This window comes from Phasianus colchicus, chromosome 1, assembly GCF_987193195.1.
Source record: "Phasianus colchicus chromosome 1, bPhaCol1.hap1.1, whole genome shotgun sequence".
NCBI classification, from domain to species: Eukaryota; Metazoa; Chordata; class Aves; order Galliformes; family Phasianidae; genus Phasianus; species Phasianus colchicus.
In genome coordinates this window covers 177,416,960-177,561,138 of record NC_143436.1, presented here as the reverse complement: position 1 = coordinate 177,561,138, position 144,179 = coordinate 177,416,960, and the positions used below count along the sequence as shown (strand labels likewise).

Genomic DNA, 144,179 nt, shown 5'->3' with positions numbered 1-144,179 from the left:
TCCATGAGCGAGTGCTGCTGTAACTAGGCACCTCTCATCTCCTAGAGCATCTCAGCAGGTGTTTCCTGGGAATGTTATGTGACCAGAGATTTGCAGCTCGGCACATATGAAAGCAGGTGAGATAAGAGTAGAAGAGAAGATCTAATCAATAACACTCATCATAACAGTCTGAGGCCATACCAAGCCTCAGGTGGGAACTTGGACTGCAGGAGGCCAGGCAGCAGAGGACAGGTATAGAATCATAGAATCACAGGGGTTGGAAGGGACCTTAAAGCCCATCCAGCCTCAACCCCCTGCCATGGGCTGGTTGCCACCCACCAGATGAGGCTGCCCACGGCCCCATCCATGATGGGAGGCTTCATTTTAGCAGTGGGAAACTATAACAGTTTAACACTGAATCAGACCCATGGTCACATGGAGATGTCTAGCTGCCTCCACGCACCAGAGATGCATTAACTGACCCACTCAGAGCTGCACCGTGACTCAGAGCCACCAAATTTGTGGCTCAAGCATCTAGGAAAATGTGTCACTGATGACTTAAGCTGAAGTTTGTAGCATCTTAATAGAAAACGGTGGTGTACCTATGGAGCTTGTGGGCCTGATGGTTTCTTCCCATGGCACTGCTGATACAAAGCATTGAATTTATTTAATAAATAAATAAATAAATATTGAAGAATTATTGCTAATCCTCTTCTGATTTGGAAAAAAAATCCAATAAAATCTTTTCACAAAAGCAACAGTAAAAGGAACAGTACAGTGTATTTACAATTAATTTTCAGCTTATGAAAGCACTTCCTAAACAAAATGTGTGTGTGAGCAGCAGGAGAACCAAGAAGTGAGGAAAGATAGTGCCAGAACAGAGAGAGCAGATTTATACAGTGTCTGCTGGTTGCCTTTCATTTTCTGAGCAGCGGGAGATTAATGATATTGTCTCAACAACATTAATGATGCTGTAAAATCATAAGGACAAAGAGAGCCAGGATTTGATAAAAGTGAGATTTACTGCTGCATCAGTCAATTTAATTATCTTTTACTAGGCTTAAACTAAGCAGTAAGACTAATCTCCATTTAACATGTTTTACAGGGTCTGCAGGCGCTTTACAATCCTCCTCCATTCACAAGTGTCAAATTATGGCAATATTGATAAAAGAGTGGTGTAAATGGTTGTCTAGTCAATCCCAGAACCAGTTAATATCTTTTTTACTGCATTGTAAAAGCCTATTACTCTCAAGTTTTGGAGTGAAATTTGTGGACAGTAATCTGAGTCGATAATGTTTAGGAAACAAATGCAGAGGAGATAAAGATCCGCGTCCATCTGCTGCGCTCGCTATAAAAGCTGCTCTCGCTTTCTCCACTTGGATGCTGCTGCCTGCCCTCCAGCCCTCCAAAACCACCCCAATCGGGGCTGCAGCTCCTCCTGCAGCTGCAGCAGCTTTGTGGGGAGCATGAGGTCTTGAAGGAGCACTGGCACAGGGTGCCCAGAGGCTGCAGGGTCTCCTCCTTGGAGATCACAAAAGCAGCCTGCACATGGCCCTGGGCACGCTGCTCTGGGTGTCTGTCCTTACTAGTTCATGTAAAACCATGTTGGATTATGTAGGTTAGATTTCCATGTGCTGATTTTGAAAACACGAGTTCCTTGGTCACTACACTCGATTTTGTGCTCTCCAACACTTTCTGGAGCTGCTTACATTTCCACAGTGTGGGTGCAGAACCCAAATTTTTCTATCTCCCTTATGGCTACCAAGCCCCATCTTCCTACAGAAATCTCTCTGAGCTGTAGGGAAGCAAGCTTCCAGCATCAAGGACAAAGGAAAAATGCTTAAATTTGCACTTAAAAAAAAACACTCCCATTTTCAATGAAGCTGAAGAAAATGTAACTCACAAAACAGACATCAAATCCCAGAAAAGGACTGTTTGACATTCAGCAGCTGGAGAAAATCTCAATCTTTCCTAACCAGACCAGGCTATCTTTTTCTCTGCTCTCCAGGCGGATGATTGTCAGTCTCTCTTTGGCCACCTTCCTTTACTTCATACTGCTGCTTGGCTTTAAGTGCTGTGGGCTAACTTACTGCTCTGAGCCATCTTTTCTGCTTCTCAAGTGGCTCTGAAGGCTATTTTTGAGATACTACAGGCTTGCTAATGCATTTTATGGCCCATATTTTGAGTCTAGAGTCAGACTTCTTGTGAAACAAAATTCTGGGCTTGGGCATGTCCTGTGCCACTGCATTACACTTGTTCTGGTCACAGATTTCTTAATAAGGTCAACGCAGAATCACTGAGCCCACTGTTTCTACAGTATCTTATTTTTAGCTTTCTCAAAACGTCTGTCTACAAATAATGAGAAGAAACTGAAAATGCTTCCCTTGCCAGGCAAACAAAAAAGGCTTTTTTTTTTTTAAAGTTCACTCAGAAACTCAGAAAAGAGCCTAACAGAAATCCTCTGATTTTAGTTGTATTTGAGACACTCTGCAGCTCTGCCCTATCATCTCCTTTCTTTAGCTAATGGGTCTAGTGGATCTAATACCCTAAGTCCTGGCACACATGACCTGCTTCTGACAGCACTGAATGCCCCCTCTGACATTGGAAATAGAGGCTGTGGTGGAGATGTTTCCTTCTGCAGTCCAAATAACACCTCAGACCTCAGCTCAGTCCAACCTTGGGTACTTCCTGGGAATGGGCTGTTAGATAAACAGACCTGATAAAATCAAGTATGTTGTGTGATGGGCTACAGCCTCCATCACACAGTCTGCATTCCCGGCCGCTGCCTACATTGGGCCCAGGCCATTGGACACCATGAGGCTTCAGAGCCTGCTCCACAGCACCACAGATAGGAGCGAGACAGAGCTCTGCTGTGGCTGGAGGAAGGTCTTGTGCAAAAAAAGCTTAGAAAAATTGGGGGGAAAAAGGGGAAAACTGATCTGACCCCACCAACGCCAACATCACTTTGGAGCTCCTTTCTGCAGGGAATTTCAAAGTGGAGGTTTGCCCTAAATCAGCAATGTTTTCAGACTTCATTGCTCATTTCTAGGGAACTCCACAAAGCCCAGAAGAAGGGTTGTTGCCCAGAGGAGCTGTGGGGTCTTCTCCTTGGACATCTCTCAAAGCCCACGTGCCTAGATGTGGATCTGGGCTCCCCGCTCTGGGTGTCCCTGCTGGAGCAGGGGGTGGACAAGATGACCTCCAGAGGTCCCTTCCCACTTCAGCCATCCTGTGATTATGTGAAATTGGTAGGAGTGTTGTCCAAACAAGGTTTCAAGATTGAGCCCCCCTGGCAGAATTGCTCTGTCAATAAGTTCTGCAATGTGCTTGTTGCTGCAGGAAACGGGGGAAAAGTCAGCCCAGGATTCTTATCCATCCAATCTTATCAAGGTAGTAAATCTGGTCTTTGATCTTTTGTCAACAAGGCACAAAGTTGGAGGCAGCTGCCACCACCCTGCTCAGCGATGCAGTCATCAGGGGCTCATAAAACATTTATGAAACCTGCAATAAACAAAGCTGATAAGCAGCAGGACACTGGGTTTCGGGAGTCAGCAGCTTCTTGGGGAAGATCTTCCTCTAACTCTGAGGCTCCTTTATTTAAATAGCAAACACACACCACCAATCTCACCCTGCCATAAAAGCTGGGAGCAGGCAATTTTCACCAGCCCTCATGTTTGATGAATTTGCATGGCAAGTATTGGGCTGCAACATGTGCCTTTCCCACATGTGCCTTCTCCCACCAACTGTAGGATAGATGGGAGAAGTGGGGAAAAAAGAGATAAATTGAATAACATTGTGATTGATGAAAGAAAGAGAAAGCTACCTCCAGACAACGGGACTGTTTCTAGTATGAGGAAGAAATGGAAATTTGAGCTGAAAAATTTTTGCTGCTTTTGTTTCTAGTCCTGATGAATTCAGTGAGAATTCAGTTCAGAGCATGGCATGGCAAATAATGAAACTTATCTCCTGCTCCCACTCTCTCCAGTAAATGATATTGCACTGGACATGTCACCATGCTTCTCTCTCCCTTATTTACTTTATAAGGAAACAAAGTTGTGCTTCTTTATGTGTTCTCTGTTCTTCCATATTTATTTCCAAGGAAAGAAATCTCTAATGGAAAAGTAGGTGTCCCAGGTGCCCATGCTGGGACATCTCAGAAACATGACCACACTGCAATCTGTATTTGTGCTTCAGCAGCATGGAGCACAGTGTCCACCTCAGCACAAAGACCTTCCTAAGCTAGAAGTTAAGTAGCTTTACTGCTTTGGTGACCATGTTGATCACCAAATGGGCTCCTTCTTGTTCTCTGGAAAAAGAATTGCCTAGAAAATATTGGCGTGTATTCACAACTCAAAGCCCCACTTCTGCTTAGCACCAAGGTCAAACTTTTCCCTTTGGTGTCATAAGGACAAGGTTTTGCTGCTAATTCCAGCCATCTTTTATTTTTTTCCCTCCTCCAGAGACATGAAACAATATGGGAAATGTTACTTGGGACTCAGAAACATCAAACATTACCTGGTAAATCAACCAGACCATAGGCTTATTGTGATTTGTTTGTGTTTTCCATCATGACTTACTCATGAAGTTGGGGTACAGACCACTTTTGGTTCCAATAGCTCATTTCAGCTTGTTTCTTAATGAGTAATTTAAAACATACAGGCTATTCCCTACCATAACAAGATGTATTTATAGCTACATTTGTATTTTATTGAGTAATTTCCATGAGATAAGCAGCTGCCATGTTCTGTATTATTGTATTATTTACCAAGTAAACTACTTTGAGTTTGGTGGTAGAATCATCTTCTCTACCTGCTAATTCACTCTTTTCTCAGGCCACTGAAGTAAATAATAAGAACAATTGTTCAGTGCTAGTAAGAAATTTATGTTAGGGCAATTCCAAACAACAGAGATAGATGCAAAGATACCTTAATTAAATATGTGTTATCAGCTGCTTATAGTAATAAAGTACTAATTCAATCCAAGTGTATAACCACAAAGTAACTGTAATAAATTTCAGATTTGGTAATAACCCACTACTATATACCTTAATTAGGTGATAAAATAACAGTGACAGCTTAGAAATATATCAAAAATACAACATGTTTCTCAGCCAAAATATTTATTTACCTGTGAGATTTTGAATGAAAATTGCAGAGGTACCATAGAGCAGTCTGTATTTTCCACACTGCAGTACTGCCTGATTGTGACACCTGTGCTACAAAGCATTTAGGTCAACATGTTCTCCCTGCTTCATTGCAAGCCACCTCAGGACAGAAGAATCTCCCCTTGCCACAGCCTGATATAATTAGTTGATTAATCAAACACTGTCACTCTGTAGCACATCCGTTTTACCAAAAAAAGTCTTTTAAATGTTCACACATTATCTAACACCTCTCAGAGGGATGCAGGCAATGCGTTTATCTGCTATGGCTGTTTATAGAAAATAGGTCAAATATGGCCTTCTGTGCAAACTGCGTGCCCACTGCCCTGCATAGGTGGCCTCCCAAGTGATGCTCAGTGGTCTGAAAGTGATCATGGGTTATTAAACTGCATTTTTCCCGGGTAACAGCGATAGGATGAGAGGAAATGTCCTCCAGTTGCACCAAATTCAGGTTGGATATTAGGAAAAATTTTTCTGAAGAGTGACAATGCATTGGAACAGGCTGCCCAGGGAGGTGGTGCAGTCACTGTCCCTGAAGGTGTTCAAGAACCATGGAGATGTGGCACTAAGGGATGTGGCAGTGGGCATGGTGATGGAATGGTGATTGGAATAGATAATCTTAGAAGTCCTTTCCAACCTTGATGATTGCAAACAATGATTCTGTGACTCTGTGATCCAAGGGTTTGTTCTTGGGTTTGAAAGAAGGGTCTGAGATAACTAAGCTGCAAAGAGATGGGAATGTCCCTCTCAGAACAGCATCTGAACATGCCAGCCCATGGCAAGTTGGGCTTTCCAATTCCACTGTGATGTGAGATCAAAACATGATTTTAAATCACCTGTATGAAAAATCGCATGTACCACAAATGATGATATATTCACAATGAGCAAGATGTCTAGAGACAATAATTTTAAAATTGCTACAGACTCTAGACAACACACAGCTACAACAAGTCTTCTGAATGCAGCAGCAATGGGTGGTGCTGTGCAGTGCTGTGGGGATGGCAGGCACATCCGAGGGAGGTCTGTAATAGGAACAGGAGGGCTCCCATGTGATGGTGGCACAAGCATTTCCTGCACTATGACCAGGCAGTTCTGAAAAATCAGAGTGCTGTATGACTAAGAAGTTATATGATCCCATAAATTAAAGGATGGGTGACTGCTATCTATTTCTTTTTTTTTTTTTTCCCTCTCTTCAGCTCTTCTTTCCTTTCTCTATTTAAAGAAATCAGCTACCAGAATTGCCCTTTGCTTTCCTCAGTCTCTTACTCATGTCCAGACTTCCACATCTCAGTGTCTGATTTGTCTGCTTCTTTTCATATCCTGCATTACCTCATCATTATCTTGTTTCTGATACCATTTCTCCCACTTTCTCCCCTTAAACTTAAATGCATAGACTTTCTTGCTTCTATCTCTGTACATGAAGCAGGCTACACTACACATTGCATTTTAGGCTTCTTGCTCAAAGGACCTTATTTAAGTATGTCAATGACTGAAGAAAGTATTGTCTGGCAGCCCTAGAGAGCAGTCTGGATTCCTTGTCTGCCTTAGGAATAGACACAGTGCTGGCCAAAATAACTAAGCTGGGCACCAATGGTAGAAATGCAGAGCATCTCTGCATGTTGTGCACTGCAGTGTACACCTACAATACTCCCTCCTCAGGGGCAGAGATGAGCAACGTGCTGCACATGGCCTATCTCCTCTTCCCATACAACTCTCAGAGGCACCACTGAGTTTCTCCATACTTTCAGAAGTTTAGGGCAGTGTTGATTATTTTCTGCTTTGCCACATGCCAAGAGGGTCTCTGAGCCAAATCCAAGTGATAGTGAATGGTTAAGGTACCTGCAATCAGTGTTGTCACACCAGGCAGCAGCCTAGATGAGTCAAGATTCACAGAGCTGCCAGGGTTTGCTCATCTAAAAGCAGAATTTGGAGACAATTGCAAACGATCCACAGCTCTCAAAGGACCAGCTTGACGAGGACACGATAGCTGTATCCTGTTGTTGTGCAGGTTGAAACAGCTCCATCTTCAAGATCTAAAGGTGGATTCAGGGAAGGCTTTATACCCTGTGTGGGTACGGACACGTGCTGCCTTTTCTTAGGCACCAGAGAACCCACAGAGCAGAGAGATGCTGGCAGTGAGCTTTGTTCTTGCATTCATGAAACAGCTCTTAATTTGCCCAAATTGCTGCTTCCTGGGCACATGGTGCATTCATATATAATTGACTGCAGTAAAAGAAGACTTCACTGAAAATGTATATTTTATACCTAAAGATGACTGCCTGTGATGTAGTTGGTAAAATGAAGTGGAAGTACAAATGAATTACATTCATTATCTCTAATGAGTAAAATTTGCTTACCGCCAACTTCTGAGTAACACCAAAGATTATGGATAAATGCAACCCAAGTGATTCAGCTCCCAAAACTGCAAAGGTTTTCAGAATACGTATCCAGACTGCTGGCTGTAAATGATGAAAAGGCTTTTGTCAGTAGCACATAGCATTCTTTGTACCAGTTAGTTCCTAGTGATTTCATGCAGCACAGAATTGTCATTTTGGTAAAATGCTGGGATTTGAACCAGCAGAGAACACTGAAAATTTTTACTGGTCTCGTGAAAACGTCATGCCTTTCTGTGTTTTGAAAAGAGCAGGATTATAGCAGGTAGCATCCTGATTTCAGCACATGCTTCTCACATCCCCGGCCCCATGGAAACCAATCTCTTTAACAGGCTCTGGCCAGCTGCAACCACACACTGTGCAACACCTTATGTTCCATGGAAGCTCTGCAGTGCTTTGATTAATGCAAGCAGAAATGAGTCTGCCTGGTCTAACCAATAGGTCAGGCTTTGGTTTCATTCTGGGATTGCTGTTTGCTGCTTTGTGCTCGTGCCTATCAGAGTGCTTATGCCTTGTGTAGGCAGCACACAAGTTGGTGGACCATAAAATCTGCAAAGATGGAGATACAACAAAACCACTGAAACTGGGTGATGGTGGTAAATAAATCTCTTTCCTTTTTCTAACACCTTCTTCATAAATGTAAAAGAGTAAGTCTGGCCTGAACAGCCAGTCACTAGTCACAGTAGAGCTTCAGAGGGCACTCAGGCTCCATGGGCTTCCGTTTCAGAAAGAGCTAATTCTGCTCACTCCTTTAGATCTCACGGAAGTATCCTCTCTGTAGCAGGGGTGGTGAACTTTGTTAGAATTGAGGCAGAAAGTGACTTCCATGAGTTTTTCAGTAATAAGAAGATGGAACTTTTTTCCACGTCCTCTTGGGATCAGCATCGTCACACACTGGTTACAGCCTCTTTCCTTGGGTTCAGACTCCTAACCTCACTCTTTGGGGATTTTTCATGTGGCATTTTCATGGGATTTGAGGCAGATGTCTATGTTAAAATGATTGCCATAATAGTTCTGATTCCATTTGTTCAAAATTATTTACAATTTAGGAGAGTAGTTAAATTCAGAGTTCAGAATTTCACCAAATCACCACTGGCTTCAAGAAGAGATTCCAGAGTCCTGAGCAAAGAATGAGTAAATGGATGAAAATGGAGACCTTCCAGAGTCATCTTCTCCATAAGCATGAATCTTGTGAAAATGAAACCCGGGGTGTGCTTACAACAGTCAGGATGGTATTTGTTTTTGGAATCAGTTACAACCCCCCCGGCAGGTTCAAAGCTGGGGCAGAACTAACAGTGGCTGCAAGCTGCAGCTGGTGTGCGTTCAGGGCATGCTATCGAGTGCTGCGTTCAGCTCGCCCCACAATTTTACACCAGCGCACTGATGGCTGATGTAAAACATCTGACCTCGTGATCACCTGAGCTGGCTCCTTCCTCCTCACCCCGTGTCCCCTGGGCCCACTGCTGCTGGGCTGGCAGAAGCAGGAGTGGCTCCACGTCCCCGAGAGGCCAAGCGGTGCCCACGGGCCGTCCCACAGCGCTGCGTATCGCTGAGCTCTGAACTGCAGCCAGCTGGCTGGCTGTCAGCACGCAATCCAAACACTGGCCAAGGCTGTGCTGGCTTCAATAAAACCTTCAGGGCTGCAAAACAGGTCAGAGATCTCAAAGAATACAGCTTTGCCACAGTAATGATTAACAGGATGGTGGCAAAAGTCCCTAAGGCTTTGACTGGCTCTGTATGCACACATGAATACACCAACGGGAAAAATTATCCCAGAGAGCCTCTTTCTAGGGGAAAAGCCTCCCTCATGCTGGGCTATCCTCAACAGACGCCATGGCCGAGTGCCCCTGCTTTCTTCTGGGATAGCAGAGAATGCCCCAGCATTGCATTTAAGCCAAAGCTGAGAAGCAAGGATGGAAGGTCAGGCAGGGTTGCTATTTCCCTCACTTATAGAGTGGACCAATATGCTAGACCAGATTCCAGCTTCCAGTTCACAGACGTAAGCCTGGAGCTTTCCTAAATTCATAACCCCTGACTTGAAAGTAGTATCTGCAAATCTGACTTGAACTGATACAACATAAACTTGAGTGCTGTGTTACACATCAGTGCATATCCAAAAAATAAGTGGTTACCTGTGAAATTCCTTATTTACAAAGGGAAATAACTTCCCAGTTGATGGTGGATCCCATACAAATGTTTGCCCTGTTCATAACTTCTACTCATTGCATTTTGAATGTCGTAAAATAAGTCTAGAAAATTGTCCCATGTTTTACAAGAGTACATCTTACTATCTTTTAGGAAAATATGTTTTTAAAAGAATACAGCTGTACTGCACAAACCGGTTATTTTTTACATATATCTGTGAATGTGTCTGTGTATATACACACTCATATAATAGGTTTATAGAGGCGTGTAAATGTGTTTTGTTGTTAGATGGACTATCAGAAAGAATAACATTCATAAAGAGATCTGAATCATTAAACGTACCTATTGTCACTCTTCCACTATATTAAAAAATCTTCCAAAAGGCAAAACTCTGGGGAATGAAGTAAGGTGGAGACAGAAATCCCTCCTGACCCCTGTCAGCTTCCCTTTGACATCTAGGGATCAGCTGTAGACACATGAAGAACCCCTGTAGTTGAAGCTCAGTTCTCTCTGCAGTGGTTAGAGACATCATAGAGTCTTATACCTGAGGAGGAATAACCACATGCACCAGTACAGGTTGGGGGCTGACCTGCTGGAGAGGAGCTCTGCAGAGAAGGACCTGAATGTTCTGTTGGGCAGCAGGTTGGCCATGAGCCAGCAGTGTGCCTTTGTGGCCAAGAAAGTCAACGGTATCCTGGGGTGCATTAGAAAGAGTGTGGCCAGCAGGTGCAGGGAGGTGATTCTCCCCTTATATTCTGCCCTGGTGAGGCCACATCTGGAGTACTGTGTCCAGTTCTGGGCTCCCCAGTTTAGAAAAGACATGGATCACCTAGGAGTACAGCAGAGGGCCACAAATATGATAAAGAGCGTGGAGCATCTACCTTATGAGGTAAGGCTGAGTGACCTGGGTTTGTTTGGACTGGGGAAAAAAAGACTAAGGGGGGATCTGATTGATGTTTATAAATATCTGAAGGCAGGTGGGATAAAAATGGATGAGGCTCTTCTCAGTGGTGTGTAGTGGTAGGACAAGGAGCAATGGCCTAAAACTTGAACATAGCAAGTTCCATACAAACATGTAGAAGAATTTCTTTATGGTAAGGGTGACAGAACACTAGAACATGTTTGCCCAGAGAAGTTGTGGAGTCCCATTCTATGGAGATCTTCAAGACTCATCCGAAAGCCTGTTGTGCTATCTATTCTAGGGAACCTGCTTTAGATGGAGGGTTGTACTTGCTGATCTCTTGAGATCCCTTCCAACCCTTGCAGTTGTGTGATTCTGTGATACCTGTGATTTCTGCTTGTTCTTTCAGTTGAAATTGCTCAAGCACAGCTCTGCTCTGTGCTCCTAGGGAACCTAAAGCAGGCAGTGGGGCGTTGAGAAGCGTGAAGAATGCCAAGTCAAGCCCACTGCAATCAACGTTTCCTTCCTTTGTCAGGATTGGCAATCTGATCTTTGCATGAGTTTCCTCTACCCCAAGCCAGTGTCAATAGTAAAGCAAATGGATAAAATGTAAATACACAACACAGAACTCCCGAGTTGAAGTGGATAACATTCCTTGACCTTCCCACTCATAAAGCTGTTTTACTTCCTCCTCTACAATGAAGATTAGATGTTATATAGTGTTTACATTCGTTTATATGGCTACATCCTCCAATCCTTTATTCAGCTAAGCCTCTGCCAAAGCCCAGGTGCAGGTTTGAAAGGCGGTAGGAGTCGTGGCCTCCCGTTAACACCTCTTACCCTGGCGTTCAACCTTGCTCATGTGCTCACCTGAGACTGAAGGCTGCTATGGAGGAAAAGACAGTGATTGCTGAGCTGGGGGAATTCAAACCCATGAAAGACTGCTTTGTTTAGCTCAGGAAAGCAAGTGGAGAGAACAGAAATGCAGCTGAACCCAATCTCAGCATCAGACTATTTTTGTGTATATTGTTAAACCTTCTTTTGTATGCATAAAAAAGAGGAAGACAATAGCTGAAGAAGCAATCACTGGAATTGTGACTCCAGCTCTCCAAACACTTATGCCAGTTTGAAAAAGCAGTTCTTTGGAAACAATGGGCCAACGCTGGTGAAGCACTGAAGGGAAAAAACAAGCCATCCAAATTAATGGGATGCAGCCATTCCATTTGTTCTGCGCTTGTCCTTAGCAGAAATACCAGGAAATTTCTTTAGTATGGCAAAATAAATTGAATACAGAAACAATTTCCCATTTTAAATAAACAGTCTAAGAGAGAACTGATCATTAGTGTTTTAACTCTGCTTACTAGTTTATCTCTACGCAGATAAATAATTTAATTTGCTTTATGGTATTATTTAGATTAACTAGCTGGTGCTTGCATGGCACACTAAATATGTAGAACACTATAAATGTTCGTATCATGGAATACCCTGAGTTGGAAGGGACCCACAAGGATCACTGCATCCAACCCCTGGCTCCACGCAGCACCACCCAACATGCAAACCTTATGTCTGAGAGCACTGTCCAAACACTTCCTAGAAGTCATTTCATGCAGCTTGGAGTACTTACAGGGTATTTTACATGAAAGGTTAAAATATTCTGGACTCCATTCTTTTCTTTGCTGAGGATCACATGGATGTTTCAGACCAAACACTTGGTCAATAATAAACGTAATAGGAAAAAATAATGTTGCAGACAGACAATATTCCATGTTCACACACCCCACACCCTCCCCCAGCCTTTCAGGAAAATCTCTGAGAAGAATCTGAAGTCACTATTTAATTGTTTTTCAGTTTCTTGCTCATTTCTGCTTTGGAATGAAAATATTTATTGATGACCGCACCTGTGTGTCAGATCCTCAAAGAAAAATGGCTTTGGGATCTTCCTGAAAGCAAAGCTTTGAACACTGCAGTATCCGATTTTAGGGAACTACGAGCATATCTTCTTCCTTCCTTCCATAAGCTGCGCTTGTGTTTTCTTTTGCTGCCTGTATTTTGCATTTTCAGCTTCTTCATTTGCTTCTTAGCAACACATTTTCAAGGCAACAGCACCCACACTTTTGCCATTACGCCTCAATATTCAGTGTGTAAAGACAAAAGAACACAGTTTTGATTTAGTTGATCTTTATGTCATGTTAAGAGAAGCAACTAGAAAGGAAATGACAGCATATCCAGGTGCAAGAAAGAAGCAATGCTGACCACCTAGGACCAGAAACAGTGTCCCTGTCCCAGTTCTATGATTCTATAGTTGCTGGAGCCTAAGGAGCATTTGGCCAATGCTCTCAGATGTAGGGTTTGGATTCTGGGTGGTTCTGTATGGAACCAGGAGTTGGACTCAATGATCCTTGTGGGACTCTTCCAACTGGAGATACTCTGTGATTCTGTGACTCTAACTCCTACCATGACTCTGACCTTTCCCCCTGCCTGCTTCAGATGCCACATTTTCAGACGTCTTCATAAAGACCAGCCAGGCTGCTGGGGCACTGGGAAGGGCTCACTCAATCAGATAAGGGGTAACATTTGAGCCTTGAGGTTCCTCCTGCAAGAGCACAGACAGAACAGTCCCATCCAGCTCCACTTGTAGCAAAGCCACCTGTAGTGAGTCAGAAGAACTGTTCCCAGGAAAGACTTCTTCCTCTCCAAAACGCTCAAGCACCAATTTAATTTAAAAGGCTCATATTCTTTGCCCTTTTCCAATAACACATTCCCTGAAGTCCTTGGAGACGTGCTTACGGGAACCATCACTGGTGGGTTCCCATTTCCCATTTCATGCCCACTTCCACTAGTGTTTAAACTGTTCTGTCACACATTCTTCCCTTTAGTCTGACTTTGCTCTGCTGTGCAGAGGTTTCAGCCAAAGACCTTGGGCCTGGGCAGATTGAAAAAGGGAAGAAATAGGCTGGATGCTAAATAGAGAAGGAAGGAGCCAGATGGTCCAGTTTCCAATTTGGTATTTTACTCAGGAGCTGCTCAGTAAGAAACACAGAAGGAGTCATAAATGCTGAGCCTAGAAGTGCTTCATTTCAATCTTCTTTCCGAAGATTGACACAGGGCCTACTGGCGATATGGGCTGATGTTCACTGAAGCAGGGACTGGACTTGCACCTTCTCCACCCTCGAGGTGTGCACTGACCACAGAGCAGGGCAGGCAAAACTGGGGAAAACATTCAAGGAAGGTGTTGTGGTTTTGTTTCTGGTGCCACTATTGGTTGGTGTCCACAAAGACTCCCTGGGCAGCAGATATTTTTCTAGCTCTAGAAGGTAAAAAACAGAGCTATGATTTGGGTATAAAAGTGTCACTTTTCTGTAGTTATATGGCAACACGTTCTAAATGAGGCTGCCACATCATATGAACAGTGACACCAGACTTGCTACACTTGGAGATTTTTCCTTGTGTAACCCAGACCCTGCATGTAGACCTGACATTGACCTCATGTACCAGCAGGCAGTGTCATGATAACTCTGTTGTTTAAAGGACTCTTCATTCTTGATTTCTTCCTGCAGGCCAAGAGCTGGGGGGGCATGGAGATGGCAGAAAAAGAAGCAGCAGTATGGAAGAGTGGATATGGATGTGGAAATTGATCCATTCCCATCTGCTTCACAGACCCCACAGCCCATCTTCTAACCTGGAACTGTATGTCTACCTATGGACTGGGAATTTAAGGTAGGTTCTTAAACATTGCATTTACCTGTAAATGCCAGAACAGGCTCTTTGTATTTCCTTGCACACATCTAGTGTGGTTTAGCCCTCAGAGGCAGCTTGATCTCCAGTCCTACAGATGTTTCTTCTTTCCTTCCATTCTGATCTCCACTGTCTGCTCTGAACCCGCACTGTCATGCATGGGGACACACTTTGTGTGCATCGTTGTGTTGCAGGGTTCACACATCTCTAAAAGATTTCCTTCGGGCTTAATGAATGGTACACACTGGCCTCGCTTAGCATTTACACAGCATTAACAGACGGGAGACAGAGGATATTGCTTTATGGCTAGAAAGATACAGGGAAGGCTGACAAAGGTGATCAAAGGTACAGAGAGGCTTCTGTGCATGGAAAAAACAGGTTGAGAGAGTTCCTTAAACCCCATTCCCCTCTCTCTTTCCCCCCCCCCCCCCAAAAAAAAAAAAAAGGTCAGGATGAAAAACTAGAGTTATAAATTACAATTAACACAAAGAAGATGAAGAAGGAACTACCTGTCACCTTTTCTTAATGCAAGAACTAAGGAGACTCAAACAAAATCAGCAAGATGCAATTTCCAAAGAAAACAAAAAGAGATTTATTTTATACAGACTGGAATTTATACAGATGCACCATGTTTAAATCCATGGAGTTCCCTGAGACAGAATGTATGGTAAATGTACACTGGTTCCAATCCATTTTGGACATCCTCATGGAGAAGAAGTCTATCCCATGTACTAAAGCCCCAAAAGCCCCCAAGCCATAAATAGATGCATGCTGGAACAGATTTATTTTGAAACATCTGAATATTATTACTTGGTCCTCATTTTCCACTTCTGCTGGTTTTCTCTGTTGCAATTGAGCATCAACACAACCTTAACAAAACTAAATGTCCTTCTCTCTTCAGCTACTGCTGGGAACAGGATACCGAGCTGGCTGGGGCTGGCTCAGTGCAGCCATTCCTACCTTCTCACCCTGCTTTGGTGGCAAGCAGGACTCTTCTAAGGGTATTGAGAATGGCCCAGTGAGTTCAGGAACTGGGTCAGGGAACTCCCATGATACCGCTTTACAACTGCTAATTGTAAATAGTCACAAAGTTGAAAATTGGATTGAACGGAGCTGTGCTCTTACCATCTAGTGACTGGCCATGTTCCTTGCACCCCAAGATGCTAAGGGCCAGGAAGGGGAACACAGCCCCCTCATCTTCTCCTCCTGCCTCCTCAGCCCCAGCAAAAGGCAGTACAAGCTCCTTAATATATTACTTTCCCTTTGCCTCTGCATCATCTCTTTTTCTCATCCACATGCTTTACAACATTCATGCATAATGGCCATCATGGCACAGCAGCATCCACTAGGCTGGCAGATTTTTAGGAGCAGATGGCCAGGGATATTGGGCAAGATAAAACTATTCTGTTTCTGCACAAAAACACAGCAGCTTGGAGCTGAGCAACGTTTTCTTTCTTTCCCATTTCCCCTGAAAGCAAATACTGCAACATCAGCAAAATGTACATCATATTTTACCCTTGCAGAAACCTATGATCACAACACTTCTAATCATTAAATCCACTTGAGTTTGGCCTCCAGTGCTGGCTTCTCAATCTCACTATTTAATACGAATGATGAGATGTAATCACCATCCTGCCTGAGCTGCCCCCATCACTGCTCTCACTGCAGCTGCCAGGAAAATCACAGCACAGAAGCTCAAAAAAGCAAAAGTAGCTGTAAAATGGAGATATGGGTGAGGGCAGCAGCTGTGAGTGCCCACAACCAAGTGACACCTTGGGAACAGGCACAACCAGATATGGGTTTGCTTCATTTAGGGTGCAGCTGTTTCTACTGCAATACTAGCAACTGAGCAGCCCCACATGATCGGCATCATCATCTCACTGCAGAGCGAGGCTCGTCGCTTTCTGTGCCTTTTGACCAAAATTCTGCTTTGGAGCCTGTCCAGGCTGGGGCTCTCCCATGCAAAGGAGACACACTGGTGGCAAGGCTGTTTTGGAGCTGCTCCAGGAGCCATGCCTACCTGCCTGTGACTGACTTGTGGCACCGAGGGACATGGTTAGTGGGGATGGTGGCTGTGGGCTGATGGTTGGACTAGATGATCTTAGTGGTCTTTTCCAACCTCAATGATTCTGTGATCCCTTGGCTTCAGTACTGAGTAAGGTAATGCCTGACTCGAGCTCTTCGTCCAGCTGGAGGGTCCATAAGAGCTCTCCCTTGTGTAGGAGCTTTGTAGTCCAGCAGGCTGAGAGCACAGCTACAGCTATTTGCTCTAAAAGGTTACCTAAAAATGTCATTGTCTCTATCTGGCTAGCTATTTCAGTGGCACTTACAGAGACACAATTTTCTTTGAAAGCTCTGCCTCACTGCCAGGTCAGGCTGAACTCAGACCATTCAACACAGAGGGGACACTGAGAGCTCAACTATTCTGCTTAAATAATGCAAGGATAATTGGTAGTTGCAACAAGTGGCTTCCCAACTTGTATGCACTACGTAATGCCTAACATGGGTCTGCTCTGAGCAGGTATCATCAATGTGGTCATGGGTAAAAGACATCCATACAAAACTGGACCTTGTCAGCAAACCAGGAGTGCTTGGGAAGATGGGATTAGGATGTCATACGATCTGGACTGACTGCAGAAATGGTCTCAAATCAGAACGATTAACTTCATGCAAAATAATGTACAGTTTGACACTCTTGAGGAACACATCTGAGGGTCATATGGCAAGAGTCTTCAGGCAAATAGCAGGTCCTTACACAAAGTATAGTGTACCAAAACCAGGACAAAATTATCAGGCTTCTGTGAATACTGTGGGACCCAGGAACACTTCCCAGGCCTGTGGATCACCTACAAGCTGTCATGGGATTTGGGTTTATGTTCCCTTTACTTGACAGTGTCTTGGTTTTGGAAGGATGGCCAGGTGCAAGGGACAGGGAGATGTCATTTATCCCAGCAGCTCCTAGCTTCACTGTTCACAACCAGCCTTGTATAAAAAGCAATTTGCTTTTGAAATCAGGATTTTTTTCCTTGGATACTATTGACCCAAAGGAAATTGTAGAATCTGTGTAAGCACCACAGTAGGTCAATTTGAGGACTTTGAAAAACAGGCTAGACCAAAGAAAACCAACATATCCCAATACTTTCAACTTGCCTTTGACTTTGGGAAATCATGATAATGCTGGGAACTTCTCTGTTAATTCTATCAGTGCTTGGAAACCAAGTACCTTGGGGCCTTAAAAATGCCATCATCAGACAGCCCAAATAGGTAAACAGACATCACGAACCAGAAAGTTGGCAGGATGTATTTGGTAGAAAAGTCTTTAAAAAAGAGATTGTCTTTAATAAAAGACAATTATAAAAACATGTGACCATAGCAACACCGAACAGAGCTGCAGAATGCAAGAGGTAAATACTCCCTTTAGCAGATGGATAGCTCTCCTGTCCTCCATTGAAATTGTCTGCTGAAAGGCTAACATCAAAGATTTGTTCAGAAAATTGTTATCTCTGAACTCCCTGCACACACACATTTCCCCTAGGCCTCAGGAAAGCTTTTTCTTTTCACAGTGTGAGTGCTGTTTTACAGGGATGCATTTGTATTAGTTTTCAGATAGCAGCCTTGGGAAATCTGTGGGAAGCAAGGCTCCCTCTTGTTCAATCCTGCAGCAATGAAGCCTGGTCTTCCCTTCCTCCCCAAGGAGATCCCTGCAGTTCACTCCTTTGAGTAACTGTGAGCAGTGTTTTGGTCTCTAAATTTTTGCTCAACATTGCCAAGCTGATGTGGAAAAAAAAAAGAAAAAAAGAAAAAAAAAAGATTATGTCAACAGGAACAGGGAATTCTACGAGATACAAATAATATAGGTGTTTGCTTTGTTCAGTGCTACTCTTGTTCCTTTTTGAAAGAAAGAGTTTATTTTCCTGTGAGAACCAGAGCCATCAGCCATTAAGCCTGGTCCACCATTTCCACACAAGCAGAGAAAAAACTGTCCTACTAGTCCCATAGGCCTTTGGTTCAGTATTTACTTTTCCCTTTCGATTCTCTGCATGAAGTATTTTCAGGTGACCCCGTGTGGGTCAATAAATAATATATCATCCTCTAATGAAAAAACCTAGCTACGTCAAAGGCGCCTTTCAGTCTGAAGCTGGCTGGAGTTTATCTCTTACCTTCAACTGGCAGTTTAGAAACATTACGACAATCAGATAAACAGAAATGAATAAGCACTTCGATGGTTCAATATCTCACCCCACAAGTGACAATAAAAAGCTCATAACTTTTCAAATGGCACATTTATACGTGCTGCACGCAGAGGAAGGGGACTTGCCCTGAGGAAGCAGAGTGGCAGCATGCTGCGCTGAGCCCAAGGAAGTGGCACACACTGCCCACACACAGCTTACACAGCTGCAGCTAAAGGGAGAATCCACAAACACCGTTCTCCACTAAATGGTTAAGTCCCACTGGTAGGACCTCAGATCATGCAGCAGCCAACGTTTTTACCTGCAGGTATCACGAAACTGTAGGAAAAAAGGACTCCCTTGTTCTTACTATTTTTCTGTTGGAAATAATGAAGGTGACTCATGGGTATGACTGGACTGAGTCCCAAGTTTGCCCCTCCATCTGATTAGCCTGATTTCTCATGAGACCACCAATGGGAGTTTTATAAAATCTCAAGGAAATAGGTAAAGGTGTTTCAAAGAAAAATGGATGGTGTGAATTCTAACAGGCTATGATCATCCCTGATGCAAGCAACAGAGCAGAAGATCTGCAAAAGCTCTGGCACTCATGAGCTTAATTTCCCTCTCTGTGCAGATACGCTGTGTATAGTCAGCAACACCTGAGATTGCAGAGGAGATGTCAGTCTCATCATGCTCCTAGAAGTGCTCCTTGTGCTTGTGCAGGAAGTATTCTGGGTGAGACATTTTGTTAGGGTAACTCCACTGGCTTCAAGGGAGCCATAGCAGAAGAGCCTTTTGTCTGCATTATTGCTAAGTCATTGCTGACCCTCCTCAGTACCTCCATCTGTATGGAAGAAAACATTATACACACTTCATAAGCAAAGATGCTGATTTTCAGTGCAAGCTTTTCAGGTTTAATGTGTAGGAGAAGTTGGTAACTTCTTGAATGGTAAACAGGAACCATCTTTTTTTTCATGTCTAGCTCTCCTCTTGATAAACAATGGTGTTAGTGTGACTCTAAGGCCAAGTCAAGTTTCCCTCTTAACTGATGTGCAGAGCTGGGGAACGGCAGTGGGTTGAGACAATTCCGTGTTATACAAGCGCACGTGCCACACTGTCCATTGCTACAATACAGCACGTGGGGATTAGAATCACTAAGGTTGGAAAAGCCCTCTAAGATCATCCAGTCAAACCCCAACCCACCCACGTGCCCACTGCCCACGTCCCTCAGTGCCACAGCCACGCAGCTCTTGAACGCCTCCATGGAGGTGGCCGCACCACCCCCCCGGGCAGCTGTGCCACTGCCTCACCGCTCTTTCTGAGAAGAAATTTTTTTCTACAATCCAACTTCAACCTCCCACGGAACAATTTAAGGCCGTTCCCTCTCATCCTATTGCTCTCACCCCGGAGAAGAGCCCAACCCCACCTCACCACACCCTCCCTCCAGGCAGCTGTACAGAGCAGTGAGGTCTCCCCTCAGCCTCCTCTTCTCCACACGGAGCAATCCCAGCTCCCTCTGCCGCTCCCCATCCGACTTGTGCTCCAGACCTCACAGCTTCGTGCCCTTCTCTGGACACACTCATCACACCAGTGACGAAACGCAACGTGCTCTGCAGCCGGTACGTTTCCGGGGTCTCAAGTCCCACATTGATCTGCAGAAAGTACTGAGGCAGCACGAGATACAGCGGGCACAGCCCCGCCCGACGAGCACGGGGCAGGTCAGCTGGCTGCTCGGATCTGTCGCTGCGGATTTGTCACCAGCTGCGGCGGCCTGAAGATGCCCGGCACCACGTACTCCCGGGGAGCGCCCGCGCCCTTTGGACCGGGGTGCGACCGCTGAGTCGGGGGGACGGCGCGCACGAAGGCTCTGGAGGCGAACCACCCGGCCTGATCGGCAGCGGAGGGCCGCGGGCTGCCACCGGCGCCAAGCACGTTCCCCGCGGCCAGGCCCGCGCCCTCGGGGCTTGCGAGGCGCGGCGGGAGCGCGGTCCGGCGGCAGCTCCTCGTTCGAGGCCGGGCCGGGCCGCAGCAGCGCCGCCTGCGGGGTGCGGGATGCCGGCAGGGGGCGCCGTTGGGCCGCGGCCGGGCGGAGGCAGCGCCCGCTGGCAGAGGGCCTTCTGCTCCTCGGCCCGGCTTTCCCCTGGCAGAGCAGCGAGGGTGGCTCGCAGTCAGCGTGCACGCAATTAAGTCGCTTTCCTAAGCTTTATCCTGCAGTTAAAGCAGGGGCACGGCTGTTCTTACATTCTCTTGCTAAGGCGATCCCAGTGCAGGGCGCTGCCGGTGCTGGGAGCTTGTGCTCTGCTCTCCCTGGGGAAGCCACATCGGGAGCACCGTGCTGTGGCTGCACAGTTCTGCAAAGAGGGGGAACGACCGGGCAGAGCCCAGCGGGGAGCCACAGAGACGACTGGGGCCTGGGGCATCTCCCTTACAAGGAAAGGCTGAGAGACTCGGGGCTGCTCAGCCTGGAGTAAGGATCTCATCAATGCTTTCAAATATGTGAAGAGTTGGGTGCCAGTCGGATGGGGCCAGGCTCTTTTCATCGGTGTCCAGAGACAGAATGTGGGGCAGTGGGCACAAACAGGAACACAGGGAGTTCCATGCTAACACAAGGAAGAACTGCTTTGCTGTGAGGGTGACAGAGCTGCCCGGACAGATGGTTGGAGTCTCTTTCTCTGGAGACGTTCAAAACCCACCTGCATGTTTTCTGGTGTGACCTGCTGTAGGAACCTGCTTTAGAGGGAGTTGGACCTGATGGGGTTCCTTCCAGCCCCTACAATTCTGTGTTTCCATGAGTTACCAATGCCCCTGGTTCAAATGAAGCTTGAAAAATTTTCACTCCTCAGGACCCTCAAAGTCACAGTCACCCAGTCCTTCTCCTCTGGCCCCACCAGAAAAAGCAAGAATTTCACCTGTGACTTCAAGCTGTTTTCTAGACACCTCCTGTCTCTCTGACATCTCTGTTGGTCTCCCTTATGGCAGCAGGGATCTGCTTTTGGGATGCCAAGAGGAGTGGCATGAGTGGCTATGGCCTTTTTTCTGCCAAGGCACCGAGACCAAGTAGAGCTGCCATGAAAGGAAGAAACTGGAAGGTGGTGAGGCACTGGCACAGGCTGCCCGAAGAGGCTTTGGTTGCCCCACCCTTGGAGGTGTTCAATCAAGGCCAGGCCAAGCTTTGGGCAGCCTGATCCAGTGGAAGGCATCCCTGTCCATGGCAGGGGGTTGCAATTGGGTGAGCTTGAAGATCACAGAATCACAGAATCACAGAATGGTCAGAATTGGAAAGGACCTCAAGGATCTTGAATCTCCAACCCTGCCTCATGCAGGGCCACCAACCTCCACATTTAATACTAGACCAGGCTGCCCCGGACCCCATCCAATCTGGCCTTGAACACCTCTAGGATTCACAACCTCTCTGGGCAGCCTGTTCCAACATCTCGCCACTCTCTCTGTAAAAAACTTCCCCCTGGCATCCAACCTAAATCTTTCCTCCCTCAACTTAAAACCATTTCTCCTTGTCCTGTTGAAAGGTCCCGTTCAACTCAACCCATTCTCTGATCTATAAGTCTATGAAAGGACTCAGACACAACTGCATGATGTTATTTCTGCACACATGCGCACACGTGTGCACACTGATTTGATGGAGGTAAAGGTGGATGCTAGCAGACAGAGGAAGAAAATGAAGGGGAAGGAGAAAAATGTCAACACATTTGGAAGGCAGAAAATGTTTCCTAAAAGCAAAGGTGGGGGGCCAAAACCAAGTGGACACAAGAAAGCTGTAGGGAGGACAAGAGATGGAATTTGAGGTGGGGTTTCCTAGAACTTGTGGGGAGACAACTGGCTGCAGCTGGCAGATCTGTCTCCCCAGAATTCCTTCTTTTGTTTTTTTTTTTTTTTTTGGCTCTGCATTGTTTCTTTGGCAAAAACAAGCACAGATTTATCTGGAAGTGATAGGAGACGAGTATGTGAGGTCTGAAATATTATTCTGATGCCTGAGCATAGGTCTTAATACTCCTTTTGAGACTGCATCAGCACAATAAGTGCATCAGCAAGCACTTGAGAGACCCATTCTCATTCTCAGTAACTGGGAGTCTTTTCTGGAGAATCATAAAAACTTGTTGAAGAAAAGGCCTGTAGATGTTATAATCTGTCTTTCTGCCAGTTGGATTATTCTTAGAGCACATTCCTACAGCTTTATTTAGTTACATTTTAAACGGTCAATAAAACAAATTTACTCTCTAATCCATCTTCCTGAAAGCTCTGCTGATATGCAGCTTAAGTTTGAATTTTGCAGCTCCCACAAGTATTTCTTGCTCTCTTTGAGATAAGTTGGGTTTAGGATTGAGCAAAACAAGAACAAAATAAGTAGACAGATAACTGGATTCTCAGTTCGGATTTTAAATGCTGGCAAAATACTGCTGTTAAGTTTAAGTGCAGTCTGCTGCAATAACTAACATACAGTAATATGTGTGGAAAATATTCAGTGTTGCAAATACAAGCAGTTGGAATACAAGGAAAAAATCAATTAACTCTGGCTCTCAAGCTGTTTTCTTCTTTGGGGAGTCCCCTATTAGCATAGAGGTTGCCCTCTGTTTAGTACATGATGGATACTTGCCTTTGGAAAGCCCAAGTGAGCTTGAACTTAGGTCTAAGTTTAGGCTGGCAATCAGAATTTGAAGAGTGCTCTGAAAAGTGGCAGTCTGGGACAGAGTCTGCCCGTACATGCAGGAAGATTAAAACTCGAGTTGTTCTACGATGCAGCCAGAATGACTTATGGAAAGGATTAAGAAATGGCCAGCTGCAACATCAGGGGACTTACAGTAGCCCTCCACTTCCGTACTCACTCAGATGTACTGGTTAACTTGAATAAGGAATAAAATGAAAAAGAATTGTTCCTATTCTCTTAGGAATGGAATGGAGGTTGTGTGAGTGCTGGTATTTCCCAGATGCTATTACTGTTCTCTGCAGTTTCTTCTCCTTTATTTCACAGGGGTTGTATGAAAGCAGTCTGTACAACACCCTCTCCCCATTCTCTCCTCTCCTTCCTTCTCCAAGCACACGTCAGCAGCAGTTGCACTTTACTGAACCCCAGGGGCCTCCCATGAGCTTTCAGCAGGGATGTGCTGCTGACAACTGGATGAATGTGTAACCAAGAAGCTGCTGCAGAGCCTGCAGGAGATGTTCCCAGGCCAGTGCTCATGCTGCCTGACCACTAACCTGATGCTGTCTCCACTCACTGATGGCAGAGATGTTGCTGGTTGCAGAGGAATGTAAAGACTTGCCAGTACTGAGTCCTGTTCCAGGTTTCAAGAAAGGAGTGTGCTGTGCTGGTTACAGGCTGTTCTTCTGCTTATCCCCTCCAAGCAAGCTTGACCCCTTCTGCCCCTGCTGTCTCCAATCTGTTTGCCTCCTAGAGCTTTCCTCCCCCCACTCCTTTTATCCTTGGATGAACTTAGTGCAGTCAGGCATGCTAATGAAGATATTTCCTTTCCCTCCTTGCTTCTCTGTGCCAACAGGAGAGATGTCAAAAGCAGAGGACTGAGAGGCTTTCAGCCTTTGCTCCATGGCACCCAGCTGCTGAAATACGGTGCTGCAGATGAAGTCCTGCTCAGACATTGACCTGTGGAGCAAGCATGGGTTATTGCATGTTTGAGGTGGCTCGTGCACAAGATAGTCAATGCACCAGGGACGTGGTGGGGCACAGCAGGATCACTGAAGGCATAAAACATCCCCAGATACTCTGATTTCTAAGAATTCTCTGGGGAACATGAGGAAAGAGAAATCAGAGGCTCATAAATTCAGAAACATTGATGATTTGTGGTGTTGTTATGAGCCCAAGACCTCTGCTATTACATCCTGCAACATACACAACAATCAACTGCAAAACATTTTCTTCTAATTTGGTTCCTGGAAACAGCTGAAACACCACAGTCCTTCTACAAACAACGAGCTCACAGCAGACCACCAGCATGGGAAAATTCAGTTCAAATGGTCTCTGCATTGCAAAATAGTAAAACCACCAAAATCCTGTTGATAGTGTAAATGAGAGCCTAAGCTACAGGTGGCAGTGCTTGGAATATGCTCAAAAGTTATAGCTACAAATCTGCTGGATAAGATAATGCCACAGTGCTCACTTTGTCCTTGACATCCACCAGCACTGAGTCAGTAAGAGCAATTATTTAAATTTCCAGAAAAAAAAAAGCAAAACAACAACTAAACAGCCTTTCATTAAGTCATCAGAAAGCACATTTTCCCCAGTTGAGTCACCCCTGAATGACTGTCCTTCTGAGTAATGAGATTCTTATGCCACAGTCCCTGCTGCAGGATCCCTGCTCTGCAGATCTTTCTGCTGCCTTGCTCATGGCTGGCTTATCCCTTGCAGGCTTCCCAAAGGAAACAAGGCAGAGAGTCACTGCTGGATCTCCATCAGTGCAGTCTGTTTTGTCCTCCTACTTGTTTGAGGAGGCTTGCTGCTACTGGGACAGTTCTTGCAGGCAAGGCTGGGCCTTTCCTCACTCTACAGACACATCCTGTCATTAAGCTTTTATTTGTGTCTCAGTTTATCAGCTTTAACTCTACACCAACTTATTTCAGGTCAGCATTAGATTCAGATGTACTTCTTGGAACAAACTGAGCTAAATTTGTTCCGCTCCATTCCCAACCATGAAATAGGGGAAACTACCACAGTTTTCAGCATTACCAACTTCAGAGAACTTGCTTCTTTTCCATCGCTCATGCTGCTGGCTGACATGACTTGTGTATAAAGAGTATTCATATTGCTTTTGAATGCTGTGCAGCTTGGGCCAGCTTCTGAGCCTCAGCTCACACTTGTTCAGCATGGAGGTCTCAGAAGCTAGTAGTCCCCAGCCTCTTCCTCCCTGAGCCTGGTATGGTCATAAACACTCCTATGCACAGCTTTACATCTTCATATCCACTGATAACTCCTCCCTTACAACCAGAGTCACCATCCCAAGAGTCTGGGCTTGAGCTCTGAGCCAGCAGGTTCTCCCCAGCCACCCCACAACATTTTCAGCTGACTCAGGCTGCTGCTTGGAATTCTCTAGGAGTAAATTTCCCCAGCAGGGCTGCAGGCAGGGATCAGAGAACAGCCCTGGGAACTGCAGAAGGAGACTGGTTGAAGTGCCTGGATTCAGACGACAAGGACTGACCATGCCAGTGAGCTGGGGGAAATGGTGCCAGTGGATAAAGTGGCAAAAACACTGGGGATGGTGAAGTGTGGGATGCTGAGGAGGAGCGTGGGGATACTGGGAGGAACAAAGGCTTCCAAGAGTTATTGGCACGGACAGCCTTCAAGTTGATGTTTGCTAGCTTCTTAGGAACCTGAACATTCTTCTACCTGAGTGGCTTCAGTACATGTTGTTTTTGCATAATAATTTTTCTCAAATGATCTCTTAGAGTATTTCCCGCAAGGGTTGAGTGTAGTGGTCTGAGCACTGTGTAATAGGACCAGCTTTTGAAGGGATAAGATGTACTTTCAACTAATTGCCTGTGTGCTCAAATTCTGTCCTCTTTTCCAAGCTCCTCGAGAGTGGCCTTATCAGAAGGGCAGAAGTACTTGTTAGAGGTTTCAAGAAAATGGTACAAGGAATGGACTGATGTTGTTGCCACCCATAAAGAAAAATCTATTTCAAGTAACATCATTAAGGGCTCCAATAATTAATTACACCATATTTGGTGGTGGTACAAATTTTCTAAAGAGGCAGCATAGGTAAAACTAACACTTATACCAAGCCCACAGCAATAAGTGCTGCTATGAATACTTTTTGGGTACATGTGATGGTACATGTTACCCTGCACATAGCAGGGGGATTGAAAATAGATGATCACTGTGGTCCTTTTCAACCTAAGCCATTTTATGTGCTGTTATGAACGTTATCAGCAGCTGATGAAAGCATGGTCTTCCTGAGACAGGTAAATCTCTTCATTCTTCTCAATTTTTCCCTGTGCAGTGAAAACATCAGTAGGAGTCCCACACTTCAACATGTATGTATGTGCACTGCCAGAGATTTGAAAATCTTTACTCATCTGAAGATGGAACAAAGCACCTGATGCTTGTCTGGAAAAGCTGCAGTAAGTCCTACTTCTATGGGCATGTGTGCAATCACGTAATCTCTATCTTGAGATCTCGAGCTATCATAGAAGACTGGCTTTTGGTCTTTTAGTACAGATATCAAGATATGTGTAAACAATTCTGGTTGTTCAGAAAATTACAATTTGACCTGCATTGTCTGTCTCAGTGTTAGAAAAGAGTTAGTTCCAGGACATGTGTCTTACATAGCAACACTATTTTATTTTTGTATATGTGTGTATGTGCGTCGGAGGTGGTTGGTCGGTTGTTTTCTGCTGGGAAATGAGACTTGTGCCCTCCTATGCAAGTGGCCTACACCTCCAGTATCAGTGTATTGCACCTACATCGGGGATTCTTCTTTCTCACAGAATCACAAAGGCAGCTGAGGTTGGGAGGGACCTCTGGAGGACATTTAGTCCAATGCTCATTCAAGCAGAGTCACTTAGAGCCAGTTGCCCATGAGAAGTGTTTTATCATGAAAACCTTGGAAAACGTGTTTCTCGGTTTCTCTTGCTGAAGTCTTTTCATTCTGCAGTGAAAACTTTCCTTTGGACTGGCAACAGTGGAAAGAGGAAGCACAAGCCCTCTCCCCTTGAGCTTTGTTTGTTTGCCTCAGAGAGAGATATGTGTATACTATGAACAGATCATTGAGTTCTGAGCTGGAAGGAGGTATTTTCAAGGGCAGAATTGGCCATGATTGTGAGCAGGTGTTGCTCAGCTCTGGATTCACCCTAACATTTCTCTGTCTGTCCCTGCACAAGTAAATCTTGTCCAGTGCTAGAGGGATTGCTGGCTTGTTACTGAGTGTGCTCAATTGCCCAGCATCTCATATATAACTATCTGTCCTTACCAGAATTAATAGCATTTTCCATATAAAGGAGAAGTGTTCATGCTTGTTGTGAAATCACAGATGCTCCTGTTTACTTGTTTAGTGCAGCAGAGCTGCTGGCAGCCTGCATCTCACATGCATTGCACAAGCCATGCCTCTGCCATTGCATGTGCCTCTGGTGGGGAGTTGCATTCCTGCCCTGCCCATGTCCCTGTGGGCAGCATCTGAGGGCTAACAGGAGGCGGTAGAGTGTGTACAGGCAGGGCTCTGGAATCCCCATCAGAGACCATGTGGGGTTTTCCCTTCCTGAGGGAGGGAAGGAGGAGGTGTTGTGGGAGGAAGGTGAGGCTCCCTGCTCCCATCTGCTGCCTGCAGCAGGGGTGAATTTGCCTGCACAGCTCAGAATTTCTGAAGCTGCTGAGAAACCATTTCCTTTTGAGTAGATCTGCTTATGAAAGCAAAACCATCGCCTAGGTCCATGAAAGCAGGAAGACACAGACACAGCTTAAAGTCTGCCAGTTCTGAGCAATGTGCTTCACGCCTCCAAAGAATGTAACTCAGGGCTTAGTTCTGAACCCAGAAAGCTCCAAGTAATATTTTCTGCAGCATCATATTCTTGACACAGCCACTATACTCCCCCACTCCTTGCTAATTCCCTTTCTGCTGGTGAAAATTATTAGTAAAAATACAGTTTAAAAAAATTCTAAGCAAATGAATGGAAGAAAAAAAGCCATGACATCAGCAAAACATACTAATAGATGGATATCAAAGGGATGCTGCCTTCAGCTATACACTTCAAATACTGTTGACGTCAATACGGGGCATATTTTAACCTCCATTGCTTTGCATTTAGGATACTGAAGCCCATTACATATAATTGGTTCCACCTACGTGTAATTTGTTGAGGAGGAAAGCAACAAGATGCAGATTCTCACCAGGACTGCAGGCATGAGGTGTGTTCCCAACAGCCTCACAGCTCTCCTGCAGACAGGCCTAGGTGGCTGCCCACAGGCAGTGAGGAGCTGCCACTGCCTTGTGGTCCTCCCCTGCCTGCAGCAGAGTCACAATGCACCCTGTCTGTACCTGTATCAGAATACCGCATGCACTGGGTGCAGGTCGGGAATGTAACTCCTGCTTGTATTTTCAGCTTGGAAGCTGAGCACACGGCATCTCAAACATTACAGATGGCAGAAGGAAATACTGATATCACCAAAAAAGGCCCCAGTGCTACTGCTGGCTTGATCGTTCTAATCAGAAATTAGATTCATAGCAATAGGCACTATTGCTATAGTACTTAGAGCTTCACTACTGCCATCCCAGCAGGGAGGTCGGGATCCCATGTGAGCCAATGGGAGGAAAGGGAGGCAGATGGAAGCATGCTGCTTTCCAAGTGGCGAGGAGCAGAGGCTGATCTTAGCCAGAGACTTCATGCTGGGATGGAGCTGGCAACTGCTCTGCTTTGCCAGTGTCCCCAGCTCCCAGGGGGTCAGGGCATAAATGTTTTTTTCACCACTTCAAAACCTGAAACTTCTTGAAGAAGACTGCAAGGTAGCCATTAACTCATTGCTGAATTGGACAAACCCTTTGCTTCATATGGATCTGATAGAACAACTGGCGTTGGCCTCTGGCAGAGCTGTGAAGAGAAGGCTTGCTGTGGTATGGACCAGGGCTCTGATTTCATGCTGCTCAGGAGCTCATGGCCTTGCTGGAGTCAGCAGAAGGTGCAGGTAGGTCAGACCTTTAAAAACAATAGTAGATGTGGCACTGAGGGACATGGTTTAGTGGGCGTGGTAGTGTTGGGCTGACAGACTAGATGAATAAAAGGTCTTTTCTAGCTTTGGTGATTCTGTGAAAAGCAGATCTTGCACTCTTTAGCTGCATCTGAAGAGGGAGGAATGAAGTTACATTTGTGCTGAACCTGGCCTACTCAACCAAACAGCCTACTGCAGGCACTACATTGTAATATGATTGCCTTAATCTTCCCTCCTACAGACTCTTTAAAAAAAAAAAAAAAAAGTTTGAAACCCCTCCTGTAAGTCTTCCTGAATCTTTTATGTGTCTGTGCCTTAAAATAAACATACTGCTTTAGCAAAGCTGGGCTGGATCTGAGCAGCCAATTTCTTTGCAGAAATTCTTACTGATGCTCAGGAAGGAAAAACCACCACTGCCCTCCCATCAGGGGAGATGCTCACCCTTTGGATGGGAGTTTGGCTGCCAAGGTGGGGGCACCAGGCAGCAGCAGGGACCTTGGGGGCATAGAAATGTGCCTGATACTTGCCCATCCAGATGGCCCCTCTAGGCACTCACTACTGCAGCATCAGACCACTTGTTCTTTAATTAAATCTCTCACATCATATACCTGATACAAGGACATCTCATGTGAAGTGGAAATAATACACAGAAAGCTCCCTTGAGTGCCCAAGGCACTTGCAACTCAGATTCCCAGCATCTGTCCTCGCTTTTCTCGCTGTTCCCAGCAGAGCAAAATGAGCAGGGCAGGAAAAGGTTCAAACACAGGGCTGCAGGTCCTGCCTGCCCAGCAACATGCAGCAAGCAGAGAAGGCTGTGGGGAGCAGCTCTCAGCATTTCCAGTACAGACTGCTGCTCAGAGAGGCTCCGCCAGGGGAGAACACAGCCAGCAGCTGTGCTGAGAGATGTTTGCTCAGATCAGCCCATAAGCCTTTTTTGTGTTGTTGTATTTCTACCTTGAATAACAGAATTGTCTATCTTTATGTCCAGATAATTTGTAAGACATTGCTCAGCTAAAATGTTAGCTGACCGTAAGGAGCTAGAATGTGCCAGCCTGTTCTATCACTGCCTGCAGGGCTTCTCCTCTTTGCCTTGGTGCTTCCCTGCTCCTGCTGACCCTCTGGAAGTGTTTGCCAGAAGAATGAGTTACGTTCGTCAGTTAGAGAGGGGAAAAGTCACTTCTGCTTGCAACAGCACACAGTCCTCTGTGCCTGGAGAGCAATGAGGAGCCCCAGCTCCATCTCTGCTGTGCAGAACCGATGGTGTCCTTCTGTCTTTGCTTCCTGTGTGTTCCTCAGATGTGCTGTGGGGCTGACATAACCCTGCTGATGCACGCCATGTGATGCAGTGGGTGAGAGGAGCACCTGAAGATGTGTAGACTGTGGCCAGGGTCCTGCACTTGGATGCTGCCTGTCATTTGAGTGACATTGTCCTCTGCATAGGGCTTGGAGGTAACGCCACCTCCCATCCACTGGGATATTTGCTCACATAGCTGGTTCAGGATGTTTATAGGAGTTGAACACCAGTAGAGCACAGCAGGGCAGGTTGGCCACAGCTCTGGCTCCTGTGCTGGTACCAGCATCAGTATTTTCATATCAACCCAGGAACCAAAACATCCTGTGGTTAACAAGCCCTGCCCCACCTGTGGCCAATCTAATGGAAACTTCTCAGAAAAAACCCAGCGTAATCATAATGAAAGGCTGTAAATAATCAGCAAAAATGAGCAGTGATGTGTGTTTTGATAGAGCTATTGGAGGAAGAATTTCTTTTTAATGGAAAATAAACTCTAGGATGGAAAGAACACGAGATTCAGCCTGCAAAAGCACAGGTCTTCTCGACTGGAGAAAGTGCTGTAATAAAAACCTGAACTAGTTGGAGAGCCTGGAAGGGCAGTGATGTGCAGGAAATGTGGGCCTGGACGCCCTGCTCCAGGTGTCCCTGCTGGAGCAGGGTTTGGCCTGTGGGCACAGACGTCCCTGCCAACCACAAACCTTTGCAGTTTAAAATTTAAAGCTTGACATGTTGAGATCTTCTGGCTCAGGGGACCTTTCCAAAACTTGCATATTTTTTCTCAGCTGGAATAGAAAGGAAATAAAACCCAAATATTAGACCCTCCTACAAGATGCTGACATCCATTTTGACTGGCATAACAACAACATGAACTGTTATGGCGAGGACCAACATCCAGTGTCTTCAGTCCAAAGCGCGGTGTGCTCGTCTCTGCTTGAATTAAAGCCGGGCAATTAGCACAGCCCTGCAGTAATGCTGCACAGGCACCAGCTGGCGCAATAAATTATGGCTCTGGAATTGATTTCACCAGCAAGCTGTGGCATGCAAGCAGAACAGGCTGGAGGCTGGCCAGGTGGGGAAGCAATGCTGCTGCTATGGGCTGTGGGGACATAATGAGTGCAATTTTCAGTAACTGTTTATAAGGGAGAGACCAGTGCATTTTTGTGTTTCAGTGTAATTGGAATGAGTCCTCTCGACTTTGCCAGAGACTGTATAGTGGCTTCAAACAAACGGGTTTTACCATAACTTTAGGTGATTATAATCAAATGTCACTTTATTTATCTTTCAGGGTGGATTTGTCAGGGGAATAATACCATGTTTTGACTTATCACTGCAGTGAGAGGTGCTGTCAACTGTCCTCAGATTTTTAGTACCCAATTAGCAGTGTGTTCCTCTCATTACTCGTTATCACAGATTCATTTCATTTTGCAGGGAATTAGTGCAATGATTATGAAGCCCTTCCTCCACTGAAAAGCACTGTGTCCAACTGGAGCAGTGTTTGGGCTGTACTGGCTCACACCAACGCTGAAATAGCAATGCACTACGTTAAGCCAAGGGTTGGGAATGCCATAGCAGATAGAAACAACCACCACCACCATTAAAGGAGGTGGAAATAAAAGAATCAGAAATAGTATTGATATCATCATAAAATAAAATATGCAGTTTCCATCACAATGGGGAATGCAACAACATTTATGACCTCAAGAGATGTGAATGCCTCCTGTGTGTATGTCTGACATCCTCCATATATAGGGGTTGCTGTGGTTGTTCCAGTGTGCAGGGCCCCAGCCCCCTGGGCATATGCTATATAAACAGATGGCAGTTACCTGGTTCCCCATTTTTGATAAGACAATAACCCACCAGGATGTATAAATGAATGTGAGAGATGCAAATTTAGAAGTAGATACTGAGAAAATTGTGGTATTATTAGCAGCAGACACCATACATCTGATGCCTCTGAATTCTTGGCTCTACACAGGCATCCTTTTGAAGGTGAGTTTTCAGGGTAATTATGCTTAGGAAGATAACAAAGTGGTCTTACTAATGCACTTGGTTTATGAATGATTAATTTTTAAGCAGAAAGCTCGTATTATGTATAAATAGAGAGGAAGGAGAAGGCATGGTGTCTTTGTTCTGCCCAAGCATCTCCTAGTTTGCATGCAGAGGGAACAAATCTCAGAGCAGCACCAGAAGAGAAGGGAGAAAGAGCAAGAGGAGGATGGGAACTGTCAAATTGGTTGGAAAGGGAAGGGAACAGAGAATGGGACCACGAGAGAGAATGATCTGCCCTGAGAAGCAGGTATGAGTTAGGAAGTGGGGAGTGGATCAGATGGAACCTGGGGCTTGCACTCCTGAGAAACTGGAGCCTGTGGGGAGAGTATGGTGAAACTGTGAGTGGGGTGGGAGAAGTGAGACAGATGGGAGAGGAGGAAATGGCTGACTGAGACTGATCTATGTGAGATAAAAGGAAAAGTGTGGAGGCTGGAAAGGCAATAAGAGGAGGGTATTGAGTTCAGGTGGGTAGCCTAGTCAGAAACACTAGCAAGAGGCACCTTAAGGGAAGAGCCATGTGCCCCACAGGGCCAGCTGGATGCAAATTATAGGTCTGTGGTACACAAGAGGTTATGTTAAGTAATAGTCATTCTTTGGCTTTAAAATAGAAAGTGGAAGCAGCTATGGAAGAAGCTTTTCTCTTTGAGGTATGGTGGGAGAAGAAGAGGCAATTGTACTGAACTAAGGAGAGAAGAAAAGTCCAGACTTGTGAAAACTCCACAGTGAGAACATTCAGGCAGTGGCACAGGCACAGGTTGCCCTGTAAGATCTCCACCTCAGGCAATTTCAAGACCACCCTCTCTCTTGCTCTGTTAGCTCTAATGGCTGGCACTTTCACACAGATCCAGTGTTCCAGTCCTAGAGAGTGATAAATGATGAACACCTCTGCTCCTCCCTGTCGGCTTTTATTAAAGTCCACTGAAAGCTACTTCGGTGAATATTATCAAGTTTGCAAAGTCAAGCATGCTGAGGGCAGGAATGGGAGGAAGCCTCTCTTCATGCAGCTTCCAGTGCATACGTGATAACATTCAAATATTCAGACTGAAACCACTGTAGCATGTGAGCAGCAGCCTCCAGGTATTTACATGGGCTGAAAGCCTCGTGACTACCTGACAGCCTGGTGGATTAAGGGCTCCACCAGGTGGGATCTCCTGATGCTGAAGCATTCCTAACAGAGCTATACCAGAGCCCTAAAATCTGTGCTCCTCATAACCCGTCAGATGAGCTGGCAGGCAAGTAACAGATTGCACTCTGAGCTCTGAAGCTGTTGCACCAGAAAACGGTGAATGACATTCACACAAAGCATTTCAGTTTTCACAAACGATTGATTTCTGACAAAATTCTCTCTGCTGTCAATTTCCTCCCAGCTGTAGCTCTGAAGAGAAAAGCGCACAGCAGAGGAGAGCTGTCCCTCTGCAGAAGTGCTGTCCCCACTTTGGTGATTACCCTGGCCACTGCAGGTTGGTTATCTCTGTTGCTGTAGGCTCTAACCAGAGAAAGATCAGATTTGAGAAGCGTAGGCAAATTCCATGGGAGCTTGGAAGATCACAAGCAGGGTATTGGGTCTGAGCCAGCACCTTGCTGCAAAATACTGTGGTGGGTGCTTGGTAGGTGGCCCACTGCACACCCAATAAGCCAGAGCTTCTTCAAAGCTCCCTCCTGCAGTTCTGCTGTTTGCCCAAGCAGACGGCAGGATTCCATCTTTTTTTGACACCGTAAGAGAAGAAAATGTTTCAACAGAATGAGACCCCCTCTTCTCTCCAAGCTTCTTGTGTAGCACGTGCATGACATGAACCAAACTGCTTTTTTTGCCATCAGAGAAACTGCAGATGACATCCAACCACCTGGCCTGCACCGCACAGTGTGCCTCGGGGGGATGGGATTAGCTGCAGTGTTCACATCTCGCAGTGCGATGTCCTCATGCCCACAGGCACCTCCTGAGCCCCAGTTTCCACCACCCCTGTTGGCTCTGCATGGCATGAAAGCAGCCAAAGGTTGATCCCAGGGTGAGCCTTCAATTAGGAACTTGGTAGATCTGCTCCACAACCATAGCATTTCAGTTGGTCTTGTTCTTGAATACTGTGGGGCAGCACTAAACTTTGTGTCAGACAGACTGCACACATTGCCCACAGTGGCCAGTATGCCTCCTTGTTTACTAGTTCTAATATAGCAAGATCACAGAATCATAGAATGGCCTGGGGTTGAAAAGAACCTCTAGTTTCAACCCCACTGCTATGTGCAGGGTCGCCAACCACCAGACCAAGCTGACAGAGCCACATCCAGCCTGGCCTTGAATGCCTCCAGGGATGGGGCATCCACAACCTCCTTGGGCAACAAGAGAAAACTACATTTTGGTTTTGATTTTGGGCCTCTTTGAAAATAGCGCATTTGGGAAAGGCCAATATTTACATCTGGCAACCAAAAGACTGTGCACAACCAAACCAAACAGGAAACCCTCCTGTCAGCCATTCTACAGCTCAGAATCACACTTCATTAAATCATCTTTATTTCGATATTTTATCAAAGACATACACGTTTTCCCAATTATGTGTATAGTTTTGTAAAATTATCATTTTTAATTCAGTTGATTACATGTTGCGGAAGGGGAGCTTTTCTCCTCAAACACCATATGTGCTTATCAAAGCCAAAAACCTAAGGGCAACAGTAAACAGGAGCAGCACTGTTCTAGAAGCACTATCAAATCAGTTCTGAAGCTTTACATTTCTGTTTGCAATAAGAAAACTTTCAGTGAACTGTGAATGAATTAATCATAACCGTGTTTGGCTTTATTCTTCAACTCAGTTTTACTTTAAAAAATCATTGATTTGCATTTATAAAGGAACAAAAAATGTTTTCAAAGAGACTATTTAAAGAAGACCGAACTTGTCTCCCACACTTAGTATGTGAAAGCTCTTGCTGTTGATGTTGGTATTTCTGTATGAATAGCATTAATCATCCATAAACACAGATCTGTGCTCACATAGGTTTGAATGTGCTGTGCAATTATGGCACACAGATCATTTCTAAAGCTTTTACCACTGCTACTGTTAGCCTTGATGATGAAACACAAATTTTTAATTACACAAAAAATCCTTTTCAGTCGTATGTAGCTGTGCATTTGCATTGCAATCCATGAGATTAATCTTTTATCTTGCAGGAAGCTGCTGAAAAAATCTATTAATAAATCAAGACCAAATTGTCAAGTTCATCTAAAGAGTTATGCTTCCAAACTTTATTAAGCACTTACACTAGAATGACCTCTGACCTCTTTCAAAGACACTGAAAGTATATGAAGTCTGCTCCAAAAGTATAGAATTGTAGAATGGCTCAAGTTGGAAAAGATCCTGAAGATCATCCAGTCCAACCACAACCCAACCATACTACCCTAAGTAACAACCCTCCACTAAATCATGTCCCTGAGCACCACATCCAAACGGTTTTTAAACACATCCAGGGATGGTGACTCAACCACCTCCCCGGAGAGCCTATTCCAGTGCTTAACAACCCTTTCTGTAAAGAGGTTTTTCCTGATATCCAACCTAAACTTATCCTGGTGCAACTTGAGGCCATTTCCCCTCATCCTGTCACCTGTCACCAGTGAGAAGAGACCAGCCCCCCTCTCGCTGTAAGCACCTTTCAGGTATTGGAAGAGAGCAATAATGTCTCCCATCAGCCTTGTCTTCCCCAGACTGAACAGCCCCAGTTCCTTCAGTCTCTCCTCATAGGCCATATTCTCCAAGCCCTTCACCAGCCTCGTTGCCCTTCTTTGGACCTGCTCCAGCACCTCCATGTCCTTTCTGTACTGAGGTGCCCAAAACTGAACACAGTGCTTGAAGTGAGGTCTCACCAGTGCCGAGGACAGGGGCAGGATGACTTCCCTAGTCCTGCTCACCCCACCATTCCTGATAGAAGCCAGGATGCCATTGGCCTTCTTGGCCACCTGGGCACACTGCTGCCTCATATTCAGCTGACCGTCCATCAGTACACCAAGGTCCCTTTCCATCAGGCAGCTTTCCAGCCACTCCTCCCCAAGCTTGTAGGGTTGCCTGGGGTTGTTGTGACCAAAATGCAGGACCCGACACTTGTCCCTGTTGAAAGTCATATAGTTTACCTTGGCCCATTGATCCAGTCTACCCAGGTCCCTCTGTAGTGCCTTTTTCCCCTCTGGCAGATGAAGTAATGAAGTAATGCCTCTTTTTTTATGATGTTGGCCCACAGTGTAGATGTGGATGTTGTCTTTACAGCAGTAGAGGCTGAACCTTCCCACCAATATTCTTGGACGTGTTGCCAGACAGATGGCAGTCTGACAGAATGGTGTCTGACATAGAGTGCACGTGAAGCAAAGGTGTGTCACTGAGTTCCTCCATGCAGGAAAAAATATCACCTATTGACATTCATCATTGGAGACCAAACAGTGGATGAGAGCACAGTGAGGCGATGGGGGTGCATTTCAGCAGTGGTGACAGTGACAGTGGGTGCAGATTGTTATGAGCAGACTTTTGTTCATCGCTGGTGAAAATGCAGAGCTTATGGCAGTGACTACACTGAAAAATGGTGTTTTGTAGCTGAGAATTTGTTCAGTCAAACAGTGTTATTGTGCTCTTCATATCTGTTGTAGTTTCCATGAAAACAAATAGGAGGCATTACTTTTGGAGTGACCTATATGGCCACTTTTCATGTCAGAGGATTTTTATTGCAAACACTGAAAAAACATTCAGAATGTTAATTCATAAGGAGACAATTAGCTTCAGACATTTGGGTTTCAAAAGGTTTTGTTTTTAAATGCACAGCCTGTGTGCCAGTATAAAAGGCACAATTTGAGAACGTCTGTGTTTATACACTGCAGAGTTGAAGCATTTGCACATCTACATTCAACTTACATTTGCACGAATACATCAAAATGCTTTTTAATTCCCCCTCATGCATTAGGAGAAACGTTCAGGAACTGACAAACGTGTGGAATATAACCTCAAGTTGGCCATTAACAAGAATCAGTGATTTCCATATAATTATCTAAACCTCCACAACAGACTGATCCACCAAACACACACAGAATGTTAATGTGAACACTGACTTCCAATCAAACATCTCCCTTCCTATAATTAAAAAGGTAACAGCAAAAGGGGGAAACTAGCACTGATAGGAGCAGATCTAGAACTTTATTCATCAAAATTAGTAGTCTATGAGAAGTTCTTCAGAAAATTATTGATCAAGTAGCTTTAAACAAGAAAATAACTTCAGCCTTAAAATTACAGAATGAGAAAAATCATAGAATCACAAGGTTGGAAAGGACCTGAAAGACCATCTAGTCCAACCATTCTCCAACTACCATTGCTACCACAAGCACTAAACCATATCTTGTGGCTCCTCAACCAGATGTCTCTTGAACACTGCCAGGGACGGCGACTCCACCACCTCCCTGGGCAGCCATTCCAGTGCCTGACCACACTCTGAGAGAAAAAGTTCTTCCTCATGTCAAATCCAAACCTCCTCTGGTACAACTTGTGGCCATTTCCTCAGGTCCTGTTTGTTGTCTGGGAGAAGAGGCCAAACCCCTCCTCGTCACAACCTCCATTCAGGAAGTTGTAGAGTGCAATGAGGTCTCCCCTGAGATTCCTCTTCTCCAGACTAAACAATCCCAGCTCCCTCAGCCATTCCTTATGCTCTTTTTCCTTAATTGTGTAAAGCAAAGAAAGCTGAGGACTTTTGCATCAAATCCGCATCTCAAAGATGAGACGGAGAGAGCTGTAGTTCTGTGAGGGTCCATCTACTCCTATGGAGCACTCAAAATATCCTCTCAAATATTTGGGAATTTTAGCACTATGCTATCTGTTCCGTATCAACAAAGGTATGCAAAATAACTCCTACTGAATTTAATGATTAATTAGATTTTTCCAATCTCTCTGCATATTAACCCCTACAGTCTTTGCCAGCTCTTGAGGGAGCTGACAAGAAAATGCACCGTTTATCTTAGCACGTGCATAACTAGCCATGAAACATCAGAAAGTCATAGAATCATAGAACAGAATCCTAGAATCTTTGGAGTTGGAAGGTCCTTCCTATTCATTCACTGCCAGCAATGGACAGAGGAGTCAGAAAATGATGCAATGAAATTATCCCTGTGAGCAGATGCTAAATACCCCTCAGTGAGAAAACTACCAAATTGAGCATGTTACAGCAATGATGACTTGAATGAAAAAAACAGCAAGGATGTACCTAAGTCCTAAATGCTGCTGTATCTGTTGCACACAAGCAGAAGAGGAAGCAGTCTGCTTATGCAGTGTTGTGCCCAGTGTCACTGCTAACTTTGTAAGCACTGCTTTGAAAGATAGAATTTTTATATGCACTTCATGTATGGGCACAGTGTCAAATTCAACAGTCATAGCAATGTTAGACCACAGGCAAGAGTCCTCAGCGGAAGAACTGGATCACAGAATCACAGAATCACCAAGGTTGGAAAAGACCTTCAAGATCACCCAGTCCAACCATCCACCCATCACCAATAGTACTCACTAAATTACGTCCCTCAACACAAAATCCAAACGTTCCTTGAACACCTCCGGGGTCAGTGACTCCACCACCTCCCTGGGCAGCCCATTCCAGTGCCTGACCACTCTTTCAGAAAAGTAGTATTTCCTAACGTCCAGCCTAAATCTCCCCTGGAGCCATTCCCTCTGAATGGTTGCACTCAAAAGTAGTGGTCAAAGGCTCAGTGCCTAGGTGAAGACTGATGCTGTGTTGTGTTCCTCAGGGGCTTGTATTCAGATCAGTGGCCAGCAGGGTGAGGAAGTGATCCTGCCCTCTGCTCAGTGCTGATGAGGCCTCACCTGGAGTACTGCCTTCAGCTTTGGGGCTCCCAGCACAAGGACAAGATCAGTCAGACTTGGTCCAGAGGAGGTCACAGGGGTGAAAAGAATAAAAGCTTTAAACTAAAAGAAGGTAGAATTAAATTAGATGTAAGGAAGAAATTATTTACTCTGAAGATGGCAAGGCCATGGCACAGGCTGCCCAGAGAAGCTGCACATATGCCATCCCTGAAAGCGTTCAGGGCCGGGTTGGACAGGGCCCTGCACAGCCTGAGCTGGGAGGTGGCAGCCAGCCCATGGCAAGGGCTTGGGACTGGATGTGCTTTAAGGTCTTTTCCAGCCCAGATCATTCTATGATTCTGTGACATTAAGCAGCTCCAGAAAGCCACAATTTCTCACTGGTGGCACATGGCAGCTGCGTTTTCATATTTCCTATATTGAAAGTGATGTTTGTGTAGTTAAAGACAAATATTTATAACTACTCTCATAGATATGTTTTTTAGGAAAGTTATCCACTGAATGAACAGCTGTGGCTACTGGTGTATTTGGATGTATCACAGCACAAACAACAGAAGATACCAGTGTTTAGACCTGCAGTCCAGTAGTGCAGACTGATAGTCTGTATACTACAAACATCCTCCTATCAGCTTGCACAGTCAGCTTTCTTCTCCCTTTCATCCCCCCAGATTACTGAGTCTGTAATGCTTATCAAAAAGCTTACAATATTCTTGTTAGCTTTACCTTTAAAAGTTACCAAATTTAGCCAAGAGCAATGTTCTGCTGCTTTATGTTCCTTAACAATTACTATTACTCACTGAAGCACAACAATTATCATGCATATTTTTTTAAAAATGCCAAAGCTCTTTTTTAACCTTTTTTCTCCAAATATGTACTTGCACACAACCCCATAATGCAGAAAGAAAAAAAACAGCTTAGAAACATAGTGGCTTCTGTCTCACTTCTTCACTGGTGAATTATGAATTTTCTGCATGTAATATAATAGAAGAAAAAAAGGCTAATTAGTGTTTTGATATGTACGTGTGGAAAATAGCTCATGGTCTTCTATTGGAGTCCCTCCTCCTAATTTGCAATTCAGAAAAACTTACCAGAGTGTTACAACAAAAAAAGTGAGTAACAATCACAGTTGAGTCTTCAATGTAGCCTTTCTGTTCTCTCAAAAAGGAAATGGAAAGACGCAGTGGTCAGTCTCAAAGCTTTGCAAATACATAGCAAGTACACTCTTATTGAATGCATGTTTCCTCCAGATACTCACTGAAGGCTCTTGGTGGCTGTTCTGTGAGTACCATGGAACCAGTGGTATTTAGCATCTTTGTAGTGGGATTGAGTGCACACTCAGCAACTTTGCAGATGACACCAAGCTGAGAGGTGCAGCTGACACGCCAGGGGGAAGGTATGCTATCCAGAGGGACCTGAACAGGTCTGAGAGGTGGGTCCATGCCAACCTCATGAAGTTCAACAGGGCCAAGTGCAAGGTCCTGCACTTGGGTCAAGGCAATCCCAAGCACAGATACAGATTGAGTGGAAAATGGCTTGAGAGCAGCCCTGAGGAGAGGGATTTGGGGGTGTCAGTTGATGAAAGATTCAACATGAGCCAGCAATGTGTGCTTGCAGCCCGGAAGACCAACTGTGTCCTGGTTTGTATCAAGAGAAGTGTGAACATCAGGTTGGGAGAGCTGATTCTGCCCCTCTATTCTGCTCTCATGAGACCCTGTCTGAAGTACTGCATCCAGTTCTAGAGCCCCAGGCACAAGAAGAACACAGAGTGTGGCAAGAGAGCTGTGTGCTCCCTTGCTGGTGCGGTGAGAGAGGCGCAGGCTCCTTGCTGGTGCAGAATGAAGAACGTTAATCATAGGTGCTTACAACCTTTTCTATCCGCGCAACAACTGGTCACATGTAGGAGCCAGGTGCCTTGTGTGTGTTTATGTCTGGCTCAAGTTACTGCTGAGCTTTTTTACTAATTAGCAAGATAATGAATTTCTTTATCCCACAAGTCCCCCTTCTCTATTAATAGAAAAAGAAGTACAGTTCAGAAACATTCCTAAAAGTAGCTAAACTAAAATTAACACACTGAACAAATGATGGGTTCTTTCGAGTACAAACAATAGTCCATACTAACCAATCCCAACGATTCCAATTCTTATGATTCCTTGGTGACACAGTTGACAAGTGAAGCGTGTCTTGTCCCATCTTGTTGGTGAGAATCCAAACCGTTGATGAAGGTGCTGTAATCGTGTTACAGCAGATGATGAGATGGATGGCCAGACCCATAGTGCTGATATCCATCTCCAAGGTGTTCCTGTTAAGACACAAGCATAGCCTTGGCCCCACGTTATCACTGTCCAACGACTTACAAAATTAAGAACAAAGCATGCTTTAGCTATTCGTTCCTGAGGGATTATACCTGCACTCCCCATTTTTGTTTGTTTGTTTTTGTTTGTCTTTTTTGTTTGTTTGTTTTTATTTTTAATAATAAAAATCTTTTACTATTATTTTTAAATCACTGAACCAGAATTATGAAAGCCAAGCAGGTGCAGGTAAGACATACAGTTGGAAATATACACATTACATTCTTAAAAGCCAGAAGATATTCAGTCAGTCAAGTTGGATTATACAATCAAATATTAGAAAGCTTCCTACATTGCCAATCTGCTGCACATGAACATGTCATTTAATAGCAAATACTGTTTTCTAATTTAGAATTCAGACATAGCACAACTTTCAAGCATACTTTCAACGTTGTTAGGCTTATCTTAGAATTTTCCGGAGCACTGAACAACTGCTACAACAGCTAAAAGGTTCAGAGAAATACACTGCAACAATGCCAACAACTGGAATGAGTGTGAGTCCAAACACCAGCATACGTCTCAGCAGCAGCAGCTTTCACAGCTCCTGCTCCCACATGCTGTCAACCACCAAGCCTGGAGGTTTCATCCTCCTTCTCTCGGGGTGGTGAATGAGCTGTAGGCTCAGATTCTGCAAGCTTTGCTTGGAGTGCTGAGCTCCAACAGCTTCCACTCCAGCGCCTTTTGTTGCTTCGTAGTGGGATTCCTTAGAGCAAGCAGCACCTCTTCCCAGTCAGCGTTCGCATTATCAATCCCAGCTTTGTCCAGCAAAGAGAAATCGGATGGGGACAGTAAGACTTCATTCAGTCTTGCGCTTCTTTCAGAAGGATCAGGCCTCTTCCAGCCCGTCCTTCCGTAGTGCTTCTTTCAGCTCTCTTTCGTTACAGCATCTTTCAGCTCCCTTTTTTGCTAGAGCTTTCTTCAGCTCCCTTGCTAGAGCTGCTTTCAGCTCTCTTTTTCATTAGAGCTGTTTTCACCTCCCTTTTTCGCTAGCTACTTTCAGCTCTCTTTTGCTAGAGCTTCTTTCAGCTCCCCTTTTTGTTACAGCATCCTTCAGCTCTCTATCGCTAGAGCTTCTTTCACCTCCCTTTTTCTCTAGAGCTTCTTTCAGCTTTTGCTAGAGCTCCTTTCAATCTTTCACTAGAGTTTCTTTCAGCTCTTTTGCTAGAGCATCTTTCAGCTCCCTTTTTCACTAGAGCTTTGTTCCGCTCCCTTTTTTTTGCTAGAGCTTCTTTCAGCTTCTTTTTTTTGTTAGAGCATCCTTCAGCCCTCTATTGCTAGAGCTTCCTTCAGCTCCCTTTTGCTAGAGTTTCTTTCAGCTTTCACAAGAGATCCTTTCAGATCCGTCTCACGAGCTTTACAGCACCCCTTTTTACTAGAGCTTCTTTCAGCTCTCTTGCTAGAGCTCCTTTCGGCTCCCTTTTTCATTAGAGCATCCTTCAGCTCTCTATCACTAGAGCTTCTTTCACTTCCCTTTTTCTCTAGAGCTTCTTTCAGCTCTTTCGCTAGAGCTACTTTCAGCTCTCTTTTGCTAGAGCTTACATCAGCTCTTTTGCTAGAGCTTCTTCCCCCTCCCTTTCTTGTTAGAGCTTGTTTCAGCTTTCACAAAAGTTTCTTACAGTTCTGTCTCACGAGCTTTACAGCACCCCTTTTTACTAGAGCTTCTTTCACCTCTCTTTCACTAGAGCTTTTTTCAGCTTCCTTTTTTGCTAGAGCTCCTTTAGTCTCTCTTTTGCTAGAGCTTCTTTCAGCTCTCTTGCAAGTTCTTCCTTCAGTTCCCTTTTTTTTTGCTAGAGCTTCTTTCAGCTCCCTTTTTTGCTACAGCTTTCTACAGCTCCCTTTTTTTTTTTTTTACTAGAGCTTCTTTCAGCTCTTTCATTATACCAGCTTTCACCTCCCTTTTTCACTAGTTTCTTTCAGCTCTCTCGCTAGAGCTTCTTTCAGCTCTTTTGTTAGAGCTCCCTTTATCTCTCCTTTGCTAGAGCTTCTTTCAGTTCCTTTTTTCTCTAGAACTTCTTTCAGCTTCCTTTTTTGTTAGAGCATCCTTCAGCTCTCTATCACTAGAGCTTCCTTCAGCTCCCTTTTGCTAGAGCTCCTTTCAACTCTTTTGCTAGAGCTTCTCTCAGCTCCCTTTTTCTCTAGAGCTTCTATCAGCTCTTTTGCCACAGCTTTTCAGCTCTTTCGCTAGAGCTTCCTTCAGATTCCTTTTTTGTTAGAGCTTCTTTCAGCTTTCACAAGAGATCCTTTCAGATCTGTCTCGCAAGCTTCACAGCACCCATTTTTTTGCTGGAGCTTCTTTCAGCTCTCATTTTTTCACTGGAGCTTCTTTAATCTTCCTTTTTTGTTAGAGCCTCCTTCAGCTCTCTTTCGCAAGAGCTACTTTCAGCTCCCTTTTTTGCTAGAGCTTCTTTCAGCTCTTTCGCTAGAGCTTCCTCCTCCTCCCTTTCTTGTTAGAGCTTGTTTCAGCTTTCATAAAAGTTTCTTTCAGTTCTGTCTTGCTAGCTTTACAGCTCCCTTTTTCGCCACAACTCCTTTCAGCTTTTACTAGAGCTTCCTTCTGCTCTCTTTCACTAGAGCTTCTTTCAGCTCCCGTTTTCACTAGAGCTTCTTTCATCTCTTTCGCTACAGATTCTTTCAGCTCCCTTTTCCGCTGGAGCTCCCTTCAGCTCCCTTTTTCTGCTAGATCTTCTTTCCGCTCCCTTTTTCACTCCAAGGGGACCTTATAGTGGCCTTCCAGTATCTGTAGGGGGCCTTAATGAAAGCTCGTGAAGGACTTTTTGTAAGGTAGCAATGGGACAAAGGGTAATGGCTTTTATCTGGAAGAGGGTAGATTTACACTAGACATGAACACTTCCTCTCCCTGGAAGCGTTCAAGGTCAGGCTGGTCTGGGCTTTGAGCAACCTGGTTTAGGGGGAGGTCTCCCTGCCTATTGCAGGTGGTTGGAATGAGATGATCTTAAAGGTCCTTTTCAGCCCAAACTTTCCTATGCTGTTCTGCTCAGGGACATGTCTTAGTGGAAGGCTGTTAGTTAGGGTAGTATGGTTGGACTCTGTGATCTTTAAGGTCCTTTCCAACCTGAGTGATTTTATTCTATGATTCTGTGGAAATGTATCTTAGTAAAATCTGGGTCTTATTAGCACTGTGCTTGGTAGTGCCAATGTATTCTCTCTCCTTGGTAGCTAGCACCTAATTTTGCTTTTGCTCATTCTCATAATATTGTAATATTGCCATGCTGAACTCAAGCAATCTCTAAAATAATCTGAAGGTATTTTCTATAAAACAAACATTTCATTTTCCAAATATGTTTCAGGATCCGTAACAATGCTAGGGAGAAATATAGAATGGCTTCCAGAATTTCTTTAAAAATACCATGAAAGGGGTACATCAAAATTGTGACATTTATTCAATCCCACGACTCCAAATACGTTTGCTTTTGAAGAGAACTTTCACCCAAAAGGCACAGACAAAGCAGCTTCAGCTCTTTTCAATGCAAGAAATGTTAAGCATTGGACTCCACTTTGAAATAGAGTTCACTAATTTAGCAGACCTAAAGAACAAATAAAACATACACAGAAGAGCACAATTCTTTAATAAGGAAGAAAAGCTTAGAGTATGGCAGAGTACCCTAACTCCCACAAAACACTAGAAATACATATCAAATGCAGTATTTTACCTTTCAGGTATATATATTTTTTTAATCTAGTATTTTTATAAGTAATTGTAAAGTTCCTCTCCACATTCTCTGCAAGATCCGTGCTAGGCAACCTCTCTCCTGGTTCACATAACCTGTGGAATGCAGATCAAAGACATGATCCTTCGGTAATTAAAGCTCCCTGATGTTGCCAGCAGGAATTCTATACAAAGAGCTGGCAGACAGCATCTCTGAGTTTACGTTTATCTGATTCCTAAAAATCTCTTATGTAGAGCCAATCACAAGCCATTAGAGGGAAAGGAAGAATATAATTCATTTGAGCTTCTGGGAAGAAAAATATTATTCAGTTCCTTTTAATGCTGATATTATCTGCAATCTTCCTTATATATCCAACTCGTACTTAAACAAGCTCCCCCAAAAAGACCTCATCAACCATTATAGGAGATGGTGAGGTTTAGCTTACTTTACAAAGAAAGAAGCAAACCACTTTGTGAATGTTTTGAATAGAGACCAAAGTTATTTCTGCCCCAGACTATTAATAAAACTGGAAACAGATTTCAGAGATCTCTGTATTTAAAAGATGAAGCCACTGTTTGTTTGCACGGCAGCTGACCTGCATAGCCCACTTGTAACAATCAATCAGAAGCAAAGATTCAGCAAAATGGACAGCCCTTCAATACAGACGATGGAGAATATTAATTTCAGTAATAACTGAGTATCTGGAGGTTTGCATGTAAAGAGACTAATGTATTATACATCTCACATCATTCTGTGAGAAGTTAGAGGGCTTTGAAGCCTCACAAGTTAGAGCCCATAAAATGTTCACACTGTATTATCAAGAGGGAAAGCAAAGACTGATTTTAGATGTATAATCTTCAAATCAACCCAGACAAACACGAGGGGAAAAACTGAACAACTTAGACTGTAAAACCACTCTAGAAGAGCAAACAAACTGCATCTGGATTATTTAAACTTCCAGAAGAAAAGTTGCATACATATCTACTTATCTTGAAATAAAGCTAATTAATTTTTGTTAAATGAAAAGTGAAGATTTCACATATCAAAATTTCTTTCAAAAAGATGCCTTTCCTGGTCATACTGAACCTACAGCTGAGAGACTGAGCCAAATAACACAAGATAAAGTTCTTTTCATTTTAATAGTGAAAGTAACTAGTGGCCTCACATACTTCAGGTTTACAAACATCACCACAAAAAAAAAGTATCAAAGTAATATAAAGTTATATATGTATACGCACCAAGAAGTGCACATGTGATACTGCATGTGGAAATGCTGAGAGAGAAACATGGGGAACAAGCCAGGATGTCCTGGCCAGCTTTAAGCTGCTGCTCCAGAAGGATGCAGACCTTCTGTAGGTCTTGTGGCCTAGCTGCCAGTCCATCCAGATGACTAAGAGTATGACAGCAGATCTGAAATGGTATAAAATCCTTATGTGCTAACATCTGAATTTCACCTAAAGATATGCAACCAGATACAAGACAAACTTCTGACAACACAATTCAATTTTAAGGTATGTGTGCGAATGATTAAGTCCCTCTTCCATACAGTGAAAGGCCATGGATGTAGTCATCACAACTTCAAATACAGCAGGGTATGATCTGTTTGTAAATAGTATGTCTATTCATTACAAACAATAGAGTATACTCCAAGTGGAAAATGACTTGAAACCAAATCACACTGGATATTGTCATCAGGTGCATTTTCACTTCTGATGTTGAGTTCCAGTTCTTTGGTCAGTTGCTTCTCTCCTACGCTAGCTCTGTAAATACTCTGACTTCTTATTCCTTCAGTTTCCACTCCCGCAAAGTGGCAATCCGTTAGGTAACTTGGATGCACACTTTATATAAAGTTCTGATTTTTAGAGGAATGGACATCAGGAAGAACAGTATTTCAAAACACTCCCTCTCTTCTCAACTCAGAAACCAACAATCTACTCTGCCCTGGTAAGGCCTCATCTGGAGTACTGTGTCCAGTTCTGGGCTCCTCAGTACAAAAAAGACAGGGATCTCTTGGAAAGAGTCCAGCGGAGGGCCACAAAGATGGTGAAGGGCCTGGAGCATCTCCCCTATGAGGAAAGGCTGAGTGAACTGGGTCTGTTTAGCCTTGAAAAGAGAAGACTGAGAGGGGACCTGATCCAGGTCTATAAATATCTAAGGTGTGGGGGGCAAAGTGGTGAGGCCAGACTCTTTTCAGTGGTATGTGGAGACAGGACAAGGGGAAATGGCCAGAAGCTGGAGCATAGGAAGTTCCACACCAATGTGCGCAAGAACTTCTTTACGGTGAGGTGACGGAGCACTGGAACAGGCTGCCCAGGGAGGTTGTGGAGTCTCCTTCTCTGGAGATATTCAAGACCCGCCTGGATGCCTACTTGTGTGACCTGCTGTAGGGATCCTGCTTTGGCAGAGGGGTTGGACTTGATGATCTCTGGAGGTCCCTTCCAACCCCTACAATTCTGTGATTCTGTAAAAACCAATTCTAGAGAACTACACCACGAAAAATGTAACTGCCACAGAACTATTTTTGTAACAACAAACTGAGATATAAAAGGCACTGTATTTAAACACATTCCTTCCACAGCTCAGGGCTGTCAGTCTAACAGAGGACACTCTAGATACTTAGGGTTTGAAAACACTGAAAAGCACAGAAGAGAGCAGACTGACCATGAGGGCTCTGCAAAGGGTGCAGTACTTACCTTCAGAGAACATATTTTATTTAATAGAAGTTTTTGTTCCATATACAAAATAGAGGACCGTAGTCCCAATTAACATTTTACACAGTGACACAGCAAATCATTTCCACCATTTACAACAACTGACAACTTTCCCACACCCCCCCCCCCGTACTAGAGTCAAGAAATAATTCCATACTGCTTTACATACCAAACAGTTATATTTTGCACTTCCCTGCTTCTTTACTTTTTCTAATGAAGTTGCAGTTTCTGATAATAGTTTGAGAAATTACAATTATTTCAGCTGGAAAAAAAAAAAAAAAACCCGAAGTGAAATATATAATTTGGAATACTATCTCAAAAACCCCACGCAAAATAAAAGTCAGTGTCTTACAAAAATAAGTTGCAGAAGTAAAACCAGTGAATAAAACGCAAGCGTTTTACATTTTGTTAGGGTATAAAGTATTCAGCAACTAGCCCCAGCTTTGAGCTACACCACGAAAAAAGAAAAGAAGGACCAAACATTTATCAATTAGTAAAAAAGAAACACGACAGTTCTTTAGTTCTTCTACAATACTGTACCTTTAGTATGCAAAGGACTTCATCCTTTAATGTGCAGCATTAATCAACTGCCTCACCCGTTAGCCCTTTTCCCACAGAAAGCTGAAAAAAGGTTTTAAAATTATTTTAATTCCTTAAGAAAAATCCAATCGTATTTTCTGCATTCCCCACAATGTTGAAACTTTACTTTACAATGCTGGTACTTGGACAGTCTGATCACTATAAATGATTTTATATAAAAGTGTTCTAGCCTAACCAGGGCTTTAGAAACTTTGTGTTTTACAAAAGCAGTTTGTTACAGCATGACAGTTGCTAAATAGCCCAATTTATTCAGTGACCCTGTTAAAGATTAGTTCAACTGAGTGAATAGGTGAAGTCATTTCCTGAGCTAAAAGATACAGGTAAGTAAATAGTTATAGCAGCAGACAAGAGACATTCTTTTTAGAGTTTGCAACAGTATCAATAAAATAACCTTAGAAAACTACAATAAGGTACAAATCACTAGCTGAAGAGGGGAGACAAGGACATCCGAGACTTGATTGCCATCATCAGGAATGAATATCCCCTGACTTTCCAGAAGTTACATTCAGCTACTGACAGACAAAGTACTGTTAAGTGGAAGAATGTCAAATCACAGTAGTTCACATTTATTACAGATCAGGTGTATTGTCAAGATTTAATTCTTAATGCTATTTCATAAACCTAAAGTGAAGTATAAGCAGTTAATTTCAGAATTTTTCACCCTAGAGGTGAAAAATCCTCTTCTTTATACTATTTTTAAAGGAATGTGGTGTATCTTCAGTCTCATGAAATTCTAAGCCTATTTCTTTTTATTGCTTAGACACAATTTGTACTTGAGACCTTGAGTGGTTTTTGAGATAGTCACCCACGTGACTAACATAAGTAACATAAGTGGATCCATTTTTAGGAGAGGGAATGATATTTTGAAAATGGTTCCAATTTGCTTAGAGCACAAGACATTAACAAACAATTAAAGAACTATCAAGACTGGTATACCACCACCACACCACCTTTTTCTTGTGATATGCATTCATTAAAGTCTTCTATGTATTATTTTGATCACTTTTTTCACACATTAATGGAAAGATAATATTCTAATTTAATAAAAGTACCTCACTTAGATACCAGTTCCTCCAGAAGGAAATCTCTCTATGTTACTCATTGTTAAAGACATTGCAGGCATTGCTTTTAGACTTTATATCAGCTCTCTTTTTTTTTTTTTTAAACATTTAAACATAATTAGTTTTAATTCAAATTAATACATAAAATCCCCAATACTGGCTAGAATAAAGGAGATTCTAAGTAACAAGATCCCAAGTAACAATAATTTATAAATAAACACATACTATTACAAACCAAATCTTTCCCCATACGGAGACTAAAAGCCATAATCTTGACTGATTGTTCCCGATCATACATTATAAATAACGTAAGCTTCTTCAGAGAAGCAAAACATACTTGCCTCCCTGACACTAGTTTGTATCTTCAGTTAAACTAATACCATCAAGAAGGCAATTGGGCCCATATATATCTTTTTGCTTCCACAGTAACTTTCCAGCCTCATTCTTTCAAAATTAAGCACAGGAAATTAAGTTTACAAAGAGTCCTTTACCTCTTACATGTGAAGTCTGTATAAAATAGAGATCTGTAATGCTCCTATTGCACCAATCTGGCAGTGCTGCTAGAATCTGATTCAAATTCCACTGAATTCCATGAAAGGTTCTCCAGTGACCTTAATAGGCTTTGAATTAGGACCACGGAGACAGTATTTCCTAACAGAAAGCTCCTGCAAGAGTGGCTGGTATCTCTTTTTGCTTATGAGATGCAGTGGAGATGTGCAGTCAGCATGATACCTGAGCAAATAAAATGAAAATGATACAAAGGTGTTAAAAATTCCAAGTTCTTTGCTTAGTCGTGTGCAAACTGTGCTACTGCCCCTGGAGCTTCCAGCTTCCTTTCTTTCAGTGCTTGCTCCAATCCAAGATAGAGAAGATGCGAGGCGTAACAATCTCTCTTCACTATAACTCCCCCTCAATCCCGAGACTGATAGAAGAGGATGTAACCAGACTCAGAGTTCTTTGAGATGTCTGATGTCAACCCGTAGAATTCTTCAATAGCTTGTGCATCAATTTTCTGTATGTAACATACCAAACATTTAATGTGAGATTATCTTGCATAACATATCACATTAAGTTCCACTCTAGAAACTATTTTCAAAGAACTTCCAAATATTATATACAACTATGAAATCCAAATAACTCTTAAAATTCATTAAATTTTAGTTTCCTATCTGTCATCAGCTGCACAGACAGTAGCAGATATATAGATTTATGCACATATGAGTATTCACTTTTAAGAACTGGGTGAACCTATGACTGCAACCAGAGGTACATTGCTTGCACAAGTTTCACATGGAATAATTTTAAAGATAACAATATTGTGCTGAGATGTTTCGTTCACTATCTAGAATGTATGTACAATTATCATTTTTAACCCTAAACACTGGAAGCCAATCAACTGCAGATGAGAAAAATCAGAACTCAAAGAATGAAGGTAAACTTTTCCCTCAGTTCCTCATTCAATTCTTATGAAAAGATTTTAAATATCTGGAAAGTGAGAAGAGTATATGCTGGTTTTCATTTTCATCATCTTTGCATACAAAAGAAACAAACTAAAAGCAAGCTATCTTGCCAGGTTCTACGCCAAAGGCAATTAGGCTACAAACAACAGAAAGACTGAAAGATAAATCTTCCTTCACTTAGTCTTTATTTAACCTCATTTCCATTATAAGAATGGGAATCTTTTTCAGGAAGGAGGAAATCATTCCAACTTGTCATAGGAATAACAGACAGCAAGATGTTTAAGATCTGGGAAGAGAAAAGATTCTTTCCCTCCTGTTTAGAAGGACTCAGAGGGAAAAAGTAAAGGAAAAAAAAACCACAAGAATTTCCAGGTGTTACTGCTCTGGAACTGGAAAGACTGAACTTTATGTTTGTAAAATTATATGAGATCTACTACAGCAGCTTCTTTTTTCCCTGGAGGAAAGTGAACTTTTGACCTTATCAAGGTATTTCAATTTACAGTGCATCTTGATAAGACATATAAGCAATCCTTTTTAACTTTCCCCAGCAACCCTGCATATTTCCATGTTTGGCATTTACTATGTGAAAAACAATCCATAGTGTGGCTTGGTGATAAGAAATTCTTACTACCCTTGACTTGTTCTGCCAATTAAAACAGTAAGTCTAATACACGTCTCACTCATTTTTCTTCTTTTTAATTATGCAGTTTTGTATATTGTAAGGAAGAACATAAATTATTCATTGTACAGGCTTAATTTAATAAAGGACTTGGACAGCACAATCATACTTCTGTTGCTGCGTGAGCAAAAACAAGATTGAGAAAAAGATGACAGAACAAGCAAAAAAACGGAAACAATCTAAAACACGGACTGTTCTTTCCCTCAATAAAGAATAAAAGATAACTGACAAAATAAAGTTGACAACGTCAATGTTGAAGAAAATGGACAGTGATAGGACAAGGGGGAAACGGTTTTAAACTGAGACAGGGGAGGTTTAAGTTAGTGATTAGGAGGAAGTTTTTCACACACAGGGTGGTGATGAACTGGAATAGGTTGCCCAAGGAGGTTGTGGATGCCCCATCCCTGGAGGCATTCAAGGCCAGGCTGGATTTGGCTCTGGGCAGCCTGGTCTGGTGGCTGGCAGCCCTGCACATAGCAGGGGAGTTGAAACATGATGATGTTTGAGGTCCTTTTCAACCCAGGCCATTCTATGATTAGTTAAAAGCTATTTATTTATTAACTTTTTAGGAATTCTTGAATTCCTAGAAGCATGGCTAACATTAGCAACAACATCATAAGCAACAGATTTTTCAAGGATTAACTTTTAGATTTTACATTGCAATCTAACAGGTTTCAGTCTACTTTGACTCTTGTTGCAGTTTTTTTCTGAAACCATCTAGGACACTCCATCTAACAGACTACCAGACTGATTCAGTCCAATAGATGAGACACTGAATACATATACTCAGAATATGAATAAACATCTTGCGCCAAGAAATTGTATATTCTCATAGTGGTAAAATCAGTTCACCTATATGCTATCTGCCACATGCTCTGGCCAAAGGAACAGCTTACCAAATGAAGGTGAAAGACACTGGCAAAATAGAAGTTTATTTTAAGAAGCTATAAAAAGTGTAACAATTCAAATTATTGTGCAGTCAAATTGTAAAGTGCAGCTCTGCACTCACGGTTCTTGCTCATATAGAATGGGCATTAGCATGACAGTCTTCTATGTGATCAAGCAGCAATTAGGAGTACAAGTGCTCTGATAAGAATGTGAAAAAAAATCCAGGATTACACAAAGCTTACCTCAACAATATCATCATCAAAAAGCAACCAAAAATCATGACTCTTCACTATTGCAATATAATGTCCTCTGTTAGGGCCACTGTAAAATACAATTAAAGAAGAATTCAAGTCACAACACACACAAATGTACAAATATACTTCACTAAAGTGTGTGTTTTTTTTTTTTCCTTGATAGAAAGTAATATTTAACACTAATTAAGTGGGCTACCATATAATTTCTGTTTGGATGTTTCTTTTCCTTTTTTCCAACAACTCCAAATAGTTTTCTTAGCAACACCTTATGTACCTATGTTTTATATATAAAATAAAGGCCTAAGCAGTACAGGCACAAAGACATAAATGAAGGGAAATAAAAAAGAAATATAAATGTGAAATAAGTAAATTATTCTAATGCTTCATAATGATTGAATAGATCCCAAAGAATTTTACAATCTTCATAAAGAAAAACACAGAGTTCAACTACAGAGATATCATATTGAGATTATCTGTTTGAAAGTTAAGGAAAAAATAAAGAAAAAAACAAACAACTAAGTAAAACTAATAATTTAGGAGATTGAAAAATCCTTACAGCAATGAAAGGGTTTCCCATTTAAACTGAAACAGTTATAATTCACAGCTCTTCAGTTTATGGCAGACAAGAAAATTCTCCGCAACTGTAACATGAACAAAGAACTCTAAGAGCACCCTGACTCTCAAGCAGATTTCAGGTAAGGAAATGATGCACTTACCTGAACCACACAATTGAAAGACTATTTAAGGCAGTTCTGGAACTGCCCTAACCTGCTAACAACTCTCAAACAATCTGTAGGTCTGGGTTAGGGAGAATCTGTTATTAGAGTTATATGATATGGGATACATTTCATTTTTCTTTTGACATAGTTAGGCTCACATAAATACTCATATGAATACACTGTTACTACTTTCCAAAGTGAACTGTGGTGGCAACAAGAACATGTATTCTGTCCAGATTAGTGGCGCCTCCTCACAATGCTTTCTTTTCTAAGAAACTTTTAAGAGATTTTTACATGCTATTAGAGCTATGTGATTTTGTGAGTTTCTTTCCTTTTTTTTTTTTCCTTCATTAAAAAAAATAAAAAACACTTTAGCTTTTATACAAAAATCTCCTACATAATATACTGTTATTACCTTCCACAATGAACTACCACAGCAACGAGGTCATACATTCTGTCAGGATTGGTGGCGTCTCCTGAGGTGTTAAATAAACGAAGCTCTAAAGGAAAAACTACTCTGTAAGAGAGTTTTGTGTATCTATGCAGCTGATCCATATATTTAAATCTCTTCAAATGGAGAGCTAAAATCATAGGCAGTTTTTTTACTTTCATCCTGAAAAAACAAGCAAACAAAAACCAGGATTTCCAGTATTGAGGCAAACAATTCTGCTGATATTAAAAAACAGGCAACTTACACAGTTAAGTCTTTAAAAAAGTGCTGCAAGTATTAACAAGGTGCTCAAATCATCATCAACCATGTAAAAAATACTGAATTTGTCCTGCACTGTTAAACTAAAATTGGATTATAACTGAGATAATTACAAACGTAATTAAAATTGAAGCTAAATGAATGCCTGCGATCAATGCACATAGCGATTTAGACATAAAGGCTTGTATTAGGTTTACACAGCAAAGTTTTGGAAATGGGTGGGCTGCAGGGGTGGCCTCTGTGAGCAGAGCACAGCATCGCTCTGCATCAGATCAGAGCCAGCTCCAGCTGCTCCAAAAGGGAGCTGCTGATGGCCTCAAGCCGAGCCATGAGTGATGCTGGGCGCACAACTGGAAGAGCATATTTAAGGAAAGGAAAAACCGCTGTGCAACAGCAATTGGGAGAGAGGAGTGAGAAATCAGAGAGATGCAACCCTGCAGCCACAAAGGTCAGTGCAGCAGGGTAGCAGAGTAGCATCTCCCTGCAGCTCGGGAGAGGCCCATGTAGGATCAGACTGTTCTGCACCATGCAGAGCAGACCTCCACGTGAAGCAGCCCACGGTGCAGCAGAGGACGTGGTCTGAGGGAGGTGCAGCCCACAGAGAGCCCCTCCAGAGCAGCTCTGAGCCAGAGCTGCAGCCCATGGAAAAGACCGTGATGGTGGGGCAGCAGGACTGGGGGAGCTGTGGTCCGTGGGGACCTGTGCTGGAGCAGTCCCAGAAGGATGGGCCCCCGTAGTACAGAGTTGTATTAGGGGGCAGTGCTTGGAGAGCTAGAGCCCGTGGGAAGCCAATGTGGGATCAGTTTGGGAAGGATGACATCCATGAGAGGGAGCCTGCATGGAGCAGGGCAGAAAGTGACCACAGAGGAGCAGCACAGACAGGCATTATGGACTGACCTCAGCCCCATACCCTGTGCTGCCCTGAGGGAAGGAGGTAGGAAAGGGTGGATAGGGGAAAGTGTTTGTGGTTTGGTTTTAATTTCTCACTGCTCTTGTCTGTTAACAATAAGCAATAAATTATATTAATCTTCCTTGTGCCGAGTGCCTTTTGCCTGATCTCCCTTACCTCTACCCATGAAATTATTCAACATATTTCCCCTCCTGTGTCCTGAGGAGGAGGAACAGGAGCACAATGTGGTGGTGTTCAGCTACCTATCAGTGTTAAACTAACACAGAGAAGTCAGCTTTTAGACATACCTCCCTATAGCTTTCCTGAGTTTCCAAAAACAAACCTACACACCACTTAGTATCCAGTGGAGATACTGCAACAAAGTTGTTCCAAAGATTCTGTTACAGTTTAATTTCCCATTAAACCAGTCAAGTCAAACAAGCGTTTTAGAAAAAGGCAATACTACTTTGTCACATTTATATTACTTCAAGTTTTCACATCAAGCCCTTCATTTAACACTGCCAAGAGATACAGAGCACACTGTTATTCCCCACACCTCATGCTGCCAAAACAAGATAATGCTAAGCTCTAGCACAGTAATTTTGTACAAATGTTGCACCATTATTTTATTGAAGTCAAAACCTGAAAGTGATAACCTAGTTTTATTGACAGCTCACTGGCCCCTTTCCCTAGTTTGAAGGAATGAAATTTTGCATCAGTGCCTACAAATTCACATCAGCCAACCTGGCTGACCTGGCAACAGAGACTTAAATTCTCTGGGAGATAAATTTGCCCATATTAATAGCAACTAAGCTAGAGTTTTCTGCTTCTGTGCTGTACTGATCTAAGGCACATAATTTTATCAAACTGCCTTGAGCCATCAAAGTAGCTCCAAAGTGTCAACAGTACAGCCCAATGAACGTTTCAGATCTGTCTACTAAGACTGTATTTTTGCAATGTCAGTAAATATGTTTGTACGGCATAATCCTTTTTCAAAAGATAAGGGACTGTGGACAAAATCCTTCCTTCCCTTTTTCTTATTAAAAATAGACTTGATAGTAGCTGTGGAAACCCTGCTAGACTCAATTTTTCTCCTTTGTCTGCAAGGAAACTAGGAAATGAAAAAAGGGCTGACAGATGGCAGAAGCACAGTTACTTTTTATTACTGAGATACAGATATAATTTCTGCTCTGATTCTTTCTGCAAAATTAAAGTCCTTTTTTAATAAAAGAACTGTGTTTGATAATAGGAGTTTTTTCAACAGTAAAGAAAGTCACCTTTGCTAGTTGAGAAGACACTATGATGGATAAACATTATATTATAGAAATAAAAGAAAATTATGACTGCAGTGAAACCAGTCACATCGAAAACAAGAAAAGGCTGTGTTTTGCCAGTATGTCCATACCTACAGTACAGGCTTATGTCAACACAACTTATTAATGGTTAGGGATCATATTACCTCCCACAAAGAAAAAGAGCTAAGGCAACAGAAAACAACAGGACAGATCTTAGTTCGCAACCACCCTCATACACATCAATTAGTAAGCTTAGGCAACATATGAATGCATACTTTGCAGATGAAACATGCCAAAAGCCACATGTTAAATCTATGGTAAACTCACTAACAAGAACCAGTGGTATAACCAGTACAGCACGTCCCCAACTCCATGTTCCCACCCCTTCAACTCATCTATACACAGACAAATTCTTTCTCAGATTAAAAAAAAAAAGAAGAAAAAAATATAGCACAGTACATAGAATCAAGAGGGTTTTTTCAAAGATGTAAACAAGACTAAATTAAATATTAGACAAGAAATATTTTATACAAATAAACTCCAGATTTCCATGGAGCTTCTAATGCTTTCCATGAGCACTGCCATACAGATGTTTAACACAGCTAATTAAAAACTCAATTAAAAAGTAATGTTACAAGCATAAGACCTTTTACTAATTCAGTCATAATTATCAAACCGTCTCTTGCAGCAACTGTAGAAATTATTTAATTATTCAAAGGAACAGAAATGCAAAGAGTCCCATAAAATCAGTGAAATTTTGTCACTATTAGCAATTCTTTCTTAAACACGCATAGCCCAACTTCTCTATTTATCTTATTTTTGGCTTTAAGAACATTTTTAGAATGAGAAAAATAAATAATGCTCAAAGGCCTCCCAAAATACTCTCAATGGATTCTCATTACTTACAAAAGGAGGCTCAGTGAACTCAAGAGAAACATAACCAAGTGACTCGTTAGAGGAAGAACAGTGAGAACATTCAGGAGAGAAAGCACTTTCTCCTCATGTCTCATACACACAAACATACGCAGAAAAACACAAGTATTTTCATCAAAATACTTGCGTTATGTTCTTCCTTCTGAGTCTAACCTACCTTTTATGTGCTTCTTGCTTACTGCGGCATTCTTCACAGTAATACTTGTATTCACTGCACAGAGTTTCTGTATTGCTGAAACCCCTGAAGGAAAAAAAACCCAAAAGACTATTAAAGAGATACTAGCTTCTTACCTAAAATATATGTATAAACGTATGCAAAAAAAACCCCATCATTTTATTAAGTTTACATAAACTAAAATTTGCTAAGTCAAATGTCCATGAGCTTTTAATTTTACTTCCTTCTTTCAAGGTCAAAAAAAGACAGGCAAAGTATAGTTCCGATTTTTGCATCTACCTTAAGCAATGAGTAATTGAAGTATTTTGTTCTACATCAACAGAAAGATCTAAGAAGTCTTCATCTTTGCTGCTTATCTGCAGAAAAAAAAAAAAAAGAGCAGATTAAAAGGTTTAAACCTGTTAAACTCATTCAACTCTTTTTCAGCACCATTCTCTCCTGACAGAATATATCTTCTACCTTATAATAGCTTCCCAAAACTTGTTACAAGTGAAGTGTCAGACACTTGCAAGTTCTCTGTTTCTAATTTTGCTCAGAAAGAGGAAGAGGAAAACGTATGTGTGCCCAAGAAGGTAGAATCACTTAACTGTTCATGTTGGAAAACACCTTAAAGACCAGCAAGTCCAACCACAACCTAACCATACTACCCTAAGTAACAACCCTCCACTAAATCATGTCCCTGAGCACCACATCCAAATGGCTTTTAAACACATCCAGGGATGGTGACTCAACCACATCCCTGGGCAGCCTATTCCAGTGCTTAACAACCCTTTCTGTAAAGAAGTTTTTCCTGATATCCAACCTAAACTTACCCTGGTGCAACTTGAGGCCATTTCCCCTCATCCTGTCACCTGTCACCAGTGAGATGAGACCAGCCCCACTCTTGCTGTAAGCACCTTTCAGGTATTGGAAGAGAGCAATAAGGTCTCCCCTCAGCCTCCTCTACCCCAGACTAAATGTAAATGTAATCAAAGAAGAAGTAAATGTAACCAAAGAAGAAATTTCATCACAAATCCTGAAAAATGGTGATGGATGAAATCCATAGTGGTCCTGATAATCAGCAATGTTTTTAAAACATTTATGAAATAGCTAGTGTCTCCTCTTTAGCATCTGGTAGTCTTTCCCCTTTGTACCTTCAGATATTCAGTGTTGCTGGTGAGAACGTCTACTGCCTTTTATGACTCCTACGTACAAAGGTGAATGTTTTCAGAAAACATGCCTGGTTGCAGTATTGAAAAGTTTTCTCTGACTCAAGTGATGAGAAGGGCACAGCTGCTAAGGGCAGCATACACAAAGAACAAAAACACAGCTGGTCAAGACAACTATTTCTGAGAACTAACGTAACAGGTGAAACAAAAAGGCTGATGGAGTTAAGTTAGAATCTCCTGTTAATATCTGTGAGAGGACTGGGGAAAGATTTCTCCCACTCTTCTATAGATAAATTTCCAAGAATAAGTGTACACACAGAAAATGGACTGCTACACCAGCATGCATCATGTCTATAATATAACTTAAATGCTTAAGTTTAGACTTCTAGAAATTTTTCAAGATGCTTTTAGGGTGGGGAAAAAAGCCTCCTGCATCTTCAGCAAGTTGTGTGTTTCCCATCTCCAGGGAAGTACTACAGTTTAGAAGCATGGAGATGAGCAGTGTTTCAAAATAACCCACTGCAAACATCACTTTCAGAACTACCAAACTTGAGAGTGGTATGCAAAGGAGTCTAGTGGAAATTCTAGGGGAAGGGGACACAACCTGAGGGCAGCTGACCTCAACTGGCCAGAAAAATCACAGAATCACAGAATCAGAATCACAGAATCACTAAGGTTGGAAAAGACCTATAAGATCATCCAGTCCAACCATCCACCTGTCACCAATGGTTCTCATTAAACCATATCCCTCAACACAACATCCAAACGTTCTTTGAACACCTCCAGGGTCGGTGACTCCACCACCTCCCTGGGCAGCCCATTCCAGTGCCTGACCACCCTTTAAGAGAAGTAGTATTTCCTAATATCCAGCCTGAATCTTCCCTGGCGAAGCTTGAAGCCATTCCCTCTAGTCCTATCACCAGTTACACGAGAGAAGAGGCCGACCCCCAGCTCGCTACAACCTCCCTTCAGGTAGTTATAGAGAGCAATAAGGTCTCCCCTGAGCCTCCTCTTCTCCAGACTGAACAATCCCAGCTCCCTCAGCCGCTCCTCATAAGGCCTGTGCTCCAGACCCCTCACCAGCTTTGTTGCCCTTCTTTGAACACGCTCCAGGGCCTCAATGTCTTTCTTGCAGTGAGGGGCCCAGAACTGGACACAATACTCAAGGTGCGGCCTCACCAGAGCTGAGTACAGGGGAACAATTACTTCCCTACTCCTGCTGGTCACACTGCTTCTGATACAAGCCAGAATGCCATTGGCCTTCTTGGCCACCCAGGCACACTGCTGGCTCATGTTTAGCCGAGCGTCAACCAACACCCCCAGGTCCATTTCCTCTACACAGTCTTCAAGCCATTCCACCCCAAGCCTGTAGCGTTGCTTGGGGTTGCTGTGGCCAAAGTGTAGGACCCGGCATTTGGTCTTATTAAACCTCATCCCATTGGCTTCAGCCCAGCTCTCCAGCCTGTCCAGATCTCTCTGTAGGGCCTCGCTACCCCCAGGCAGATCGACACTTCCAGCCAACTTGGTGTCATCTGCAAACTTACTGAGGGTGCACTCAATGCCCTCATCCAGGTCATCAATAAAAATATTGAAAAGGACAGGCCCCAGCACCGACCCCTGGGGAACACCACTCGTGACCGGTCGCCAGCTGGATTTAGCTCCATTGACCACCACTCTCTGGGCTCGACCCTCCAGCCAGTTCCTTACCCAGCCAAGAGTGCACCTGTCCAAGCCACGGGCTGCCAGCTTCTGCAGGAGAATACTGTGGGAGACAGTGTCAAAGGCCTTGCTGAAGTCTAGGTAGACTACATCAACAGCCTTTCCCTCATCCACCAGGCGGGTCACTAGATCATAGAAGGAGATCAGGTTGGTCAAGCAGGACCTACCCTTCGTGAACCCATGCTGGCTAGACCTGATGCTCCAGTTGTCCCGCACTTGCCGCGTGATCTCCCTCAAGACAATCTGCTCCATAACCTTCCCTGGCACCGAGGTCAGGCTAACAGGCCTGTAGTTCCCCGGGTCCTCCTTACAGCCCTTCTTGTAGATGGGAGTCACATTGGCAAGCCTCCAGTCTTCTGGTACCTCACCAGTCAACAAGGAGCGCTGATAGATGATGGAAAGCGGCTCGGCTATCACCTCCGCCAGTTCCCTCAGCACTCTCGGGTGAATCTCATCCGGCCCCATGGACTTGTGACAGTCCAGTTGGAGTAGAAGGTCTCTGACCGTTTCCTTCTGAATCATGGGTGGTTTAGTCTGGTCTCCAGCCGAGACCACCTGGTCGAAAAGTGGAATATCCTGAGGATAACTGGTCTGACCTTTAAAGACAGACGTAAAGAAGGCATTCAGGACCTCTGCCTTTTCTTTATCCTCAGTAGTCACATTCCCGGCTTCATCCAGTAAAGAATGGAGATTCTCCTTAGTCCTCCTCTTACTGTTGATATATTTGTAAAAGGATTTCTTGTTTCTTTTTATTCCAGTGGCCAGGTCGAGCTCGAGCTGGGCTTTCGCCTTTCTGATTTTCTCCCTGCATATCTTAACAACTTCTCTGTATTCTTTCTGAGTTGCCCGTCCCTTCTTCCACAGGAGGTAGATTCTCTTTTTCTCCCGGAGCTTCAAGAATAGTTGCTTATTCATCCACGCCGGTCTCCTTCCCCGCCGGCTCATTTTGCAGCTCAGGGGGACAGCCCGCTCCTGCGCCTGTAAGACTACCTTCTTGAAGAGCAACCAGTTGTCTTGGACCCCTTTACCCTCTAAGACTGAATCCCAGGGGACTCCCCCTACTAGTCTTCTAAACAGTTCAAAGTCCGCCCTCCGGAAGTCCAAGGTAACAGTTTTGCTGTTCTTCCTCCTGGCTCCACCAAGAATCGAGAACTCTACCATCTCATGGTCACTCTGTCCAAGACAGCCCCCAACCTCCACATCTTCCACCAGACCTTCTCTGTTTGTGAACAGCAGGTCTAGCGGGGCAGCTCCTCTCGTAGGCTCTCTCACCAGCTGCATCAGAAAGTTATCCTCTATACACTCCAGAAACCTCCTAGACTGCTTCTTCTGCGCTGCGTTGAATTCCCAGCATATGTCAGGGAAATATTCCATACCATAAGACACCACATGAAAAAAAAGCTACAAAACTGTGGAGGGGGGATTAGCTAGAGGGATGCAGTTTCTGCTTGAGGACTGGCTGGCTATCAGTCAGCAGGTGAGCAATCATGTGCATATATACACAAATATACCCGTATATATGTAACATTATTATTTCTCCGCTCCTTCTCTGTTTCAGTAAGTAGTTTTTATTTCAACCCACAAATTCCACTTCCCCCTTCCCCCCCAGTTCTCTCCCTTATCCCACTGGCAAAGGCAGAAGAAAATGAAAGTCTGCACAACAACTGGCTGATGTGCATTTCAGATCATGAAAAGCCATTACATGATTTACCAAGTGCGTTTTTTCCATCTATATTCATAGATCAGAAATTGCTGTTCTTCATTTTTAAGATTTTTCAGCCATCAGTATCTGAACTGCCAGTTTATTCACACAGTTTTACCAAAAATAAAAATAAAAGTTTTAAAATTAACCTCCCTCTCTAACCATGCCCCCTTCCTCTCAGAGGTTCTATTTCCAATAAACATCACTATTTTCTTGTAAATCATGTATTTATTTCCAATAAACATCAAATCCTCAGACTAAAGTAATCTTATCTTCTATGCTATGTATTTCAACTACGTACAGGATATAAAATGAAGATGGACATGGTCAGAAAATCTCATCATTTGCAGAATCAAGTCCCAGTCTGTTCAAAAAGCCTCGTGAGTGTTTCTAACACAATATATGCAGCTGAATACTGATGCAGAATTCAGGCATTCCAACATTCTATATCTGGAGTTCCAATGTACCTGCAGTACTGCGTCCAGGTCTGGGGCTCCCAGAACAAGAAAGACGCAGAGCTGTTGGAATGGGTCCAGAGGAGGGCCACTAAGATCATCAGAGAGCTGGAGCACCTCTCCTGTGAGGAAAGTTTGAGTGAACTGGGCTTATTTAGCTTGGAGAAGAAAAGGCTCTGGGGAGACCTCATTGTGGCCTTCCAGTACCTGAAGGGAGCATATACACAGGAGGGGGAACGGCGGTTCACGAGGGTGGATAGTGATAGGACAAGGGGGAATGGTTTTAAACTGAGACAGGGGAAGCTTGGGTTAGATATTAGGAAGAAGTTTTTCACACAGAGGGTGGTGACGCTCTGGAACAGGTTGCCCAAGGAGGCTGTGGATGCCCCATCCCTGGAGGCATTCAAGGCCAGGCTGGATGTGGCTCTGGGCAGCCTGGTCTGCTGGTTGGTGACCCTGTACATAGCAGGGGGGTTGAAACTAGATGATCGTTGTGGTCCTTTTCAACCCAGGCCATCCTATGATTCTAGCTAAAGGGACCATACCTTGTTCTCACATCCTGGACATAATTTTGCACACACATTGCTCACCTGTAGCCTGATGGCCAGTGCCATCGACAAAACTCAGAATGCTACCACAAAAAAAAAAAGTATTACTTTTGGTTTGGAATTTCACTAGCAATTTGCATTACCTCACACACAAGAAAGACTCTTGCAGTTGTAGACTCCCATAGATGGTAAGATAGAAACTATTTTTCAATGAAGCTGAAAGAAAGGGCATTATTTATTGAGAGGGAAGAAGAGAGAGCAGGACATAGTTAAGTCTCCGTACTGCCCTTGTAAGAGAGACCACTGAGATTTTCCTTAATGTTACCCCTCAGCCTGAAGTAGAACATTCTATCATGGAGAGTTACATGAAAATGAGAATATGCTGAAAAAGAAAACCATTATCAATTTGATCCAATGTTTTTGGCCCAAGACTGTTTCCACTTTGTCAATCACATTATTTTCTGGTTCTCTAATACAACTTCCTGAAATTTGGAGGAGAACAGAGAGAGTGGTTGAGGTACTGGAACAGGCTGCCCAGAGAGATTGTGGATGCCCTGTCCCTGGAAGTGTTCAAGGCCAGATTGGATAGGGCCCTGGGCAGCCTGGTCTAGTATTAAATGAGGAGGTTGGTGGCCATGCATGTGGCAAGGGGGTTGGAGTTTCATGATCCTTGAAGTCCCTTCCAACCCTGGCCAACACCATAAAAATCAATGAACTTGTACATATTTTTTTCCATCAACTATCCACAATAAAAGGTAATATTCACTCAGTCACGCTTCATATCTTTACCACGGAAGGAGAAGGAATCATGACAGGATATCACATCTAGAGAACATAAAGACAATTTACAATCAGTTTTCTAACTTGTTTACAGTGTAACTTGATCCAAGACAAATCAATGGTTTTTATAATCCACTATTTAAACTGAAGATAAATTTCTAGAATAGCCAGTTAAATAAAAGGGCTAATTTTCTGACTTTTCTATAATCAGAACAATGAAAATTACAGTGAAAATCTTGCTATGTTGGTTTTTAGAAAGATTGCCCTGTTTTGAACAGTTAGACGATGATCATTCCTATTTGAAAGCAAAATAGAAAAACAAAATATATCTAAGTATGCATTAAATTCCACATTTAAGTAAAAAAACAAACAACTAAGGTAATTATCATTAAGAAGCACTAATTCACTTCTTGCTGCATAACCTCTTACATAGCATTTTAAGTTACGCTTTGAAATCTAAACGCCAACACCTTCAATAAGCATTGAAGTCGTCATATGTGTTCACTGTGTATATTCACAATAGTATTACATACTTGCTATGTCTAAGTGTGTTTCTTTTTAAGTGCCTATTTTCAGGTCACTGTGTTTTAAGCAGACAGAAGCTGATACGCTTAGTAGATTATTATTCCAGATTATTAGGGGCAGGAATACACAAGTCCTAACATACCAATAAACAATTATTAGAAAATTTCTGCCTGTGATATTCTTTAAAATTCAACTAGCCAGCTTTGAGCAGATGTGGCATATCCCATTCAGCAACAGCTAACAGAAAAACAGAACTAAGCAATACTAGGAAAGCTCAGAATTGTGATAGGTCCAGTAACTAACAAAAGAATGCTGGCAAAGAATGCTTCAGCATTTTTAGATGGTGTTAAGACTGCATGTAGATCAAAATCCTGACAGGAATAATTCATGATGCCACATTGAGGAATGGTAATGACATCAGTCCTATTAAGAGACTAAACTAAAGACATATTTTATGAGAAATAAATAGAAAAAATCAGTACAAGAACTAAAAGTAATTTGTAGTTGCCATGAAGTAATAACTAGGGAGGAGAAACCAGAAATAAAAGGTGGTAGGCAGAAATCAGCACTTAAATTACTCAAAATATCAGGATCTATTGAAGTCTGCAGTTGCATTACATATCACATTAGGAAACTTTTTTTTGTTGATTTTTTTTTTCCCCCCCACATCAAAGAGATGATATTTCCAGAAGACAGAAAAAATACATGTGAAGTATATAGTTTTCATCTGACTAATTCCTCCTTTCCAATGCTGAAATATGTGCATTATGTAATTAAGGCAAATAGGTATAGAGAATCATACAAAAAATATAGTTATTTAGCTTTTTACAATATCTAAGGCACAGACCATGAGAGAATTACTGTAATTTTCATATTGTGCTGCTTTTTCGGCAGCAGGTAAAATTCAATTACAAGTTTTTCTCCAAAATAGCTTATTTCTTTTACTGTAGAGCTATTCTCCAAGAAAATTTTAGCACAGCTCACTTAAAAATGAAGGTTATTTCTCAGGGTCCAGTAAGAGAAGAATTACTGTGGACAGACATTTAAGAGGAAACAACAGTGTTACAATTTCAATGGATTTAAATTTCAGAACTAGAAGTTTATGGAAACTGATTCACTATGTTTATTTCTGGAATGCATGACTAAATGTGACATTAAGTCTTTAAGACATCACTTTGGAGAAAAACTTCCCATCCCTGTGCAGCAGGCTTCATTGCTCCTACAAATATATCAACTTAGACTTCCCCAGTCTAAATTTTGAAGTTGATTATGACTACACAAACAAAATTCAACTGGGCATCTTTCTAATATTGATCAATACCTTTTTTATACAAATCAGGCATCTGCTGCTGGAAATTTCTCACTGGCAAATTAAAAACAAAATCGTTCATACAAATATAAGATTTCTGATGAAAGAAATGAATCTAATCTACTAATCTGTTGAGACAAATGAATCATGAAACAAAGTTCTGTAACGTGAAGAATTTGCTTTATGAAGGAAATACGGACTTACAGTTTCACATGTAAGACATCTGGTTTCATTTGTTAACGTTCCCTGAAAGATTTCATGAACCCACGTTGGGTCTGGTGGGCTGTTATTTTCATTATCAATATTGCCATTGGGCAAGCGACCATTTTGCTTCTCTTGTTTTCTTTCCTCTTGCAAGATATCCGCAATTGTATTTAATAGGTAGTTTAAGAACTCGTGTGCATCCTGCTGCATGTAATTATCAAAAAGTTCTATAAGATTAAAAAAAAAAAACAGGATATTTTTAAAATGAATTGGTTAGTGCTATACTATAAACAAGTTTTTTTTTAAAAGGAAAATTTCAAAATTAGTCTTTGTTTCAGGTTTGAACCACTTGTGACAAAGCACCACCGAAATCAGCACTTCATTTATTAAGCCAACAATTTTCAAGGGTAGAGAAAGACATAGCTTACATTCCTGTAAATAGCTGATGAGAATTACCAGAAAAGTAATTCTCATCTGCAAGAAAACTTGGCCATTACTCTGCTACTGAAACACTGGTGCACATACAGTGCTGCCTGAAATGTTATAGCTTGCCTTGGACCATACTCCAGAAGCCATTCCATAAGAATCTGGATCTCCAACAGGGGTATTCTACTTCTGACAAGCTTAGACCAATGTCTTGGATAATAAAGGGCATTTCAAATTGCATTAGATGTTGATATTTTCACAAATGAACTCAGAACAGGAAATATTTCAGTGGTTTATATGTTCTATCACATGATTAACACAAACAACAAGCAAAGGAATGCTTTGAACATTTATTTGCACTTTTAGGGCTTTAAGTTCATCACTGCTCTGTCAAGAGTGCACTGCCATCAGAACCAGAAATAAAAGTAAGAGGAACTTAAAAGATACTGATATAAGTAACTATGACTTTTCTCAGATCTCATTAGATAAGGCAGTACTTGTAAGTACTTGTAAGCCATGTCAAACCAGCCTAAATATCTAGGCAAGGCAAGAACAGACTTCAAATTAGGTCTTCAAGTAATAAATAGATTTGTCTTTAAAGACCTGAAAAACTGTTTCTGGATGATATATAATGTATATATAATAAAAGTATGCGCAAACAGTGGTTTGTTGACATTTCTAAGCATAGTTGTCATAGCATTCACTCAGCTGACAGCAAATAGTATCACTGGCACATATTTCAGTGGACTTCAATAAATTGAGACATCATCTGATTCGACAAATCCTTATTTATAGGACTAAGAAAAACTAATGGCACTGAACTTGATTTATTAACAGTTACTTTTCCCTTTCTGACCAGGGCTCTTAGAAAGGAAATTTATCTGCCAATTTGAAAAGCATTCTTTATAATGGGCTAATATCACAGATGTCTTTTTAGCAATTGCTCCAATTGCAAAAAAACATAACTTCCAATTTCCTTTTAGTGTAAGAATATTAAGAGACTAGAAGAGACAGGCCTTCACTGGAGGGATAGTTTCCAGGATTGGAAAGATGAACATAAAAAAATCCTCAGTGAAGTTTAAATTTAGAAGTGCATACAGGGTCTACTTCATAGCTTTGCCATCATCCACTTGATTGCATCCAGAAGTAAACTTCAAATTGAAATAAATAAAAACCTGAATTACTAGCAAGTTAAGGAGAAAGTGATGTTAATCTGTATCATCTGGAGAGTTGCAACGAAGCAGCCAAGCATATGAATCAAGTAGCTTATTTAATGAACACCTACAACACTATTTTCAAGAAGGAAATGTTCAACTCTGAATCTAACCACCTACAAAATCTTTATTTAATCAAGTACATCAAGGCTGCAAGTCTCTTGAGGTTAAACTCTCCAGAGATTCTTCACCATGCCACATTAACAGATCTCTTAGGGATATCTGAAATTTAAGCAAACATAACAGTACACCTTCAGCTGACCTCAAGCCAATAGCTGCTTCCCACTCAGTTAAGCTTCAAGGTAATTGACAGATGTATGTTGGATTCAGGCTTAGAAAACAAAGACTGAATAGCACCACTGTAACGTGGAATACGTGAAGATTATGTTTTCAGTCATTGCTCTGTTACAGCTGGATGCTTACTCTAACAGAATTTAGGTTGGCACTGCATACCTATCTGATACTTTCTTCAACTAACTCTTCTCTAAAGCTCAAAATACCTTTACAATAAGCAAGTAAAAGTATATATGATGTCCACGTTATCATTGACATGTTATCACTGCTCAAAAAGAAATTACCCATTTAATTCTACAGAAGAGGTAAGAGTATCATCATCAAGAGACAAAAAAAGCAAGCAAGAGGTGAACTTTCATATCTGATCTCTCTACAAAATATTTCCCAATTGCCTTCTCCTGCTTAGAATTTGAGTGTAATTAAATAACTGAACATTACTAACAACTTTTTATTTTTAAAAAAAGTAATGGTTCCTGTGATCTACTTTCTACTTTCCATTTGAACCATTCTCTACATAGTTAACATTCATTGATTAAATAGTGAAAGAATAATGGATTATTTCTACAAATTCATTGAAATGCAAAGACATTCAAGTAAACTCACTGAAGAACTGAATGAGTTCCCTATTCTGTACAGGTCAGAGATAAGAATCTTTTTTTGGATAAGAAACATAAAATGTTAAAAATCTCTGGAAATCTCTTAAAATTTGGGATATTTATTACATTAAGTAGTTAAATAAAACTACTTACTGATTTTAAAATGCATTAATTATTTAAAAAGTAGATCAAGATAAGTTAATGCAAAAAAAAAAAAAAAAAAAAAACCACCTAACAGCTTAAAAATTATAGGATTTTAAGCTAGATTATGGCAGGGATGCCTCGATGTGCATTCCATACAGTCAATTTGGCAGAATGCTCACCGCATTCAAAGCATAATGATCTTTTAAGAGCAAAATAAAAGCTTTAGAATGAATTCTGATTATGAAAATACAGTTCTTAGACAAAACTAGCATGCAATTTCAGAAGCAGACACTGATAGAAGACGCAGTTATACACAAAGAGAGAGGATTCTTTCTGGACAGCTCCAAGGTTACACTCTTATTCTAAGGTTACCTCTACTTTACACTACAGCACAAAGAACACTTTTTATCCATAATATGTAGATATACCACTATTTCAACGACAGAACTAAGTCATACTTGCTATATTACACAAGAAAGAAAAAAGAAGTTACCATTTTCTTTTCGTAATCTTGTTATAAATTTCTTAGGAGGTATAACTCCAACTTTTTTCTTCTGGGTGGCTATACTGTGGAAGAGGTCAGCTAAGCATGTAAGGAGATTCTCTTTTTTTCTTGGTTGACTCTTGTATGCTAAGACTTTGTCTCGAAATGGACGACAAAAATAAAGTGCCTGAAGAACTGAATTGCAGTAGCATGTATTCCCAAACTATAAAAATAAGAGAGAGATTTATTAGTTTGCACTGTATTACTGTAGGGGAATAACATTTAATCCAAAGCATAAAAAAATCCACATGGGCAAATTTCTGTAAGTCATTTCTTCTTTACTTTTAAGAACACAAAACAGTAATATGCTTTACCATAGATTAAGAAGTATGTTGTATGCAAACACAACAAGAACAACAAAGTAGTGAATTTGATCAACACTATAATTTTATCTTCCTGTAAATTTATTAACAGAATTTTGCATTAACTATGCTCAAAACAAATGCCACCAATTTCACAGACGCCCAGGTAAAAATAGCTATCCATATATCACATCTATTCAGCTAGCCACTAGAGTACAGAATAGGTAGAGCATGACTTCGTACTGTGAGAAGAGACCTTCTCAGACACTTTAGAAATTGGTTTTCCCACATCTTATTAGCTGTGATCAACGTCAGAAGTAACTCCTTTAACCTGCTCTTACGTTTTCAGTTCTCATATTAGGTGACAGGACTGCCTTTCTGGAGTTTTCTTAAAACAGTGAATCGTGGCTTATTGAGAACATGAAGCTATGTCAGAGGTAGTAGTCTCAAACAGAGATGGGAAGGAAAAGAACTGACCATGGCCATTTTTAATGAGGTAGGTCACCGAATTGAAATGGTGCAAACAGGGACAGCAATAAGAGCATCCACAGTTCCTTTTGTCAGAACACTGTGCATTTCTCTTTCCAGGTCCTAGGCACAGCTTCCCTCAAGTCCTGCCATCACTGACGCTGTCTCTAACCCATCCCAATGTGACAAACTTCCCCATCACTTCTGTGAAGGCAACATGAATTGTCAGTGGAGACTCACTCGTTTTATACAGCCCTCCTGCAGTAAAACCCATTATCTAACACAAAGTGACAAAATTCTTTATTAGGCTGTCAGCAAGTAATCTAACCTTTCAGCAGCAGTCACTCAGACAGCAAATTGAAGCACGTACCTATTACGCACCTCCTCTAACATATGAAAATAATGTTCTTATTTATCTTTTATATGAAATATTAGCAAATAGAGGTATGAAATTATAAGAATTGTGAAGGGAGAGTTTTAACAGGTTCTATCAACAGAGAAAAAGGACAAAAGACTTTATATCTTTGGAGTAACAGGAGAGCTCCTCTTTTCAGCTCTCTCCCAGTTCAGTGACAAACGAGTACTGTGCAATTTAATCAGAAAGCTAGCAAGGAAATTGTTTATATTAAAAAAATTGAAAAGAAAAAAAAAGGAAATACAGATTACAGAACACTCAAACTGCACTGAAATAAATTAATAAAAGGACAGTAAGAATAATTAATAAAAAGACGGACATGACCCTTTTAATGAGTCTGTCTCCTTCTTTCTTACAGCCTTTTAGTATATGAAGGGGAGCTGTTATCAAGTCTTCATTTCTCAGATTACTTTTGTGGTCCCCCTCTGGACTTGTTCCAACAGCTCCATGTCTCTCCTGTACTGAGGACTCCACATCTGGATGCAATACTCCAGGTGAGGCCTCACCAACGCAGTGTAGATGGTCAGGATCACTCCCTTTCCCTGCTAGCCATGCTGCTTTGGAATGCAGCCTAGGATGTGGTTGTCCTTCTGGGCTGTGAGGGCACATTGCTGCCTCATGTCCAGCTTGCCACCCACCAGCACTCTGAAGTCCTTTGCTCAATCCTTTCATCCCCAGCTTGTATTGACAGTGAGGGCTGACACAACCCAGGTGCACGTGGCTTTGTTCAATGCTATGAGGTTCTTCTGGGCCCACTGCTTCAGCCTGCCTAGGCCTCTCTGGATGGCTGGAAGTGCTGCCTGCTTCTCAGACACTTCTCTCTCACACTCCTGTGTGCCAGAAAATGTGTCCCTGCTGCCTTTTGTCCTATCAATATTGCCCAGTGCTAACTGTCAATCTGTTCTCTTACAGAGGACAATCTGTCCCCCCATAGAGGGCCTTGAACTGGATGGAGTGCTCCAGCTCCAGCCTCACCAAAGTAGATGAGGAGAGTCTTGATTTGCTGGCTGTGCTCTGCCTAATAAAGCCAAGAATACCAATGGCCTTCTTCACCTATTGCTGGCTCATGCTCAACTTGGTGTCCATCAAGAACTCCAGGCCTTTTTCAAGAGCGTCACTTTCCAGCTGGGTGCCCCCAGCACATCGTGGTGCCTGGAAAAGGACCCTGCACAAAGCCTCCATGAGGTTCCTGTCAGGCCCTCTCCAGACCTGTTGAAGTTCCTCTGGATGGCTGCACGGCTCTCCAGTGAGTCAACACTTCCCTCAGTTTCATGTCATCTGTGCATTTACTGAGGGTGCACTCTATCCCATCATCCAGATTGTTAACAAAGACATTAAACATGATTGGATCCAGCATCAATCCATGGGGTATTCTGTTCTTTACTGGCCTTCAACCAGACTCTGTGCCACTCACCAATGCCCTCTAAACCCAGTCACTCAGTTCTAAATCCACCTCACTATCTCCTCATCCAGTCCATACTTCAGTCATACTTCTCTCTTAAGAGAAACAATGCACTATTTCAACTTCCACGAGAATGGAAAAAATGACTAATTTAAGTCATGACAGCTGAGCTGCATCTAAGTCAGCTTATCAGTAAGACAGTTTAATGACTGTACAGCATATACCAGGATTTTAGACTCCTAAACCACGTCAGTACTAAGAACCTAGAGACAGAGATGTGTGTTGTAGTAGCAGGACAGCATTACAAGTAATTAGTTTCACTACAAAAAGCAAGATGACAGATCATGTTAAATCAACCTTGTTTTGTACGTACTTTCCAAAGTATCCCTGAGTAAAATATTTAATAATTAATTTCAGACAGAATCATACAATTTCTAACAAGACACATTTTCCATGGGTAAAACCAGAAATTAAATTTTAAATTATTCCAGAAAACTAATCATCAAATTGAACCACTGAACCATTTCATACGATTTTCCACACTTGCTTTCCCCTTCAGGCTCAGTATTTTTTAACATCTCAATAGAAATGGCAGATGTGAAGACTTAATATCACCAACAGTTTCACAGATTTTTTCCTGTACTGTATTTATCCACTTAAGTTGGCATATTACCAACTACAAACCATATATTCTAAATAGCTTTTTATTTTTTTTTAAACAGTCACAGTTTAATTGCAAGAAAGTGGTTTCATAATTACCCTGTAAAAAGTGAAATGAAATAAATGATTAGCTCAATTTCAACTATTATTTCATTGAGATGTTTTAAAAATTTGCTGAATATTTAAACACATTTCAAAATGTATGTTCAATGACTGCATTGTTCAGCTTTTTAACTATTCACTCTGGGGCAATCTTGTGATCTAACCAATCCAGCTACAACATTTCAAAGCAATAGAATTACGAAGTGAAACTTACATTAACTAAACCAAAATAGTGTTCATTGACTGGAAATTGTTCTGGACCAATCTCTTTCTCCAAAGCTGAGGCATTGGCGCCCTAGGAAATCAAAAGCAGTAAAATATTAACGTTGCAATTATGCACACAATGAGGTTAATTAGTTGAGAGACAAAAAATTAAGTGAGGTTTTTTTGTAAAGATAAATGCCTTTCCTCCAAAGATTTTAAGACAAGCATGTACAGCTAGGAGTGGCAGCTCATACACACTGCAGGCATCTATAACACAGTCACAACTATGAGTCTGACCACAGAACACATTTGGGGAAACAAGCCACTCTTCAAGAACCAAATGTTTTGTCAGAACATGTGTACTGAGATATAATTACACATTTCACATGACATTTCAACCTTGATTCTCACATATGTATACTGCACAGTTAGTTCAGTCAAAGGCATTTATCCGCTAGCAATTGTTGATTTGCTTTGACTACACACACACACACACAATTACTGGTCACAGCTGTAGACCTTGTTAACACCAAACCTGGAAATTTAGATCTCAGATCCTAAGACTCAGGTTTTGCTGAACTTAGGCATGCTGAAGCAATCGCTCTAGTCAGGGCATAGGAAAACAAAAAGAAATTGGAGAGAATGGATGAAACACCCTCCTGCCAGTAGCCTGAAGGGTGGAGGCAGTTGGAGTTTGTGATCCAATCCATCAATCATACATGGCAAATTAACTAAACATGTTTAATTAGCCTGTTTCTTAATCCAAAGGCAAGCACACAGGCAAGATAATATTAGCCATGAATGCAGGAAAACCAGTCCTTTGAGTTCTGTTCTCTCAGGATGTTTAGATTGGCCACAAAGCCATTTCATACAGATCTGAAAGCAGACAAGTCACCCAGCAAGTCTTCTGTGCCATAACATAATACTTACATGCTTACAATAAGAGCATCTAGCACCCTTTCACCACCAGAAAGTGTGAAATATATTTAAATATAATCAAAAATGCCCTAGAGATACAGGGCTCCAGATCTCAAAGTTGCATCATTTCTATGTATTTTTTTAATGGAATTAAACTGTTTTGGTGTACTGTGTTCATTAGTTTCAAAGTGCAGCTTGCTCAGCAACAGCCATCTTAATATAGGATCTCAAAGCAGGTGATGCGAGGCTGATGGTGAGCTACACTCCAGGAGTGTAATTCACACAATATGCAACATATCTCACAAAAGTTAAGAAATGCAGATCATTCACAGAAAGCAGAGACATGGGAGCTGCTCCACTTGCCGTGAAATACAAAATACTCAGAGCACTTTGTAACAGACCTTGACTTCTGTAAAATTAAAGGATAGCACAGCTAGCACTGGTCTGCACTAGAAATGCTGCAGGTGCTGCCCAGCAAATCTGTTAGTTACGATACTCCAAGAAGTCAGAGAAACTATCTTTGGTTACACTTTGCTTCCAATTGATGCAACTGGTGCAATGAAAAGTGGATTTCAGAGGATGCAGATTTTTTTTTCATTATTATTTAGACATACAAAATTCTATTCTCTGGAAAATTCAAAGAATAAAAATCTTTCCACAGGTCTTACACTAATTGCCTTTAGTGAAAATCAAATGTATCCAATTCTACATCACTTTTGTTGCATACAGCATCACTCTTTCTCTCCGTCTACATACATACACAAACGCCCCCTATCAAACTAACATATGAGCATGTTCCAGTGTAAAGCCAGGCCTAAGTAAATAAAAAAATAGCACATACTACACAGCAAAGAATCTTAAAAACAGGTGTGACTGCTTCCCAACTATATCTTTTCTTACATTAAAGATGTAGCAAATGACCATGGACTTCATAGCAATAAAACTGAATCAAAATCATAAACAGCAATAAAAATAGCTCTTAAGATTTCACAGCTGCTCTCAAACAGCAATGTTAGCGGTAAGGTAAAGGGATATAAGATCTCATTTGAGATTATAGCATATTTTTTTATTTGCCTACTGAATGCCTGACATTATATGACTACTGAATGCCTGGTTTTGCAGCCTTACTGAAAACCATCCCTGAGTTCTGGCAAGATGGACATTATTTACAACAAATCAGAAAAAAAGGAACTGAGGAGGCCATTTATCCTATTGCTCAAATCTCTACTTCATAAAAAATAAATGAATTCTAGAACAGATTTTTAGGAAATTGTCTGTTTTCAAAGGGTGGAGTGACTGCTTTAGTCTAGCTCTGGAAGGGTGAATACTGTGATGGAGACTTTGATGTTTCTGTTTGTACAGACCAGAACATTATATTTAGATTTCTAGCACAATAAATATCGCCCAAGTAAGTAAAATATGCTAAGATATGCGTATATTAACAATACAGTTCTCTCATTATTCAAGGCTATTTCATTCAAGGTTCAGACTTTCACATGATTTCAGAGGATGACATTACTAATTTCAATGCCGTTGTTTATGAATGTTTTATCAGTACAAACCAGCACGGATGTTTTAAACTAATACAAAACCCCACAAGCTACTCAGACTTCCCTCTACAGCTCTCCTTTTGTCTGTCATAAAGGATGTTATTCCTTCCCACAAATAATTTATACTGTGCACAGTGTTAGTTGCAGAGGCAGGACACAGTATGCAGCAGGAGCTTGAAAGTACGTTAAAGCGGATGCTCACACCTGACACATAACTACTATTGTAATGTCTAAGTATCTCTCCCTCTGAAAGGTTTCTGGGGAACTATTATGGCAAGCACTATCAGCCCCAGCTGACCCTCCCATTTTGCAAATACAGATGCAGAGGGAAAGCGCTGCAGTACCAACTACTGCAGTACCATAAGATCTTTTGGATAAGAGATCAGCAGAGGAATAAAGCACAAGAGTCATATCTCATTACATCTGCCATGAAAGAGTTGGGATCAGGAGATTTCACTCAAAGATGTCTGCTGCAGAGTATAAAAGCTCTTCCTCTGCCATCTAACTGGGATGCAGGAAAATCCCAAAAATGGTCCTCTACTTTTTGGGGTGCACTGAGCAACCCATACAATAGACACTCAGTCTCTCACAGAGCAGCTTAGCTTTGATGTTGTGCAGATGAGAAGTGGGAACACCAACTTCAGTTAGTACACCTGAGGGCTGGTTTCCCCACACAAGCCCAGATGTGGGAACAAACAGAATCACAGCATGGTTGGGATTGGAACGGCCTCTGGATCTGCCCAGCCCAAGCCCTGCTCCAGCAGGGACATCCAGAGCAGGGTGCCAAGGGCCACATCCAGGTGCCTTTGCAAGATCTCCAGGAAGGTGACTCCACAGCCTCTGGGCAGCCTATGCCAGTGCTCAAACTGCTACTGCCCAGGCAGTCTGTTTCAGATGCACAAAAGATGTCAAAAACTAACAAGCAGTAAAAGCTAATACTGTAGTGCTACTGATATTTACTCATTTTTTGCATTGTATTCGTATCTTTGTATCACCACCACCTATACATCATCATGTCAACACCTATAAACACCTACGCATCACCAAACAGTATTCAGATCACCCACCTTCCAACACAGTGACAATTATACAGGTATACAGAACACTACACACAACACAGCTCTGTAGTGAAAACTTCAAGTAAGGCATGTAAGAACATAATATGAAATCTTAATACATATTAACATAATAAGTAATCTTAATACACATCTACCTTGGTCCTACAGCTCATTACTGGAACAGGAAGTAACACCATAACTTAACTAACTTCATCTGAATCAGACCACTTGAAGCACTCATTAAGAGATCATCTGGAAAATAACACCATGATGTAACGGATGTTTGAAAATACCAAAATATTGACCTCTTAAACTCTGTGATTATTTCTATGTAGAACAAAGAACTACAACAAACAGGGAAGAAGCCAATTACACAATGAAACAAATTTCAAGTTCTGTGTGTAGTGGCTGATAATTGCAAAGATGAACTGCACTAAATCACTATGAAGGCACTGTGAAAAGTCACCCACCTTGCTGAAGCAGTAGTGTTGCTAACTATTATTTTCATGTTTATTATTGCCTTTTCTTGCTGCCCCCATGGTCTCACTGCTGGGGCGCCATACATAGAATTATTACTCCTGAGACCATCTAACAGCTAATGACTCGAAGATGCAAACCAACATATGGTAGAATTTGAATGGCTGGAAGAATCAATTTAGAAGCACACACACCTCACCTAAGCTAGAAATAACGTAAAGGCTCTTAACACTTTTAAAGGAAGAAATAAAAACGAAAAAAATAGCTACCCTACATGACAATACTGTCTAAAAACAAGTCAGCAAGCAGGCAAACAATAGTGCTTTTGAAGTGTCTTGCCTTGTTGTTATCATTTAATCTAGTAGACAGCATTTCTCTTACACTGACTTGACTCAACCAGCCTAACATGCTTTGAAGATTAAACTGGTGTTAGTTCTACTACAGAGGGTGCTGATCTATCCCTTCCTAGATTAAAAATCAGTTGATAACACGGTAGGCCATCTTTTCAGCAGTTTGCTGTTAAAGTTTTAATCTTTATCTTACTGAGTTGCAAGTTTCCTTAGTAAGAAATAATAATAATTTTAAAAAGAAATTTCCTACAACAAAATTTGCATTTGCCAAAGTTCTGTAGATGTCTTTGTCCCTTAACAAACCTTCCCTGCAGTGCCCTCCACCTTCCCAAGAAGCAACACAGACTGAAGGTGTCTGACGTAACTACTGTTACATACACAGATGTAAGCCAAACTTCTCAAATATTACTTAGCTGTACATTAGTGAGCTTGAAGAAAAATGCATCAGAGTGACTGAAGGGCATTAAAAGTGAGAAATTCAGTATCCAGGAATAATGTTTTCCTCAACAAGAAGAAATTATAGGTATAAAGTTAATTTACTTACAATTTTAAAAATAAAAATCAGAGTATAAGCATTCATTTATAATAGAGCTTTCACTTTCCCCCCAGAAGTATTTGAAGACATTTCCTCGTCTGTGCCACAACTGAAGGCATTCAATTCAAAATTCCATAGCCTATATCAATTAGTGCACTGTGACTGATGGAATCTTCCATGAAAGATGAAATACAGAACTCCACTCTTCAAATCATCTTTTATTAGAATATGTAAACTTATATTTTTCTGTGTACTTATAGAAACAAGGCTTAAAACAAACAGTATAGCTATATTAAAGCAAATATAAACTATGTGTGTTATTTCAAAGGCAACCAAAATGAAAAAACATTTCTTAGGATATCATTTCCGGCCCAGGAAGAAGTGAAATATGCCGAGTGTGCTTCAGTGATACCCAGCGTTCATTTATCTGCAAAAGAGCATGCTTTAGTAAGGCACAACTTCATATGTGGTTTGGATAGTTCCAGTTCATACTTTTGAAATACTCGTAGTGTTATTTTTCTTTGCTAATTGGCTTAAGATATCACCCTGTGTACTCTAATTACATGCAGCTCAGAGGGAATGTTTTCTTAGTGAGCACAAAGTCAAACATCCCTGCATGGGCAAAGATGACAACAATACACCACAAAATTACCTTCACACTTGCTTTTTTTGCTACTACATTTCCTACTACACCAATCTTTTTGAGCCTGAGCACAGACATTGTATTTTCATTCACAGCAGCTGGACAGTCATACTTCTTTCTGTTTTGAACACTGAAGGCAAAGATAAATTACTCACAAATATGAACTCGAAACATCAATGAATCGAGTCAGTAGTCTTCCACTGACTAGATCTAAAAAACACAGAAAGATGCAATTCTTCTCAAGCTGCTGCCCCATGAAAAATGGATTTTGTCAATTACCCTCCATATGGAAGGAAATCATACCACAAAACAAAAGAAATACTGGCAACAGTATCAGTTTCATTTATCTTGTATAATTCCAGAACATTCCTGAGAGAACACTGTTTACAATAGCTGGTGATTTTGCTTCCACTTCCTCTGATCAGAAGGCTTTTACCAGCAGCAGTACAACACATCTCATCATGGCACTTGCTAAGCAGGATCCCTAAAGGTCAACAGCACTACCTTCACAGACTTACAGTGAGAGGTTGAATTATACTCATGGACCAAACAGGAAGTCTGTGAAATGAATTTAAAAAGAGGATTTGATGGTGACGTGAGAAATCTTTCATTGCCTAGAAAGTACAAGCAGTTAGAAGCATTATACTCACCCTGAACAAACAAACAAGAAAAGCACTTACCGAATCACCCACAACACAGAGGGAGAAAAAGTACAGTAACACATTTGTTCACTTTTGTTAACAAACACTACGTAATGTTTAAAATACAGTTTTAACCCACAAAAATGGCCGTTTCATGAGAACAAATGCTGTTTTCTCTATTTTCACAGACTCACTAAAACTTCTTGAAGTTATGAAAAATGGTAAGAGTGCTCTTCTGCTCTGGTACATTTATATCGATACATGATTTTGATGTATTTATGCTAATACACCAAATCATTATGTTTATATGCTACAAAACTTATCTAGGGTTAAGTGGGATTTCTTCTTCGTGTTTTTTTTTTAAGACTCAAAGATCAAAAAGATCTGATTTGAAATACAATATTTGTTAAAAGCATTTTACTTTTAGAAACTTCCTAAACCAAGAAAACAAAAGTTGACCCCCTACATGGGCCTTCTATACTCTTCCTTCCTTCAACAGATACATAAGAGAAACGTAAACAATCTAATTAAGGGACAGACATCCTTCTTCCACATTCTTACAAAACCATTCCTACAAGTCTTGATGCAAATCACTTGCTTTGCCAATTTAAAAAGTAAGAAAGCCCACATAAATGATCATCTGAATAATCAACCTTTGTGTAGTAATGGGATCAGCTGGTCCCACTGACACAGCTAAAAATTCACTGCTGGCAAAACTAGAGTCCAAGTAGGTATTCCATTGTTTCTTTGTGCTTAGAACCCAATAAATGAACGTTCACATGCAAGTCAAATGACACAGGCACATGTATATAATTGAAATTATTTAAGTTGTAAGCCAACTAAGAAATTCTGTGCTGTGACAAATATTGCTTTACAGCTACATAGCTTCAGTGCTTTCTTCTTCATGTCTTGTATTTCACATTTGTTTTATATGAATTTTTAGTTACATTTATAGTCAAATGTGTCCAAAGTAATTGGTGCATTTTAAGCACTACCCCAAACCCAGCATTTTAAACAGCAAACGTGTAGCTTTATTTTTTTTATTGCTACATTGCTACATGTTGCACCTACAAAAATGATGACGACAAATGTTACAATCGCGTCACAGTCATAATGAAAAATTCTCCCTATTGTAACTCCAACCAATGAGTGAACCTCTCTGTTCACTTGTATAGTTGTATACTTGTGGCAGTTGTATAGGCTCTTGAACTAACTGTCTAACACACACTCCTCCAAAACTGAGTGTGCTTGCAACAGAATCACGAAAACAGAACACATGCCAGGATACTCCAGTCCACTGATGAAAGCAGATTCAGGTCACCATGCCAAAGTGAAATGGCATGGCTGAGACACAGCACATGCTCCTCCTTGCCAGCTCTGCTACATAAGCAAGTCAGTCAGCTGGATAAAGGAACACCACAATGCTGTTATTTTCTCTGTGTCAGCTCTCTCACCCTCTTGCTTTCTTTTCTGCCACCTCCTCACTTTGAAGCAATGTTTTTCCTTGCTGCAACTCTCAATTATCACTCCTTTGAGCTCGAGTCTTCCTTATGCTTTCCTGCAGAATCTGTAAAAACTGATAATTGATTACTGTCTAAGTATTACAATTTGTGCTTGAGAGTAGATTGCAAACAAAAGGAACAGGAGTGAGTACATAACAGCCATTTCGTCTGAATTCAAACCCTGGCAAACATCAATTTACATTAAGTGCAGATTTCACAATTAGGTTTGAAAAACCTACTGTAAACAGATAGTTCCCTGAGCAGTAATGAAGCCCAAACATGCAAACCTATCTTCTCAAAGTTTACTATAAACTCTGCCTGCAATTAAGTGTTTAATACAACCTCTGCATTGTGACATCTGTGGCAGGTTGCACTGCTGCCTTCCCTAAGCTGGGCACTCTGCCTGTTTCCTCTCAGCAGCCTCCAGCCCCACGTGCTTGTATTAACATCAGCACCTACAAGGCCTCTTCACTCTTGTCAAACGTGACTGAAACAGGCAGAAAGGTACTGGGGGGTAAGGAGAGAGGCAGGAAAAGGATGGTACGTAACCATTCAGCATGACTGGTGTGTGCACGTGGTGCATTCAAAAATAAACCTAAAACCAAATTTTTTTTACTGTACGAAACACATAAACTTCTCAGGCAGAACACACTATTGCATCATTAAATCTACATTTAGCTACAGACTGTGTTTGATGGCATTTTTGGAAATCTGAATTAGTCACTGAGGACTTTCTACAGTAATACTAGCCTAATAGACTGACCCTGCGTATGAGACGCTACACTAGTAGTGAACAATTAAGCAAATGCCAGAAACATTAAGCAAAAGATTTTCATGTCTAATACTACAGCTGGCAGATTAGCATCACATTTAAATTTCATGATGGTTTTTCAGGTTGTGCCAACATAATCAACCAATTTCTAGAGGAAACACTGAAAAACAAGTACCAGCTCTACTATCATAACTTCCTTCTGTACGACTGAGATGGACACCTCCATAGTTTTTAATCTACAGAGGCAGTTTCTATCCTCTCTACTCCAGCTACTAGAAGGCTTGCTAAGTGTTTGCTGGGCTCTAGACAGCAGAAGCAAAGTCAGAAGGACTATATTCAGCCTTAATTTTACGCAAGTATAGCTTGGGGCGCATCTTTGTTGCGGGTTGCATGGATTATTTTACCACTTCCCAACCACGCATAAAACCTCCTATCATTCAGACAACCAAGACTTGTTTCATAGCTTAATGCATGGAGGGTAAAATGCCAGGTTCTACTTCTATTGCAAAGACATTTAAACAAACAAACCAACCCACCCAACCACCCATACCCTTACCCATTTGGCAAAAAGAACAGCGCAGTACATAAGCCACACAACAGCAATGTTGTTTTCCAGTCCTTTTCTGCAATCTTAAGCTTTGTAATTAAGGCTTCCTACAACACACGAGTGGTGATATAGGGAAAAGAAATCCAAAGAACCCTGAAGGAGTAGAATAGGAAGACCTGCAGTACTAATGATATAAACACTGGAGTATAGACTAATGAAGCATGAACTAATGAAGAAAAAAAAGTCATTTTGTAGACAGAATGTGCTCCTGCAACATCACCTCAAAAGGCACTGTGGGCTTTCTGACATCACTCTTCACCATATCCCATTGGCCAGTGCTGGAAAATCCAGTTTATTGCTTTCCAATATTGTGAGCTTCAGAGAAAAGGGTGCATTAAATGTAAGCAGCAGTGAAACTTGAATTTGGATACAAAAAAAGAAGTCATGAAATGAAGGTCTGAGATTGAAGAGATTATTCAGCATGGCTCCAGATAGCTCTGTTACAGGCCACCAGCACACAACATGTGTTAGGTTTGTGAATGCACAAACTGTCTTGTGGCAAAAATTGCCTGCTACTGGTTTTGTACTAACCAGACATAAGGTGAGAATCAACCACCTGAGAATTCTTCCAATAGGCATGGGGAAAAAGCAAGGAAGTGTTCTGAGAATCTTCAGAAAATTGTCTGAGAGTTTATCAAATGGTAGCTTGTCACTAAGAGGAATTGCCAGAAAAAAAAAAAAGAAAACATTACTCAGCATTCATATTCTTGTTTCTGCAAAATTAATACTTACACACGATTATTATGACTTTCTTAACGTTTAAAAGATCTGCCTGGCCATAACCACATTGTTCTCAACAATTCCTATGTAAATATCAAATACCTCTCCATGCTACCTTCACTGAAACAGCCAATTCCTATATTAAGAACTGCTAAACTTTTATAGGGGGTTCCCTGAGCCAGCTGTCCTCACTCATGCAGTACCAATAAAGCTTAAGCACCAGAAAAGGCACAGGAAAAAATCTCATGCTTGGAGTCTATCCACCTCAGCATACACAATTAAATTGGACAAAGAATACCTCACTGACATCAGAATTTCGGCTTCATGGGTACAGACACTTCATTAATTGTAAGGTTTTTGGTTGGAAAAAATTAGTTTAGGTATTGATTTGTATGCCAGTGAAAAACACCACTTCCAACAACCACACACACAGGAAATCTTTAACCATATGCCTGGGTGATCCACACCTTCATGTAACAGCTTCCATACTGCTACAAGTAGAGATGTGAGGTCCTACACTGGGCCTAAATCAAGGGACTGGCACTGAGTCTACGATGACAGAATGTCCAGCAGGCAGCTGTGGGTAAAGACTCAAGGATCAACGTGTCCTGGCTCGAGGATCAATCACAGCCTAGTCTGAAACGTAACTGCTCCAGAGAATGAGAACTGCTGTTCGTTCATTTGGCCATACAAAGACCTCGGTGTACAGCTCCTGCATTCAGGGAATCGGACCCTTGGAGTTCGGATGAGAAGCTGCCATCTCCCACGTCGCAAAGAGCACTGCTCCAGCCGGTGGGCGGCCACCTGAGCCACCTCCACAGGCGCCCACTCCACATTCTCTCAGGCCACCTCTGAAACGCCCGCTGGAGACACCGAAGCCTCTCTGCGGTAAGGTTTATGAAAATCATAAATCAGCGCCCAGAAAGCACCCATCAGCATTTTCCACTGCTCAAAACCACGGGACGTTACAACGCCAATCCAGCAAGCGAACAACCAGGACGGCAGAGGCTATTTCTCCCCTCCGCTCCCTCCTCCCTCCCCGTGGCAGCAGCGCAAGGGCCGCCGCAGCCCGGAGCCCCTCAGGACGCGGCGCGGTGCCCGCGAGTCCCGGACGGCGCACAGCGGGACGGCGCCCAGCGGGACGGCCCCCGCCAGCACCGGGACGCGGCTCCACGGGCCGGCAGGGCAGGCTCCCGAGGAGACCCCGTCCTAAGCGCCCCCGTCGGAAAGCCCCCGAGCTCAGCCCTGCCCCTGGCTGCAGCCTCCCAAAGCCGATTAACTGCGCCGGTCCCCGATCCCCACCCGCGGAGCGCGGCTCTGCCCCGCCGCCGCCCCACAGAGCCCTCCGAGCGGCGCGGTCCCGCACGCACTCGCTCACTCACTCACCATGGTACAGATGGAGGCGATTTTGGAGACTGTCATTAGGATTTCCATCCGCCCAGCGCCATCTTCCGCCCAATCACAGCGCCGAGCGGGGCCGGGCCGGGCCGGGCCGAGCGGGAGTAGGAGGGGATGGGGAGGGCAGAGCGCACCGCCCCCGCCGGCGCCCACCGCGGGACTCCCGCAGCCCGGCGGGCCCCAACGGCCTTACGAACGACTCACGGCCGGCGCTCGGCGCCTCGCAGCCTCGCCCACGCGAGCCCGCCCCGCCTCACGCCGGGCCCTCGCGCCGCCGGGTCACCGGCCGCCTCCCGCCCCACCGCCCGGCCCCGCCTCCGAGCCGGCTCCCGCCGCGCCGGGCGCCGCCGGGCACGCATGCGCGGGGCGGGGCGTCGGCCGCCTGAGGCGTGGGCGTCGCGCCTCGCTGTGTGGGATGGTGGGGCGCGGGGTCTGTCTGGGCGCTCCGAGTTTTGCTTTTCCGGGTGTTTCTGCCTCTCTCTGCTTCCCTTGCACTGTCTCTAGATTAATGGTTCCGAGGTTTCACTGAGCCTAGGACCGACTCCGCCAGCCTCGGTCATTTCCAAAATAAAGTTGACCCGTAGAATCGATGCTTACATCAGCCGCTCAAGGTGTCTGCTTAGGGATGAGATGAATCATCTCGCGCTCACACACTGTTTCTTCTTCTGTGCACTGCAGCAGCAATCTGGATGAGTCGTTCGAAATGTTTAATGTCTACATTAGCCGTGTTCCACCCTGTCTCTTTTCATATATGGGAGCACGGAGCAGATGGAAATGCATTACAATTCATAATGCATAAGACGACCTAGGTCATAAAGACGTACTTTCACCATAAAAAAACATACATTAATATCTATAAAATCAAATTATGGTACATTTTTCAGGTTGGATATTAGGGAAAAGGTCTGCACCACAGGGCGGTGGGCACGGAACAGCCTGCACAGGGCTGTGGGCACGGCCCTGAGTGCCGGAGCTCAGGGAGCGTTTGGATGGTGCTCTCAGACACAGGGATTGATTTTGGGTGGTCCTGTTGGGAGCCAGGAGTTGGACTCCATGATCCTTGTGAGGCCCTTCCAACTCGGATATTCTGCTATTCTATCCTTCCATGATCCTCAGAAGTAAACATTCCTTAGCAACTAAATTAATGGAAATAAAGAATAAGTTTTCCTTCAGCTGAAACATAAAGAATGTGACTTTAAAAAGTTTTTATGTCAAAACTCTTCATTGCAACCTGAAATATTTTCAAGCTTTTATATAACAGCTGTGGTCTAGAAGTGTATATTTCAAAAGTATAGTATTTGAGAAAATGAATGCTTCTTGGATGACTACGTTCAGAAACTGTTGCCACAGAAACAATGGGGGAGGACAGCATCAAGAGAATGAGAAATAGAAACAAAAGAAATGGTTTGGCCATCTATGAGCAAAAAAGAAAAAAAAGCAAGAAAGGATATTTGACCAGCTAGACACATCAAGCCAGCAGATATCCAGCAGTTCATCTACTGAAATTCAAAGCTACAAGATAAATTTGTAGGAGGACTCCTTTAAGTATTAGTCAGCCAGGCTGCAGGACATGCTTCTGTATAACCCCAGGTGAACAAAGCGCTCAAAGATGGCAGAAGGACAATAAGGTACAAAACTACAAAATGTTATTTCACTACTGCAGAAGTTTGTACAATTAGTTGAGATATAATTCAGTTTGCATCCAGTTATGTGACTTTGAGTGAAACTGTGCAGGCCGTAGAGAACTGAAGGAATCTTGAAAGGCAATCATGGAAAGCCAGAGATGTTCTTGAAGTTTCCATCTGTCCGTAAATTAGAGGGCAGAATATAGTTGGAAACACAGACAGAGCAGTTCACACCAAGGGAAAATTTAAATATTCTGCAGTATTGGTCTACATTTAAAAAAAAAAGGGGGAGGATACATGGCCATGGGGATGCATGGCTATGCTGGCCTGTATCTGACAGGTGTGAGGCTAATTGTGTCTGGAGACTAAGCAGAGGAGCTGGAAAGATGTTGAATTAGTACAGGCATATTGAAAATAGCAATAGTGTGTAAATTGAGATGATGCATTGTGATCAAATTGGACATTATCACTTAATTGTCATGACTAAGCCCTTAGGGCAAAAGGAATTTAAAGTTACTATTCTTTTTTATTTTTATTTTTTTTTAAACCAATATAGATAGGGTAGAACAGGATTGTGTGTGAGTGTATATACACATGCACGTTTGTGGAGATTGAGCTTTGAGAGCAGTTACAGAGTTCTGGTAGTACATGTAGATCATTACAGTAACTAACCTGTCTGAGAGAAGACATCACTTGTATCTTGTATCCCCAAGGAGAGACAAGTTCACCTGATGAAATGAGACAAGCATCTTTGACAGCCTTAGGAGAACTTTCAGGAACAGGGAAGGGAGATGGCAACACACAGGGAAGAGAAGAAACAGTAATCAAGGGTGGTAAGAAAATGGTGCAGCTTGCATGTTGGGAATGAGAGACCTCAGGAATGATGAAATAGGGTGTGTGAGAGGCCACCCTCCTCAAGGGTATGCACACAAACGCCTACAGACTGGGAAGCAAGCAGGAGAAACTAGCGCTCTGCAAGCATGACGTGATGGGAGTTTGTTACAGATCACCTCATCAGGCAAATTAAGTCTTGTATAAAGAATTTGAGAGAGTCTTAGATCCCAGACTGATGAGGGATTCCAGCCTACCTGGCATCTGCTATAAGCACAACACATCACAATGCAAGCAGTCAAGTTTTCTGAAAGGTGCCAGATGATTTATTGATACTGGATGGGCCAGCCACAGGTGACTGCAGCTGGATCTGCCATGCCAGCAAGGCAGAACCATGGGATGTGGGCAGTTGGTGGCTTGGTTATCAAAGCCTTTGCTGCAGTGACTGAAGAAAGGTGTCTGTGATCCTAAGAAGACAACGGTAGGATAGCAGCAGACTACACACCCTGTGCTTTAGAAAGAAGACTTCAGCTTATTCAGGAACCTGGTAGGTGGGACCCACTGAGCAGCAGCTCTGACAGGAGAGCTAGCAAGAGGGCATGAGAATTGTCTATCCTAATAATGAGGGAAACAAATAGTATTCGTTTTCAGCAACAGGAAAGCAAAATTGATATGATCTAAAGAAGAGAAAAAAAGTGGCTAAATGGGTAATTAAGGTCAGGGTTATCATAAGATCTGCACTGCATGGTAAATTCATTCCAGTCAAATGTTTTAATATAGGCACAAGCAGAGTTTCTTAAAGATATGATGAACAGGTCACACCTGCAGATATGAGCTGTGTTATGGAGTGGTAAATGAAAAGAAATTAAGAGTTCACAATGGCCAAGCCATTTATCTGCCTCTAAAGTCTCTCACACTGTGTAGCTGTTGTTATAAAATATTTGAATGACCATGACACCTAGAAATGAAAGTCAGAGGCCAAAGCCCTTTGCCTAATTAGACTCTGTGTAAGACACTGAGAGAAAATCCATTCTGTCTTCTGAAGATTTTATAATCCAAATGTGTAGAGGCACCAATCGATACAGAGGAGCAAGAGAAAACATAATAAGTGTGAACTGCTGCCACTCACCCCGTGCCTCTCCTTGTTTCACAATCCCATGGTTTGGCAGCAGCACAGCTTACTCAAAGGTGTGTGGGTAGGCTGGATTTTAAAACTGAAGAGCAGCGCGGTACAGGTATGTTTGTGTCTGTATTATCTCTGCAATAGGAAGCTATGCTGAGTCTGAGGAACGTCAGGTTTTTATTAGTGTTGCTTGTCAACAGGATTGGTCCCATGAATCTCTTTCCCACTCCACTGACAAGTCAAACCACCAGTCAGGCTATTGCTGCAGTATCTGAATGCAGACAGATTGCATCTGTTGTTGGACTAGTATATAGTATGACCAAAAGATCATAGCATATTAGGACCATAAAATAATAGGATAATTCTGGTTGGAAGGGATCTCTGGAGGTGTCTGGCTCAACCTCCTGCTCACAGCAGAGTTGGCTCTCAAGTCAGAAGGCTGCTTTGTGTATATACTTCTTTATTTGCTTTGGAAACTCATAATTTTTGATCCAGATAGCTCTTGCAAAAAGACCATGTGAATTCACCAGCTGGATTTTGATTGACACATAGCCCAGTGAAGGTCATCCACCATCCTCATGGTGGAATAACCAACCCCACTCTAAATATACGCTTTAACTTATAGGCAACAAATATTACAGGATTTATGCTATAAGGTAATTGAGTGGGACATAAAAGATTTTTTCACAATTTGTATTCCATAATTCCAAGAAAACCTGAAGCAGAATGCAAATTACACAGAATTGAAAACTTAACACATTATGTAAGTGAAATTGGATCCTTCTTGAGAACAAGAGACACTAATGAGAAATATATTTCAAAAGTGCTGTTATATCAAATCATCTTGGACTGACTGAAAATACTTAAATATCTATATTAGTAAATTAATATTTGTAAATTATGGTTCTAGTACATTTCCAGGAAATCAGGCTTTGTTCAGAACAGCTGTGTAAGCTGTCTGGGAGCCATGACAGGGAGTGATGGTTGGCAGAGTGAAAATGGGAGGACCAAGGCAAGCAGTTCAGCAGGTGAGGTGACACATTTTATTCATTGTTTCAAAATAAGAAATTCAATCTCACTTATAAACAAGGCATCAAGAAATTGTTATCACACAAAACTATGCAATGATGGAAAACTATAAAATTTATGAAAACCAAGCTTGTACTTCAAATAAATATTATTTTACTCCTTACCACTTTTCATCAATAAATATTGGAATATTTTACAAATAAATATGAGAAATAATCATTATTAGACAAATTTTGTAAACAGGAAAAAATAGGTGAAGGGGAGTTCTCATGCAGAGTAAGTTTGGCTCACGTTGATTTATACCTTATACTCATTTCAGAAGACCAAAGCTTTCCTGAATCAGTGTGGCTTTGTTTTTAAGCAGAGAGTAATATTTGTTCCTTACAGTGTTCACAGATGAAGTTACTTTAATACTTGCCTTTTTTGCAGCTGAACTTATACGGATCACCTTGCTACATATACAGTTGGTAAATAATTCACTTTTTATTACACAGAGGATTATCAGCATCCGAAAAGTTTAAAGTTTAGAAGGGAAAGTAAATAAAATAAATTAAAAATGCTACTGAACTGAATAAAATTTTCTATCAACAGCACTTAAAACACAAATCAGTTAAGACAGTTGTCCTATAAGACTGTAAAATAGAAGAATTCAGTTGTACTGAAAACAACAGTAGATTTCTAAAATGCTCTCACTCTTTGAGTCTCTAGGCTCAAAAAAGTTGGAGTTCTGCTTAGAAAAATTGTCCATTTATATAGCAGTAAATTCTTTTGAAAAACATTGTCATATACTGCAAGAGAAATCTATATTTTGGCTCCCAGTGATCTTGACGGGATGAAAGGATGCAAACTGGGCGTTAAAAATAACTGTACACTTTTTGATACTGTTCTGAACAGCTGCAGAGGCCTCTGCAGGTTTCTTTGGAGAAACAGGGCCACTATTTAAAAATGAGGTAGTTTAATTTTTATTATTTTTTTGAAAAAGTAATGGATTTTATCCTTGACACGTGCACTAGAGGAACCATTGTTATCAGCTCACTCTCTATGGAACGAAAACACTGGAAGTAAGTGACAGTTCATTTGTGTGCTAAACCTATCCTGAGAAATCCATTACTAGAAGTGAGGTATGGGATGCTTCTTCAGTGCGTGTGTTCTCTACCAGAACACCCAGCAAAGCTTCCCACTACAGTCAGCAAGACGGTATTTTTGTGATCTCTGCAGCATTTCTCCAAAAGCAAGATTAGCTGTCATGTTATAACAACATTGACGCACAACATGACAACAGGCAGCCCCCAGGTAAAGAGTCTTTGTACAATTTCAGCCCTCAGCCTCCCCCACTAATCAGTTCTCTACAGTACCAAGATGTAAAAGGAACTGAGGAGGAATATGTAAAACAGCATGCACATAGCAGATAGTACGTAGTGGAAAAAATGATCAATAGGGGGTGGAAAAATTACTCAAAACAGCTTTCTGGAGATAATCAAGTTGTTAAAGAGCATTTACTGTTAATAGCCTGTGTTTTTCATTAAACTAATGGGTGGTTCATTATTTTTGTTTTAATTGAAACATATGTCGCAGTTAGCAATATTTTGTGTTTCCACTGATCTAAAGCAATTGTTCAAGGGTGTGTTGCAATCAGTTCTTAAACAATGCTCTCTTTGTCAGCAGTACAGAAGTAGAGTGATTTTAATTTTTTTCTCTTGATAGATTTACACCCTGGAAGACCCACAATTCCCCTCTTTTCCTGCACATGGTCAGTTAAATGCTGCCATCTGGTTATACTTATAATTTAGGTTTTTCTACAAAGAAAAATATAACATAGGTTGTTGCATGTATATCAGAAATGATAATGCTTAATTTTGTGTGTATTAGCACCCTGTGTCTTTACAGTGCAGTAACCCAGGCATCACCTTTCTCCTGTAGTTTCATTTCTCTTTGCCCCCCTGCACCACTTCTTGCCATTTGCCCTTCTTTTCCTTTTCCCCACTCTGCCCCTTTTCCTGCAATGCTTCTTCCCCATAGATTAGCTGTGGCTGCCTTAGAACAGCACAGATGCTGTTTAGCTCACTATTTTGCATATTCCATTAAGGACTCAATAGCATTTCACAGATATTAATGGACTGATCTTTAACAGTAGCCCTGCTCCATAAATATGTGCTATTATTCCCGTTATACATATGGAAAAGTTGGTCAAGGTTATTTTTGGTTGGTCATAGATTGGTCAAGCTTATCCTTTGTTAATTTTCAGTTTCACTTCTCCTTGACTCACCATTACTGTGTTCTTTTCTGGCTGTACATATTTGTTGAGGGCAGCTGTTGTCTCAGTGACAGGGGTTGTCAGAGCGTAGCCAACTCTCATTATGTTATTATAAGCCTTGTGATATCTGATAGTTCCCTTCATAGACCCCAGTCCCTGGGGAAAGGTGATGAAGATTACTTGAGTTTCTAACTCAGTAAGCTAGAAAACTGAAAGATGTGATAATAGAATACTGAAAATGTTCAAAACACTATGAAAATAAAAGCACACCTATTTTCTTTTTAAATGCAATTATTCTGCTGTATTTTGTGATATCATTGATTCTGTTTTGGATTAATGATTTAAGAAACGGACACATGTGGGACTGCAAATGTTAAGGATCATTTCCCATTGTGGAAAGGGGGCTGGCTGTAAAAAGGAAATAACTTAATGAAAGCTAATGCATACTTGGCACAAATTTCGACTCTGCAAAAGCACCTAGGAAAAAGTGTAAGTGCAGCTGTAATCATGTGAAATGCCTTAATGCAGAGAACAGCATTTTTTACTCCTGTTATTTCTGTATTTGATTCTTCTTTTCTTTCAAGAAGAATCTATGAAGGCAGAAGAGGATTTTCTTTACTCATCCGAAGATACGTACAACTACAAGAAGACATTTGCTGAGAGACTTAGAACAATCTGCTCAGCACTTGACTTTGCAATAACTCTGGCTACTTCATACATTATTAAAAAGAGCATTTGGTAGCACTTAAAATGAAAATCATTCAACTCTGCCTCTATGTACTCATACAGAAAAGTGAATTTTATTTGGTGTATTTTGAAGAAAGAATTTATGTTTACTGGAATTCAGCTAAAACTAAATAGAAACCATTTCTTTACTTGAAATAAAACTAGAAATATGTTATAAGGCCCTTTCCTCCAGCAAGATTCTTTGCCATTTCATAAGCAATTAAAGACAATATGTTAGGGACTCTGCTTAGAACAATTAAATAGAAATACAAATGGCTACCTTGGATGCCAATAAACCAATACAAATTCACAGAGTGCTTATAAAATAGAAGATTACTCCACAAACATTTTTACTTTATCAGTGTTAAAAAGTTGGAATCATAGACTAATGCAATCTTTGCTACCTATGCAAGTTGTACGTCCAATACTCTGCAAAAACAAATGCAGCTAGAGCAGATTGCTCAGGGCATGTCCAGTCAAGTTTTAAATAGCTCCAAGGGTGTAAATTTCACCAACTCTCTCAGCAATCTAGCTCAGTTTTGTACTACCTTTATATTATAGAAATGTTTTCGTTATTTTGAGTCAGAAATTCTCCATATTCTAACTTGTGTCCGTTGCCTCTCATCCTTCTACTCTGCACCTCGGGAGGTCTCTGGCTCCACCTTCCCTGTATTCTCCCATCACACAGTGGAAAACAGATACAGAAGATCCCCTTTGCCTTCTTTGCTAGCTGAACAAAGCTAGCCCTCTCAACTTCTCCTATGTCCCTGTGCTTCCGTCCATTAATGTCTTACTGGCTTTCTGCTGGGCTTGTTCCTGTATATCTTCATCTTTGCATCCCGAGGAGGCCAGAACTGGACACAGTACTCAAGATGTGGTCTCACAAGTGCCAAAACAGAGATAAATAGATCCTTTTTGTGCTGGTTAATAGTCCTGGATGTAGCTGAGTTTGCAGCAAGGGCACACTGCTGTTGTCTGACAGGATCCTCAGATGTTTTTCATAGAATGAATTATAGAATCATAGAATGGCTTAGCTTGGAGTGGACCTTAAAGCTCATCTAGTTCCAGCCCCTCTGCCATGGGCAGGGTTGCCAATCACTATATCAGGCTACACAGGATCCCATCCAACCTGGCCCTGAATGCCTCCAGAGATGGAGCATCCACAACCTCTCTGGGCAGCCAGTTGCAGTGCCTCAACACCTTGGTAAAAAATGTCTTCTTAACATCTAAGCCAAATTTCCTGTTTTACTTTAAAGCCATTACCTCTTATCCTGTCACTATTGGACTGTGTAAACAGTTCATCCCCTCCTACTTGTAAGCTCCTTTCATTTACTCAAATGCTGCAATGGGTTCTCCCTGCAGCCTTTTCTTCTCCAAGTTAAACAAGCCCAACGCTCTCAACCTATCTTCACAGAAGAGCTCCAGCCCTCTGATTATCTTTGTGGCCCTCCTCTGGACCTGCTCCAACTGCTCTGTGTCCCTTCTGTACTGGAGGCCCCAGGCCTGAACACAGTAATTCAGAGAAGGACAGACTAGAAGGGGACAATTCTGTCCCTCTCCCTGCTGGCCACTCCTCTTTTGATGCAGCCCAGGATATTGCTGGCCTTCTAGGCTGCAAAAACTCACTGATAGCCGGCTCATGTCCATCTTTTCATCCATTAGGATCTCCAAATCCTTCTCCACAGGGTTGCTCTCAGTGTGTACTTCTTCCAGTCTGTACTCATATCTGGGATTGCTTTGACCCAACACCTTGCACTTGGATGTGTTAAACCTTATTATATCTTTATGTGCCCATTTTGAGATTGTTCAGTTCCCTCTAGATGTCATCCCTTCATTTTATTGTGTCAACTGCAACACTCAGCTTAGAGTCCTCAGCAAACTTGCTGAGGGTACGCTCAATCCCACTGCCTTTGTCATTGATAAAGAAGAGCACTGTTCCCAAGATGGACCCCTGGGGGATACCACTTGTGACCGGCCTCCATCTCAACACAGAGCTGTTGACAACAACCCCCCTGCCTACAACCATCAAACCAATTCTTTGTTCACCTGACAGTCCAGCCTTCAAACCCATAGCTCTCCAATTTAGAGATAAGGATGTGGTGTGGGAGCATGTCAAAGGCCTTGCACAAGACCAGTTGCCTTCCCTTTGTCCACCAGTGCTGTCACTCCATCACAGAAAGCCACCAGATTGGTCAGGCATGATCTGCCCTTGGTGAAGCCATGCTGGCTGTCTTGGATCACCTCCTCATCTTGTGTGTGCTTTTCAGCAAAGCCACTTTCCATGCAGTCAGCTCTCAGCCTGTTCTGTTGCACTGGATTGTTAAAATCTAAGTGCAGGATTTTCCATTTGTCTATCCTCAAATTCAGTGTCCCTGTCATTCCATTTCTCCAGTCTCTGTCAGTCCTCTCAATAGCAGTTCTGTCCTCCAATGATTTGACCACATTCAACAATTATGTTGACAATTAAGCTCATCTGAGAATTATCATGAAACAACAACAAAGAAAACAATACACCACACTTGTTTTTATAATGCAGTTTCATTGAAATTTCATCAGTTCAAACTCAGTGGGCCATTACAATAAACTGTTCTTATATACAATACTCCAAGTCACATATTACACTTCAGATGTCAGGTGTTAATTTCAGCAGCATATTTAGATCTATGTAAAGCTGAATCTTTTTTCCCTCCAAAGTTAAGCCTGTCTTGAAAAAAATAATTGCCACGTTGTGCTCTGTTAAAATTATACTTTATAGTGAATAAAATAGTCACATGCTAGAAATCAGATAAGAAAAAGGGCAACTAAGACTGGCCCCTACCAGCCAACCTGCATTTTTTTCTAGAGTGTACTCGTTTTGCTTTGACCAATTCATATTATACTGACTAATAGTCAATTCTGTCCATGCCTGTTTATTCCTTACAGAAAAAAAAAAAAATTCTTTAAAGACACCAAGAGTTTTTTCTAAGCAAAATCATTACTATTTAAGAACTGACTTGGTGCCACTGCAGTCACCAGGAGGTCTGCCACTGCATGAGAGTTAGATTAAAAAAGTGTCGCTTAGTTCTCAGTTATCAAGTTAAGGACAATCACTGAAACATTTAGGGCCAAATAAATAAATAATCAGCCCCTAGGACTTCATATTTAATGGATTCAGTAATAATGGGAAATGTTTCAGAAATAATTAGTGTACTGTAAGATACCTGGACTGTTTTATACAGTTCGGATCACTGATACTCAAGAGCAATGAGTGGGAATGGCAGCAAATCTGTGGAGCTTGCTGTGCATTTGGAGGCTCCAAGAGCCTGGAATGTAGCCTAGAGGAACAGAGGTGTAAGGGGATCATCATTTTTGTGTATAAATAATTACAGAAAAAAAAATCAGGGCAAACATCATTATTCTTCAGGATAAGTTCATAGCAGTTCAGACATAAACAAACAAACAGAAAACAGCAGTGTGATTCCAACCATTAAGCCTCTTACTTCCCAAATTGTAGTCAGTGTCTGCTCCGGAGGGTCGGGAAGGGCTTAAGGGCAACTGCGAAAAATTAGATTTTAAAAAAAATAATAATTTAGAATTAATTATATGTTTCAATATCTTATATACTTCAGTACATTATCAAAACAGCATGCCAACAAAAATCCCCACATTATGCATATTTACTGCTGGCAGCAGGTCAGTTTCCTCTACAACAGAGCAGTAGAAAGTATCTGGCTGGCAGAGCTGGTAATTACCATGATTGGCTAGTCACCTTTACTCAGAACTACGTAAACAGTGAAGCTGATGCTAACAACATGAGGTGTTGTTGTTCCTGATTAGATGGGTTGGGCTGAGAGGAGGTTACAGAGAGATAGGTGACCTCAAAAACACAGCAGCACTTAGGAGAAGTTTGAGAAAAAAAAAAAATGCATTAATGAAACTGGTTTTTCTGAGAAGCCACTTCACTAGTAAGGGAGGAAAGGGTCACTAATTGCTTTTCAAATGAAGTTTGATAAATGGACTATACTCTTTGGTACCCATGAAAAGCTGGTCTCAGTTATACAACAAGCTCCTTGCATGTTCCTAATGATTACATTCTGAATGATTCTTCATGGTCAATAATGCAGTTTTTGCTGATGTATAGATATACACAGAACGCCATGTTATTCAAATAAGCCCCTGAATGACAGAATTTGTTCAATATTTCAGATTTTATGCAGATTTTATGAGATAATGATAAAATACTTTGGCTTCAGTATGTCTACCTCTGTCCAGTAACATTCTGAATTAGCAAGTAATATATAAGAAGTAGCAATGTACAGAAAACCTTCTCCAATATGTGATGTACTGGCCTCATCACAATTTTTGGTCTATATATCCTTTCCTTTTCTCTCAAAGGCAAATTGTCACTGTTTTGTGTCCCTCTCTCTATGAAATGCTTCACTGGTGATGCAGCTCAGTTATTGCACTCACGTTAGCGCTTAGGCAACTCCGCTGTGAGCCATTCAAGGAGTTTGTCTGTACAGTCATGTTCTTTGGAGGCAACTGGTTGCTTCAATACAAATGTTATTGACTTAAACTCCCAGGAAACTAGGCTCTGGCTTTTAATATTTACAGAATGGGTTTCGTGGAGGAACTGGACAGATTACTAGAAATAAGGAAACTGTTAGAACCAGAATCATTGAGGTGCTGAAGAGACCTATGAAAGGGAACAGAAGTATGACCTTGAGATGCCATTTAAAAGGATCTTTTTGAAAGGAGAGAACACTAGAATGACAAGATCAACTTCAGCACTTACACATAACTTTGAACAGTATCTTTTTGATCAGCAGTACAAGGTAAATGCAGCAATTCTGTGGATGGGAGCCTGCTGTGTGGTAAACAATCAATTTCATAATCTTGATTTCCCATTTAAACTCTTGGTTTTGCCTTTCCATCACATTAGAACTGCAGATTTTTATATTCTTTATTTGACACCTGATCTCAGTTATTTTTAAAATTTTTGCTCGAGCTATAATCAGCTGTTTTTGTTTGTTTTCTGTTCCGTTTGTTTTTCATATAAAGAATATGTTATGTAGACACATGGGAAATCTACACTCTACTGAAGGGGAATATATTTTTCACATCAAAGCACTTCACAAACTCTCATTTATTTAAATTCCTTACACATCTCTGATGAACAACCTCACAGAAATGGATGTCACACTCCAGATCTTTGTACCATTTGGTCTTCTGAGATTAAGAACAAGCTAGATCCCACTGTGCATTTAGAAATTCAGTGAAGATTTCCTGGCAACCCCACAAGCAGAATCATCATAGCTCATTTATTCTTCAGAGAGAGCTGTTGTCCAGGCAGATGCTGCAAGGAAGTGTCAGAAAAAAAAAAGAAAAAAAAAGAAAAAAGAAAAAAAAAAAAGGAAAATGGGACTCTCCCAAAGAAGATATCAGAATCCTGACTGTGGGAACTTGCTGACTGAAAATGTTTTTTTGGCATATTTTCCCCTTTGAAAAATAAAGTCATGTTTACCAAGTCTCCACGCCCCTCACTTTGAATGGGTCCTACCTTTCAAGCTCCTTTCCCCAGCAATTTTCAAATTTGCTCCACCTCCTAGTCAGTGAGACAAGGAGAGAAATTCAGTCCTATCAGCATGTAGAGAGATTTCCAAAGTGCAGCAATGGGAAGAGCACCAGCCTGTGATCTTCATGGGATTTTAGATCTTCATGCTAAGCTGGGCGTTGCCACTCATGTTCATCCTGATCTTGAGGATGCTACGTTTCTCAAGCAAAACCAGCTTCTTAATGTACAGTGTAGGAGAAAATGGAATTAGCATCCTACAGCTGCAGTTTGAACCTGCAGTTCAGGCTAGGTTTCTGAGGTGATGAATCAAGGCAGTATGGGGAGCATGTGCAGTCAAGATACAGAGCTGTAGATCTTCCCTATATCTGCTTGCCTGCTGGCCAGTAAATGATCTACGTAACAAATTCTGAAACGTGACTGTTTCTTTGAAGTGTTGAGCATCAAAATAAATGTTAGAATATTATTGAGATTTCAAATAAACCCACCATGCCGTTTATTCAGGGGGGAAAAAAAAAATGTAGCAAATCCTGAATATCTGACTGGATCCCAAGTAAAGCAGAGATCAATCCAGTTCACAGTTGCTGCTCCTTTATGAATTACACTTACATACTGTGTGTGCTGAAATCCATTTCAACATGTGGAGTTTCTTTCCTGTTCTTTCCTGCTTGATGTGGAGATGTATCCTTTATGAAAATCACTGGCAAGAGCAAGGAGTCCAGAGAAGGGCAACAAAACTGGTGAGGGGTCTGGAGCACAGGTCTTATGAGGAGCGGCTGAGGGAGCTGGGATTGTTTAGTCTGGAGAAGAGGAGACTTAGGGGAGACTTCATTGTACTTTACAACTTCCTGAAGGGAGGTTGTGATGAAAAAGGCTCTGGCCTCTTCTCCCAGGAAAATAGTAGGACCCGAGGAAATGGCCTGAAGTTGTACCAGAGGAGATTTAGGTTGGACATTAGGAGAAACTTTTTCTCTCAGAGGGTGGTCAGGCACTGGAATGGCTGCCCAGGGAGGTGGTGGAGTCGCCGTCCCTGGCAGTGTTCAAGAGGCGCCTGGATGAGGAGCTGCGAGATCTGGTTTAGTGCTTGTGGTACTAATAGGAATGGGAAGGCACTTGGATTAGATGATCTTGCAGGTTGTTTCCAACCTTGTGATTCTATGATTCTGTGATTCTGTGAGTTCAGCTCACTGAAAATAGCGATCTTTCTTTATTCAATGATGCCTTAGGACTGGATTTGGCCTCCTGTCTTCGTTCTGCTTGATGTCCTTCCTGACATCTCTCTCTGTTGCCAATGCATTTCTTCACCCAAGAGCTGCTCAGGCTTCCTCCAAGCCTGGGAGCGTTTCCCGGCACCGGGGCTGAATGCTTATTGAATGGCACACATTTCCCTTGCTTAGAGATATCAGGTTGGGTTTTTTTCATAGTGCAGGGCTGGAACACAGTCCGTGTGTTTCCAACTACAACAATCTAATGGATTTTGTGCACAGACAGGGCCCCTCCATGTCAGAACACGCTCCGCCAGCTAGCTCTGCAGGCAGAACCTGACAGCGCACCTCATCCTCCTCCACAGCCATTGCGGCCATGAATGTTAAACTCACTGTAAACGTTGACAGAAAGGGCTTAGGCCCACGTTTTGCAGGACAACATCAGAACAGCTGGGAAGTTAGTAAGCGGATCAAATATATTTTTATTTATTGCTTTAAGTAACAACCACTCCGCCCCGCGCAGGCAGGCAGGCAGGCAGGCAGGCAGGCAGGCAGCCCGCCACACGCTTTCTGTCAGGCGCAGGGCGGGCAGCCCCGCTGAGGCCCCGCTGTTAAGGGCGGCCGCGGCGCCGCCTCGCTCCTTTCGGCCCGCGCCGCCATCTTGTGAGTGAGGGGAGAGCCGAGCTGAAGCGTGGTGGCCGCTTTCAGGTGGCTCCGCGGCTCCGGGGACGCGGCCGGAGGGGCCGTGGTGGCGGTGGGGTGGTTGGCTCGGCATGGGGAGGACAGAGCCACGCGGCGGGGGGTCGCTGGCGGAGCGGGGAGGCCGCGGCCTGCGGGGCGCGGTGTGAGGCGGCGGGCCGGGCCGGGAGGCGGCGGAGGGGAAAGAGGGTTGGAAGGGCTATAGAAAAGAGGGGATAGACTCTCTTCAATAGGGCTTATTGCGATAAGGTGAGGGGAAATCGTTTCAAACTGAAATGTGGGAGCTTTGGGTTGGATATAAAGAAGTTTTTTGCAGTAGGAATGGTGGGGCACTGGGGTTGCCCAGAACTGCGATGGATGCGCCGTCCCTGGGCGCGTTCATGGTCAGGCTGGACGGGGCTCTGAGCACCTGATGGAGCTGTAGGTGTCCCTGCTCTCTGCACGGAGTTGGACCAGAGCGCCTTTAAGGCTCCCTTCCAACTCAGATGATACTGTGCTGAGTGGCACGAGTCAAAATGAGAGCAGTTCCAGCTGGATGCGGGGAGACACGTTTTTGTCATTGGATCAGGCCTCCAAACAAGCTGTGCAGGGAGGCTGTGCTGTAGTTTGCCTTCATCCCTAAAGGGTTTCAGAAGGACCAGGCAAAGCCCTGAGCAACGCCTGCTGTCAGTTTTGAGAGGAAGGCAGGGCTGGGTGACTAGCTAACATCCCATGTAGCCTCTGTTACAATCTTATATAGATACTGTATATTTTTTCTTTCATTGTCTAGTAATATTATTTGTTTTGACCCCGCAATTTGGAAGCGGTATCGTTCTGATCAGGCCTAAGAGTTTAATTTTTCTGAATTTCCTGGACATATTATTGGTCATGTGTTTAGTAAACGAAGCAGTTGCCCTAATTAATTTGTATTCATTTTTACAGTAATCAGCCAAAATGACGAACACAAAGGGAAAGAGGAGGGGAACTCGTTATATGTTCTCGAGGCCCTTTCGCAAACATGGTGAGTATTTGCTGTAGTGAGAGCACTGTTTTAAGTTACTGACCTGCTAGGTGTCAGCAATCCCCAGGTAGTAATAGAACTGCCAGATCACATCAAAGGATATCTGACACTTTAGACCAAAAACCCACAGAAAGATATGCAAGTAAACTTGCAGAACTTAAAACTTATGTGTTAGCATTCTGAGGTCAAACAGCCGTTCAGTCATCACTTGAAAATGAATTTGAAGGTGAAGAAAAGACTAAAACTTCATTTTTACTTAAAACATACAGTTTGCCTCTTAGCAATGAGCAGTGATAGCAGCTATTTTGAGTGATACAGTAAATATAAAGCTATTGTTGGTTTGATTGTTAATTTGAAGAGTATGAAGAGGTAATCGCTGCTTAAAAGAAGTTTGATTTCTGTTTTTCCTTCTTGAGATTTAATTCTGAATTTGAGCTTTTTTAAAATGAAATATTTTAACATGTGTGATCTGTTTTCTCTTTTCCTCTCATATTTTTGAGTGTGAAATGTGTGCTTCATCATAACCACATCTGTATCTCTCAACAGGAGTTGTCCCTCTGGCTACCTATATGCGCATCTACAAGAAAGGCGATATAGTTGATATCAAGGTACTTTCTGTGATGCAGTCTAATTAAAAATACCTGAAGTCATCACTTTTCATTGTTAGTTTTGTGTTGTGTTTTGTTTTTTTTTTGTGGTGGTCTTTCTGTTATTTGTGTCATGTGTCAATACAAGTACCTGCTGCTTACTTTCAAAGTAGTGCAGGAACAACAGTGCTATTGAGCCAGTATTAATGCTTCAACGTCACCTATTTTTATATGTATAATATATGTTAGACTGTGAACTGGCAGTCCAGCTGAAAAAAGGCGAGTGAAATATGCCATGTCTAATACTTGGGTTGTTGCATTTTGCCTACTGGCACTGCTTGCACAGCTGTCATTCTAGTAGTTACTCACTTTTGCCTGATCTGCATGTGCTGTTGAGAAGAGCCATAGTTTATGCTGCATAATTTGTGCAGTATCATTTCTCATTAATTATTTTCTAGTTAATTTTAAATGTACTTTCAGCAGTATGTTGTGTTAGCTCTGTAAGTGTTTTGCTGAGAATTTCTGCTCTGTTGAATCCTTTAGTTTCAGTTTGAAACACCAAGTTACAACAGCCAAGAGAAGTTGGCATGTAATTTATGGGGCTGACTGTTGCAGAACTATGCCATTCAAAATTACTGCTTCTTGACATTCTGGAGCTTGATGATGATTGTCTCCTATGATTGCTTGCTGAAAGCAAAGTGATCAAATCATTTCACCGGCACTGAAAGCAACTGGAATGATCACAGAATTTAATAGTTTCTAGGTGTAACATGTGTAGCTATAAATTCAAAGGTATGAACAAAAAAGGAAGACTTTTAAATAAGTCTTGAATAATTTGATATTTCTGTTTTAAATGATGAGTGAAAGAAAAGCCCCTGCCATTGCTTTAATGTCTTTAAGCTAAAGCTTGTAAAGCTCTGCCTTCATTCTTGTTTTAACAGGGTATGGGTACAGTTCAACAAGGTATGCCTCACAAGTGTTACCATGGCAAGACTGGAAGGGTATATAATGTTACTCAACACGCTGTGGGTGTTATTGTTAACAAGAAGGTTAAGTAAGTACCAAAAATTCTTAGTGTAAAAAGTTCTGTTTTGGGGGGAGATGATGTGTAATGGCACCCTCCTTTCACTTTGCCAGTTAGACACTTTTTTGTCTTGATTGGTCATTCAAGGTGGGTAAAGTATATGTCCTTTTAAAACCCAAGCAAATGGTGGTCATTTGTCTTGGATCCTGTCAGAGGAAACAGTTCTTTATTCTTCAGAGCAGCACTTAATGACATTACATAATGAGGATTTTCACCCAACTCACATTTATAATGAAGACTTGTAAATACTATTTTGCGGCCATATCCAGCTGTATTCATCTGATTTTCACACAGTTTTGTCAGAAAAAGATACTTGTTAATAAGCTTTCACTTACATAAATACTATCCAATTTATATCTGCAGGAATGTATTCTGACTGATTGCCATTTGAAGAAGAATGATCTGTAGTTGAGCTTATAGAATTACTTAGTAAAGGCCATAAAACTAGCTCTGAAATGACTGTTTTTCAAGTGCAGTACATTAAATGCTGATACTTGTTTCTTAGGGGTAAGATTCTTGCCAAGAGAATTAATGTGCGTATTGAGCATATTAAGCATTCCAAGAGCAGAGACAGCTTTTTGCAGCGTGTGAAGGAGAATGAAAAGAAGAAAAAGGAAGCAAAAGAAAAAGGCATTTGGGTTCAACTGAAACGTCAGGTAATGTTTTTATTGTAGTTGATAACATTTTTGATGCAATTGGCTAAAAAGAACCAAGAGCAAAGTAAAGCATGAAACTAAAAACCACCTAGAGCCAAATCAATTGACTAACATGTTCTCTTCCAAAACAGCAAAGCATTGTGCTGTAAACATAACTTTTTGTCTGTTTAAAAAAACCACCAACAACAAAACATGTTAATGGAGCTGAAATTCAGGTCTATGGCAGATGGTGTTGGAGGTGTCTGTAACCACCCTCACTTGTTTCTATTCCTTTTGTAGGAGGTTCTTTTAGAGTATAGTGACAGCATGCAGTATGTCTCCATCTGAGCTGTCTGATATGCTTGTTGGCTGAACAGAACTGTGCTATTCCTGGATGAAAATGATGCCCTTGCCTGTAAGCAAAGGCTTCCTGTTCAGGCATCCCCTAGAGGGTTGCTAATCAGCAGCAGAAGCTGTGGCCAATTTCTAGAAGTGATGTTGTCTTTGGTTTAGTTGAATTTTTCTGCAACAGAAACTGTTAAAACTGAACAACTAGACTTAAGATGGAAGGTAATAGTTATTGCTTCTGGAACTACAGGGTACTTTTTGTTGAATTGGATTAGTAATTCGCAGAGGATGAATTGTAGTTGTCTTCATTCAGCAGTAAAAGTCCAATCTTGTAGCAGATTCCTTTTCTTACAGCTAGTCTTTGAAGCGGATTTTAGAGAGACTAGGAATGATAGAATTGCTGTGGTGTTTGTATAATAATACATTACATTTGTCAACGGGAATTTTGTGTAAGGTTTCTTTTGAGCTTTTGTGCCCTGAGTTTTTTCTGTTTCCCTTTACAGCCTGCCCCACCAAGAGAAGCACACTTCGTGAGGACTAATGGAAAGGATCCAGAGCTGCTGGAGCCAATTCCCTATGAATTCATGGCGTAGTGCACATTTGAAAAATAAATTAAAGATCTGTTTTTGGACAAGCGTATGTGATTGTGGCTGATTCCTTTGAAGTCTTTTTTAAAACGGATTATTAGAAAACTTTTTCTAAGCTTATTTCTTTAGCTTGCATTGCATAGTGCTTGGTCGTTAAAAACATCGGCGCCTTTTGCTCATCAGGTTAGTCATTTTTGTAGACCATAAACCGTGGGGATGCTGACATTTGCTATTGCTCAATGATGATCATCCTCCTTTGATTACCTAGTGAGGTAATATGAGAGGATATGGAATAATTTCACCGGCGAACTGAGAGCAAATAGCAAGAACTGTACGGTGTCTCTTAAGGTTTAATTTTTTTTAGTGGGAAAACAGCTGGTTTCACATACCATCAATAGGAGTTTTTGGCTAAAGGGCCTCAGTTTAATACTGAGGAATAATTGGGGGAATGTTTTTTTTTTTTTCAAAGCACTTCTTGAGAAATGGCTATGGGAAGACAGTTGTTTCACCACTGTAGCCAGTAAAAGGATTTTTAGAATGTCCCAGAGTCAATATGCATTTGTAAATAGTTTAGAAGAATCTGCTTAAAGAGCCTTGATGAAGATGGGACAAGTCTTACCCCTTCATGTGCTGATGAAGGATGGCAGTTGTACTTTGACATTGCATGTTAGATGTGGAGTGTGCTGCCTTCACCTGAAGGAAGCAGGCTCCTAACTTTTGCTGCTGCTTTATGCACTCAGCTTTTATGAACAAACACATTCGTCTTGGAGCAGTTGGATGTATATATTGAACCATAGATGGTTATCAGCCTTATTTGGCTTGGGAGCTTCCACAGCAATCTAAAATAAATGTTTGACTTGTAAGGTGGGCATTTTCCATTAGGCTTTGTGCCTGTAAGAGTTAAATGGGATGCATTAATGCTCTTTGGGGATGGTGTTTCCATCTGTTTTCCCCGATGCATACTTGTGTGAGTTATTTTATACTTTACTGTGAAGACTAGAATGGATTTGCTGTAGCATCCTGATGGGAGTATGATCAACCATGAATGAGTGTTGGGTAGTTTTAAACTTCTGAATTTCTTTCAGCAGCTTGGAATAATAGGAATAGACAGTATGCAGAGGCCATATATGAGAGCTGTGTTTCTGGAGTTTTCCACTTCATCTTGGTGATTTTGAAGGTTGCTGTGCAGGCAGTAGCTGCTCATGAGTGTCTGTTTGGAATCTGTGGGCTGGGAGGAGCAGGAGGGTATGCTTTCTTTCCTTAGCCTGCATTTCCCAAAGTGATGGAAAATGAAACTGGGTTTGCAAAGGAAGAGAGCCTTTTTGGGTTTGCTGGGATGTTTGGGAGGACAGACTGGCAAAGGCTTAACCTTGTCATGGGTTTGTAGGTTCTGCCTTTTTGTTACTGCTGGGGTGCTATGGATTAGACCCACGTGCTGTGATCAGCAGATAGCTCTCTTGTTCTGAAGCTTGCCTACCCAGCAAAGCCATGCAGCCTTGTGTGGCAGCTACAGCTGCTTATTGAACAGACTTCAGTGAATTTTGTTCTATTCCACAATGGTTTTGGAAAACTTTCTGGAGAAGATTGCAAAGCTATAGATTTCTTTGATAATTGAGCTAGTGCAATTTCAGTTATGCAGACAATTCAGACTTACATTCTGGAGCTGGTGGTCACACTACCCTTGTACAACACGTGGAGAGTGGAGTGCTCGTGGATCAGCACAGGCTGTTATGCTTCTGTGTGGTGCTGTGCACACCAGGCAGCCTAATTCAGAGGTGAGGGCTGAGGTGTGTCAGTCCTTACTGCCTTGAACTACTGCATACTCAGAAGAGAGGCAGGAAAACCTGAGCTGTCACCTTCATCATCACTCATGCCAAGATCTGAGCTTTCTTATGGGCTGTGTAGGCAGTGTTAGTGCTGGTAGTGCTTTATGTGAGTGGGAACGGTCAGTGAAAGGGCAGAAAGGACTGGGGAAGAGAATCTGTGCCTGAGGAGCGAGGAAAATGCAGATGCCTCCCATTCCTGGGAGTAGGCAGGTAGGCAGCTGTCACAAGGACACACGAATGAATGCTTCTGTAGTCTTCCCACTGAATCTGATGGAAGGAAATGCTGACATACATTGTCTTGTCCTTGATCCAGTCTGCATCAGCATCATAATCTGAAGTATGGTATCCTGCATGGCTACTGTGCTGGGATGGCCCCAGTTGGTCCAGAGGGTGCAAAGAGCTGTGACCACACCTGTTGGAGGATGTGATCCTGACTATCCCAACACAGGTGCTCCCATGTGCCTGTGCAGAGAGGTGTGGAGAGCTCCCATAAGTCATGGTGTGTGGAGGAAGGACACGGTTCAGCTGGGCTTGCCATTTGTGTGGGAAGTACCTTCTGATTCAGGAGTGCTGCTGGTGTTTCACACTGTGCAATGGCACTCTGGGGCTGCAGATTTGCCCTTATGTGTGAAAAAGGTACCTATGCCTATTTAAGAATCAAGTTGCAACTGGTGGGTTTTGCGCACTCGTAACTGTCCTGGCTCAAGCACTGACTAGGGATGTGGCTCCCATCCTCAGCACCCATACAGCTCAGGAACCCAGAAACTGCCAAGTTCTGGGTGCAGCTCCTGATTTCATTTTCTGCTGTCTGGCTTTGGGTGGTAGTCCTCGAGCTGGCAGTGACCGTTTTGCACATGCCTACTCCGAACTGGCCAGCCACTGACCAATGGAGATTGAGGAGTGGGAGGCAAAGCCACGCTCAAATGTGGGTTTGTGCTACTGAAAACTCATTGGGGCACAGTGAAGGCGTGCTAGCTCACAACAGAGGTTCTCACCAGTGGTCCTGCACATGGAGAAGCTTTGTTGCTGCTGCTCATTGCCCCTCATCCTCAAGACAACATAGCCCTGCCAGCCAAGCCCAGAGCTTATAGCTGCCATTCCTGGGGGTGCTCAAGGCCAGAAGTCCTTGGAGCTTGGGGTGGGAATACAACTTTGTATGAAAGACCTTACAGAGACTGTAAGGTTGGTGGTATGGGACATCTTGTGTGGAGCAGTACGGAGTGGTGCTGCCAAGTAGGGTTTGCAGCTGAGAAATGAGATTTCTTGGAATGGATTTGAAGCCTATATATCAAAAGGAGTGCAGGAGTGCTTGGTCTGCGAACACTGCTGATCTGAGCTGCCATGTGAACAATCTGAGCCCAAACGGCTTTGGCCGTGGCAAGAAGTTGCTTCAAGGTGTGTTCTGCCTTGGTTTGTGCAGTCACAGCAGTGTGTGACTGTCACCCCTTGTCCTTTGGGGTGCTGACATTGGGCAGAACACCCTGAGCTCTGCAACTGACCGGGAACAAAAGGAGCTCAGGTTTTGGGGATGATGTTTAGTGCTGCTGCTCTCACTGCTCAGCACCTGGCAATCTTCAGCTTCGAATGGACTCATTTTAATGCTGTTCTTTCAAGGGCATGCTGGATGTACCCTGATAGCTCTTTTATAAAGAAATGTTTAAAAATAGGCTGTGTTTGCAGTGTGCACAAGGCCAAAGACAAGAGGTGGTGCATGACAATGGGAGCAGATGACAATAGCATGAACCACTGGAAACTAAAAGCTTTTAGTGATAGAGGAGAAACCTTGTTTATGAAAGGGAAACTGCATGATGGGGAGTGTTGATGGAGAGATTTCAGAAGCAGTCTGTGGCTAAAAATGGCCTTGATGCTCCTGTAGGGGTTCTTGGACACTGGAGTAATACAAACAATAACAAACTTCGACAGACTGCTTTAACTGATGGTGTTAACTGCTGGGAATCACACGTAGCCCTTCAGTACAGGGCAGTAGCGTTGTTACCAAGTGGTTTCTGAGCCACAAAAGAAGAATTTAAGTGGGATAGAATGTGGATTTTTGAGGGTCTGTTGGTGCTGTGGGGTGCAGGGAGCCCGCCCCATCCTCATCCCAGTGGTGTCAGGTGTTGGCTTATCTTGGGAGCACATTTGTGATGGCAGGGCAGAGTGGGTGGCATTGCTCTGGCAGCCTTCCCCTGAGCTCTTGAGTTGCTGGGAGTTCCCAAAAAAGTGCTGAGCAGACATGGCACCTGGGCTCTTGCTTGGGCTTAGGGAGAAAGTAGAAGGGAGGATGAGAGAGTCAAGAACAGTGTGATTTGTAGTTGTTGTGTATGTTGTGCTCTTGCAGGGAGGAAGGTGACAGCAGTGCCTGGCATGTGAAGAAGTGCCATCCTCTGTGTTGTTTCCTGCTGGCTTGTTATCTCTCTGGTAACAGTAAAAATAAAGCATCCCTTGAATGAAATATTCAACTTGTCGAGACTTCTATGCTTGCAAAGCGTCGTGTTGTAGGGGTGTGTTGGGGGTACCAAGGCAATGGTTTACACAGGGATTTGGGCTGTTGGTGGATTCGAGGCTCCTTTACCTGTTGGGCTGTGACCTCAGGCCCAGCATGGATCAACTTTCATCAGAAACTTTATTTCCCTTCAGAAAAGTAAAGAGCTTATGTCAAACCCCAGGGTCAAGTGGAGTGTTTGAAGCTAGGTAGTTCCTGATCTGCAAGCTGGGACTTCAGGCTTTGGGATTTTGACACCGGAGGGATGCATCCAGATGCACAACTGAGATAAAAGACTATCATTTCCCTTGTAATGACTCGAGAGCCCAGCTGCAGAGCTGACACATAATGCAGGACCTGTGGGAACCAGGAGCTGAACTCGATGATCCTTGTAAATCCCTTTCAACTCAAGATATTCTATGATTCTGTGACTTCTTGGGCTGGAGCCACACCCTGCAAACCCACCGAAACCCCAAAGCCGCCTCTCCGCTTCGGGCCGCATCGCTGCCCAGGCTTCTCCAGCGTCCTTGGGGTCCGCACCCACCGGGCGCTACGGGAACGGGCGGACGCAACCGGGATCCGCCGCGAGGCGGGAGCGCTGAGCGCGGGGTGCCGCGGGGAGGCGGTGGGCGGTGCGGTGCTGCCGGGGGCGGCTGCGGGGCGGTGCCGGCGGAGCCTTTAAAAGCGGGCGGCGGGGGCCGAGACGGGCGCTGCCGAGCTGAGCGGGGCCGATCGGGGACGAGCCGGGCCCCATGCGCCTGCCGGGCATGTCCCAGCCCTTCCTGCTGGCTCCCATCGCCGAGTGTTCCCCGGGGCCGCCCGGCGCCGAGCTGCGGCTGGCAGTGCTGGGGGCCCGCGGCGTCGGCAAGAGCGGTGAGTGCGGGCTGTCCTTCCCTCTGTCCGCCCCTGTGCTCCCTATCCCTCCGTCCTAATGCGGCCGCTCTGTTTCAGCGCTGATCGTGCGGTTCCTGACCAAGCGCTTCATCGGGGACTACGAGCCCAACACGGGCAGCCTGTACTCTCGCCTGGTGCGGCTGGACGGGGAGCAGGTGGCCGTGCACATCCAGGACACGCCGGGTTGCCTCCAGGTACGGGCGGCTCCGGCCCAGACCCGCGAGGATCGGGGAGCGGGGGGGTCGAAAATCTTTGGGGGGGTGTCACAGAGGTTCCCAATGATCATCCCCACTGGCCGGGATGTACGGTTCAGAACCCTTGAATTGTACAGGGTCACGAAGCCGTGTTTTGGGCATATTTAGCTCTCAGACCTTTTTCCTGCTACCCACTGAGCCGCACTCCGCTCAAGGGATGCCCTGCGCTGTGCTTTGCTCAGCTACAGTGCATTCTCTGCCACTCAAGAGCTCAGCTTATGAGCCTCTGTTTCCTAAAAAGGAAAGAGCTGGGCCGAGTCCCCCAGGACACAGCTCAACCCCCTTAGCAGGGCTCTGCGCTGGGCCGGGTGCTCGCAGCCCCGTACCAAGTCCCGTGCCAAGCCCCGGCTGTGTCCCGCTACAGATGCAGGAGGACTGCGTGCAGGCACCGGACGCGCTGTCAAGGTGCATGAAGTGGGCAGAGGGCTTCCTTGTGGTCTACTCCATCACGGACCCCGGCAGCTACCAGGCGGTCCGTCCCCTCCACCAGCACATCCGTCAGCTCCATCCCGACGCCCGAATCCCCATCGTCGTGGTGGGGAACAAAGCGGACCTCCTCCACGCCAGGCAGGTGCAGGCCAAAGAGGGGCTGCAGTTGGCCAACGAACTGGGCAGCCTCTTCCTGGAGATCTCCACCAGCGAGAGCTTGCAGGGCGTCTGCGAGGTGTTCCAATACCTGTGCCGGGAGGTCAGCAAACTGCAGCACGCCGAGCGCCGCCGCCCCACTGTCATCCCGCGGCCGCGCTCCCCCAACATGCAGGACCTGAAGAGACGCTTCAAGCAGGCGCTGTCGCCCAGAGTCAAATAGAGCTGCTGTCTGGGTCTAGGGGGATGCCACAGACTTTATATTTTTGTAAGCTAGTGAATAAATAATAAAAAAAATCTTTATTTTTGTACTAATGCCAAAGGTATGGAAGTAAGTATGTTGGAGCGTGCGGTTTCCTTCTTGTTCTCTTTTGTTTGTGATGGGTTATTTTTCCAAAAAAAAAAAAAAAAAAAAAAGAAGAAGAAAAAGAGAGAAAATGCTGCATAGCAACTGAATGGAGATGGTTGGAGAAGGGAATTTGCATTTGCCAGGAGGTTTGGTTCTGCTCTCTTGTGGGCTGGGGTTTGCTGCTGTGCTCTGCTCAAGTGAGTTCTCTGCGCATTGGTTTCCTGCTTGTAAAATGGGAATGGTGCTGGTGTAGCACTCATAAAATGCTCAGCCAGCCTTTGGAGGGAAAAGGAAAAGCCAAAAAAAGCCATATTAAACATGAAAAGATAAAGCTGTCTGTAATAATTCCGGTTATCATCTTTCCTCCTTCTTTCACCTACAATCAGCTGAGCAATGACATGCACTTAGCAGCATGCTGGTTTCTGATCTGCTGCATTGTAGACCCATCCCACAGTGCCCCAGGCCCCAGTGCTGAGCAGGAGGGGGCTCTGCCACACATCACCATGGGATGAAGATGAGCAATCCTCAATGGAGGTGTGTGTGGGACTGCTGCTGCTTTCTCTGGAGAAATGCAATTGGGGGGACTGGTGTGTGGGCTCCATTAGAGAAAATAGCTCATTTAGAGGGAATCACATCTCTATCCTCTCCAGGGCCATTTCCTAGCCATTTGGAAACAGGTCAGACTATATACTCTGATTTTACGTAAGCCCTACACCGATCAGAGTGTTTTTCAGTAACAGTTTGCTGGCTGTCTAAGCACAGAACGTGGGCTTTGCACTTCAAATGTGCCTCTGAAGTATGTGTGATGTGTTGGTAAAAATAAAACTGCTCCATGCTGAATGGAAAATGTGGAAGTGGAGCAATCCCTGAATGGGAAGGCTTACTGGGCATACACAGAGAACTCTGCAAAGGGGTTGATCGCCCCAAGCACCACACCCTTCCCAGGGCATGTGTGAAATATGGGCCCTACAAAGGAAACAGGACTGAAGGGAGGCAGCTCGAGACCTGCAGGGAATGGCAAGTGAAAAGCATGGTGGACAAGTGAAAGTACTTCTTGGAATACACTGGAAAGATTATTCATCATAACATGTGCTCTGCCAGGTCCAGGACTCTAACCTGGGGGCTTGTAAGTAGCAGGGTATGTGCTTAATGGGAAGGATACTGCCCTAGTGGGACTGATGTCAATGCACAGGACACACATTCATAGGGAAATCTGAAGGGGAACTTCACTGTCCTGAAACTGGAGGAACACCTATGTGTCCATACAATATGCTAAGTCTTGGTGTTGTCTGTGGACTTGCATGTCACTGCAGTTGTCCAAGAGTGAGGAAGAGCAATGGGCACTGACATTGGTGTCTGTTGTTCCTGAGAAGCTGGAGCTGGGGATGTGGTCATGGTACTGAGGGCAGCTTGGTCAGGAGGCAGCCATTGTGGGTTCAGGAGCATGGCAGGGCATGGCCTGGCCTTTCTTTGTGATCAGAGGGAAGGATGAATCTCTCTCCTTCCTCCCACTGCCTCCGCAATGGAGCAGAATCACAGCAATTTCCCCCAGTAGGAAGGATGAGTGGGTTTTCAGAGATGGAATCACGCACTATTATGGCTGATCCTACATCAGCATCTCCACCTGTCGGGCTATTTTGTCTAGTTATCTCCCAGAAATGAAATCATTCAGCAATACTTTAAGACTTCACAAATTTTAAAATAGCTGATGCCACCAACCTGTTCTGTGTGATTCCATTCAGGAGCCACAGATCCCAAGGTGATGCTACATACATGTAGCTTTGTGGAGGTTCCCTCTTCCTTCTGCCCTGGTTCAGCAGTCTGGACCAGGCTGTTCCTCACTGCCTCTTGGCACATGTGGTTTTCAGTGCCGCACATCCACACTGTATTTCTGTGGTGTGTTTTGATGAGGGTCCATGGATGAGAAGGACCACGGACAAGAAGGACCACTCTGACCCTATAGGCAAGAGCTGAGTGCCAGCTTTGGCTGAGGAGCAGAAATGGCCAAGGCTTTATGGACCATTCAGCAGAGATATCTCCAGAATGACAGCCCCAAAAGGTTGGTTACGAGTTAGAACACAGCTCACAGAATAGCAGATCAGCTTCAGTTTTGGATAATAGGTGACAATTCAGGCTTTCAAAAAGCCCCACTGATTCTCAGCCTTGCTCTTAATCCGCTTTCCTCTCTCCATGTATATATATAAGAAAAAAAAGAGAAATTGATTTCTTTTTATTGAAAAAGGTTTTGATATAATTGGTCTATGAATTTTTCTCACCAGATTCATTGCTTATTGCTCCTGACTGAAAGAAGCAGGATCAGATATCTAAGTACTTATCATGGCTTGCTATGCTAGCACATATTGTGGAGCACAACAGCTGTACCCCATTTTACCACACTATAAAGAAGGTATAGAGAAAAAAGGTATAGAAACTGAGTACCTGCCACACTGACCAACAATATTTCATTTACAGCTGAAAAGCAATGTAGAAAAGTTGGCACAATAATTGCAGTAGTCTCTGGATCGATGATAGCAATCCATAACAGAAATCCTCACCCAGAGGCCTCATGGTGTGTGATGCTGTGAACTGCTGCAGCCCCCAGCATCCGCTGTCCTTTGCTGGATAAGCATTGGGCCAAAGGGCTTTGCCCATGGGCCTGGGCTTGGTGAGCAGTGTTTCACCCTTGATCTGTGCACAACACTCCCATTAAAATGTATCTGTCCAGGAAATTGCGCAAGGTTATTTAATAGTTCAGCCCACGTTACTGGGAAGTGGTAATAAATTCTTAAAGCTGGAATATTTCTCTTGTAAGATATTTGACTCTTTTCCCATTACTGAAAACATCCTTTGCTCGGGTTGAAAATGGTCCTGGTAAACATTGCATCTCCTCTCATGATGGTAAGCCAGTATCAGCAAATGCTGCTGCTCAGCTCAGCTCAGCTATGGGAAGAGGAAGCCAAGCACTGCTTGCCAGGTGGATCACAGCACCCTTCCTGCAGCTGATATCCCCTGGCCCACTGCAAACATACCCCAGATCAGGCAAAAGGTCCTATTGCAAAGCCTTCCAGAAGCCTTTAGGAAAAGGTTTCAGCTGAACCACACTCAGCAGGCAGATTTGCCACTCACATCTTTTCTAAAACAAGGACGACCCAATGGCTCCTTAATCCTGGGAGGCAGAACTGGCAAGAGCCCAAGGAATGCAGAAATGATGGAGAAATCACAGCAACAGCAGCACTGCATCGGCAATCCCTAGGATTTCAGCAGCTAGGGATGTGTGGCAGGCACATTAGAACGGATGTGATCAGGCTGGTTTGGGTGAAAGTGGGTGGGTTGCTTTCAGCTGCTGGGAGGAAAAAATCTGCTAAAGGACTGTTCTGTGGTTTTCATGCAACAAGAATAATGGATCAGGCTTTTATTTAGTGTGAGGGAGAGATACAGTGCCTGCTCTCTGCTAGGGGCTCCCCAGCTCTTGGCCAGCCTGAGGAGAAAGAGGACAGCTGTTAAGGACAGCACTGAGACACAACTGATGCTTCTGGGGTGAACCCAGGCAAGTACAACTCTGCAGGTGGGTTTGGCTGCATTTTCACTGAAATAGGAACCAGCAAGTAAAGAACTTATTTCTTCTTAAAAGGCAATATAAAAGGTCAGCTTTGGAGGCTTGCATACTTTTCCAACACAGAGCAAATGGATGCAGATGGAGGATAACTCCTGGGGTACCTCTAATACTAAAATAGGATATGCCTGTCTCGTGTCAGTGATCTTGGCATAGAAGAGCCCACTGAGAATTATGGGCTTTTGGTAGGAGGCAGGGGCTAATTTGGGCTTGTACCTTGCAGATAAAATATGCATCTGGTTGTTGAGATGCTTGCTAATTTTAACTCCAGTTCTGAATAATGGAATAGTGTTATTAGTCTGATGTAAAACTGCCCGTATTTTATATGCAAAATCGCTGTCTCTGTAGTGAAACAGTCTGCTTTGATTTGCCCAGATACTAAGGAACAGCAGACAATAAATATGCATGCAATTAGGCTAATTTCAATAAATAAATAGAGGTATTGCCTAATATATCTAAAATTCCAAGAATCCATGCATAATATGCAATGAATTGTTTTCCCCATCTTTTGATTGTTTCAGGGATCTCTGAGCAAGCTTGCTTAGAAGATGTTAGGGTCCATTTACTTTTGTTAATGGGAGGCTCAGATACAAAAGCTGGTGAAACAGAAGCAAGATCTGAAGCAGAACTGAGTCATTTTAACCTGGGCAATGAGCTGTCTTGCTGCCTGCATCATCCTCTTGCATGGTGAGGGGAGAACACTGGAGGAAACTGGCACTTCCGTGAATGTAACACTGCATTCCACCTTTTGCTTTTTGTGCCCTCCCTTGTCTTTACCACCCTGTTAATTCAGTCACCAGATCCCAACTTTCTCAAGGCCCTTCTGGAGTGAAGCTCTACCAGCTCTGCCAAATGGAGATGGAACTCATCGCTTCTAATCTGTTACCATCTATAAATGTGCTGAAAGTGTCCTCTGTGTCATCAGCTTGGTGACCGATGGAAATACTGAACAATATCAGCTCTTGTGTCATTCCCTGGGGTCCTCTGTTCATTACTGGCAGCCAGATGGCCCATCACAACACTGATTATTATTCTTTGACCTAACGGTCCATCTACTGTTCTGTTTATCTAACAGTTTATTCATCCAACCTATACTTACTGAGTTTTTACAAAGCATCCAGTTGTCCAAGCTGTCCTTGTGAGCTTCTGAAGATGGGCAGCAGCCATATAGTCATGTCAGCATCCTTTGGTGAATTCCATCTGGTCACATGTGGCTTCTCTTGGTAGATTCTCACTTGTTGCTCCTGCTGTTTGTCATCCCTCTCCTTCACAAATCATTTTGGACACATGAAGAGGCTTTGCCAATGAAAACTTATGCAAGAAGGGCATTGAATACTCTGGTCTTTTGCTTGTCATTTGCCATTGGATTGTCTCTTCTACACATCAGTAGACCTACAGTTTCTCCAAAATTCCTCTTGCTGCTGGCATGTGTAACATCCCTTCATATTTCTCTTTGTCCCCGCCAATCTTAGCTCCAACTGGGCTGTGGCCTTCCTGATTTCATCCCAGAATGAATAAACAATGTTTGCATGCCCCTTTTTTTGCTTTCCCATAATTCTGCTTGCTGTAAACTTGTTCTGTATTTCAATTCACAACAAGCAAACAAGGGCTTCTGTCTTCTCATGAGTGCTCATTTTCACACGCACACAATCTGCTTTCAGCCATGGTTACTATTCTCTGGCCTCCCAAGACTTCAGATGGGTTTATCTGTCAGCTCAGATCCCACCTCATTTGTGAGAGCCACAAGCTTGATACTCCTGCCTTCAGGCATTTTTGCAGCTCAGCTTCTCCCTCTGGGGCTTGTCTTCCCTTCTTTACATTTAAGCTGCAGCACAGGGGTTTAGGCTGAGGATTTGGAAATATTCTCGAAGAGTCTGGACAGTTAACTATGGAAAAGGATTCCAGCATGCCCATAAGATCTCACCCTCCAGAATTTTAAGGCTAGTCTAGAAATGCATACCAATAAAAAAACAAACAGGCAAGCAAGAAAAAAATAAAAGGTATCAAAGATAGCTGTTCTGAAGCTCACAAAGCTGGATGAATTCCTGAGTGCTACTCAGGGCTAATTTTCTGATCTCTTCTGTGTACTGCCTACTTTGTTCATCTGTGTGTCTCTGCCCCTTTCAGCTCCTTTCTCCAAGGCCAGGTCCCCAGGAGCCCTCCCCAGATCTCCCATTTTTCAGTATCCTCTCTCTGCCCAAGGGGACAGGTGCTCTGGGGTGAACCAGCTGGATATACAGAGCTGCCTCAGGTCCCCATTGCGTCTTCAAGTGTCACCAGGAGCTACCCTCACCTTCAATACCACCATTCTCTTCCTGGAAAGCAACAGGACTTAGTGGCCCTTCACCAGGAAAAACATCTAATCAGGTTTGGGAGAGCATCCCAGGTCTGAAAGACTCATGTGGCACTATAAGCATAAGTATAAACAAGCTGGCATGAACAACTCACTACCTCTCTTCCCAAGTCCACCTGCAGTTCAGGTTTGGCAGACAAGAATCTCACTGCCACCTCAAGTCATGCATGTGGCAATTGTATCTGCCCTGGTTAACTCAGGCCAGATGTGATAAGTGCAAAACAAACCCCAAAAGCTCCACACTTTCTAGCATTCCTTGGTGATCTTGTGCAACCTGTAGCTTCACTGCTCTTCTAAAGTGGTTTCTGGAAGTATTAAAATGTGGGGGTTTAGTTCCCAGTGAAAACTGAATTTGCTATAAAAGCACGGGTAAGGTGGGATCTCATTTTTGGCCAGTATTTTGCACACTACAAAGTGTGAGAGAAAGATGATGTCTCTATCATTAGGTGAATATTTTTTTTGTACGTATATAGGGATACAGTGAAACAAGGAAGTTACAGACCTTATGACATAACTGTGTTATATAATAGTGTATAGTACTTAAGCAGTATTTAAAACTGGTAAAGGTGGAGAGGCCTCCTGAAGTTTGTCAGCACCCATTTTTGTCCCAGAGAAACTCTGGGGCAGCAAACTCCTGGCAGAAAGCTTGCCCAAAATGAAAGGAAACTCGGAAGCCTTGTGTTTTTTCCTTTCTGTTTCTGGCCATAAGCTCTGCATAATTTATCTGCCAGCCATCTGACTGAGAGATTTATTACTGACAAACACTTGCAGTGTCTCTCCTGCCTGAATAGTGAAAATGTGCAGCCATTGCTGCCTGCTCTCTGGAAAATGCAGTTTTCCTCAACACAAAGCCTCCACAAAGGCAAGCCAGATTTTCTTCCTTATTCATCACTCTAAATTATTTCTAACATTATATATTTTTGTGTTCACAGTGTAAGTCTTGTGGTGTGACTTTTACTTAAGAACATTGCCCGCTAGAGATGAATCTCTGCTGTCATTCAAGGAACATTTCTAGCCTTCATGCTTGAAATGATAAGTGATGAGCTGTGATCTAATGTGACCCCAAGGCTCAGAGAATGAGAAGGCATCCTTCAGCACCACAGCTTATTTTTCAAATCGTACGATTTTTAAATCATTCCACTGGTGAGAAGACAGAGGTCTGAAGGAGGGGGGGTGGTTCATGGTGATTTTCTCCTTTTTCAGCATTTCTGTACATAAAGGAAAGGCCCGTGGATCAATGAGTCCAACCCCTGGCTCCAAACAGCAGCACCCCAAATCCAGTCCCTGTGTCTGCGAGCACTGTCCAAACACTCCTTGAGCTCTGGCATTTGGAAATGTGCCGACCGCCCTCTGGTGCAGACCCTTTCCCTCACCCCCAGCTGTCCCTCCTCAAGCTACATACACTCAGATATACCTCCACAGATACAGAACCCAGCATTTTCTCCCATTAAACTGCACATCTTTGGTGATCACCCAGCACTCTGATACACCAGCATCTCTCTGTAAGGCCTCTCTAATCAGCAGCTTTGTGGACTAGCAGCTTCAGTTTAAAAGAGGGCAGGCAAGGAATTCAGGAGGCTTTCCTGACCTGATCCTAATCAAGAAAGGTGAGCAGTGCTGCATGCTCCTCACTTTGCTAGTGACCCAGAGGAGGAGGTGGATGTGGAGGCTGGAAGGGCAGTGGGACAGGCCAAGATTGGTTCTGGCATCCTCCCCATTGAGAAATCTCAGTAGAGAATGCAATAATTTCTGCTGTGCTTTGGGAAAGGAGTGGCTGGTTACGTCACCCTGCTTGTTTTCCTGTTGCACTTCTCTTCCTCCAGGATTACTGAGATGCTTGATTCATCCCTTATGCTCAGAGCAAATGTTGCTCACTGAGGACTTCGACAGCTTTGTTCAGTCTTCCTGGGGTTGTGCTTGGATGTTTGAGCAAGCTATTACTAGCAGCATCTATGATCTGAATCGGGCTCTTGACACTATCCATCAAAACATGGCAGAGGGCTGCACTCTATTGGGAGAGCTAGAAGCAGCCGAAGAAGGAAACCTGCAGGAAGAAGAAACATTGTGAGCATGAGACTTGGCTTGGTGGAATATGAGCAGTAGTCCTGTTTCTGAAATCACCTCAATGAGCACCGCAGGGATCTGTGATATGGGAGCAGCCAGGGGAGGCTCTTACACCAGAGTTAGCAGGATCCAGCCTCACCAGAAGTTGGTAATGCTCAGAAATAAGTTTCATGAAGGCTGCTCTGAAAGCATTGCCTCCTATTTAATGATGCTGGGACACAATGTCAGAGATGGATGTTTCTGGTATGGACATAGAGTTTGAACCTTCCTGCCAACATTCCATTAAATTTTGTTGCTGTGCAAAATATGGCAGCAGAGGGGCAGTCTTAATAATACATTTCTTTGTGTGATATTGTTGTTTTAAATGTATGCACAACACTTTCTCTTGAGCTTTCCACCAGCACTGGCTCCAGGCCTGCTGAAAATAAAACTGTGGTGCCCACAGTGGGGTGCAGGACAGCACCTTGTCCTCGTGTCCTTCCCCATTGTGAGACTAATGGCTTTTCTTCCTGGGGAAAAAGATGAATGAGATCAGCAGGTAATTGGGTTTGACCCTGCTGTGGTAGCCCATCGGTGCCTGGCCACGGTGGAAAGCAAAGCACCTGTCCTCTCATCACCCCTCCCTTACTTTTCCTGAGGGAAAAGCTTTGGAGAAGGCAGCATCTAGGAGCCTCCAGGACTGTACAGAGTCATTGGGGCATCCTCCACGAGGCCACAGCTGCTCAGCTGGGATATTTGGGTTTAGTGAGTGCCAGCTTCCCTTGGACCTTCCTGTTCTGGCCTGCACACCTCCCAGTACAGTCTGGAAGTGCTGGCTGATGTTTATTTTTTCCTTCAGAAGCATTAGACAGTCTTCAAGAAGGTTCGTAAACCTCATGAGTGCTTGACCCTTCCTCCAGAGGCACGTCTGACACATGGCTGCTGCTTATTTTTGTCAGGGCAGGGTTACATGCCTGTGGAGCCCCAACTTTCCCTTTTCTATCTGGAGCACCTGCCAGCCTCCGCATCCCAGCTGCTTCACTTTGCCCTCCAGAAATTTCCACAGGTCAGGTGAGGAGAGAATATGAGTAACTTGTTGGGTTAACTTTCATCTTCCCCTGGATTGCTTTCTGGGCACCAATCAAGATGCAGCTGGATAGAGGGTTTTTGGTGCTACAGGGTTTCAGAAGCCTGGCTGCAAATGCTTGGTTGCACAGCTGAGCCAGTGAAGCTGGGAGAGAGAATGGTATAAGCTGGGAAATGCTGCTGTGGGCATTTCACTACTGCTTCCCAGCAGAGGCAAACATCACTTGTCCTTTAGCCTAATTTCTTTATTCATCTGCCCACCACAGAAGCCCTGCCAGGACATCACGTAGGATGAGTGGTTTGAGGAAAATCTTCAGTTCCAGAGCTCCTCTGTGCTGTCCTCTGCTGAATCACTTGCTGCTAAGAGCAAGTGCTGATGATGGCATCAGTGACCACAGCCAGGGGGGTGTGCTCAGTTCCTGGCACTTTCCATCCTCGGCATTGCATCCTTACACATGCATTGGGGGAGGCTGCTTGGCACAAACATTTTCCACTTAAAGCAGTGAAACAGACTCTTGACGACATCACTTGTCAAGCAGCTGCAGATAAACGGAGCTTTTTGTTGCTGTTTTCAAAAAACGGTGCTACGCATTGCTTTCCTCTCATCACACCCCAGCACACCCCATATGGGCGCTGCATTCAGTGCTGTGGGACCGAGGGTGCTGGCGCAGGGTTGTGTGCTCAGAGCTGTCACAGATGTGCCAGGTATTAATATGGGTAAAAATGTAGTTGATATGCCCATATACCCACACACTGCTGGAGGATTTGGCTTCTTTCTTCCTTTCTCCTAAGCAGTGCGAGTAACTGGGAGAACAGAATTGTCCAACCTGCCCCTGTCTGCTGCTGTTTCCAAGCAAAATCCAAATCTCCAAACAACCCATAGGAAGAGTAATTAAAGGAATGGATCAAGGGAGTCTGGGAAGGTGGTGTTCATAGCATTTATCTTACGTTTTTTGAGCTTCTGACATTCCTAAATGGATGTTTTGCCTTTCCAACATCCAGTGAACTCTGGAGCTGGCAAAATCAAAGCAAGTACCTTCCAAACCTTTAGGGAATTGCTGTGGTCACCCAGCAGGGCTCAACTTCCCTGCCTGCTTGGCTGAGAAGCTGGACCCTGAGCTGCAATGCAGAGCAATGCCTTCACCCTAGAGACCACGACACACTCCACAGAGATGTGCTCTGATGGCATTGCATCATTTCTAAAATTTGTTCTCTGAAAAAGCAGAAAATCTTACACTTCTCAAGCCTGCTTGAGAAGCATAATTTTGCTGAATTGCGGTGCCTGACCTTTACAAAGCACAGAAAGTTGCACAGGAGATAAGTGCTACTATGAAGATCTAAGTTCACAGAATCACAGAATCACAGAATTGCCAGGGTTGGAAGGGACCTCAAGGAAAGTTTTATTACAAATACATTTTTGTGTCTTCTGCAAAGATTTATATTTGTATAGACAAAGATAAATTTAAGCTTACGCTTAATGTGCTTTCTCATTTTTTATTATTTTCAGATTACTCCCACAGGCAGCCTGATAGCTGGGCTGTGTCTTCTTGCAGTCACTGACTGCATCATGAACACCTCTGTTGTGTTCACAGCCATGCGTAAAAGTGAACAAGAAAGTCAGAGTTTGTCACAGGTCAGCTTTTCTTTTTCTTTTTCTTTTTTTTAATAGCCTTTATTTTTGGGGAACAGTAAAGAACAAGGTTATTATGACTCTTTTATGAGACTACTAGTAAAAATTAACTGATGACAGTTAAGAATTAGATCCAAGAAAAATCTTTAAAACCATGAAGTATATACCTATTTTCATGCTACTGTTCATTTCAGAAGAGCCTGCTGAGCAGGGCCCTCTCTGAGGCACCCTGAAGGAGAGAAGGATTACTTAGTCCACACCAAGATGACAGAAAATGCTTTAAATGTATAGCTTGGTGGGTTGTGTGTGTGACTTATTTGCTGGCTTTTTGTGGATTTTTTTTTTTTTGAGAACAACTGAATCTTCATTGATTTTTCTGGGGATCGAAGCTGAACATACACAACTGAAAAGAATAGCTCTAGGGAAAGCAGAAAAAAGAAAGACATGACACTTTACATTGATTTAGCCATTATGTTGTACTGGACAAATGGAATATAGCAAGAAAAGCCATTACACAGTTGTTCCCAAAGGTGGCTTTGATATTTACAAGTATTTACACACAATTACAGCTTTAAGTACAATATTTCTGCCCTTCCCTATTCACCTTTTAAGCCATAAAATTACGCACTGCTTCTTAGTCATCCAAAGTATGCCACAGAGGTGGGCAAAGCATCACTGCTCTCCTTTTTATAGTGGAAGTACTAAAAGGATGGAGTGGGGAAAAAAAGAAAACCTAAGTAGATGATACAAAAAAAAAAAAAAAAGAAAGAAAGAAAGAAAAAGAAGGCAGAGGGCTTTTTCCACACAGAAGAGTTGCTCATCCTGGTTATGCTGGCTGCTGGGAGCTGAACCTTCCAAAAATCCTCAAAGTCCCAGTTCCCGAGGAACACACTGAAGATAATGCCTGAAGCTCTGAAGAAGGGATTAGGGTTAGAACAGGGTTTGTCACTTCCAGCTCTGCATTTTGGGCAGCGGAGCATGGCAGAATCAGCTCACTGCTGAAAAATCTCTCATGAATAGAAGAAAATATTATGTGAGGATTACTTAAGATCCATCCAATGGTTTTAGAGAGTTGCTATTGACTGTTTCTCACCTTACTCCTCCTTCCCAGTGGAGAAGGAATGAACACCACTGACTTTGGCTTGATAAAACCCTGCCGCAGCTCCATGCCGTTCCCTCGGGCCCTGTCGCTGTCACACAGAGCAGAGCTCAGCGCTGCCCTCCGCTCCCTGTGAGGAGCTGCAGCCGCCATCAGGCCTCCCCTCAGCTCCTCTGCTCTGGGCTGAGCGCACCAGGGCCTTCAGCTGCTCCTCACACACCTTGCACTCCTGACCCTTCCCCATCACTGTATCCCCTTCTCTTTCCTGGACACCCTCTCGGGCTCAACAAAACAGGAGCTCCTGCGAAGCACCTTTCTGCTTTGCTCTGGGGACATCGCTAGGCAGGTGGCAAGGCCCCAAGTGCTGCTGCCTCCTGCCCAGGTCTGCCTGTGCTCAGGGCAAGCTGAGTCATGGTGCTGGCATGCAGTGTGCACAGTCCTGCTGCAAAAGGAGCTGTCTGGGTGAAGAGCTGTGGTGAACATCTCTGGGGCACCCTGGTCTTTGAGGAGATGGAGCTGTAGGGCTGTGCGTTACCAAGCTGCTGCTCCTCTCTACCTTAGTCATGGAGCCCTGTTTCAGGTGGACCTCTGTGCCATGAAGGCTTCACTCACGCTGTAGCATTTTTCTTTTCCAATTGGCTTCTGTGTTTCCTCTCTGTTACTGTGCTGTGGCAAGATCTTAATTGTGGGGAGCTAAAATGGAACTACTTCACTGTTTGCTAACGACTCCATTGTTAGGGAGGCAGTCGCACAATTACTCTCTCTATTTTACTGATAGCAAAGTAAAGCCAGTAATTGCTTTGGTTGACTTGGCCTGGTTTGTTGGCAGCCTGTGAGTTGTGAGAGGCCTCTAATCTTTAAGTAATGTTCTGAGTTTGACAGACTCTTTCCCTGGGCTTCATTCTCCATCCACTGCTGCTGACCTGCATCACTCCTCACACATCACTTACGGAGGTGTCCCAGCGACTCTTGGTGAGGTTTGGATCTCAGCTTCTCTAGTGCACCTTTGTCCATGTGATTTCGTTTCTTTTCATTTTGTTCTGTAACTAAGTGTAATTTTCAGTGAATATCTGCTCGGGTATAAAACAATAACCTACCTCATAAACAGTTTCCAGTTTAATTATCCATGTTTGTGTGGGAGCGTTTTCTTTTCCTCTGGCAAAGTGTCCTTATAAGGAGTAATAATACTGAAGAATCTGTTAGAGAAAACTGTTTACCGAAGCTTTACTATTTCACAGGTTTTGCTGTAGAATCATTTACGCAAAGCTGTGAGTCACAAGCTGAAGTTCAGTGTCTGAAATTGCTGGCAGAGTGAATGAATTTTGTGCATCACAAAGAGATCAGTAATCTGCATGCATTACAGTCAATTCATAATTGCTTTAAAACCACATGGCAAATGATTATAATTAGGACAAGGGCTGTTAAAATCAAGAACAAAAGGAGGCCAGAACCTGGAGTTATTTGCTGCTGTTTCTTCTCTTTGAAGGTTTGCGGAAGACATCCTAACTCATAACTGGAAAACACAATTTAAATCATCAGTGACCCTTCCAAGCCACTTCGATGTTGGTAAATTTGGCCAGAATGTCTCCAAAGTGCAACAGTTACTCACGGTACCATGTCACAGGGACCTGGGCAAGAAGGTCCAAAATAGATAGGTCTTGACAGTAGTAATGTCATTGCCCTGCTTAGGTGGCTGAGCCTACCAAGCAAATTGAAATGACCCCTGCCTGCAGCTGCTCTGTCTGCTTTGTGTCCAGGGCCAGCAATATCTGCTGGTACAGACCTTCATTTAAGAGATCGTCATTCCAGGGGCAAAGAAGAAGGCTGTCTGCATGTGATGAACATCTCTGTGGGTGAAAGATGCCCTGGGAAAATTTATGTCACTCTTGAAAGAGGCGGCTATCCATCACCTAAGGGACTGCAAAGAACAGAATGGGATGAAAATCTTGAAAAGAGGTATTCTTGTAGTAATAGGCTAAAAGCAAGCAACCTCCGGCAGTACAAGCAGTGACTGAGCTAGAAAACTGCCAGAGCAAAGATGAGTTTTTAAATGAGACTTAACTGCAAGCCATGACTGTTGCCTGTGGGTATCTGTGCTTTCTCCATACACTATGGGCAGAGCAGCAGTGCCCGTGTGAGCTCCCCCACGGGAGAAAGAAACTTTCTGAAGATGGCTGTGCGCAGAAGGATGCTGACTGCAGCATGCGTAGGCATAACTGAATCAAAGAGGTGAACTCAGCCAGTTTGTGGCAGCTGGTACAGATCATTATTTAACTGAATCAGAGCACAGCAAATACTTCCTATCCTATAAATCCAGATGAGCCTGAAAAAAAATCTATCTTGATTTTGTTATCAAGATGTTGTATTTCCATTTCATTTGGGGATTTTTTGGAAGGTTCTTTATGACAAGGCCAGCTGTTGTGCCCAGCCTACTCTCTCACCTTTTTAGCTAACCCTAACAGGAATGTTCACTTTGTTGTGGGCATGGTTTGGTGATGTCAGCCCAGGGAGTGAGACCACAGGAAGGGCAGCATTGATCCCTGTGCTGGTCCATGGAGTAACACTGCTTTGCATCTGAGGAATGCAAGGGCTCAGGCTACCTGACTTTGATCTACTCTTTAACACAACTTCCATCACAAAGAAACAAAAACAAACAAACAAACAAAACCTGAGGGAGGGCCAGTAATTTCTCCTCACAGGTGAGACAGAAGCAACACGAATGGACTGTTGCTGTTGCTGCCAGGAAGGCCTGAGTCTGCCAGATAGGAGGCTGCTGAAGACCCTCTGACAAGGGAATTTTCTCTCTTCCAGCGACTCCTGGAGGACACAGCAACCTCTCTTCCCTGATAGTCTGCAGTTCACATGAGAATTGCCTTCTGGATCACTCCACTTGTTGCTCTCTGCAAATCAAAGAAGACAACAATTCTGCCAAGATTTCCCTTCCTTCTGCCTTACTGGAATGGCTAATTTGTGCCTGCATGAGGCAGAGGCCCTTCTTTTCCTAGAATTAAGAGTAGTCAGATGTTTTGGATGATAATTTATAATCTCCCTGAATAACAGAAGGAGTAGTGTATCAAGGCCCAAAAGCATAATAACTAATATAATCAAGCATGTCATTGTGCATTATAGCCCGGATTTTACCTCCTGTCAGCCATGAAAGAGCTAGAGAAAAGAAACTTCACCAGGACCAGTACATTTTCACTGATGCCAAATCTAGACAACAGAGGATCCAGGATGATAGTTTTCAAGACACATATGCAGGTCTCAGTGCAGCTGTTTCCAAGATATGAGGTGTTTGTGATGCCCAGAGGCCAGTGTGCCCATGTTCTGACACAGCTCAGCAGCAGTGAGGGCAGCAGTGTGGAGACTATGGAGACAACACTATCTAGGAAGAAGGTGTGTTTTGTCAATCATCAGTGTGAAACCAGATGTTTCTAGCTTGCACATGTGGCTGGTTGGCTGATCAAGAAACAAATTCTATTAATCTGCTGGAATAGAGTATTTGGCATATAGGTGTCTCTTCCAGCATAGTAAGGAAGAAACCTGATGTGTCTCAATTAAATGGGTAAGTGCAGGATAAGGCCAAGGAATCCACAGAACTGACATCAAAACCACTAAGTGCAAAGAGAAGCTATAGATTCTAGGTGCTTCAAAGCTGTGCATTTCATTTCCCTACATAAATATAAAACAATCTGGCTCTAAGTTTGTTCTTTGCACGCATACTATGCTAAGCAAAACCTTTCAGCACAAAGCCAGAAGGGTCCTATATGAAGGTTCCAGCAAGTACATCCTCTGGGTTGACTCACGAGCTGCGTAGTGGGCTCAAATGTGAGCAGCCATAAAGAAGATCCGTGGCTCTGAAGGTTGTTCAAAGACACATATCCTAAAGATTTGACACCTGGGTTGTTCAATTTTGGGACTATGTGTTTATCATTCAAGAGCAGAAAGTGTGGCTGGGAAGGCTTTTCCCATTTGTGGCCTTATCAAATTCCTTATATGTCTTTCTTAAGCCTCTCTTGCAAGCCAGCAATTTTGTTATAGCTCTGGCACTTATTTCTTCTCTTTTCCTCAGGTCTGCGAGGAGATTAGTTTCCAGTGAGATGTGCTAGTTTTGTAAGAGGCAAACTATAGTCTATGGCAGCTTTAATTCAAAACTCACAGTCTTTTACAGGCTCTACTTATTGAGTGGAAAAACCAAAAACCAGCAAAAGAGGCACAGGTGATGGGTTATATCATGGTATCTTAACAGGAGTTAAAGACAGGTACTCATGAAGTCCAACCATGTTTCCAGTATGCATTTGGAGCCACTGGACCTTTCTTTCCTTCTAGAAAACTAGTAGGTGCTATTAATGAATGGGATGGGGTATCTACATCTCGCATGGCAGCAGCTCAGTAGAAGTTCATTGGAGGTTCTTATGACCTCAGCTGTGTCCTTCAAGTTAGATAAGTGTAGCTTAAACAAACTGGGGCTGCATATATGATTGCCCAGAGGGACATTAAGGTAGCAATGGGCTGAGAAAGGGGAAAGAAAGGAAGCGGCAATAAATGCTATAGAGAACTCTCCATGAGCACTTCAGCAGCTGAACCTTTAAGACTGAGTTTGTCTTTATTCTCTGACTTCCTCACAAGACAGGAGAAAATAAAAGCCCCAAAGAAGCCAGACTGAAAGAGATCTAATGCTGTCCGTAGGAAAACACTGGACATCAAAGTGCAGTTGGCCTCTTATTGCCAGAGAGAAGGCGACATGTCAGACTTCATGTAAATGCTTGACAAGGATCACATCTCATGGGTAAGCTGTTGTGTGGATATTTACTAGTGCTTCTTGAAACTTGGCATGAAAAAGAAGTTTCTCCCAAGATATCAATTCTTATCCGTCTAGTGGGACAGACAGAGGGAAATTCCTGTCCAGAGCATCTTCAGTTGTGGGGGAAGATTGAAGGCCAGTTGTTTATTCAATGGGCACGTCATTAGAAAAGTCACACTGGTGAAATAGCTGTCATTTGTTGGACTTATGCAGACTTACTGTTAACTTTTCTGTCTTCTGTCAGCAAGCTTTCCAGTCTCACATACCAACACAGTTCACATGCTGGATAGATTTATTGAATTTTTCTCAGTTAGAGACTACCCAGCTTCATTTGTTTTAGCTTGAGGTTTTTCTTGGGTGGTGAAGGCGTGGTTTTCTGCATTTTTAAAGAATGTTTAAGCAATTTCCAGAAAATAGATACTGGTCAGGACATGCTCCAGTTTTACCTAAATGATCCTTAAGAAATAGGCAGCAAATATTTTAAGACAGAAAATCCCAGCATTTCACAGTCTCAATTCTGTTTATTTAAAGAATGGACTTGATACGTCCATTGTGAGCATAATCATAATAAACTGGATGCATTTGCTATGACACTTTTAGCTGGAACTCTTCTGGAGTTTGTTTTCTTTGGAGTGCAGTGCTAGCTGAAGACCCAAAAGTTGACCTTCATAATTCATTAATCATCACAAACATCTTCCTTGAGGGGAAAAAAATACACAAGGCATGTGCAGTGCTGTGAAGGCGTCTTGCTTCAGACTAGATTTTAGGGTTTGGGATCTGAGCCAGAGGATGTTTTTTTTTCTTAAAGAAATGGTCCATCCAGCCCCAATGCATGGCCGATCCACCTAGCTCTTGTATGCATGGCTGTTTCTTCTCCACTCTTCACACTCTACCTCACCTGACAACTTCTCACTCTTCAAGGGTCAGTAGCTCACCTCTCAGCAGATCACATGAAATGTAGGGGATGGTGGCTTGGCCTGTCACTCCAGTATGGCTTCACACTAACTCTCTTACTACCATCATAGACAGTTTCCAGCACATTTCCTTATGGGCAGCCTTTTGGTCTCTGGCTGCATCTGTGCAAGTAAACTAGCCAGGGACAAGACGTGAGCTTTGACCACAGCATGTAGCTGTACTGATTAGATGCTTATCAGCACATTCCCTGCATGGTTTTGGACTTTGGCAGCTACTTTTCTATGCAGCGAATTTCTAGGCACAGTTAAGGAACTGTGGAGACCAAGGACTATTCCCAGTAGGCCCAAAGGATGCATAGACCCAACAAACGGTAGGATCTACACGTCAGTTGTGGGTGAGTTCACGTTAGCCAAGCAGATGCAAGCTGTGCTGTGCCACTTGCACTCAAACGTTAGAGGAGATGCTCTGAACATGTTCAGTTAACACATTAGGTTGCAGTCATTGGGGTCAATTCTTCTTCTGTGCTCTCCTCACACTAGGTTTCTCTAAAGACAAACAGAGAAAACCTGTTCTGGTACCAAAGAAACAATAGGAGCCCACGAGAAATAAACTTTTTTGGCTTTCTTTCTCAAATACATGAGACTTATGAGGTTTCAATTCACAACAAAATATGCCTGACAGAAGCATTGTCTAACTAGAGCATATGAAGCCTGTAGTGAGCACTGCAACTGCCCGTGTGATGTCCTACAATTCAAACACACTGATGCTGTTTTTCCCTCATATCACAGATGTCACGTCTTGAACCTGTTCTGCTTGGAACCGCTGCCAACATCTGCCTCACAAGTGCTGTACCACTGCATGCAAAGAGACTCAGATCTTTGTTGCATGTTTTCATCAGGAAACATGGCCCAAAGACTAAATCTATAGAACTAATATCACACCCCTTCAGTCCACATCTGGACATCTAAATAGAATGGATCAGTCTTTATGGGCACTTAACACCTTAGATCTCCCTGGTTTTGTCAGAGGTGTTTAGTTGAAAGGAACCAGAATAGGATTAGCATAGTACAGCTCTTGGTAACTCATCAATAATCTTGGTGTAAATCCTTGTTTTCTCAAACAAATATCTTTTCAGCCTAGTTTGCTATCGAGATGGGACGCTTGCAGTACCATGACTTATGCAGGAGAGTATGTACGAGGCATTCCTCCTTATTTCTACACTATCAGATTGTGATTAATGTGAGCCAATGTGTCCCAGAGATCACTTTTCACAAGCTTCACAAAAATAAATGGTTAAGTAAAGGCGAAATAAGAGATCCTGTGCAATAGCTCTGTGCAGACAAGAGGTGACTAACGTCTTCGTAGATACCAGGGAAGCCCTTTGGAGGAGGGAAATGAGGGCTTCCTCAACCACTGGAAAAACTTCTGGAGTTTGCACAATTTAATCCAACGCCACAGCAGAACCCCCTGAGAAAACCAGTCCCACACTTCCCAGTTTCCTGCCAGCTACTTGGATCTCTTCACCCACATTTCTAACACTAGTCATGCTTCTCAGAGCAACCCCACTGTGAAAGGTATCTTCTTTTCCCCCACTTTTCCAACTGCTCTTTTTAATATGGATAGGAGATAACAAAAAATGTTGCTTGGCTTCAAAGAATCTGAACCAGTGCTTGGAATACACATAGGCCCCAAACTTCTGTTGGGAGGAGAAGTACAGATACAAGCCTGCACCTGGAGATACAAGAGTGATGGTGGGCAGCAAATTAGAGAAATGCCTGCAAGAAAACACACTTGGAATGCCATTCACACATATGTATTTTGTTATAGAAGAACAGGTGAAAATTGCCTTTCTAATAGGCTTGATGCAGAATAGGCAGAGCACTCTGGTCCCACTCCAGCACTGCAGCATCAGAGCAAGGCTTCATTTTAAGGGCATGTGTAATCTCTGTAAAACAAATAGGATTATTCATGTGCTTAAAGTTAAGCACAGGCTGAAAATTGCTTCTCTGGCTGTGGGCCAGAGTGCTTACCATGCTGGTTGTCTTTGGTGCCTTAGCTGCTCTGCTCTGCTGCCTTGGAGTCTGCCACCACCACCCAGACAGAGTCCAGGATAAAGCAACCACACTGGGAGAAGACTGGGGATACTGACTGGTATCCTAAACACAAATAGAGTTTGTCAAAGATACAACACTGTGTGGGCAGAAGTGAAAATAGTCTGTAGATATCTGAGGAGAGTAAACATCATTGATAAAGAAAAATTGCTTAGGCAACCCTGCTGGCAGCATAATAACGGTAAATGAGAGGAAATTAAGAAAAGGAAAATTGAAAATAAACAGTGGAAATGTATTATAGATGAGAGAGTTGATACGGTGAAACTGCTGCCTGCAGTTTTGCTAACTTTTGTGCTTCCAATTCTCATGAACTCATCAGTCTGGGATTGAACAAATTAACACTAATGCGTGGCTTTTGCTTTCATTTAGTTTTAATTGAAACGTCCTTGCATGGTTCAGTGTATTTCTGCTACACATCAGACCACTCAGTGTCATGTCTGCAAGAAGAAAGATAATGAGCCAAATTCTGCTCTGAATACCAGTGCTCATCTTCACTACTCTCACTGGTTTGGGGCTAGTGCTGGTAGAGCAATGGTGATCATAGAATCTTAGAATATCCTGAGCTGGAAGGGACCCACAAGGATCATTGAATCCAACTCCTGATCAGATATTGTTCCAGGCTGTTCAGGTTTAGGTGATGTAACATATTTTGAATGCCTATGTAATTTTTTTTTAATCTTCAAAGATCTTGTTGTATCTTCACATATTTACTTCTACTTGATATTTTGCAAGATCATTCAAGCAGCTCTTTCACGTGGTGAAGCAAACCACACACAGAAACACTGATATGAGCAGTCTGTCCATAATGTCCAAAGTGTCACCAAGGGAGAACCCAACGCTGTGGTCCCAATGCTGCAGTGAGAAGATGGATCCTTTGCTACCCATGGATTTGAGTTTCAGGTGGCTGCTGGCTTTGCTTCCACAAAGGACATGTTGATGGCTTACACCCTGGATCCAGACCTACGGGACAATTTGTCTCAATGAGAGGACTCCAAATGCCTGTGTTTAACTAAATAATGGTGGACAGAAAAGTTTGTGACAAGGCCATCATTGGCAGCATTGCTTTACAGCTTGATTCATTGCTGCAGCTCTTCCCTGCTGTTTTCCTCCTTGTGGTTGCTAGAAGGAGCCACCATCAGAACAAGGCTGGAGGCTTTGTTTATCCTCCATGGGAATCCTTTCCTTGGCAATAGCACCTTCTGTCTCCACAAGCATTTGCTGGCTGAGCAAATAATTTTAAATAAGCTCAGTTTCTGAGGAAGCACTGCACGTCCCCCTTGCTGTAACGCTCCATAAACACTGATGTCTCCACGAGATCGGACGGCATTGCTACGTTTCATGATAAACACAGATGGTGTTTGTGTTTAAATATGCCAACTGTGCTAATGAGAGCAAACTTTGAAAGGATTTATTTTCATGTTGTTTCCATTCTGGCCTCTGATAATGAAGGCTGCTGTGACCTGTCTTTGAGAGGAGGCAAATAAATTTATGTGGTGCTATTCAGGTTTCTAAAATAACTCAGGGACATTTTGTTTTTTTGGGTTTTTTTTGGTTTTTGGTGTTTTTTTTGTTTGTTTGTTTTTTGCTAAAGGACACTGAGCTCCTGTTTTTAGAAGGCTTTACTGCCCTGTCTTGAAAACTGTAGACGAAGGCTTGCAGTGGTAGTGTGGCTATTGCCTTATTGCCTTATTGGTATCTTAACTGCTTCTAAAGAACCTTCCTTCCTTCCTTCCTTCCTTCCTTCCTTCCTTCCTTCCTTCCTTCCTTCCTTCCTTCCTTCCTTCCTTCCTTCCTTCCTTCCTTCCTCTCTTCCTTCCTCTCTTCCTTCCTCTCTTCCTTCCTCTCTTCCTTCCTCTCTTCCTTCCTTCCTCTCTTCCTTCCTTCCTTCCTTTCTCCCTCTCTTCCTTCCTTCCTTCCTTCCTTTCTCCCTCTCTTCCTTCCTTCCTTCCTTTCTCCCTCTCTTCCTTCCTTCCTTCCTTTCTCCCTCTCTTCCTTCCTTTCTCCCTCCCTTCCTTCCTTCCTTTCTCCCTCCCTTCCTTCCTTTCTCCCTCTCTTCCTCTCTCTTTCTCTCAATCCCAGTGAAAGGCATGCTCAGCCATGCAACTGAAGCATGTCTTCTCTTACCCTGGCTTGAGGCAAGCATGTTGGGAAACCCAGTTTTCAGATAAATGCTGACACAGGCAAGTATGCTGCAGGTGTCTCTCAGGAAGCAGAGAGCACCTGTATTTATCTTCTGTTTTTTGGCCAGCATATGGGACACTGTACACAGCCAGTGCAGCCCTGTGCCATCAACACTGGTAATGCTTTGACTGAAAGAAATGAGGCAGCACGGAAAAGATGCTCATGTGGCAAACTCAGTGGTAATACACAGATACAGGAGGGTCCTCTGCCGATGCTCATCACCAACCACTCTCCCTGTGGGTTCTCAGGATTTAGATTTTGATCCTTGTTATCCTGCTCCTTTATTACACTAAAGGTCACTGACTTCCAGGCACCTCTTCTCTTACCAAATATAACTCATGGTAGAGACTCTTTCAAAATAATCTCTTAAATGCAAAATGATCTCTTAAATACCTCTGCCCAAATGTCACTTTTTCTGCACCCACTTGGGGCAGAGATGCTGCAAGGAGAGCAAACCAAGCAGAATAAAAGAAAAAAATATATTTTTTCTTTATTTTATTTTAAATTTTTTGAAATCTTTTTGAGGTAATCACATCATGCAAACAGCTTTTGAACTGTTTGAACTTTGGAGAATGCTGGGTTCTTTGATAGTAACAAAAGTGTCACTGCATATTGTATGTCTCTGAGATCAAAATGGTGTTTAAAATCTTATGAACTTACAAGCAGGAGAGGGCTGGCTTTTTGGATAGGACAAGGAATAGCTTCAAACAAATAGAGAGGAGATTTAGTTCAGATGTTAGGAGGAAATTCTGTGCTCAGAGAACAGTGAGGCACTGGCATAGGGTGCCCAGAGGGTTTGTGGATGCTCCAACCCTGGAGGTATTCCAGGCCAGGTTGAATGGGGCCCTGAACAGCCTGATCTGGTGGGTTGCAATCCTGTCCATGGCAGGGGGTGGGGGCAGGATGACTTTATAAAGGTCTCCTCCAACCTAAGCCATTCTATGATTCTATAATTCTATGATTCTATGACTCTATGATCTTTAGTCTCCATTTCTGTGGTTTGCAGATATAGTGAGGGAGATGTTAGAGTGCTTATTTTCTTCTACAGTTGTTACCATTACGGCCAACAAGAGCTGTGTTATGGGCTGTAAGAGTCTATAAGACAGCAGCTGTGTTAGAGGAGGCAGCTGTATATGTTTTCTTTGCTTCAGCTTGGCAACTGTAGCTGTATTTATAAGCTTACATTTCCTGCACTGCCAAGCCTCCTCAGCTTCCACCTTTGAAAACAAGTGATTACATAGACAGCCTAGCTGAGTAACAGGGCTGAGCCCGGGGAGCAGGAAATATCAGCTTCCATGGCTGCCTCAGCATCACAGCACCAGCCAGCAAGGCTCCCACATGCAAACCACAGGGCAGGAACTGCTGATTATGCTCTTTTCTTTTTCAGTACTGTGCATGAGCTTTACAGGATGCTATTGGTCTACAGAGTCTATTTCCATTAAGATCTGACCCAAGTGAGACATTAACAGACTTGGAGGAGTGGCTGGAAAGCTGCCTGATGGAAAGGGACCTTGGTGTGCTGATGGATGGTCGGCTGAATATGAGGCAGCAGTGTGCCCAGGTGGCCAAGAAGGCCAATGGCATCCTGGCTTGGATCAGGAATGGTGTGGTGAGCAGGACGAGGGAAGTCATCCTGCCCTTGTATTCGGCACTGGTGAGGCCTCACCTCAAGCACTGTGTTCAGTTTTGGGCACCTCAGTACAGAAAGGACATGGAGGTACTGAGCAGGTCCAAAGAAGGGCAACGAGGCTTGTGAAGGGCTTGGAGAATATGGCCTATGAGGAGAGACTGAAGGAACTGGGGCTGTTTAGTCTGGGGAAAAGGAAGCTGAAGGGAGACATTATTGCTCTCTTCCAATATCTGAAAGTGCTTACAGTGAGAGCGGGGCTGGTCTCTTCTCACTGGTGACAGGATGAGGGAAAACGGCCTCAAGTTGCACCAGGGTATGTTTAGAGTGGATATCAGGAAAGACTTCTTTACAGAAAGGCTTGTTAAGCACTGGAATAGGCTGCCCAGGGAGGTGGTTGAGTCACCATCCCTGGATGTGTTTAAAAACTGTTTGGATGTGGTGCTCAGGGACATGATTTAGTGGAGGGTTATTACTTAGAGTAGTATGGCTAGGTTGTGGTTGATGATCTTTAAGGTCTTTTCCAACCTGAGCAATGCTATGATTGTATGATTATTTTGTTCAAGTCAATACAAACATTGCTGTTGAAATGATGATTGGATCACCTGAAAGAAGATGGTGTAGACATAGGCGAGTTGTATGCATTGAGTAACCCATGATGAAAGCTTATTCATTGGTTAACTTTAAAGGAAACCAATGGCAAAGGCCTGGCAAACTGGTCATTTACTGGGGCAAGCTTAAAACCAAAATCCAGTTGGTTGCCAACAAGTTGGTTGTTCAATGGTAGGTAAATACTCAAGAAACTTGGGTCCTTCAGTCTGTGTCGTGCAATTTCCTCCAAGACTTTTAGCAACTGACCTTGCACTGAGATTGTATCACCTAACTTCAGATATTTCATTATCACTGGAGAGAGAAGGGCACTTCAGAACTCAATTATCCTCCTTGTTTCCAGGAGGTTTTCCCTGCAGATACATGTGTGCCAGCAAAGCCAATGGCACCATATTAGTGGTGTGCTGTCATAGGTTGATTGATATCTTTCTGGTACTGGGGAACACAAACCTGGACACCAAATCTAGATGTGGTCTAATTCTTCCCTCAATCTACCATAATGCTCTTGTTATTTCTGCTGGTAGGAGCAAAGCCTGTGGGCAGTTGGTGAACCCTCTCCTTTTTTTCCTTCAAGATACCCATGATGAAAATATAGAACTCAGAACAACTGTTTTCCTAACAGAAACATTGGAGTTTGGTTTGATTTTATAAGGAATGGAGTACATCTGGAGTACTGTGTCCAGGTCTGGAGCCCCCAGTACAAGAAAGACAGGGAGCTGTTGGAGATGGTCCAGAGGAGGGCCACAAAGATGATCAGGGGACTGGAGCACCTCCCCTATGAGGACAGGCTGAGGGAGCTGGGCTTGTTCAGCCTGGAGAAAAGAAGGCTGCAGGGTGACCTCATTGCAGCCTTTCAATACCTGAAGGGAGACTACAAACAGGAGGGGAATCAACTCTTTGAAAGTGTAGATAACTGCAGGACAAGGGGAAATGGTTTCAAGTTGAGGGAGAGAAGATTTAGGTTGGATGTCAGGGAGAAGTTCTTTACAGAGGGATTGGTGTGGTCCTGCAACAGGCTGCCCAGAGAGGTTGTGGATGCCCCGTATCTGGAAGTGTTCAAGGCCAGATTGGATGGAGCCCTGGGCAGCCTGGTCTAGTATTAAATGTGAAGGTTGGTGGCCTGCATGTGGCAGGAGGGCTGGAAGTTCATGATCCTTGAGGTCCCTTCCAACCCTGGCCATTCTGTGATTCTGTGCCTAACAAAAATTGTCACAGCTGAGCGTTAATCCAAAATAAATGAGACATGAGGAATGAAGACACGGAGATCATTACATTTTTTCCACATCACTTAATATTAAACAGTTGTTCAGAACTAGAGAAGACAGCAGAAGTGCTTGTCTTTTTAGAAAACAAAGTTTTTGAGGGAATGCCAACTGCTCTCCAGCGTCTTGCTCTGGATCCCAACAACAGTGATTGAAGAGCAGTGCAGAAACATGCGGAATGTCTTCAGAGCAGTTAGAAGAGTTTTTAATTAGAGCCCCTTTCAATAAGCAGAGCAAAGGGGTCCGGTCTGGAAGATGGTCCAAGTGTGCCAACCGGAGTCACTCGTGGCTTGAGGCAGCCCCGGGATGCGCACAGCTGGCTGTTCGGATAACCGCGCTCCCTGCGGCCAGAGCTCGCCACGGCCTGCCCTCGTTTCTCCTGACCGCGGGCTCCATCTGGTGGCATCCGGCCCACCGCTCATCCCAGAGCAGTCCTGAAGGCAGATGATGAAGTATTCCCACGTCCGGGGAGTCTCCTCCTCTGTAGGAATGAAAAATGCTTCAAAGGAGTGGACAGAGCAAAACCGGAGCAAACAATACTCCATCACTCAGAGCACCATTATTAGGAACTATCTGTCAAAAATGACTTGCCGAAATCATTTTAAAATGGAAGAGGGTAGATTTAGACCAGATATTAGAAGAAATTCTTTACTGTGAGCGTGGTGATACACTGGAGGAGATTGCCCAGTGAGATGGTGAATGCCTTGGAGACATTCAAAGTCGGGCTGGATGGAGTGCTGAGCAACTTGATTGAACTGTAGAGCTGGACAAGATGACCTTTACATGTCCCTTCCAACTCAAAGAACTCTATGGTTCTATGATAATCTCTTTCCTATCCCAACCAGTCACACTGCAGTTTTATCAAGGCTTGGCAGATGTCCAAGATTTTCACATATACTGAATATCCCTGGCATTTATACAGCTTTAAATTCCAAAGGACTCGAAAAGCAATAATTTTAAAGCACCTCTAAATTGTCTCTGAGCAAGAAGGTGTCACTGGGGATAGGTGAGCAGAACATATGATAGAAGTGAGAGCGTTGCCAAAGGACATATAAGCTAAACCTTACTGTAAAAAAAAAAAAATAGTATGGGATATTAAAATGCACGAGCTCTCCTTGTAGGACATAACACAAAAGAGCACTGCAAAATAATCTGCGTTAAACTTCAGCAAGTCTAGCATCCAAAATCAGATATTAAAGCTACTAAACGCTCTTCTTCCACATGGTCAACAGTGTGAAAAAATTGTTTTCTGCATGATTGCCATTCTTATGTCTCCTGGAGGACTTTTTTTCTATTTCACAAGATGAGGCATAGCATTACTCATTTGTATCACATGTAAAACACACCATGCTGGCTTACGGTGTTCCAGTTTAGAGTGCTGACTGCTAACTGCAGGGGAGTAGTGAGTAATAAATGAACTAACAGCCTGCTTTGGAGCACAGGGAAGCTTTCCTGGAGATCAGATGGAGGCAATCTGGAGATATTTAGGTTAGGAAAGATATAACAGATCTTGCAAAGGCAAAACAAATAGGTTTAGCAGCAGCAATGGAGACTGATAAATCTGCAGAAGGTGTAATGAAGGAAGGCTGAGTCAATGGTGCTCAGAAGGTGTGGGAGGACTGGGGAAACCTTGGGCCCATTGGCCAGCATGCCAAACCTCAGATGAAATTATGAAGGGCTGAATAATGACAGCCAGGGAATTGAGTGTGAAGCAGGAATAAAAAAGACTATGGAAATGTAAAAATGCAGAAATCAAGGACAGGATTTAGACAAAATTCTCCTGGTGCCCAAGGCAGATAACAGGTCCCATTCACAGGGGACGCTACTTGCAGATGCTCCATCAGCTGCAGATGCTCTGACTCAGGAGGGTCTGCAAGGCAAGGACTGATGGTTTGGGGACAGGAGCACAGCAGCAAGGTGGTGCTCAGCTGTATCGAATGGAGAGTCACACTTGTGGGAAGAGAGGCTGAGAAACTGATGAGTGCTCATCTTTTGGTGATGGCCAACACTGAAAAAGACGTGGTATCGCAGAGTCCATCTACGTGTATGGCACTGCAAATATTGCAGCAGCTGTGAGTGATGTTACTCTGCGTGGATGCCAAAGCACTCCTTATGCAGCAGCCTCACCTTGCCCAAACATGCACACATTACATGCCAGATGCCTAAATCAGAACAGGCTTAAAAATCACAGCATTTTAAAGAGCAATTGATGTTTGCTCTTTGTTTGGTGTTTAAACACTGCTCAGCTTAATGTGTTGCTGAGGTGTTTTTATTTCTTGTTGTTTATTTGTTTTAGAAGTTAAGCACGTGTTTTTTGTTAATTTTAGTTTCTACTCTTCAAAAGATAAAAAACATTGGAGAAATGAGCATTATTTTGCCATTTTGAAACAAATCCTGGGACCAATGGCACTTCCCCTGTGCACAAAACATCGCTGTTTGTTTCACATGCACACTTGCTCCAATCCGGTACTAATTTTCAATGGAAGGAACAGCTCTGAGGTTTAATCACAATTAGGGAGGAACAAATCTCTGCCCATGTCTGAAGATGTCCTGCAGTGCTCCATTTGAAGCCCATTCTTGGCCTCCTGTCAGAAACACAGGGGCTTCTGACATGGCACGCACATTCTTCATACAGCTATAAAAGGATTTATCAGCTCTCACCTTGGGACAGGTAAACAAGCAGCGTTCCAGCTCGAGTATCGTTTTATGGGCACGGCATTACCTACAGCCATAAAAGCGCGCCGAGAGGCTGAAGATCGCTGCTGACAGACCGAGTGGCAGCAGTGAGCGCTATGTCGTGAAACCGTCGGTTGAGGGTGATGTTGTCCACGAAAAACCTTGAACGTGGCAATTCGAGCCGTTTTCCAGCTCCTTACGGGCTGTGGCACTGCGCAAGGCTCCCATGGGGACACCAGATGTCACCCACGCAGCCAAAGCCCCTTCCAGTCTCAGCCACTGCTACATTTGTCTAATTCAGCTCATGCCCGATGCAGGTAGTTACAGAAAAGGTTTGTTTTTAGAAAGAACCCCAAGGTTTAGCTCCTGTGACAGCTGAACCAGCCACGGGGAAACCCCGTAGTTCACATGGTTCATACCTACCCTGGCGATGCCTTCCTACCGCTGCCCAGCCCACTCATCGCATAAATGACCATTTAATTACTCTTCACTCCAATAAGAGGCGCATGGCTTGGACTTCAAGCAGCTATCAGGAAACCAACAACCTGCTTCACAGCCATGTCCCACCATGGTGACCGGTCTGGGAAAACCAACAGAGCATGGCAGCTGCTGCTACGTGGGAACCACCGAGCCCTGGGTTGCCCTGCATGGTGCTGAGAGCAGAAGTGAGCTTCACTGCATCTACAGAAATTCATGAGCTTGATACACATGCTGCAATGAATAAAACCTTAAAAAAAATAAAGGTTTTTAAAAAGCATTAGTACTTTTAAATAGCAACACAATGGCACTCAAGACAAGAGGTAACAGCCTCAAGTTGTGCCAAGGGAAGTTCAGATTGGATATTGGAAAAATTTCTTCTCTGAAAGAGTAGTAATGCATTGGAGGTCTTCAAGAACTGTGTAGATGTGGTACTTAGGGACATGGTTAGTGGGTATGGTGGGGAGATGGGTTGACAGTTGAACTAGATGATCTGAGAGGTCTTTTCCAACTTCAGTGATTCTATGGAACTGAGTAATGGGAGAGGGAGAAGACATGGGCATCTCCCGTGCCAAGATGGTCATGTTGTGCACCCTTGGGGACACAAGCAGCCTTGTTTCTGCTGCCACACTTATACCCACCTTGAGGGTCTCAGAATCACCAGTGTTGAAATAAACCTCGTAATTAGAACAGCTGATGAGGCAGACAGCAGCAGGTAAGTGTGTATCTGATGAGTGTGGGCTGAGGCTACTTCCAGGAGCAGCCAAAGCAAAAAGTGCTTTTTGTAAATATAAGTACCACAGAGCTGGCACTCAGACTGGGTCTGCAGGGTCAGATTCTGGGAGGTGCTGGTCCCCCCCAGGTACCAAGGCTGTTCAGCCAAGGCAAGAAGCTTCATGCAGAAGCGTGTTCTTGGCAGGAATTATTTGCTTCAGGCAGCAGTCTCATAGACACAGGCATTTTCCCCATTTCCTTGCACTTGATATGAGCCATGTTAACATCCCAGTAAACATGTTTTCTTTTCAGCTACAGTGCTTGTAACACTATTTGCCTGAATTAGAGTGAGTTTGTTCTGCAAACTGCATTTACCTTTCCCAGATACAGAGCAGCTGTTCCCTGTACGCTCTCCCAAGGTCCTTGTTTGCACAGACTTTTGTCAGCAAATATACCCCCCTAAACAAGCCACTCACTTAGACTTTCCAGAACTGATAGGGGACTTGTGAGCCCCGCAAGACACCTTCCTCCTTGCCTTTTTCTTTCATTAATAGGCACTAGCCTCCGAGACGGCGCCAACAAGGGTTTGCTCATGTCATCAGCCATGGCCATCAATCAGTGTTCAATTGTGAGCCTTCCAGAAGTGTGAAAGAAAGCAGCAGATGTTATTAATTCCTTCTTGGGTGAAAGTTCTTCGATCACACCCTGCTGACACCTGCTACCTATCCCCACCAGCACAAACGTGAAGGTTACCAGCTCCCAGTTGGTACCCAACAGAAAATATCCCCACCATGGCTCCTTCCAATGGATGTCCCACTGAATATTTTGTTTTGAAGTGGGCAAATCAGGCTTCACTCCATCACCTGTGGAAATCATGTTAAATCGTAGTTCAGAACATCTCTTGGAACCTCGTTCCTACAAAGTCTAGGGAGGAGGTGGCTCTAATGGGGGTTAATTAGAGTGTTAATCACCACCGTAGAAAAAGTTAAGGCTTCTTCAGGCTTCTTCCTGAAGGTGCCTAAATAAGATGCATCTAATCAATCTAGAATCTCATTAGATTCCTCAGACGCCTTACTGAAGATGCCATTACACTTTTCTCCCTACATGCATTGCAGTCTTTCAGCTGTGTCAAATAGATGCTCTGCTCACCCCCTTTCTCATGCATTACACACGAGAGCAAGACATAAATGCAGATGTAAAGGACCTGTCCAAAGCGTTAGAGAGAACCTGTAGCAGAGCCAGAGACTGCACTTTCATCTATTAAAAGTCCCCACTTCATGCCTTGAAGATCATCACTCCTCACAAATAGTTGTGTCTGGTGGCTGGGCTGTGTGAATGAAACCTAGTGAGAGAGGAAGTGAGGTGCTGGAAAACGTGATTAATGCAGCCCTTTGCACAGTTTCTCTAAAGCTTGGGACTGAGAGATCCAGATGTCTGAGATCTGTGTTCTGGAACAGATGGCGTCAGCTATGCAATAGGGGGGCTTAGAATGTTTTAAATGAAGTCCCCATTAGAGCATGCTGCTCATGAGGGACGTGGTGTGACAATGCTGAGGAGTGGAGTGACAAAGAATCACAGAATCATAGAATTGTTTGAGTTGGAAGGACCCTTAAAAGCTATCTAGTCCAACTCCCTGCAACAAGCAGGCACACCTACAGCTCCATCAGGTGCTCAGAGCCCCATCCAGCCTGACCTTGAGTATCTTCATGGATGGGGCACCCACCTCTCTGGGTGACCACTCTTGTTGTACAAAACTTTTTCCTTATATTCCTCCACAAAGGGAAGCTCCTGACTTTGGCCAGCCTGCCCCAGCTGGCTTCAGCAGGGGTTTTGGTTCTTGCCTTCCTACTCCTAAGTCCACATTTAGTCCTTCTCTGTTCTCCAAATGCAGGCATCCCTACAAATCTGTATCTTCTGACCCAAACCAGAGTTGGCAGCTCACAGTGTTTCTTATAAATGTGTAAAAAATGTTGGAGTCTCAATCAAAGTTAATTTGTTGCCTAAAGTAAGAATGCAGTTTATTTCTGTGTCTATGGTACAGCATTTTCAAGCCTGTTTCCACTGGTTTATCTGCCCCCAGATTCCTTGTAGAACAAAAGCAGACCCCCTGGCAGAGAAGTGCTTGAGGATGACACTCAGGTCAGGTCCAGCTTTCAGGGAGACGTGGGAGATGATCATCTCATACAGGCAGTGCTCATACAAGCAGTGTTCTTAGAACACGTTATTTTCCTTGCTCTGATCTTCCTGCCACGGGAGATCTCTACTGCCCTTCAGCAAGAGAGAGTTGGCCATGGGTGCTTTTAGATTTCAGGGACATGAAGGCAAGACATGGTTCTCTTCCTGGAAAGTGCCTGCAGCAACCCCACCCTGTGAGTTGGCTCAATGCTATCTGAAGTCATTTAAGCTGACATTGCATGAGTAAAGAATGTTACACATCAACCACACATGAAAAGACAGCACAGTAATGGTCCTTGACTTCATCTTCAATGGCCTTAGCTGTTATATCTGGCCTATCTAGGGCTGGGGACACGTCCCCATCTCTTGATAGCAGTCAGGTGCAAAGCTATTACAACAGTGATTTGTGCCCTCAGCTAACTTCACAGTTACTTCCAAGTTCAACAGTACTAATCCTAACTGATCTGAAACAGGCAAAGTTATCCTGGAAGCCCCTCTGACTATGATCCATTGAGAGAGGGACCATGGACTGAAGAAGACATGGCTGCAGGGTTGTGCAGAATTATAAAGGCTTTTTTTTACACTGATCATTCAGTGATAGGAAGAAACCATGGTGATTTTACTTCCTATTAGATGGTGTGGATGAGCTAGATAGGTCAAATGAAGCTGGAGCTGGAATCTAGAGTAACTTCTCACTAAGAATTTAGAGAAACTTGGGTGAACAGAGAGGGGTAATATTTGCTGTCTAATGAATGCAGAGTGACTTCAATCCAATTGCACTGAGATAATTGTCTGCCATCAGAGCTGGCATTCAGAGGTGCCCCAGCCAGCTCTCAGCACAGGCCCATTGCCTGTAGAGGCTTGCAGCCTGCAGCTCAAACCTACATGAGACTCTTTGGGCCTGGAGTGTGTTAGCAAGGACTTATGCTGGTTCACATGTCTGACTTCGTCAACAAGGGATGTTGTAGGAGCAGTGTGGTGAGATTGCATAAAAGTCATGTGTCATTTCTTGCCCTACTAAAAATGTTAGCAGGAAAACTCTGACTTGGTGCCTCTCCAAGGAATATATTCCCCTGCTATAGATACAACATTCTACTAGATGTTGTCTTATTTTCATCATGTGTTGGTTCTTTTCAAGGAAGACTGATTTTGCTATTAAGGGAGATAGCTGTCTGGCTTTACTACCACTGTCTTCTCACTATTCAGACCTGTTAAGCTGACAGAGCACTGGAAATACATTATAACCAAATGACCAATCAAGGGAAACTGAGCCAAACCTAACTGAAGGCTGTATCAGCTACATCAAGAAACCAATGAAAGAGGCACAAAACCTGTTATCGCTTCTTATCAGGCTGGGATTTACTTTGTGCTCAACAATTCGGTTTAACATGATAGTCAATGGTGAAGAAAGGAGGGGAACGTGGTGACAGTCACAGCAGCATGGAAAGGCTTTAAAATGAACCGGTGAATCCAGAAAAGGGGAATGAAGAATGAGGGAAGTACAACATGGAACACAAACTGTTTGCGTAGCCTTTAGGAGAGTTATATTTACTGAGTAATCTTGGTTATCTATGCACATGGGCAGGGCATGGCTCTCATTATCTGTCCAAACAGCACCTGGCAAAATGGCACATAAATATCATTGATGAAAATTTTGTGTTAACAACTACAAGCACAAAAGCAATGGAAGGTGATGTCTGCACACAGAAAGCCCTTCACAAGAGCGGATGGCAAAGTTTAAAGCTAGGTGGCCAGAAGGGTGCAGACAGTATTCAAAAGAATATAGGGGAACTACAATATAGGTATTAATTTACAGCACAGGTACAAAAAGCTTAAAAAATGCACCACAAGCTTTCAGTTTAAAAATAACAGAATCTACTTCTATACTGGAAAGAAATCTTTAAACTGATTTTTGAAAAAGAAAGATTAGATTTTCTCTTTTATAATAAAGGAAGTTTAGTAGGTTCAGATTCTGAATGTTAACACAGATTAATTCAAGTTCTATAAAGCCCTTTGATGGCTATGGAAATGGCAGTTACTTTTCATTGTGCTAGGTAAAGAGAGAAAGGTATCAGAAGAACTACTATTTTTTATTATTTTCCTTTATTGGTACGAATAATGCCATTCAAAGACATTGGTTACAAAAGGAAATTTCAGATTCATCACGAGGGCAGCAGGTAAAGCCATCTGTTAATCTGTGCTAGTGAAAGAGTGTGGCTGTCTTTGGATTTTGCAGCTTTCTACAAGGGAGGAGAAGCTTTCCTGAGTTTTCAGTAGGTGACAAACTGCAGTTGCTATGCCCAGATCTGCCCAGTCTCACTGTTTCTGTCTGAGATTTCAAGCTTCCATAGTGAAATCTGATGACTGGTATCAAAAGGAGACAATGACACACCTGGGAAGTTTGAATTTTTAGGACTTATCTAAGAGCCCACTTTCCTCTCTTCCATACATAAGCTTATAAAATGTAGGCACAAAATGTTGCCATCTGGTTAGTGGATGGGATGACACTGTGTGCTGAGATTGATTGGTGCTGGGAGGCAGTGAGAACCAAGCGGTGTTCCTCTACTAATGGTATTGATTTCCCTCCATGGAGATGCATCACGTGCTTGGGAATCAAACACAGTCCTTTCTGTGCCCTGTGAAAACACAGCTCAGACTGTGTGCTGGGTATACAGCAGCATCAGGGCTGCGTGGGGTTGTGTCCATTTGATCAGCCAACAAGTTGCAGCGTGGCTCCCTTCCTGCCCTGTGTGCCCAGGTCTTCTGGAAGAGATTACAGAGCCCACCCTCTGACCTAGCCATTGGCATGCACATAAAACTGTGTAAAAGTATGTGAAGCTAACCCCAAAATGGTGAAGGGATCTCTCATGCATGGCAGGGGCAGCGAACACTGCAGAAGCGGGGCCTCCTGAAATAGTCAGAGCAGCTCTGACAGCATCCAAGTGAAGGATGTAGAGAGTGAAGGCACTTGGCAGTCCCACGAGCTGCACCCAGGATAAAATGTGGTGACCTTGTTTACTGCTTGGTGTGTCAAATGCATGATCCTTCAGTGGGACCATTACAAACACAAGCTACTTGCCCGAGGCACACTAGGAT

At 43.1% G+C, this 144,179-nt stretch overlaps 3 protein-coding genes and 2 non-coding genes across 10 annotated transcripts; 4 read left to right on the top strand and 1 right to left on the bottom strand.

Moving 5' to 3' along the window:
* Positions 1–41,822: 41,822 nt before the first annotated feature.
* Positions 41,823–84,276, bottom strand: USP12 (ubiquitin specific peptidase 12). Of its 5 annotated transcripts, none has more exons than XR_016463339.1 (11): positions 84,023–84,276; positions 72,874–72,954; positions 69,260–69,473; positions 66,093–66,319; positions 57,982–58,058; positions 57,685–57,768; positions 54,117–54,314; positions 52,971–53,049; positions 48,581–50,713; positions 48,210–48,302; positions 41,823–46,739 (listed from the first exon to the last, which is right to left on the bottom strand). XR_016463339.1 is itself a non-coding variant. In XM_090133790.1 (9 exons), exons 1-9 carry the CDS (start codon positions 84,068–84,070, stop codon positions 50,612–50,614), a joined length of 1,110 nt encoding a protein of 369 aa, XP_089989916.1. In that variant the 5' UTR covers positions 84,071–84,276; the 3' UTR covers positions 48,313–50,611. The 5 variants fall into 5 exon arrangements, 1 of the variants encoding a protein (XP_089989916.1); XR_016463340.1 differs by having other exon boundaries at positions 41,823–45,445; XR_016463341.1 differs by having other exon boundaries at positions 41,823–48,302; positions 48,581–48,661; positions 50,193–50,713.
* A 14,658-nt stretch (positions 84,277–98,934) lies between these two features.
* Positions 98,935–103,370, top strand: RPL21 (ribosomal protein L21). Of its 2 annotated transcripts, none has more exons than XM_031615636.2 (6): positions 98,935–99,086; positions 99,999–100,077; positions 100,624–100,685; positions 101,606–101,718; positions 102,254–102,404; positions 103,235–103,370. In XM_031615636.2, exons 2-6 carry the CDS (start codon positions 100,011–100,013, stop codon positions 103,322–103,324), a joined length of 483 nt encoding a protein of 160 aa, XP_031471496.1. In that variant the 5' UTR covers positions 98,935–99,086; positions 99,999–100,010; the 3' UTR covers positions 103,325–103,370. The 2 variants fall into 2 exon arrangements, with proteins under 2 accessions (XP_031471496.1, XP_031471498.1); XM_031615638.2 differs by having other exon boundaries at positions 98,959–99,041.
* LOC116244306 (small nucleolar RNA SNORD102) lies at positions 101,319–101,394 on the top strand. The gene has a single exon (XR_004170159.1). It is a non-coding gene; the product is annotated as a small nucleolar RNA SNORD102 (small nucleolar RNA).
* On the top strand, positions 101,780–101,912 carry LOC116244302 (small nucleolar RNA SNORA27). Its single transcript, XR_004170157.1, has one exon. It is a non-coding gene; the product is annotated as a small nucleolar RNA SNORA27 (small nucleolar RNA).
* Positions 103,371–108,309: 4,939 nt separating the features above from the next.
* Positions 108,310–110,410, top strand: RASL11A (RAS like family 11 member A). Its single transcript, XM_031615673.2, has 3 exons — positions 108,310–108,499; positions 108,578–108,714; positions 109,139–110,410. The coding sequence occupies exons 1-3, from the start codon at positions 108,379–108,381 to the stop codon at positions 109,580–109,582; spliced, it is 702 nt and encodes a 233-aa protein (XP_031471533.1). The 5' UTR covers positions 108,310–108,378; the 3' UTR covers positions 109,583–110,410.
* The last annotated feature ends 33,769 nt before the right edge of the window (positions 110,411–144,179 follow it).

Bases quoted from the DNA above. Each gene is read 5' to 3' on its own strand.
- USP12 (XM_090133790.1), bottom strand. From the start codon at position 84,070: ATGGAAATCCTAATGACAGTCTCCAAAATCGCCTCCATCTGTACCATG. The intron at 66,320-69,259 runs GTAACTTCTTTT...TTAATCTTATAG, and splicing joins AAGATTACGAAAAGAAAATG to AACTTTTTGATAATTACATG. The intron at 53,050-54,116 runs GTAATAACAGTA...TGTATTTTACAG, and splicing joins GTGGTAGTTCATTGTGGAAG to TGGCCCTAACAGAGGACATT.
- RPL21 (XM_031615636.2), top strand. From the start codon at position 100,011: ATGACGAACACAAAGGGAAAGAGGAGGGGAACTCGTTATATGTTCTCG. The intron at 101,719-102,253 runs GTAAGTACCAAA...CTTGTTTCTTAG, and splicing joins ATTGTTAACAAGAAGGTTAA to GGGTAAGATTCTTGCCAAGA. The intron at 102,405-103,234 runs GTAATGTTTTTA...TTCCCTTTACAG, and splicing joins GGGTTCAACTGAAACGTCAG to CCTGCCCCACCAAGAGAAGC.
- RASL11A (XM_031615673.2), top strand. From the start codon at position 108,379: ATGCGCCTGCCGGGCATGTCCCAGCCCTTCCTGCTGGCTCCCATCGCC. The intron at 108,500-108,577 runs GTGAGTGCGGGC...GCTCTGTTTCAG, and splicing joins CCGCGGCGTCGGCAAGAGCG to CGCTGATCGTGCGGTTCCTG. The intron at 108,715-109,138 runs GTACGGGCGGCT...GTCCCGCTACAG, and splicing joins ACACGCCGGGTTGCCTCCAG to ATGCAGGAGGACTGCGTGCA.